The sequence below is a fragment of the Bufo gargarizans genome, unplaced genomic scaffold, assembly GCF_014858855.1.
Source record: "Bufo gargarizans isolate SCDJY-AF-19 unplaced genomic scaffold, ASM1485885v1 original_scaffold_1589_pilon, whole genome shotgun sequence".
Classification (NCBI taxonomy): domain Eukaryota; kingdom Metazoa; phylum Chordata; class Amphibia; order Anura; family Bufonidae; genus Bufo; species Bufo gargarizans.
In genome coordinates, this window is record NW_025334426.1 from 228,557 (window position 1) to 355,003 (window position 126,447).

The 126,447-nt window shown below is 49.3% G+C and overlaps 1 protein-coding gene across 1 annotated transcript; it reads left to right on the top strand.

The window, feature by feature from the left end:
- Positions 1 to 23,827: 23,827 nt before the first annotated feature.
- Positions 23,828 to 121,683, top strand: LOC122923424 (acid-sensing ion channel 1C-like; the record flags this gene model as incomplete). Its single annotated transcript, XM_044274235.1, has 7 exons — positions 23,828 to 24,349; positions 87,562 to 87,712; positions 91,812 to 91,939; positions 97,164 to 97,325; positions 111,735 to 111,755; positions 118,946 to 119,124; positions 121,544 to 121,683. Coding segments are annotated over exons 1-7 (1,303 nt in total), but the record flags the coding sequence as incomplete, so codon positions are not given.
- Positions 121,684 to 126,447: the final 4,764 nt, after the last annotated feature.

The following is a 126,447-nucleotide window of genomic DNA, read 5'->3' on the forward strand; positions in this document are numbered from 1 at the left end:
TCTACACCGCTATACAGGCACAGTGCTCTACACCGCTATACAGGCACAGTGCTCTACACCGCTATACAGGCACAGTGCTCTACACCGCTATACAGGCACAGTGCTCTACACCGCTATACAGGCACAGTGCTCTACACCGCTATACAGGCACAGTGCTCTACACCGCTATACAGGCACAGTGTTCTACACCGCTATACAGGCACAGTGTTCTACACCGCTATACAGGCACAGTGTTCTACACCGCTATACAGGCACAGTGTTCTACACCGCTATACAGGCACAGTGTTCTACACCGCTATACAGGCACAGTGTTCTACACCGCTATACAGGCACAGTGTTCTACACCGCTATACAGGCACAGTGTTCTACACCGCTATACAGGCACAGTGTTCTACACCGCTATACAGGCACAGTGTTCTACACCGCTATACAGGCACAGTGTTCTACACCGCTATACAGGCACAGTGTTCTACACCGCTATACAGGCACAGTGTTCTACACCGCTATACAGGCACAGTGTTCTACACCGCTATACAGGCACAGTGTTCTACACCGCTATACAGGCACAGTGTTCTACACCACTATACAGGCAGAGTGTTCTACACCACTATACAGGCAGAGTGTTCTTACCGCTATACAGGCAGAGTGTTCTTACCGCTATACAGGCACAGTGTTCTTACCGCTATACAGGCACAGTGTTCTTACCGCTATACAGGCACAGTGTTCTTACCGCTATACAGGCACAGCACTCTACACCGCTATACAGGCACAGCGCTCTACACCGCTATACAGGCACAGCGCTCTACACCGCTATACAGGCACAGCGCTCTACACCGCTATACAGGCACAGCGCTCTACACCGCTATACAGGCACAGTGTTCTTACCGCTATACAGGCACAGCGCTCTACACCGCTATACAGGCACAGCGCTCTACACCGCTATACAGGCACAGCGCTCTACACCGCTATACAGGCACAGCGCTCTACACCGCTATACAGGCACAGCGCTCTACACCGCTATACAGGCACAGTGCTCTACACCGCTATACAGGCACAGTGTTCTACACCGCTATACAGGAACAGTGTTCTACACCTTTGTGGCGAAACCAACCTCGCTACGGTGTTTTGGAGGGGGCTGTTTGAAGGCCTCTTGCCTCAGGATTATGGCCCATGCTAACTTTTGAACCCCTGAACCTATTCCAGTGAATTTTGGATAGGTTTGTCCCCAAGTTATACTGTTTAAATTGATGTAAGTTATATGTATGGACAATGTAACCTCACAAAGTTGTAACAATTTATAATAAGTGTAACTTGTCAGCTTGGGAGGAATATGCTGGGTGTGGTTCTATTGTCCCATTGTCCCATTGTGTGTTTAAATGGTGATGTCTGTCCTGTTGTCTCCACATGACCTCCCTTTGTCCTGAGAGATAATTGGATTGCCCTCGGTTGTCTCCGGGACAGAGAGGAGGAAACCATGATGCATTGTGGGGACATGTTGTATCTGTACTGTGTCGCAGTCTTCCTTCTGGTCCTCTAGGGGGCAGGAACGATTGGTTGCTGTACTTGCATTGTGTGTGTTGTAAGGTATTGATTGGTTGGATTTCAAAACCCTGTGGGCAGTACTATGTATGTTTCTTATGAATAAAAGAGGCTGTACTTGAAGTACAGTCAGAGCACTGTTTGACCCTCAAGACGGAGCCTTGTCTCGTTATTGGGGGGATTACCTGTATGCTGTTAGAGACTGATTGCCAGGAGTGTAAGCTGATTGGATGCTTTTCCTGTTTGTCTGCTGGCAGCTATTTGTGAGGTTCCAGTTTGGAGTGCTATTTTGTATCCAGTTCGGGAGTTTGGTGTTGTGCAGTAGCTGTGCCTGTCTCTCAGAAAGGGGCATATCGCTTAAATGGATCTTAACCCCTTGTCTGCTGAAACGGTCCGTTACATTGGTGGCAAGCAGCGGGATCGTTCCTACAGCCAGAAGGACAGCTACAGGAGACACCATTTCTGTGGATTCTACAATTTAAGGGCAACGCATGTCTCAGTACAGCAACCCTAAAAGCACCAGGATGGATCCAGCAGTGGAGTACAGATACTCTGTGGAGGAATTTGACCGTATGATGTGGTTGCGGCTGAACTTCTTCGGACCCAATCCAGCTGAGAAATATGTGAAGTTCGTGAGGAGTCTAGTGTTCAAGACCCTACTATACCGGGCAGAAGGTGACGGTCAGCTGCCACGTTGGGTGGACCTCCATCGGAAGTTACAGTCGCGGGACAGAGGGAGCCCAGTCTCCATCCCCCAGCAGCAGAGTGATATGCCGGGAAGGCAGTGTGAAATGCAGGGAGAGGAGAGCAACGTCCTCCCTCCCCAGCGGCAGGCTGAGTTACAGGGGCAAGAGGTAGTTGTTCCTGCCCCCCAGCAGCAGCATGATTTTTGGGGAATTGGGAGCCCAGTCTCCATTCTCCAGCGGCAGGCGGAGTTACAGGGGGCAGAGACAGTCGGTCCTGTCCCCCAGCGGCAGAGTGTCCTACAGGGAATAGAGAGCCCAGTCTCCTTTCCCCAGCAGCAGGACACTGTATTGGGAGCGGAGGTGGTCGGTCGCCCTACCCAGCGGCTGGAAGTATGTATGGGAGAGGAGCTTGTTACCCCCTCTCTCCAGCAGCAGCTTAACGCACCAGGGGGAGACAGTAATCCCCACAACTCTGCAGATGAGACCGTGGTCTCTGCACTCACAGCACAGGGGGTAGGGACAGTTGGTCCTGTCCCCCAGCAACAGGGCTGTTTAGCCAAAGAGGAGACAGTCGGTCTCCCCCTCCAACAACCAGATCTCCAGCCATCTCCGCAGGGATACCAGGAGGAGGAGGTAAGCGAGCCCTCCCCTTCCCAGCTACTTACCAACAGAGTTCTGGGGGCAGGGGATGAGCCTGCAATACCCACTGATCCCTTCCCAGCGGAAGAGCTGGCATCAGGGCAGAGAGCCGCTAGCCTCTGCCCACCAAGTACCTACAGCTCCAAGCTGGAGAACCACAAAGCAAGGAGTAGCAGATGCCCACTCAACAGCTGGGGACATACAGAACAGAGCCAGGCCCTAAAATTCAACAGGTCCAGTATTTGGTTGTGGGTGGGCTGCCAGACTAACTCAGGTACTGACCGGCGTGAGGTCAGGTATCTGGTTAGTCTTCCCTGGGGGGGGGGAGATGTGTGGCAAAACCAAACTCGCTACGGTGTTTTGGAGGGGGCTGTTTGAAGGCCTCTTGCCTCAGGATTATGGCCCATGCTAACTTTTGAACCCCTGAACCTATTCAAGTGAATTTTGGATAGGTTTGTCCCCCAAGTTATACTGTTTAAATTGATGCAAGTTATATGTATGGACAATGTAACCTCACAAAGTTGTAACCATTTATAATAAGTGTAACTTGTCAGCTTGGGAGGAATATGCTGGGTGTGGTTCTATTGTCCCATTGTCCCATTGTGTGTTTAAATGGTGATGTCTGTCCTGTTGTCTCCACATGTGTATTGGTGACCTCCCTTTGTCCTGAGAGATAATTGGATTGCCCTCGGTTGTCTCCCAGGCAGAGAGGAGGAAACCATGATGCATTGTGGGGACATGTTGTATCTGTCCTGTGTCGCAGTCTCCCTTCTGGTCCTCTAGGGGCGGGAACGATTGGTTGCTGTACTTGCATTGTGTGTGTTGTAAGGTATTGATTGGTTGGATTTAAAAAAACCCTGTGGGCAGTACTATGTATGTTTCTTATGAATAAAAGAGGCTATACTTGAAGTACAGTCAGACCACTGCTTGACCCTCAAGACGGAGCCTTGTCTCGTTATTGGGGGGGATTCCCTGTATGCTGTTAGAGACTGATTGCCAGGAGTGTAAGCTGATTGGATGCTTTTCCTGTTCGTCTGCTGGCAGCTATTTGTGAGGTTCCAGTTTGGAGTGCTATTTGGTATCCAGTTCGGGAGTTTGGTGTTCTGCAGTAGCTGTGCCTGTCTCTCAGAAAGGGGCATATCGCCTAAACGGATCTTAACCCCTTGTCTGCTGAAACGGTCCGTTACAACCCCTGTACAGGCACAGTGCTCTACACCTCTATACAGGCACAGCGCTCTACACCGCTATACAGGCACAGCGCTCTACACCGCTATACAGGCACAGCGCTCTACACCGCTATACAGGCACAGCGCTCTACACCGCTATACAGGCACAGCGCTCTACACCGCTATACAGGCACAGCGCTCTACACCGCTATACAGGCACAGCGCTCTACACCGCTATACAGGCACAGCGCTCTACACCGCTATACAGGCACAGCGCTCTACACCGCTATACAGGCACAGCGCTATACAGGCACAGTGTTCTTGTCACGGACGGTGTACAGGAAACAAGACAAAGCAACATGCATATATGACTGAGTGGATCCAAAGCTAAGGAACCAAAAGGGAGACCCCTGCACAAGACCTGAGACTTTCCCTGCCTGCTCAGCCTATGCAAAGATCCGAAAGGTGGAAGGTTGCATATCCACATACCTCGACTATATAACCCCTGAACACCCTACAATAGTGAGGGGACACGACCACCGGCTCCCTACACCAGACACGGAGGGAGTCAGGGTCACCTGGGATCCAGCAAACAGAAAATAACAGATAAATGTTCAGCACTTAACTTTGTAGCAGACTGGAAAACAATATCAGCATGCACACACACTCCAGGAAGTAGTAATGCATTATGGGGCGGAATTTAAAGGGATGCAATCAGTCCAACTCCATGACAGCTGAGAGAGGCTAACGAGATGAGGAACTGAACAGCACAACAAAGAGAACTCAAGGAGGAGGTTCTGAAAGGCCTCTGTCAGAGCTTCTCAGCTGTCTGGTTGTGATAGTACCCCTCCCTCTACGAGTGGACTCCGGACACTCAGAGCCCACCTTCCCAGGATGGGACCTATGGAAAGCCCTGATGAGACGAGAGGCCTTAATGTCCGTCACTGCGACCCACATCCTCTCCTCAGGACCATAACCCTCCCATTGAACAAGGTACTGAAGAGAACCGTGGACAAGGCGAGAATCCACAATCCTAGAGACCTGAAATTCAAGATTCCCATTAACCATAATCGGAGGAGGAGGCAAAGGCGAGGGTACAATGGGTTGAACATAAGGTTTCAATAAGGACTTATGAAAAACATTATGGATCTTCCAAGTCTGAGGAAGATCAAGACGGTAGGCAACAGGATTGATGACAGACAGGATTTTGTAAGGCCCAATAAACCTAGGACCCAACTTCCAGGAGGGAACCTTCAATTTGATATTCTTGGTAGACAACCACACCAGATCACCAACATTCAGGTCCGGACCAAGCACACGTCTCTTATCTGCCACACGCTTATATCTCTCACTCATGCTCTTTAGATTATCCTGAATCTTTTGCCAAATAGATGACAAAGATGAGGAGAATCTGTCCTCATCAGGTAAAGCAGAAGACCCCTCTCCCGAAAAAGTCCCAAACTGCGGATGAAACCCATATGCACCAAAAAATGGTGACTTATCAGAGGACTCCTGACAACGGTTATTTAAAGCAAACTCAGCAAGGGACAAAAAAAGAACACCAATCCTCCTGATTCTCTGCCACAAAACAGCGCAGATATGTCTCCAGATTGTGATTGACGCGCTCTGTCTGGCCATTCGACTGCGGGTGGAAAGCAGAAGAGAATGACAACCGAACCCCCAAGCGAGAACAGAAAGCCTTCCAGAATCTGGAAACAAACTGTGTGCCCCTATCAGAGACTATGTCTGAAGGAATACCGTGCAATTTGACAATGTGATCAATAAATGCCTGCGCCAGCAAACCAGGAAAAGGGATGAAATGCACCATTATGCTAAAACGGTCCACCACCACCAGAATCACAGTCTTCCCCGAGGAACGACGCAGGTCCGTTATAAAGTCCATGGACAGATGTGTCCAAGGACGGGAAGGAATGGGTAAGGGAAGGAGAGGACCTGATGGCCGTGAATGAGGGACTTTGGCACGAGCGCAAGTCTCGCAGGCTGCCACAAAACCCTCAACCGACTTACGAAGCGCAGGCCACCAGAATCTCCGAGCGATGAGATCCAGTGTGGCTCTTGCCCCCGGGTGCCCAGCAAGGACCGTATCGTGGTGTTCCTTAAAAATCTTGTGTCTTAAAGCGAGAGACACAAACAACCTCCCAGGAGGACAAAGATCAGGAGCCTCTGACTGGGCTGCCTGCAATTCAGAAAAGAGAGCAGAGACCACCACACCTTAGCCAAAATGGGACCCGGGTCTTCAAAATTCCCGCCTCCCGGAAAACAACGTGACAGGGCATCTGCCTTCACATTCTTAACTCCAGGGCAGAACGTGACCACAAAATTAAACCTAGAAAAGAACAAAGACCATCTGGCCTGTCTCGGGTTCAGACGCTTGGCTGACTCCAAGTAGGCCAGATTTTTATGGTCAGTAAATACGGTAATAGGGTGTCTGGCTCCCTCTAGCCAATGGCGCCATTCCTCAAAAGCCAACTTGATGGCCAACAATTCCCTATCTCCCACATCGTAATTTCTCTCTGCGGAGGAGAGTTTTTTCGAGAAAAAGGCAGTCTGTTACGGATGGTAGTGTCAATCGAGGCTCACCTGAGTCAGAGGACACCCGAGCTGGAAGTATGGAGTCCAGTGGCAGAGGCCCACAGAGGCAGGAGGCAGGTAGCGTGGTCGATCAGTCCGGGTCGGCAGCAGAGATGGCAGCGAGGTAACAGCAGGAGTAGACGGAGGTGTGGTCGGTGGTAAGCAGTGAGTCAATGCAGGCGGCAAATCAGCAAGGTCAAAACGGTCCGGGTTGGCAACAATGGTAAATCAGCAATAGTGGTGGAGGAGCAGAGAGGAAGCTTGCTACAGGCTTGGAGGCACAATAACCAGCAAAGGGCTGGGTTCAAGGGCTGGGTTTTATAGGGAAGTAGCAGGTGCAAGAGATTGGAATAATCAGCAGGTCAAGGCAAGGACAAGAGAGGTAGTTAGAAGTTAGCAGTTAGAGAATAGTCCAAGGAGAGACGGTAGCCTAGTGGGTAAAGCTACTGCCTGGGACATGACTGGCCATGGGTTCGAGTCCTGACAGTACTCCCCCCCTTCCAAGGTGACCTCCGGGCACCACAGGGGAAGGCTTATCTGGGTGACTCAGATGGAACTCCCTGACAAGTCTGGGAGCATGAATGTTCTCCTCTGGTTCCCAGGAGTTGTCTTCTGGAGGATAGCCTTTCCAGGAAATCAAGTATTGGATTTTGCCCCGGTGGAGTCTGGAGTCAAGGATCTTTGAGACAATGTACTCCTCACCACCTTGTACCCTTACTGGTGGTGGTGGGGGAGGATGGCGGCCAGGGAATGTGTTCTCTACAAACGGTTTGAGAAGGGAGCAATGGAAGACTGGGTGCACCCTGATGGAATGTGGGAGGTCCAGCCAGAAGGTGACTTCATTAATCCGACCAGAGATCCGAAAAGGCCCCAAGTATTTTTGGCCCAATTTCTGAGCAGGTACCTTCAGTCTTAGGTTTCTTGTGGAGAGCCACACTTGATCTCCTATCTGAAAGTCCGGAGCGGGTCTACGACGTTTGTCTGTCGCCTGCTTAAAGCGTCTCTGAGCCTCAAGGAGATTATTGGAAATGTTCTCTTGTGCCTCTTGTAAATTTGCCAGGCGTTCGGCCACAGCTGGAAGCGTGGAGGTGATGGGCAGGCGTGGGATGAAAGCTGGATGCAGGCCAGTGTTGGCGTAGAAAGGACTGTAATGGGTGGAACTGTGTTCCGCATTATTGTAGGAAAACTCGGCCGTAGGAAGGTGGTCCAACCAGTCATCCTGCAAATGAGTGATGAAACAACGTAGGTACTGCTCGAGGGTCTGGTTCGTTCTCTCTGTCTGCCCATTAGACTGGGGATGGAAAGCGGAGGACAGGTTTACCGTGATCCCAAGGGCCAGGCAGAAGTCTTTCCAGAATTTAGAGGTGAATTGCACTCCTCGGTCAGAGACCACATCATCCGGAACCCCTGTGTAACCTAAAGATTTCACGGAATACCAGGTCAGCCGTCTGTTTGGCGGTGGGTAGGCCCTTGCAGGGGATGAAATGGGCCATCTTGGTAAGGCGGTCCACGACGACCAGGATTGTGTTCATCCCTTTTGAAGGGGGTAGGTCAACCACAAAGTCCATAGAAATTGAACCCCAAGGGCGGGAGGGGATGGGGAGTGGTCGCAGCAGCCCCACGGGTGAAGAGCGGGGAGTCTTGTTGCGGGCACAGACCGTGCATGAGGAGACAAACCTTTTAGTATATTCCTTATACGTCGGCCACCAGAAGGAGCGGGACAGGAGTTCCTGGGTCTTTCTTGTACCTGGATGGCCAGCCAACTTGGTATCGTGGTTATATTTTAGTACATCGAGCCGTGCCATTTCTGGTACGTACAGTTGTCGATCCAGGTATACCCAGAAGCCACCCTTGAGGGTGAGGTTGACGTCTTCTGCTGGGTGGGTGAGGAAGGGGTCCTTTTCATAAGCCTTCTTGATTGACCCCAGGAGTTCCTTTGGGTAGGTAGCTCCTAAGACCTTTTTCTCGGGTAGAATGCTGGCTTGGCCCTTGTTGTCCTGTGAAGGTTCAGAGAACATCCTGGAAAGAGGCATCTGCTTTGCCATTCTTCGACCCCGGGCGATATGTGATAATGAAATTGAATCGAGAAAAAAAAAGGCTCCATCTGGCTTGTCTGGCGGAAAGCCTCTTGGCAGAACGGATGAATTCGAGGTTTCGGTGGTCAGTAAACACAGTTATGGGATTGATGGCCCCCTCCAATAGATGTCTCCACTCCGAGAAGGCATCTTTGATTGCCAGCAATTCCTTATTCCCGATGTCATAGTTCCTCTCTGCGGGGGACATTTGGCGAGAGAAGAAGGCGCAAGGGTGTAAAAGCATCTTTTCTCCTGTACGTTGTGATAGGACAGCGCCTACTGCGGTGTCGGAAGCGTCCACTTCGACTGTGAATGGCAGTTCAGGGATTAGGATGGATCAGAATTGGAGCAGACGTGAAGAGGGATTTAAGCTTGGTGAAGGCTTCCTGTGCTTCGGGTGTCCAGGAAAAGGGCACAGTCTTTTTGGTTAACTGGGTAATTGGAGTAACGATTTTTGAGAAGTTCCGAATGAATTCTCGGTAAAAGTTGGCGAAGCCGACAAACCTCTGTATTTCCTTTTTGTTCTTAGGCGGAGGCCAATCTATTACAGCCTGAATTTTCCGAGGATCCATACTCAGCCCTTCTGGGGAGATGATGTAACCGAGAAACTGGGTGGTGGTCTGTTCGAACTCGCATTTCTCGAGCTTGATGTAAAGGGACTGCTCGCGGAGTCTTTGTAACACCCTGCGAACATGTTCGCGATGTTGTTCGAGATTTTCAGAGAAAATTAAAATATCGTCCAGGTATACCACTACGAACAGATCCAGCATGTCCCTAAGGACGTCATTAATGAAATGTTGGAAAGTGGCTGGGGCATTGCAAAGTCCGAAGGGCATAACTAAGTATTCAAAATGTCCGTATCGAGTGTGAAAGGCGGTCTTCTATTCATCCCCAGGGCGAATGCGAACCAGATTATAGGCCCCTCAAAGATCGAGCTTCGTAAAGACCTTCGCTGCCCGGAGTCTCTCGAGAAGTTCCGAAATCAGGGGGAGAGGGTAACGTTTTTTTACCGTAACATCATTCAGCTTGCGGTAGTCAATGCAAGGGCGTAGAGAGGAGTCTTTTTTCTCCACGAAGAAGAAGGGTGCTCCCGCGGGGGAGGTGGAGGGTCGAATGAAGCCCTTCTTTAGGTCCTCGTCCAAGTAGTCCTTCAGGGCCTTGAGTTCAGGCTCCGAGAGGGAGTAGATGCTGCCGAAGGGTATTTCAGCCCCAGGTAATAATTCAATTGGGCAGTCGTATGGTCGATGCGGGGGCAGCTTGTCTGCGTTTTTTTTGTCACAGACATCCTGAAACTCACTATATTGTGGAGGCAACAGCTCCTTGACAGTTGGTTCCGAGATGATAGATTCTTTGGTCGTTGGGGAAGCAGGTTCATGCAGACAGTTCGAAGAGCAGAACTCGGATGTGAACTGTAGACAGCGGGTTTCCCAGTCCACCGAAGGGTTGTGAGTGGCTAACCACGGGATGCCCAAGATCACCGGAAACTTGGGGGAGGCAATCAAAGAGAAGTGGATCGTCTCATGGTGGTCGGTTTTAATGTGGAGCTGTAAATATGCGGTCTGATGTGTAACTGGTCCCGAGGAGAGTGGGGACCCATCCACCTGTTTCCAGATCGATGGGGGCTGTCTTGGTTACAAGCGGAATGTTGTTCTCGTGAGCAAAAGTTAGATCCATAAAATTGTCGCCAGCTCCGGAGTCGAGCATTGCAGAACAGAGAAGTTGTCCATCCCCGATGGTAATGACAATTGGAATGGTGAAGTGGGACCCGGTGGCTGCTAACTCAGTTGTCTCTGCCGTCACCGGTGGGGTTGCGGCCTGCCGCTGCTCTCACAGTTTAGTGACGGCAATGGTTCTGCGGGATTTGTTGGGGCATTTGATGGCAATGTGCCCTGGCTCCCCACAGTAGAGGCAGAGGCATAGGCCAGTCGTCGTTCTTTTTCTGCTACGGACAGAGTCTTGCGCACTGCGTCAACCAGCATCGGCTCGATGGGAGGTTGGGCGACCTGCTGGGTAGTAGAGTAAGTGGGTCTGTCGCCTTGGAACCAGAGCCTTTCTTTCCTTCTCTCGGTGAGCCTCTGATCAATACGGACACACACCTGAATGAAGTCGTCCAAATCATCCGGGGCTTCAAGTCTGGCAAGTTCATCTTTGATCGCCTCCGATAGACCTCGCCGAAATTGGCTCCTTTGAGCAGCTGGGTTCCAGTTGGTGTCTGAGACCCAGCGGCGGAACTCGGCGGCGTACTCGGCGACAGAGCGTCTTCCTTGTCGAAGACTGTGTAGTCTTGCCTCAGCTGTCGCACAGCGATTGGGGTCATCAAAGACCTGGCTCATAGCTGTGATGAAATCATCCAGATCGTGCAGCAGACGGCTATCGATTTCCACGTATGGAGACGCCCATGCCAGGGCCTCGTCCGTCAGGAGGTTAACAATGAACAATACTTTCTTCTTGTCAGTGGAAAAGGGGGCCGGATTGCATCCGGAAGTAGATACGGCACTGATTGAGAAAGCCCCGGTACTGGCGACGATCTCCATTGACTTTCGAGGGTAGAGGCATGCGGGTGTCTGCAGCCGCGCCGCGTACGTCCAGGAGTTGCCGTTGGAGCTCAATAATCTCCCCCTGTTGACTCTGTACCAGGCCTTGGAGTTGCGAAAATTTCTCCTGGTAGGTGGTGCCGAAATCTTGCAGCTCAGACACCTGCTTGCGCAGGGTGGCCACTGCGGACTCCATTTTTTTTTTGGGCTGGTTATTCTGTTAAGGGATGGTAGTGTCAATCGAGGCTCACCTGAGTCAGAGGAACACCCGAGCTGGAAGTATGGAGTCCAGTGGCAGAGGCCCACAGAGGCAGGAGGCAGGTAGCGTGGTCGATCAGTCCAGGTCGGCAGCAGAGATGGCAGCGAGGTAACAGCAGGAGTAGACGGAGGCGTGGTCGGTGGTAAGCAGTGAGTCAATGCAGGCGGCAAATCAGCAAGGTCAAACGGTCCGGGTTGGCAACAATGGTAAATCAGCAATAGTGGTGGAGGAGCAGAGAGGAAGCTTGCTACAGGCTTGGAGGCACAATAACCAGCAAAGGGCTGGGTTCAAGGGCTGGGTTTTATAGGGAAGTAGCAGGTGCAAGAGATTGGAATAATCAGCAGGTCAAGGCAAGGACAAGAGAGGTAGTTAGAAGTTAGCTAGAGAATAGTCCAAGGAGAGACGGTAGCCTAGTGGGTAGAGCTACTGCCTGGGACATGACTGGCCACGGGTTCGAGTCCTGACAGTACTCCCCCCCCCCTTCCAAGGTGACCTCTGGGCACCGCAGGGGAAGGCTTATCTGGGTGACTCAGATGGAACTCCCTGACAAGTCTGGGAGCATGAATGTTCTCCTCTGGTTCCCAGGAGTTGTCTTCTGGAGGATAGCCTTTCCAGGAAATCAAGTATTGGATTTTGCCCCGGTGGAGTCTGGAGTCAAGGATCTTTGAGACAATGTACTCCTCTTCGCCTTGTACCCTTACTGGTGGTGGGGGGGGGAGGATGGCGGCCAGGGAAGGTGTTCTCTACAAACGGTTTGAGAAGGGAGCAATGGAAGACTGGGTGCACCCTGATGGAATGTGGGAGGTCCAGCCGGAAGGTGACTTCATTAATCCGGCCAGAGATCCGAAAAGGCCCCAAGTATTTTTGGCCCAATTTCTGAGCAGGTACCTTCAGTCTTAGGTTTCTTGTGGAGAGCCACACTTGATCTCCTATCTGAAAGTCCGGAGCGGGTCTACGACGTTTGTCTGTCGCCCGCTTAAAGCGTCTCTGAGCCTCAAGGAGATTATTGGAAATGTTCTCTTGTGCCTCTTGTAAATTTGCCAGGCGTTCGGCCACAGCTGGAAGCGTGGAGGTGATGGGCAGGCGTGGGATGAAAGCTGGATGCAGGCCAGTGTTGGCGTAGAAAGGACTGTAATGGGTGGAACTGTGTTCCGCATTATTGTAGGAAAACTCGGCCGTAGGAAGGTGGTCCAACCAGTCATCCTGCAAATGAGTGATGAAACAACGTAGGTACTGCTCGAGGGTCTGGTTCGTTCTCTCTGTCTGCCCATTAGACTGGGGATGGAAAGCGGAGGACAGGTTTACCGTGATCCCAAGGGCCAGGCAGAAGTCTTTCCAGAATTTAGAGGTGAATTGCACTCCTCGGTCAGAGACCACATCATCCGGAACCCTGTGTAACCTAAAGATTTCACGGAATACCAGGTCAGCCGTCTGTTTGGCGGTGGGTAGGCCCTTGCAGGGGATGAAATGGGCCATCTTGGTAAGGCGGTCCACGACGACCAGGATTGTGTTCATCCCTTTTGAAGGGGGTAGGTCAACCACAAAGTCCATAGAAATTGAACCCCAAGGGCGGGAGGGGATGGGGAGTGGTCGCAGCAGCCCCACGGGTGAAGAGCGGGGAGTCTTGTTGCGAGCACAGACCGTGCATGAGGAGACAAACCTTTTAGTATATTCCTTATACGTCGGCCACCAGAAGGAGCGGGACAGGAGTTCCTGGGTCTTTCTTGTACCTGGATGGCCAGCCAACTTGGTATCGTGGTTATATTTTAGTACATCGAGCCGTGCCATTTCTGGTACGTACAGTTGTCGATCCAGGTATACCCAGAAGCCACCCTTGAGGTTGAGGTTGACGTCTTCTGCTGGGTGGGTGAGGAAGGGGTCCTTTTCATAAGCCTTCTTGATTGACCCCAGGAGTTCCTTTGGGTAGGTAGCTCCTAAGACCTTTTTCTCGGGTAGAATGCTGGCTTGGCCCTTGTTGTCCTGTGAAGGTTCAGAGAACATCCTGGAAAGAGCATCTGCTTTGCCATTCTTCGACCCCGGGCGATATGTGATAATGAAATTGAATCGAGAAAAAAAAAGGCTCCATCTGGCTTGTCTGGCGGAAAGCCTCTTGGCAGAACGGATGAATTCGAGGTTTCGGTGGTCAGTAAACACAGTTATTGGATTGATGGCCCCCTCCAATAGATGTCTCAACTCCGAGAAGGCATCTTTGATTGCCAGCAATTCCTTATTCCCGATGTCATAGTTCCTCTCTGCGGGGGACATTTGGCGAGAGAAGAAGGCGCAAGGGTGTAAAAGCATCTTTTCTCCTGTACGTTGTGATAGGACAGCGCCTACTGCGGTGTTGGAAGCGTCCACTTCGACTGTGAATGGCAGTTCAGGATTAGGATGGATCAGAATTGGAGCAGACGTGAAGAGGGATTTAAGCTTGGTGAAGGCTTCCTGTGCTTCGGGTGTCCAGGAAAAGGGCACAGTCTTTTTGGTTAACTGGGTAATTGGAGTAACGATTTTTGAGAAGTTCCGAATGAATTCTCGGTAAAAGTTGGCGAAGCCGACAAACCTCTGTATTTCCTTTTTGTTCTTAGGCGGAGGCCAATCTATTACAGCCTGAATTTTCCGAGGATCCATACTCAGCCCTTCTGGGGAGATGATGTAACCGAGAAACTGGGTGGTGGTCTGTTCGAACTCGCATTTCTCGAGCTTGATGTAAAGGGACTGCTCGCGGAGTCTTTGTAACACCCTGCGAACATGTTCGCGATGTTGTTCGAGATTTTCAGAGAAAATTAAAATATCGTCCAGGTATACCACTACGAACAGATCCAGCATGTCCCTAAGGACGTCATTAATGAAATGTTGGAAAGTGGCTGGGGCATTGCAAAGTCCGAAGGGCATAGCTAAGTATTCAAAATGTCCGTATCGAGTGTGAAAGGCGGTCTTCCATTCATCCCCAGGGCGAATGCGAACCAGATTATAGGCCCCTCGAAGATCGAGCTTCGTAAAGACCTTCGCTGCCCGGAGTCTCTCGAGAAGTTCCGAAATCAGGGGGAGAGGGTAACGTTTTTTTACCGTAACATCATTCAGCTTGCGGTAGTCAATGCAAGGGCGTAGAGAGGAGTCTTTTTTCTCCACGAAGAAGAAGGGTGCTCCCGCGGGGGAGGTGGAGGGTCGAATGAAGCCCTTCTTTAGGTCCTCGTCCAAGTAGTCCTTCAGGGCCTTGAGTTCAGGCTCCGAGAGGGAGTAGATGCTGCCGAAGGGTATTTCAGCCCCAGGTAATAATTCAATTGGGCAGTCGTATGGTCGATGCGGGGGCAGCTTGTCTGCGTTTTTTTTGTCACAGACATCCTGAAACTCACTATATTGTGGAGGCAACAGCTCCTTGACAGTTGGTTCCGAGATGATAGATTCTTTGGGCGTTGGGGAAGCAGGTTCATGCAGACAGTTCGAAGAGCAAAACTCGGATGTGAACTGTAGACAGCGGGTTTCCCAGTCCACCGAAGGGTTGTGAGTGGCTAACCACGGGATGCCCAAGATCACCGGAAACTTGGGGGAGGCAATCAAAGAGAAGTGGATCGTCTCATGGTGGTCGGTTTTAATGTGGAGCTGTAAATATGCAGTCTGATGTGTAACTGGTCCCGAGGAGAGTGGGGACCCATCCACTGTTTCCAGATCGATGGGGGCTGTCTTGGTTACAAGCGGAATGTTGTTCTCGTGAGCAAAAGTTAGATCCATAAAATTGTCGCCAGCTCCGGAGTCGAGCATTGCAGAACAGAGAAGTTGTCCATCCCCGATGGTAATGACAATTGGAATGGTGAAGTGGGACCCGGTGGCTGCTAACTCAGTTGTCTCTGCCGTCACCGGTGGGGTTGCGGCCTGCCGCTGCTCTCACAGTTTAGTGACGGCAATGGTTCTGCGGGATTTGTTGGGGCATTTGATGGCAATGTGCCCTGGCTCCCCACAGTAGAGGCAGAGGCCTTCGGCCAGTCGTCGTTCCTTTTCTGCTACGGACAGAGTCTTGTGCACTGCGTCAACCAGCATCGGCTCGATGGGAGGTTGGGCGACCTGCTGGGTAGTAGAGTAAGTGGGTCTGTCGCCTTGGAACCAGAGCCTTTCTTTCCTTCTCTCGGTGAGCCTCTGATCAATACGGACACACACCTGAATGAAGTCGTCCAAATCATCCGGGGCTTCAAGTCTGGCAAGTTCATCTTTGATCGCCTCCGATAGACCTTGCTGAAATTGGCTCCTTTGAGCAGCTGGGTTCCAGTTGGTGTCTGAGACCCAGCGGCGGAACTCTGCGGTGTACTCGGCGACAGAGCGTCTTCCTTGTCGAAGACTGTGTAGTCTTGCCTCAGCTGTCGCACAGCGATTGGGGTCATCGAAGACCTGGCTCATAGCTGTGATGAAATCATCCAGATCGTGCAGCAGACGGCTATCGATTTCCACGTAGGGAGACGCCCATGCCAGGGCCTCGTCCGTCAGGAGGTTAACAATAAACAATACTTTCCTCTCGTCAGTGGAAAAGGGGGCCGGATGCATCCGGAAGTAGATACGGCACTGATTGAGAAAGCCCCGGTACTGGCGACGATCTCCATTGAATTTCGAGGGTAGTGGCATGCGGGTGTCTGCAGCCGTGCCGCGTACGTCCAGGAGTTGCCGTTGGAGCTCAATGATCTCCCCCTGTTGACTCTGTACCAGGCCTTGGAGTTGCGAAAATTTCTCCTGGTATGTGGTGCCGAAATCTTGCAGCTCAGACACCTGCTTGCGCAGGGTGGCCACTGCGGACTCCATTTTTTTTGGGCTGGTTATTCTGTTACGGATGGTAGTGTCAATCGAGGCTCACCTGAGTCAGAGGACACCCGAGCTGGAAGTATGGAGTCCAGTGGCAGAGGCCCACAGAGGCAGGAGGCAGGTAGCGTGGTCGATCAGTCCGGGTCGGCAGCAGAGATGGCAGTAAGGTAACAGCAGGAGTAGACGGAGGCGTGGTCGGTGGTAAGCAGTGAGTCAATGCAGGCGGCAAATCAGCAAGGTCAAAACGGTCCGGGTTGGCAACAATGGTAAATCAGCAATAGTGGTGGAGGAGCAGAGAGGAAGCTTGCTACAGGCTTGGAGGCACAATAACCAGCAAAGGGCTGGGTTCAAGGGCTGGGTTTTATAGAGAAGAAGCAGGTGCAAGAGATTGGAATAATCAGCAGGTCAAGGCAAGGACAAGAGAGGTAGTTAGAAGTTAGCAGTTAGCTAGAGAATAGTCCAAGGAGAGATGGTAGCCTAGTGGGTAGAGCTACTGCCTGGGACATGACTGGCCACGGGTTTGAGTCCTGACACACACGGTCGCCATTTGGCAGGAGAGGAACCCTGAGACAAGACTGCCCCCACACCCACCTCAGAAGCATCAACCTCAACTATGAAGGGTAAAGAAATATCAGGTTGCACCAAGATGGGAGCGGAAGCAAAACTCTCCTTGATATTAGAAAAAGCCTTACGCGCCTCTACCGACCAGGAGGAAAAATCTACCCCCTTTCTGGTCATGTCAGTGAGTGGTTTAACAATAGAGGAATAATTCAAAATAAACTTCCTGTAATAATTGGCAAAGCCCAAAAACCGCATCAGCGCCTTCTGATTCTCAGGAAGCTCCCACTCAAGCACAGCGCGGACCTTCTCGGGGTCCATGCGAAAACCAGAAGCGGAGAATTTCTGGAACTGCAAACACACATTTTTCCAGGAAACAAGACAAAGCAACATGCATATATGACTGAGTGGATCCAAAGCTAAGGAACCAAAAGGGAGACCCCTGCACAAGACCTGAGACTTTCCCTGGCTGCTCAGCCTATGCAAAGATCCGAAAGGTGGAAGGTTGCATATCCACGTACCTCGACTATATAACCCCTGAACACCCTACAATAGTGAGGGGACACGACCACCGGCTCCCTACACCAGACACGGAGGGAGTCAGGGTCACCTGGGATCCAGCAAACAGAAAATAACAGATAAATGTTCAGCACTTAACTTTGTAGCAGACTGGAAAACAAGATCAGCATGCACACACACTCCAGGAAGTAGTAATGCATTATGGGGCGGAATTTAAAGGGATGCAATCAGTCCAACTCCATGACAGCTGAGAGAGGCTAACGAGATGAGGAACTGAACAGCACAACAAAGAAAACTCAAGGAGGAGGTTCTGAAAGGCTTCTGTCAGAGCTTCTCAGCTGTCTGGTTGTGACAGTTCTACACCGCTATACAGGCACAGTGCTCTACACCGCTATACAGGCACAGTGTTCTACACCGCTATACAGGCACAGTGCTCTACACTGCTATACAGGCACAGTGTTCTACACTGCTATACAGGCACAGTGTTCTACACCACTATACAGGCACAGTGCTCTACACCGCTATACAGGCACAGTGCTCTACACCGCTATACAGGCACAGTGTTCTACACCGCTATACAGGCACAGTGCTCTACACCACTATACAGGCACTGTGTTCTACACCGCTATACAGGCACAGTGTTCTACACCGCTATACAGGCACAGTGCTCTACACCGCTATACAGGCACAGTGTTCTACACCGCTATACAGGCACAGTGTTCTACACCGCTATACAGGCACTGTGTTCTACACCGCTATACAGGCACAGTGTTCTACACCGCTATACAGGCACAGTGTTCTACACCGCTATACAGGCACAGTGTTCTACACCGCTATACAGGCACTGTGTTCTACACCGCTATACAGGCACTGTGTTCTACACCGCTATACAGGAACAGTGCTCTACACCGCTATACAGGCACAGTCCTCTACACCACTATACAGGCACTGTGTTCTACACCACTATACAGGCACAGTGTTCTACACCCCTATACAGGCACAGTGCTCTACACCGCTATACAGGCACTGTGTTCTACACCGCTATACAGGCACAGTGTTCTACACCGCTATACAGGCACAGTGTTCTACACCTCTATACAGGCACAGTGTTCTACACCGCTATACAGGCACAGTGTTCTACACCGCTATACAGGCACAGTGTTCTACACCGCTATACAGGAACAGTGTTCTACACCTCTATACAGGCACAGTGTTCTACACCGCTATACAGGCACAGTGTTCTACACCGCTATACAGGCACAGTGTTCTACACCGCTATACAGGCACAGTGTTCTACACCGCTATACAGGCACAGTGCTCTACACCGCTATACAGGCACAGTGCTCTACACCGCTATACAGGCACAGTGTTCTACACCGCTATACAGGCACAGTGTTCTACACCGCTATACAGGCACAGTGCTCTACACCGCTATACAGGCACAGTGCTCTACACCGCTATACAGGCACAGTGTTCTACACCGCTATACAGGCACAGTGTTCTACACCGCTATACAGGCACAGTGTTCTACACCGCTATACATCATCTCTAGTCCCCAGGATACACCCCTACGAGGCTTGTACATCACTGACTATGTCCCCCCAACTCTCTATTTACACATCGTCACAAGGCTGGAGAAAGGCCTCATTGTGTGGGGCTGAAACGCTGCCAGCTGGTGAATACGATTCTCCAGCATCTTTGTAACGCCCCACTAGGGGGCATTACAAACCTTTTTGCACCCCCACTATCCCTTATGGTTGGTCCTGTGTCATCATATGCATTTATTACCATGTCCTGCACCGTGTGTATCTATGCCAAGGTAATGTGTAATGTGCCCGCTTTACCAGCAGATGGCGGCACCTATGGCAGAGCTAGTCTACATAGAGTGGAACTTGTCTTTCCATTCTAGTGAAGGGCAGTGTAGAGGATCCCGTCCTTAGGGAAGGAGCAGGCCCTCGTCCCTGTTGGACAGGCCTTGCCAGAGAACCTCCAACTCTGCTGGGACAAGAGAGAAAAGAAGTAAAAGACCTTCAGAAGCCGTGAAGAAAGGATAAAGAGAGAAACAAAGATCCAGATCCAGAGGACAGAGCCAGACTACAATAAGTTACGTTGCAGCCTACAGCAGAAAGGAAAAAGTTCCTATCTAATCAGCCAGCATAGCAGAGCTAAAAGAGTACAGATGTAGCAGAGCCGAATGTGTTTGCCTGCAGAAACGAATGCCAAAAGCTGCTGATAACCGAGATAAAGATGGAAGATTGTTTCCTAATGAAAGTTTATGCCAAGTAAAGCTGTTTCAACATTGCTAAAAGTCTGGACTCCAATCCTTTCTACCAATCCCTCCACCGTTAACCCTTTTATCACTGCTTCGGCGACCACGCTTGAGGTTCCCGGATATCCAGGCAGGAGCACCGTGACAAGTGCACTATAGGCAACCGTGACACCACCCTGGCATTCCTACACCGGGGTCCCACCATCACCTTCTACATAGGAGGACCCCGTCCCTCGTTGCTGAAATACAACTGGCCTCACAACAAAAACTCTAAAAACTCTGAAAACGCCCGTGGAAGAGACTCCTAGCGCGGAGCGGCCCGCAGCATCTCCTCCACATGGCAGTCTGCCTCCTCCGAGTATATGGGCTCAACAACCTACAGCCGGGAGGGACTGCACCGACTGCCTGACACACTGAGAGATCCTGCAGATTATCACACCCCTCTGGAGATCTGCAGAACATCGCTCTGTCCTCTCTACCTCCTGACACACTGAGAGATCCTGCAGATTATTACACCTCTCTGGAGATATGCAGAACATCACTCTGTCCTCTCAACCTTCTGACACACTGAGAGATCCTGCAGATTATTACACCTCTCTGGAGATCTGCAGAACATCGCTCTGTCCTCTCTACCTCCTGACACACTGATAGATCCTGCAGATTATTACACCCCTCTGGAGATCTGCAGAACATCGCTCTGTCCTCTCTACCTCCTGACACACTGAGAGATCCTGCAGATTATTACACCTCTCTGGAGATCTGCAGAACATCGCTCTGTCCTCTCTACCTCCTGACACACTGATAGATCCTGCAGATTATTACACCCCTCTGGAGATCTGCAGAACATCGCTCTGTCCTCTCTACCTCCTGACACACTGAGAGATCCTGCAGATTATTACACCTCTCTGGAGATCTGCAGAACATCACTCTGTCCTCTCAACCTTCTGACACACTGAGAGATCCTGCAGATTATTACACCTCTCTGGAGATCTGCAGAACATCGCTCTGTCCTCTCTACCTCCTGACACACTGATAGATCCTGCAGATTATTACACCCCTCTGGAGATCTGCAGAACATCGCTCTGTCCTCTTTACCTCCTGACACACTGAGAGATCCTGCAGATTATCACACCCCTCTGGAGATATGCAGAACATCACTCTGTCCTCTCAACCTTCTGACACACTGAGAGATCCTGCAGATTATTACACCTCTCTGGAGATATGCAGAACATCACTCTGTCCTCTCAACCTTCTGACACACTGAGAGATCCTGCAGATTATTACACCTCTCTGGAGATCTGCAGAACATCGCTCTGTCCTCTACCTCCTGACACACTGATAGATCCTGCAGATTATTACACCTCTCTGGAGATATGCAGAACATCACTCTGTCCTCTCTACCTCCTGACAGATACATAGTGATATATCCTGCAGATTATTACACCTCTGACCTCTAGAGATCTGCAGATCATCGTCCTGTCCTCTCTACCTCCTGACACACTGAGAGATCCTGCAGATTATTACACCTCTCTGGAGATATGCAGAACATCACTCTGTCCTCTCTACCTCCTGACACACAGAGAGATCCTGCAGATTATCACACCCCTCTGGAGATCTGCAGAACATCGCTCTGTCCTCTCTACCTCCTGACACACTGAGAGATCCTGCAGATTATTACACCTCTCTGGAGATATGCAGAACATCACTCTGTCCTCTCAACCTTCTGACACACTGAGAGATCCTGCAGATTATTACACCTCTCTGGAGATCTGCAGAACATCGCTCTGTCCTCTCTACCTCCTGACAGATACATAGTGATATATCCTGCAGATTATTATACCTCTGACCTCTAGAGATCTGCAGATCATCGTCCTGTCCTCTCTTCCTCCTGACATATACATAGTGATTTATCCTGCAGATTATTACACCTCTGACCGCTAGAGATCTGCAGATCATCGCTCTGTCCTCTCTTCCTCCTGACATATACATAGTGATTTATCCTGCAGATTATTACACCTTTGACCTCTAGAGATCTGCAGAACATTGCTCTGTCCTCTCTACCTCCTGACAGATACAGTGATATGTCCTGCAGATTATTACACCCCTGACCTCTCTAGAGATCTGCAGATCATCGCTCTGTCCTCTCTACCTCCTGACAGATACACAGTGATATGTCCTGCAGATTATTACACCCCTGACCTCTCTAGAGATCTGCAGAACATCGCTCTGTGCTCTCTACCTCCTGACAGATACACAGTGATATATCCTGCAGATTATTACACCTCTCTAGAGATCTGCAGAACATTGCTCTGTCCTCACTACCTCCTGGCAGATACACAGTGATATATCCTGCAGATTATTACACCTCTGACCTCTGTAGAGATCTGCAGAACATCGCTCTGTCCTCTCTACCTCCTGACAGATACACAGTGATTTATCCTGCAGATTATTACACCACTGACCTCTCTAGAGATCTGCAGAACATCGCTCTGTCCTCTCTACCTCCTGACAGATACATAGTGATATATCCTGCAGATTATTACACCTCTCTAGAGATCTGCAGAACATCCCTCTGTCCTCACTACCTCCTGGCAGATACATAGTGATATATCCTGCAGATTATTACACCTCTGACCTCTGTAGAGATCTGCAGAACATCGCTCTGTCCTCTCTACCTTCTGACACATACATAGTAATATATCCTGCAGATTATTACACCTCTGACCTCTAGAGATCTGCAGAACATTGCTCTGTCCTCTCTACCTCCTGACAGATACACAGTGATTTATCCTGCAGATTATTACACCACTGACCTCTAGAGATTTGCAGAACATCGCTCTGTCCTCTTTTCCTCCTGACAGATACATAGTGATATATCCTGCAGATTATTACACCACTGACCTTTCTAGAGATCTGCAGAACATTGCTCTGTCCTCTCTACCTCCTGACAGATACACAGTGATTTATCCTGCAGATTATTACACCACTGACCTCTAGAGATTTGCAGAACATCGCTCTGTCCTCTTTTCCTCCTGACAGATACATAGTGATATATCCTGCAGATTATTACACCTCTGACCTCTAGAGATCTGCAGAACATCGTTCTGTCCTCTCTACCTCCTGAAGGATACACAGTGATTTATCCTGCAGATTATTACACCACTGACCTCTAGAGATTTGCAGAACATCGTTCTGTCCTCTTTTCCTCCTGACAGATACATAGTGATATATCCTGCAGATTATTACACCTCTGACCTCTAGAGATCTGCAGAACATCGCTCTGTCCTCTCTTTATCCTGACAGATGCATAGTGATATATCCTGCAGATTATTACACCCCTGGCCTCTCTGGAGATCTGCAGCACATCGCTCTGTCCTCTCTACCTCCTGACAGATACATAGTGATATATCCTGCAGATTATTACACCTCTGACCTCTCTGGAGATCTGCAGCACATCGCTCTGTCCTCTCTACCTTCTGACACATACATAGTGATATATCCTGCAGATTATTACACCCCTGACCTCTCTGGAGATCTGCAGCACATCGCTCTGTCCTCTCTTTATCCTGACAGATGCATAGTGATATATCCTGCAGATTATTACACCCCTGACCTCTCTGGAGATCTGCAGCACATCGCTCTGTCCTCTCTACCTCCTGATAGATACATAGTGATATATCCTGCAGATTATTACACCCCTGACCTCTCTGGAGATCTGCAGCACATCGCTCTGTCCTCTCTACCTCCTGATAGATACATAGTGATATATCCTGCAGATTATTACACCCCTGACCTCTCTGGAGATCTGCAGCACATCGCTCTGTCCTCTCTACCTCCTGACAGATACATAGTGATAGACCCTGCAGATTATTACACCCCTGACCTCTCTGGTCTCCATCATTCCATCGCCCGGTTTCTACAGTCCCTACTTTTATCCCATCTCGTGGTTTTCCTCTTTGGAGACGTCTCGTTGTCTCATGCTCTCTCTCGTTGGGTCTCGCCCCCTCCCTCAGGACTGATGGTATTCGGTTTCGATCCATTATTTTCTGTGGTCCTCTCTCTCTAATAGCTTCTCCCCTCCTCCTCAGAAAGCCACAGACTCTAAAGTTCCCGAGCATCCCGTCAGACACCTGGCCTCCGCCTCCCGACTCTACAACTGCCGGGCAGCTCCCAACTTCTCCACATCCTTCTAGCAGATCCTCTGTCATGGACATTCTGAAGCCTCCGGTAGATGAGGGAGAGGAGAACGAGAAGGCTTCGGATCTCACTGTCTTTGCCAGTAACTCTACCCTTCATGGGATCAGCCACGTCTTCCTACCAGGTGGAGTCACCCCGAGACGGGTGTTTTGGGCAGTCGCCTTTCTGTCATCTCTCAGCTGCTTCCTCTTTCAAGTGGCTGATCGGATCATCTATTACTCAGAGTACCACCACGTTACCACGCTAGATGAGATGGAGAGCAGCTTGATGACCTTCCCCGCCATCACCATCTGCAATTACAACAAGTTCCGCCTGTCGCAGCTGACGACCCAGGACCTGGAAAACATGGGGGACATGCTGGGTCTCCAGAATCACATAGATGAGCTGAAGGACATGATCCAGAATACAAGCGACCCCGAAATACCCTTCTCATTAAGTGAATTCTACGAGCGGACAGGTCACAGCATGGAGGACATGATCTTAGAGTGCCGCTATCGAAACCGAGAATGTGGAGCCAAGAACTTCTCAGTGGTAAGTGCGGCGGTCACTCAGGGTTGTGGTGTCCATCTCCTCCACCTCAGAACGCTCTGGGGTAATAGGATCAGATGTCTCTAGAAGTAGAATGAGATGATATTTCCTCCCATATTGTGTGGAACCTGATATTAGTCGGGGCTTCCTCATGACTCTAGAAGAGGTTGCTGAGGTCAGTGGTTCTGTAGAGCGCTCGAAGCCTGTTGTCCAGTGAAATCTGCACCTCAGCACTTGTATGATAGAAAGGCACTGAGTTGTCCGACCTGTAGTAATGGGCGTCCTCCAGGGTCCGGCCTCCTCCCTTATGGCAATTCTCCATCCTCTAGGTGACGGGAGGGATAGGATTCACCTAAGGATACACACAGTAGACCTGTCCCAGAGATTTCTGCAGAAAGTGAACGCACATTAAAGTCCACAGAGAGAGAGCAGATCTCAGCACAAGGACCCCCCTCCCCCATAACAGACCAGATCACACATCAGCCGCGGTTAAGCAGGCCACAGACTGAACGATTCCTGAGAGCTGGGCTCTAATGATTGTGACGCTCTCCTCGTTGGTGGTGGATGATACGACGGCGCCATACACGTGGCGTAAGGTAAAGATGTAACCTTCCCCTCATCCACCATCCTCTAAAGATCTGCTCACGTTTCACCCCTTTCCAATGAGCATTTAGATTAGGAGGAGAATCAATGGCCCTCGAGAGGACCTGGACATCATTGTAAACTGCCCGAAAATTTTGCTGCATATTTGGCTCTAATATTAGAGAAATCATCTTGCTGAGGGGGTGTGGCTTAACAGGAATGGGTTGTGTTTTAGCTGGAAAGGGGCGTGGTCTAAGATGTGCTTTCCCCCCAAAAAATTGTGCCACAGTTATGACGTGAAATTCTGATGAAAGCTGAGCAAACCAAGGGTGGTATAACGTCAGACAAGACATCTGCCCGTGTGATGAATGTGGTGTCTCGACAGGGGCATACATGAGTGTGGGGGCCCGGATGGGAGGAGTACTACTACTCATGGTTCTGACACTCCCTGAGCCGGCAAGCAGTGTTGGGAAGGGTGCACTTTTCTGTGCATCGGGGCATGCTCCGGGTCCGGGGTCCTCTGGTCTGGTGGTGGCTCAGGTGCCACCACCAGATAGATTTTAGGTGCAGGGTGCCAGGTTGTCGTGATGCCAGCTCTTTTCACTGTAGCAGTAGTGCAGGAAGCAAAGAGGAGGCAGTAGTGCAGCAATACAGTTCTCGACTGAAGAATTCAAAACAGATCAGGATGGTTCTTCTCATGCAACGGACGGGCAGATGTTCACAGATGTTAGTGGGTTCACGGCGGCACAGGTAGATAATTGGCCAAAGTGTCTCTTTAAGCGTGCATTCACACGACTGTCTGTTCTGCGGACCATAAACTGTGGATCTACTAAACACAGACACTGGCCGTGTGCGCCCTGCATCGCAGTGCCGATCCATTTCCTTCAATAGGCCCGTGATCCGCGTGTTGTGGCCAAGATGGGATGCTGATGTTCATGTTTTGTGTGTCCGTGGTAAAACATACCTGGTAGGGTACGCTGCTCTTCACTAGCTGACTTGTACACATAAGCATCTATTCACTTCTTGTAAAGCAATGCAATGCAACCACAGGGCGGTTTCCCCTAATGGCAGGCAAACTCTCTGCTCATATGTCCTTGGGATGTGGAGATTCTCAGAGTGGACCCAACCGTTATTCATCCTGAATACAGAGGCCGTGGAGTCAGTAAGTGCTTTTAGACAGGTTATCTCTACTGCGCTCTCTACACCTCTCTGTTACATCTGGCCTGCTCTTGTGATTGATCTTCTCTGGCCTTGTCCTGGTGGGTACCGGCTCCAGGACAGGCGGGTCTGTCAGCACTATATCTTTGCTTCCATTCTGTTTGCTAGTTACACTTAGACTCACTGGAATATGCTAAGTCCACCTCTGCATATAAAGAGGGTGACACCATCGCCATCTAGTGGTGGCTGTGGATATGGCCCATTAGTACACTATGCAAATACAAGCAATATACATATTAAAGCAAACACATTTCTAACCCTTTCCTTTGCACTTTGCCACTACTGCTACTACTACTACTACTACTATTACTACCACTAGTACTACTATTACTATCTCTACTACTTCAGCAACCATTACTATCAATACTACTACCCCTACTAATTCTATGACTACCGCTACTACTATAAACACCACAACTACAAATACCACTTCTATTGCTAACACTACTACTATTACTTCTACTACTATAATTAGTACTACCACTACTATTACTACTTCTACGACAACAACTACCACTACTATTACCACTACTACTACTACTACCACAACTATTTCTGCCACTACTACCTCTGCTATTACTACCACTACTATTTTTGCTACTACTACCACTACTGCTACTATAACAACTACCACTACTATTACTACAACTTCTATTACTACTACTACTGCTACCACTACTACCACCACTACTACTATTATGGCTACTACTACTCATAAACTTTTTTGATGCTATACTGTTTCTGCTGCCACTACTATTGTGGCCACTATATCCGTAGCTTTTCCACATTCACACTGCACTGCTGCTACTACTACCCCTAATTTTACCACTACTACTATAACTACCAATACTATTACTACCTCTACTACTACTACTTCAACTAACACTACTACCATTTCTATTATTACTATTACTACCACAACTACTATCACTACTATTACTACACAAACTACCACTAATACTATTACTACCGCAAATTCCACTATTACTACCACTACTACTATGACTATTATGACAACTATTATTACTACTACTACCACTAGTACTACTATTACTACCTCTACTACTACAACAACCACTATTAATACTACTACTACTGCTATGATTACTGCTGCCACTATTACTACCACAACTACTACTTCAACTACCACTACTATTGCTAAATCTACTACTATTAATACTACTACTACCACCACCACCACTATTACTACCTCTACTTCAACAACTACCACTACTATTACTACTGCTGCTACTACAACTACCACTACTACTTCTAGCACTACTACCTCTGCTATTACTACCACTTCTATTTTTCTACTACTACAACCACTACTACTACTCTAACTACTACTACTATTACTACTACTGCTATCACTTCTACCACCACTACTACTACTATTACTACCAGTACTACTGCTAGCACTACTACTACTAACACCATTCTTACTACCACTGCTATTATTAGTACCACTACTAATAATACCACTACAACTATTACTACCACTACGGCAACTACTATTACTACCATTACTACCATTACTACTATTATCACTACCTCTACTACTACTGCTACTACTACCACCACCACTACTACTATTGCTTGAAATTCCACTATTACTACCACTACTACTATGACAACTACTATTACTACTACTACCACTAGTACTACTATTACTACCTCTACTATTACAACAACCACTATTAATAATAATAATAATACTACCACTACTACTGCTATAGTCTACCGCTGCTGCTACTACTACAACTACCACTACTATTGCTTTGTCTACTACTATTAATACTACTACTACCACCACTATTACTATCTCTACTACAACAACTACCACTACTATTACTACTGCTGCTACTTCAACTACCACTACTATTACTACTACTACTCTTAATACCACTACTAACATTACTACCACTACGGCAACTACTATTACTGCCACAACTACTACTACCACTACTACTATTATCACTGCCTCTACTACTACCACTACCAGCCTACTACTACTACACCACCACTATTGCTAACTCTACTACTATTAATACTACTACTGCCACCACCACTATTACTACCGCTACTACAACTATCACTACTTGTGGCGAAACCAACCTCGCCACGGTGTTTTGGAGGGGGCTGTTTGCCAGCCTCCTGCCCTGGGATTATGGTCCCTTAAGTTATTGGGTCTTAAGGCACTTGGGACGGAGCCCTCTGTCCCTGGATTGCATCCTCTGCCTTACTTGCTTGGATGAAGCACATGGTGAGAACAATAGATAGCGGCCATTGTTACTCACAGACACTGTTCTGACTTTCCCACACGGGGCTATCCTGCCTGTATTTGGTGCACAGAGACATCATTCAGTAGTGTGAAACTACCAAACAGGGGACACATTTATTAGTGACTACTTTCGGTATAACTTGTATATTTTCAGTGTAACTGTATCTTCCAAACTACTGAACGGATGTGGGTGAATTTTGGATATGTGGTTCACCCAGATCCCCCGGTTCCGAGGATATATTGGTTATGGGGTTATTGCATGTTTTGGGGTTCCTGTGATATGTTTTATAAAACTGTATTTCTCTGCCTTTGATAATTATATTCGCCCTTGTGTTCAATAATCATCACCGGCAGAGGGGAATATTTTGTGTGGGTGTGTTTCTATTGTCCCATTGTGTGTTTAAATGGTGATGTCTGTCCTGTTGTCTCCACATGTGTATTGGTGATCTCCCTTTGTCCTGAGAGATAATTGGATTGCCCTCGGTTGTCTCCAGGACAGAGAGGAGGAAACCATGATGCATTGTGGGGATGTGTTGTATCTGTCCTGTATCTGCAACAAACTGTAATAAAAACCAGGCTGGGTATGCCAGCACATCAGATCACTGCTAGACCCTCAAGACGGAGCCTTGTCTCGTTATTGGGGGGATTCCCTGTATGCTGTTGGAGACTGATTGCCAGGAGTGTAAGCTGACTGTACGCTTTTCCTGTTCGTCTGCTGACAGCTATTTGCGAGGTTCCAGTTTGGAGTGCTATTTTGTATCCAGTTCGGGAGGTTGGTGTTCTGCAGTAGCTGTGCCTGTCTCTCAGAAAGGGGCATATCGCCTAAACGGATTTTAACCCCTTGTCTGCTGAAACGGTCCGTTACACTACTATTACTACTGCAGCTACTACACTACCACTACCAGCACTACTACTACTACTACTACCACCACTACTATTGCTAACTCTACTACTATTAATACTACTACTGCCACCACCACTATTACTACCGCTACTACAACTATCACTACTATTACTACTGCAGCTACTACAACTACCACTACTATTTCTACCACTACTACCTCTGCTATTACTAACACTATTATTTTTCTACTACTACTACCACCACCACTACTGCTAATCTAACTACCACTACTATTACTACCAATACCATTACTACTACTATCACCACGACTTCTATTACTACTGCTGCTACCACTTTTACCACCACCACCACTACTATTACTACCAATACTACTGCTAGCACTACTACTACTAACACCATTCCTACTACTACTACCATATTACTACTACCATTACTACTACTACCACTACTAATATTAGTACAACTACTACTACCATTAATACCACTACGGCAACTACAATTACTACCACTACTACTATTATCACTGCCTCTACTACTATTTCTACTACTACCACTACCAGCACTACTACTACTATTACTAATACTATTACAACAAACTACCACTCCTATTACTACTACCACTTCTACTGCTATGACTTCCGCTACTACAACTACCACTACTGCTATTGCTACCACTACTACTACTTTTACTACTACAACCACCACCACTATTACTACCCCTACTAAAACTATTACTACTACAGCTACCACTATTTCTAGTGCTACTATGATGTCTATTACTACTACTAATGTCATTACTATTAGTATCGCTACTTCTACTACTACTACTATTACTACTACTGCAACAACTACCACTACTGTTTCTACTATGAGCACTACTATTACTACTAACACTACTACTACTATAACTACCAATATAATTACCACTACTACTATAACTACTAGCACTATTACTACTACAACAATTAACACTAGTACTATTATTACTACTAATACTACAACTACTACTACTACAACTACCTCTTTGTTTACTACTACCACCACTATTTCTTCCACTACTACTACTTTTACTATTAATACTATTACCAGTACTGCTACTAGTACTACTACTGAATATACTACTACTTCCACCATTTCTACTATTACTACTACTACCAATACTACTATTCCCACAGCTACTACTACTGCCACCACTATGACTACTATTACTACCACTACTATTATTTCTTCTACCACTACTACTATTACTGCTACTACCACTACTGCTACCACTACTACTACCTCCACTACTACTACTATTACTACCACTACTACTGCTACCAGTACTATTACTAGTACAACTACTACAACTACCACTGTTACTACTACCACCACCACTATTACTACTACTACTACAAACACCAATATTACTATCACTACTACCACCACTACTACTACTTTAACTACTGATACTGCTACCACTATTACTACTTTTTCTACCACTGCTAGTAATAGTAATACCACTACTACTACTCCTATTACTACTACTACTACTACTACTACTACTAAGACAACTACTTCTCCTTCTACCATTACTTCCACTGCTACCGCCATTACTGCTATCACTACTTTTACTACTACTATAACCACCATATATATTTTTTTCACAGGTCGGTATTTTTATTTTTCAGATTTTTGTTCCTTTTTTCTGGATCTGTGTTTCCGCAAAAAACCTTCAGTTTTTACCAATTGTACATCTGCATCCAGTCTGTTTTTCCGCCAAAAAACAGAAGGAGGAATATATGTTGCTAGGGTACAAAAAAATGTTTTTTTTCTATTTCCTGGAACCGGATCCACAATTGCGGATGACATATTGATGCATTCCACATGTCATCCGCATTTTGCGGACCCATTGACTACAATGGGACCATGGGAAGCATTTTGCGGACATTAGTAGGACAAGCTCTTCTTTTTTTGCAGATCCGCATGACGGAACGGAACAACGGACGTGGACAGCACACTGAGTGCTGTCCGAATTTTTTGCGGGGCCATTGAAATGAATGGGTCCACATGGTGCCTGTATGTGAGGAGGGCTCTGAAGACAAGTGTGAAAGAGGCAATTGTGGGTGCGGATGGTGAGGATGTGGAAACCTTATGGGTAGGAGGTTCAAAGGGATAAAAACACTGAAAAAATTATACTTGGTGTAATCTATAGACCCCCTAACATCACAGAGGAGATGGAAGCTCAACTGTGATAACCAAATAGAGCGGCTGCACAGGCGGGTACAGTGGTCATAATGGGAGGTCTTACCTTCTCAGATATTGACCAGGGGTCATGGTTCTGCCTCAACCACAAAGCGGAGAAGATTCCTCAACCTGCTGCAGGACCACTTCATGGGCCAGTCTGCAGAAGCTCCCACTGGGGGCGATGCTCTGCTGGATCTGGTAATGTCTAATGATGCAGAGCTTGTTGGCAATGTTACTGTTCGAGAAACCCTAGGTAATAGTGACCACAATATAATTATATTCCCCCTAAACTATCAGAAGCAAACTCTGTCGGGCCGAGCAAAGACACCGAACTTCAAAAAGGCCAATTTCCCCGGGATGAGGGCAGCATTTCCGGGCATAGACCGGGAGCAGCTCCTGTCACATAATAATGGGAGAGCTTCACATCCACATTGAGGAATTGTAGTAAAAAATGTATTCCTTCAGGTAACAAGTATAAACGGCTAAAATTAAACCCCCCAAGGCTTACAGCTTCTGTAAAAAGGGCAATAAATGATAAAAAAGGGCATTTAAAAAATACAAATCTGAGGGGTCGGCTGTAGCCTTTGAAGATTACAAAGGGCCTAATAAAATCTGTAAAAAGGAGATAAAATTAGCAAAAATACAAAACAAACAGAAGGTGACAAAAGAAAGCAAAACATACCCCAAAAATTATTTAAATGTGTAAATGCTAAAAGACCAAGGTCTGAGCAGGTAGGTCCCCTAAATAATGGTAGAGCGGGGGGGGGGGTAGTCACTGAAGATAAGGAAAAGGCAGAGTTACTAAATAGGTTTTTTAGCTCTGTATATACAAAAGAAGAGAAAGGAGCCGATATCTGTGGTGCTGGGGCTGTTAGTACATCCAGTGATATACCTAACTGGCTAACTGTAGATATGGTCCAAGAGAAGTGAACAAGGCTCCGGGTCCAGATGGCGTACACCAAGAGTGCTTAGAGAGCGCAGTTCAGTCATAGGGACTGGTACAGAGCCAAGTGACTGCCGCAAGGCAAACGTGGTGCCCATATATAAAAAAGGAGTCAAGGTCCTCCGCAGGTCCCGGGTTATAAGTGGTGACCCCAAGGTTCAGGGCCGAGTCCTCTGTTATTTAATTTATTTATTAATGATATTGAGGAGGGGATTAATAGCACCATTTCTATTTCTGCAGATGACACTGAGCTGTGTAGTAATGTACGGTCTATGGAAGATGTCCATAAACTACAAGCTGACTGGGACACTGAGTGATTGGGCATCAACTTGGACAATGAGGTTCAATGTGGACAAATGTAAAGTTCTGCATCTTAGTAGTAATATTCTCTGTGCTTCATATGTCCTAGGAGGAGTAACACTGGGGAGTCACTTGTATAGAAGGATCGGGTACTAATAATCTACATACATCATATGTCCTAGGAGGAGTAACACTGGGGAGTCACTTGTATAGAAGGATCGGGTACTAATAATCTACATACATCATATGTCCTAGGAGGAGTAACACTGGAGAGTCACTTGTAGAGAAGTATCAGGTACTAATAATCTACATACATCATATGTCCTAGGAGGAGTAACACCGGAGAGTCACTTGTAGAGAAGTATCAGGTACTAATAATCTACATACATCATATGACCTAGGAGGAGTAACACTGGAGAGTCACTTGTAGAGAAGGATCAGGTACTAATAATCTACATACATCATATGTCCTAGGAGGAGTAACACTGGAGAGTCACTTGTAGAGAAGAATCAGGTACTAATAATCTACATACATCATATGTCCTAGGAGGAGTAACACTGGAGAGTCACTTGTAGAGAAGTATCAGGTACTAATAATCTACATACATCATATGTCCTAGGAGGAGTAACACCGGAGAGTCACTTGTAGAGAAGTATCAGGTACTAATAATCTACATACATCATATGTCCTAGGAGGAGTAACACTGGAGAGTCACTTGTAGAGAAGGATCAGGTACTAATAATCTACATACATCATATGTCCTAGGTGATGTAACACTGGAGAGTCACTCGTAGAGAAGGATCAGGTACTAATAATCTACATACATCATATGTCCTAGGAGGAGTAACACTGGAAAGTCACTTGTAGAGAAGGATCAGGTACTAATAATCTACATACATCATATGTCCTAGGAGGAGTAACACCGGAGAGTCACTTGTAGAGAAGTATCAGGTACTAATAATCTACATACATCATATGTCCTAGGTGATGTAACACTGGAGAGTCACTCGTAGAGAAGGATCAGGTACTAATAATCTACATACATCATATGTCCTAGGAGGAGTAACACTGGAGAGTCACTTGTAGAGAAGGATCAGGTACTAATAATCTACATACATCATATGTCCTAGGAGGAGTAACACCGGAGAGTCACTTGTAGAGAAGTATCAGGTACTAATAATCTACATACATCATATGTCCTAGGAGGAGTAACACTGGAGAGTCACTTGTAGAGAAGGATCAGGTACTAATAATCTACATACATCATATGTCCTAGGTGATGTAACACTGGAGAGTCACTCATAGAGAAGGATCAGGTACTAATAATCTACATACATCATATGTCCTAGGAGGAGTAACACTGGAAAGTCACTTGTAGAGAAGGATCAGGTACTAATAATCTACATACATCATATGTCCTAGGAGGAGTAACACTGGAGAGTCACTTCTAGAGAAGGATCAGGTACTAATAATCTACATACATCATATGTCCTAGGAGGAGTAACACCGGAGAGTCACTTGTAGAGAAGTATCAGGTACTAATAATCTACATACATCATATGTCCTAGGAGGAGTAACACTGGAGAGTCACTTGTAGAGAAGGATCGGGTACTAATAATCTACATACATCATATGTCCTAGGAGGAGTAACACCGGAGAGTCACTTGTAGAGAAGTATCAGGTACTAATAATCTACATACATCATATGTCCTAGGAGGAGTAACACTGGAGAGTCACTTGTAGAGAAGGATCAGGTACTAATAATCTACATCCATCATATGTCCTAGGAGGAGTAACACTGGAGAGTCACTTGTACAGAAGGATCAGGTACTAATAATCTACATACATCATATGTCCTAGGAGGAGTAACACTGGAGAGTCACTTGTAGAGAAGGATCGGGTACTAATAATCTACATCCATCATATGTCCTAGGAGGAGTAACACTGAAGAGTCACTTGTACAGAAGGATCAGGTACTAATAATCTACATACATCATATGTCCTAGGAGGAGTAACACTGGAGAGTCACTTGTAGGGAAGGATCGGGTACTAATAATCTACATACATTATATGTCCTAGAGGGAGTAACACTGGAGAGTCACTTGTAGAGAAGGATCAGGTACTAATAATCCCAATACATCATATGTCCTAGAGGGAGTAACACTGGAGAGTCACTTGTACAGAAGGATCAGGTACTAATAATCTACATACATCATATGTCCTAGGAGGAGTAACACTGGAGAGTCACTTGTAGAGAGGGATCAGGTACTAATAATCTAAAAGTCGAGGGGTGTGGAGACTCACCTCCTAATGCAATATGTAGGTGCTCTACGTCTGGACTGACTCACCCAGTTAGAGAATTGGAGAAGTGGAAACAGAAATGTAGACCGGCACTCTATATATGGAATTTGCAGATATTTATTTATAGATATAAAAGGGATTGTCACACCAATAAAATAGTACTGCACTCTAAAAATCATAAAATGTCACATAAATGGAATCATAATAAAAAATTGGAAAACATATGATACGGAGAATCGAACACTACAGCACTGTCCCAAAAAAGTACATGCCTCCAGTCATAAATAGTGCCCAAGTTCCTGATGGTACAGGCTAAAAACATAAATCCTGGTTGGTGTCAGGTAACTAGTATATGAGCTGGACACATGAGGGTAGATTCCAGCATCCAGATAATTGGGGACAGAGCTGTAGTGTCCGATTCTCCGTATCATATGTTTTCCAATTTTTTATTACGATTCAATTTATGTGACATTTTATGATTTTTAGAGTGTGGTACTATTTTATTGGTGTTACAATCCCTTTTATATCTATAAATAAATATCTGATATTTCCATATATAGAGTGCCGGTCTACATTTCTTTTTCCACTAATAATCTACATACATATGTCCTAGGAGGAGTAACACTGGAGAGTCACTTGTAGAGAAGGATCAGGTACTAATAATATACATACATCATATGTCCTAAGGGAAGTAACACTAGGGAGTCACTTGTAGAGAAGGATCAGGTACTAATAATTTACATTCATCATATGTCCTAGGAGGGGTAACACTGGAGAGTCACTTGTAGAGAAGGATTGGGTACTAATAATCTACATTCATCATATGTCCTAGGGGAAGTAACACTGGAGAGTCACTTGTAGAGAAGGATTGGGTACTAATAATCTACATTCATCATATGTCCTAGGGGAGTAACACTGGAGAGTCACTTGTAGAGAGGGATCAGGTACTAATAATCCCCATACATTTTATGTCCTAGGAGGAGTAACACTGGAGAGTCACTTTAGAGAAGGATTGAAGTACTAATAATCTACATATATCATATGTACTAGGTGATGTAGCACTGGGAGAGTCATTTGTAGAACAGAATCAGGTACAAATAATCTACATACTGTACATCATATGTCCTAGGAGGAGTAACACTGGAGAGTCACTTTAGAGAAGGATCGGAGTACTAATAATCTACATACATCATATGTCCTAGGAGGAGTAACACTGGAGAGTCACTTGTAGAGAAGGACCAGGTACTAATAATCACTGTGCTTCATATTGTCACGGAAGGTGAGGGAAGGAAAGCAAACCAAACACAACTAACAGGTAACAAAACACCAGGCTAGGCCCCACAGCTAAGGAACAGGGAATGGTCACCATCTGAGAAACCCTATGCATTTCCTTCACTGCTAATAACATGAACAAATCCCAATGGAAGAAGTGTTCATGCACTGGAACCTAATCCCTTCTGCAACTGAAACAGACCCTCAGCTAGGGAACAGGCGATAAGACAACTGATTCCTTGCAAGAGATGAAGGAACCAGTGTCTTCCTAAGGCCTAGCTAGGAAATACAACAAAAGGGAAGAAAAGAGGACTTATCTCAAGACAGACAAGCACCAGCAGAGAACTCCAGAAGAAACTATAAACCACAGACCTTCTCAGATCTCAGATCTGACAGACCTTCTCAGATCACTCACAGGACAGGGCATGACAGTACCCCCCCCCCCCCTCTACGGGTGACCTCCGGGCACCCAGGACCAACTTTATCCGGGTTTGCCCTGTGAAAGGCCATCACAAGGCGGCTAGCATTGACATTGGTAGTCGGAACCTACATTCTTTTCTCAGGACCATATCCCCTCCAATGCACAAGGTACTGAAGGGAGCCCCGAAGAACACGCGAGTTGAGTATTCTGGATATCTGAAACTCCAGATTACCATCTACCAAAACCGGAGGAGAAGGCAAAGGAGATGGTTCAACAGGTTCAACATACTTCTTCAACAAGGATCTGTGAAACACATTATGGATCTTCGAGACCTGTGAAAGTTCCAGACGAAATGCAACCGTATTAAAAATGGCCAAGATTTTGTAAGGACCAATAAATCTTGGGCCCAACTTCCAAGAGGGTACCTTCAACTTAATGTTCTTAGTGGACAACCACATCAAATCACCCACACACAGGTCCAGACCAGGCATACGTCTCTTGTCAGCCATACGTTTATATATTTCGCCCATTTTTCTCAAATTAATTTGAATCTTCCGCCAGATAGAAGACAAAGAAGAAAATAATCTCCCTTCTTCAGGTATACCAGAAGCTTCAGTCCCAGAAAAAGTACCAAACTGAGGGTGAAAACCATATGTGCCAAAAGATCAGTTATCAGTTATCAGTTGACTCCTGTCTACGGTTATTCAAGGCAAACTCAGCCAAGGACAAAAACGAGGACCATTCTTCCTGATTTTCAGCGACGAAACACCTTAAATAAGTCTCCAGGTTCTGGTTAGTGCGCTTAATTTGTCCACTCGACTGAGGATGGAAAGCCGAAGAGAAAGACAACTGAATACCCAGACGAGTACAAAACGCCTTCCAAACCTGGAAATAAATTGCGTCCCCCTATCAAATACCACATCAGTGGGAATGCTGTGTAATTTCACGATGTTATCAATAAACACCTGAGCAAGAGTTTTAGCATTGGGCAGACCCGACAATGGTACAAAGTGAGCAATCTTACTGAAGAGGTCCACCACCACCAAAATCACAGTCTTCCCAGAGGAACTTGGTAAATCAGTGATGAAGTCCATGGAACAAATGCGTCCAAGGACGAGATGGAATGGACAAAGGAAGAAGGGATCCTGATGGCCGAGTGTGAGCCACCTTAACGCGTGCACAGGTCTCACAAGCTGCTACATAACCCTCAACACATTTACGCAAACCGGGCCACCAGAATCTCTGGGAAATAAGATCCACAGTGGATCTACCCCCAGGGTGTCCAGCAAGGACAGTATCATGATGTTCTTGAACACCTTGTGTCGCAGTTCTGAAGGTAACAAACAAGTTCCCTGGAGGACAGGAATCAGGTGCCTCACCTTGAGCCCCCAAACACTCCGCCTCCAGCTCAGGATAAAGAGCTGGATACCACCACCCCATCAGCCAAATCAGAGCGGGATCCTCCGAATCTCCCCCCTAGGAAAGCTACTGTGACAAAGCATCTGTTTGACGTTTTTGATCCCAGGACGATAAGTGACCACAAAATTAAATCTGGTAAAAGACTATGACCACCTGGCCTGCCTAGGGTTCAGACGCTTTGCTGATTGCAGGTAAACCAGATTCTTATGGTCAGTAATTACCGTATACGATGAATCGCTCCTTCTAGCCAATGACGCCATTCCTCAAAGGCCAATTTGATGGCCAGCAACTCTATTCCCAACATCATAATTTCTTTTGGCAGCAGAGAGTTTCTTTGAGAAAAAAGTACACGGGCACCATTTGCTAGGAGATTGACCCTGAGACAAAACTGCTCCATCACCCACTTCTGATGCGTCAACCTCCACAATGAAGGGTTGAGACACATCGGGTTGCGTCAGAATGAGAGCGAAAGCAAGACATTTCTTTATGGCGGAAAAAGCCTGTAATGCCTCTTCCGACCAGACAGAGAAGTCAGCACCCTTCCTAGTCATATCAGTCAAAGGTTTGACAACCATGGTATAATTCAGGATGAACTTTCTGTAGTAATTAGTAAATCCCAAAAACCGCATCAGAGCTTTCTGATTCTCTGGCCGGTCCCACCGCACGGACCTTTTCGAGATCAATGCGAAAACCTGAGACAGAAAGTAAGTAACCGAGAAACTGCAGTTCCTAGAGAGCAAACACACATTTCTCCAACTTAGCATACAATTTATTCTCCCGAAGGATCGATAATACTTGTCTTAAATGATCCTGATGAGTCTCCTTATCGGGTGAGTAAATTAGTATGTCATCGAGGTAAATAACAACGAAACCTCCCCACCAAATGATGAAAAATGTCATTGATAAAGTGCTGGAAGACTGCCGGGGCATTAGTCAAACCAAAGGGCATAACCAGGTTTTCAAAGTGAACCCTCAGGGGTGTTGAAGGCCGTCTTCCATTCATCCCTTCCTTGATTCTGATCAGATTATAAGCCCCTCTTAAATCCAACTTAGAAAACACCTTGGCACCGACAATCTGATCAAATAGATCCGGAATCAAGGGAAGGGGATAAGGGTCACGGACAGTAATGAGATTCAGTTCCCGGAAATCTAAACACGGTCTAAGGGACCCGTCTTTTTTCTTTACAAAAAAGAAGCCTGCTGCCATAGGTGATTTAGATGGTCTAATATGACCTTTTGTCAAACTCTTGGCAATATACTCTCGCATAGCTACTCTTTCGGTTGGGAAAGATTATATAACCGAGATTTTGGCAATTTAGCTCCGGGAATAAGATTGATCGGACAATCATACTCTTGGTGGGGGAGGGGGCAACTCCTGATCCCCACCCTCCGAGAATAGGTCTGAAAAATCATGTAGAAACGGAGGTAACACCTTAGTGGATACCACGGAAATAGATGCGCCAAGACAGTTGTCCATACACAAATCACTACAATTACTGATTTGTCTAGTTTGCCAATCAATGGTAGGGCTTATGTTTGATCAACCATGGTAAACTCAGAACCAGAGGAGCAGGCAAACCCTTCAGAACAAAACAAGAAATGGATTCAACATGAGAATCACCCACCCTCAGACGAATATCCTGCACAATATGAGTTAGACATTTTTGTGAGAGAGGAGCGGAATCAATAGCCAACACTGATATCTATTTGTTTAATGTGCTAGTTCTAAAAACAATGAACAAATTGATAATCAATAAGATTAACCCCTGCGCCGCTGTCAACAAATACTTCTAACACAATATTTTCAGAGTCTAGCGCCACTATCGCAGGCATGAGAAAACGGGTACTGCAGGTAGAATACAAATATACCTGTTCTGACTCCCCATTCACACTACAAAGAGTAAGGGAACCACTCTTTGTTGGCTTAATAAAAGGACACACATTAAAGAAATGTTCTTCTTTACCACAGAAATAACACAGTCTTTTCTGCCCTCTAGAGTTCCTATAACCAGGGTAAGAAGAGAACTGACCTAGCTGCATAGGCTCATCTCCAGTCCCTGGTTCCAGTGTCACTGTACCCCGAGGGTCAGGAGGGACAGATTCCCCATACAACAGTGCCTCCTGTCTGAGGGGAACCTTAGTCCTCTCCCTCAGACGTCTATCAATCCTTACGGCTAGGGACATGGCCGTCTCCAATGAATTGGGGTTTTCATGAAATGCAAGGGCGTCTTTTAGTCTCTCAGACAGCCCCTGACAGAACTGAATACCGAGTGCAGGATCCTTTCACTCCGAGTCAGTCGCCCATCTTCTGAATTCAGCACAATATGACTCAGCAGAACGTTCTCCCTGACACAGCTACGCAGCTTAGATTCGGCCTAAGAGACCCGGTCTGGGTCAATCATAAATCAGCCCCAGGGCTCTGAAAAATTCATCCACCGATCGGCGGGACTGAGAACCGATCGGCAGAGAAATACCCCAAGACTGAGCATCACGTTTTAGCAGAGAAATGATAATCCCCACTCTTTGATTTTCAGCACAGATGAAATCGGACATAAACGAAAATATAATTTACAAGATTCCCTGAACAGGACAAAGTTATCACTTCCCCAGAAAAACCTATCTAGGAGAGCGACCTTAGGTTCAAGGCTGACCTGGTTCGCACCGGTGTTGTCAGATGCCACAGATCTCGACACAGTGAACCGAATTGCGGAGGTCGGCAAACCTCCAAAGACAATCCCTGCATGCAATCAACCAAAGCATCAACAGCATCATTTTGCACAGAGCAAGGAAAAAAATGATGGTATAGGCGGTTTATAATGTCACGGAAGGTGAGGGAAGGAAAGCAAACCAAACACAACTAACAGGTAACAAAACACCAGGCTAGGCCCCACAGCTAAGGAACAGGGAATCCTAAGCCTTTCCCTCACTGCTAACAACATGAACAAATCCCAATGAAAGAAGTGTTCATGCACTGGAACCTAACCCCTGCTGCAACTGAAACAGACCCTCAGCTAGGGAACAGGCGATAAGACAACCGGTTCCTTGCAAGAGATGAAGGAACCAGTGTCTTCCTAAGGACTAGCCAGGAAATACAACAAAAGGGAAGTGACTTATCTCAAGATGGACTGGGAGCAGGAGATCCACCAAGCACCAGCAGAGAACTCCAGAAGAAACTATAAACCACAAGGGCTATAGTGAGAGGCAGAGATAAATAGCATCACTAACTAACTAATGAGCAGAACCTGCGAGGAGGTGGGTCCTGCCCAACAACACAACAAAGCAATCTGTCAGATAGGCCGCAAGTCTGACAGACCTTCTCAGATCAGTAACAGGACAGGGCATGACACATATGTCCTAGAGGGAGTAACACTGGAGAGTCACTTGAAGAGAAGGATCGAAGTACTAATAATCTCTATACATCATATGTCCTAGGAGGAGTAACACTGGAGAGTCACTTGTAAAGAAGGATCAGGTACTAATAATCCCCATACATCATATGTCCTAGGAGGAGTAACACTGGAGAGTCATTTGAAGAGAAAGATCCAAGTACTAATAATCTAAATACATCATATGTCCTAGGAGGAGTAACACTGGAGAGTCACTTGTAGAGAAGGATCGGGTACTAATAATTTACATACATCATATGTCCTAGGAGGAGTAACACTGGAGAGTCACTTGTAGAGAAGGATCGGGTACTAATAATTTACATACATCATATGTCCTAGGAGGAGTAACACTGGAGAGTCACTTGTAGAGAAGGATCGGGTACTAATAATCTACATACATCATATGTCCTAGGAGGAGTAACACTGGAGAGTCACTTGTAGAGAAGGATCGGGTACTAATAATTTACATAGATCATATGTCCTAGAAGAAGTAACACTGGAGAGTCACTTGTAGAGAAGGATCGGGTACCAATAATCTACATACATCATATGTACTAGGAGTAGTAACACTGTAGAGTCACTTGTAGAGAAGGATCAGGTACTAATAATATACATACATCATATATCATATGTACTAGGAGTAGTAACACTGTAGAGTCACTTGAAGAGAAGGATCGAAGTACTAATAATCTACATACATCATATGTCCTAGGAGGAGTAACATTGGAGAGTCACTTGTACAGAAGGATCAGGTACTAATAATTTACATACATCATATGTCCTAGGAGGAGTAACACTGGAGAGTCACTTGTAGAGAAGGATTTGGGTGTCCTTGTAGATCATAGATAAAATAACAGCACAATGTCAATCAGCTGCTTCTAAGGTCACCAGGATACTGTCATGCATTTAACGAGGCATGGACTGGCGGGGCAGGGATGTAATATTACCACTTTACAAAGCGCTGGTGCAGATTCACCTGGAATATGCAGTTCAGTTCTGGGCACCAGTCCATAAAAAGGACGCCCTGGAGCTGGAGAGAGTGTACAGAGGAGAGCGACTAAACTGATGAGGGGTCTGGAGGGTCTGAGTTATGAAGAAAGATTAAAAGAATTACATTTATTTAGTCTTGAGAAGAGACGTCTAAGGGGGGGGATGACTAACCTCTACAAATATATAAATGGGCCGTACAAGAAATACAGTGAAAAACTGTTCCATGTAAAATGTCCTCAGAAGACAAGGGGGCGCTGCCTCCGACTGGGGAGGAAGAAGCTCAGTCTCCAGAAGCGTCAAAACGTCTTTACTGTAAGAGCTGTGAATCTGTGGAGCAGACCCCTCAGGACGTGGTCACAGCAGGAACAAGGGACGGGTTTATACAAGGCTTCTTTACTGTAAGAGCTGTGACTCTGTGGAATAGACACCTCAGGACGTGGTCATAGCTGGGACAGGGGACTGGTTTATACAATGCTTCTTTACTGTAAGAGCTGTGACTCTGTGGAGCAGACACCTCAGGACATGGTCACAGCAGGGACAGGGGACTGGTGTATACAAGACTTCTTTACTGTAAGAGCTGTGAATCTGTGGAATAGACACCTGCGGACGTGGTCACAGCTGGGACAGGGGACTGGTTTATACAAGGCTTCTTTACTGTAAGAGCTGTGAATCTGTGGAATAGACACCTCCGGACGTGGTCACAGCAGAGACAGGGGACTGGTTTATACAAGGCATCTTTACTGTAAGAGCTGTGAATCTGTGGAATAGACACCTCCGGATGTGGTCACAGCAAGGACAGGGGACGGGTTTATACAAGGCAGCTTTACTGTAAGAGCTGTGAATCTGTAGAACAGACACCTCAGGACGTGGTCACAGCAGGGACAGGGGACGGGTTTATACAAGGCTTCTTTACTGTAAGAGCTGTGAATCTGTGGAATAGACACCTCCGGACGTGGTCACAGCAGGGACAGGGGACGGGTTTATACAAGGCTTCTTTACTGTAAGAGCTATGAATCTGTGGAATAGTCACCTCCTGACGTGGTCACAGCTGGGACAGGGGACGAGTTTATACAAGGCTTCTTTACTGTAAGAGCTGTGAATCTGTAGAACAGACACCTCCGGACGTGGTCATAGCAGGGACAGGGGACTGGTTTATACAAGGCTTGTTTACTGTAAGAGCTGTGAATCTGTGGAATAGACACCTCAGGACGTGGTCACAGCAGGGACAGGGGATGGGTGTATACAAGACTTCTTTACTGTAAGAGCTGTGAATCTGTGGCATAGTCACCTCCGGATGTGGTCATAGCAGGAACAGGGGACTGGTTTATACAAGGCAGCTTTACTGTAAGAGCTGTGAATCTGTAGAACAGACACCTCAGGACGTGGTCACAGCAGGGACAGGGGACGGGTTTATACAAGGCTTCTTTACTGTAAGAGCTGTGAATCTGTGGAATAGACACCTCCGGACGTGGTCACAGCAGGGACAGGGGACGGGTTTATACAAGGCTTCTTTACTGTAAGAGCTATGAATCTGTGGAATAGTCACCTCCTGACGTGGTCACAGCTGGGACAGGGGACGAGTTTATACAAGGCTTCTTTACTGTAAGAGCTGTGAATCTGTGGAATAGACACCTCCGGACATGGTCATAGCAGGGACAGGGGACGGGTTTATACAAGGCATCTTTACTGTAAGAGCTGTGTATCTGTAGAACAGACACCTCCGGACGTGGTCACAGCAAGGACAGGGGACTGGTTTATACAAGGCTTGTTTACTGTAAGAGCTGTGAATCTGTGGAATAGACACCTCAGGACGTGGTCACAGCAAGGACAGGGGACTGGTGTATACAAGACTTCTTTACTGTAAGAGCTGTGAATCTGTGGAATAGTCACCTTCGGACGTGGTCACAGCAGGGACAGGGGATGGGTGTATACAAGACTTCTTTACTGTAAGAGCTGTGAATCTGTGGCATAGTCACCTCCGGATGTGGTCATAGCAGGAACAGGGGACTGGTTTATACAAGGCTTCTTTATTGTAAGAGCTGTGACTCTGTGGAATAGACACCTCAGGACGTGGTCACAGCAGGGACAGGGGACTGGTGTATACAAGACTTCTTTACTGTAAGAGCTGTGAATCTGTGGAATAGACACCTCAGGACGTGGTCACAGCAAGGACAGGGGACTGGTTTATACAAGACTTCTTTACTGTAAGAGCTGTGACTCTGTGGAGCAGACACCTCAGGACATGGTCACAGCAGGGACAGGGGACTGGTGTATACAAGGCTTCTTTACTGTAAGAGCTGTGAATCTGTGGAATAGACACCTCCGGACGTGGTCATAGCAGGGACAGGGGACGGGTTTATACAAGGCATCTTTACTGTAAGAGCTGTGAATCTGTAGAACAGACACCTCCGGACGTGGTCATAGCAGGGACAGGGGACTGGTTTATACAAGGCTTGTTTACTGTAAGAGCTGTGAATCTGTGGAATAGACACCTCAGGACGTGGTCACAGCAAGGACAGGGGACTGGTGTATACAAGACTTCTTTACTGTAAGAGCTGTGAATCTGTGGAATAGACACCTCAGGACGTGGTCACAGCAAGGACAGGGGACTGGTGTATACAAGACTTCTTTACTGTAAGAGCTGTGAATCTGTGGAATAGTCACCTTCGGACGTGGTCACAGCAGGGACAGGGGATGGGTGTATACAAGACTTCTTTACTGTAAGAGCTGTGAATCTGTGGAATAGTCACCTCCGGATGTGGTCATAGCAGGAACAGGGGACTGGTTTATACAAGGCTTCTTTATTGTAAGAGCTGTGACTCTGTGGAATAGACACCTCAGGACGTGGTCACAGCAAGGACAGGGGACTGGTTTATACAAGGCTTCTTTACTGTAAGAGCTGTGAATCTGTGGAATAGACACCTCAGGACGTGGTCACAGCAGGGACAGGGGACAAATGAATACAAGACTTCTTTAGTGTAAGAGCTGTGAATCTGTGGAATAGTCACCTTCGGACGTGGTCATAGCAGGGACAGGGGACTGGTTTATACAAGGCTTGTTTATTGTAAGAGCTGTGAATCTGTGGAATAGACATCTCAGGACATGGTCACAGCTGGGACAGGGGACTGGTGTATACAAGACTTCTTTACTGTAAGAGCTGTGAATCTGTGGAATAGACACCTCAGGACGTGGTCACAGCAAGGACAGGGGACTGGTTTATACAAGGCTTCTTTACTGTAAGAGCTGTGACTCTGTGGAATAGACACCTCAGGACATGGTCACAGCAGGGACAGGGGACGGTTTATACAAGGATTCTTTACTGTAAGAGCTGTGACTCTGTGGAGCAGACACCTCAGGACGTGGTCACAGCAGGGACAGGGGACAAATGAATACAAGACTTCTTTAGTGTAAGAGCTGTGAATCTGTGGAATAGTCACCTTCGGACGTGGTCACAGCAGGGACAGGGGACTGGTTTATACAAGGCTTGTTTATTGTAAGAGCTGTGAATCTGTAGAATAGACACCTCAGGACGTGGTCACAGCAAGGGCAGGGGACTAATGTATACAAGACTTCTTTACTGTCAGAGCTGTGAATCTGTGGAATAGACACCTCAGGACGTGGTCACAGCTGGGACAGGGAACTGGTGTATACAAGGCTTCTTTACTGTCAGAGCTGTGAATCTGTGGAATAGACACCTCTGGACGTGGTCATAGCAGGGACAGGGGACTGGTTTATACAAGACTTATTTACTGTAAGAGCTGTGACTCTGTGAAATAGACATTTCAGGACGTGGTCACAGCAGAGACTGGTTTATACAAGGCTTCTCTACTGTAAGAGCTGTGAATCTGTGGAATAGACTCCTCAGGACGTGGTCACAGCAGGGACAGGGGACTGGTTTATACAAGGCTTCTTTATTGTAAGAGCTGTGACTCTGTGGAATAGACACCTCAGGACATGGTCACAGCAGGGACAGGGGACTGGTGTATACAAGGCTTCTTTACTGTACGAGCTGTGAATCTGTGGAATAGACACCTCAGGACGTGGTCACAGCTGGGACAGGGGACTGGTTTATACAAGGCTTCTTTACTGTAAGAGCTGTGAATCTGTGGAGTAGAGACCTCAGGACGTGGTCACAGCAGGGACAGGGGACTGGTTTATACAAGGCTTATTTACTGTAAGAGCTGTGAATCTGTGGAATAGACACCTCAGGACGTGGTCACAGCAGGGACAGGGGACTGGTTTATACAAGGCTTGTTTACTGTAAGAGCTGTGAATCTGTGGAATAGACACCTCAGGACGTGGTCACAGCAGGGACAGGGGACTGGTTTATACAAGGCTTATTTACTGTAAGAGCTGTGAATCTGTGGAATAGACACCTCAGGACGTGGTCACAGCTGGGACAGGGGACTAGTTTTTATAAGGATTCTTTACTGTAAGAGCTGTGAATCTGTGGAATAGTCACCTTCGGACGTGGTCACAGCAGGGACAGGGGACTGGTTTATACAAGGCTTCTTTACTGTAAGAGCTGTGAATCTGTGGAATAGACACCTCCGGACGTGGTCATAGCAGGGACAGGGGACTGGTTTATACAAGGCTTGTTTACTGTAAGAGCTGTGAATCTGTGGAATAGACACCTCAGGACGTGGTCACAGCAGGGACAGGGGACTGGTTTATACAAGGCTTATTTACTGTAAGAGCTGTGAATCTGTGGAATAGACACCTCCGGACGTGGTCATAGCAGGGACAGGGGACTGGTTTATACAAGGCTTGTTTACTGTAAGAGCTGTGAATCTGTGGAGTAGAGACCTCAGGACGTGGTCACAGCAGGGACAGGGGACTGGTTTATACAAGGCTTATTTACTGTAAGAGCTGTGAATCTGTGGAATAGACACCTCAGGACGTGGTCATAGCAGGGACAGGGGACTAGTTTATACAAGACTTCTTTACTGTAAGAGCTGTGACTCTGTGGAATAGACACCTCCGGACGTGGTCACAGCAGGGACAGGGGACTGGTTTATACAAGACTTCTTTACTGTAAGAGCTGTGAATCTGTGGAATAGTCACCTTCGGACGTGGTCACAGCAGGGACAGGGGACTGGTTTATACAAGGCTTCTTTACTGTACGAGCTGTGAATCTGTGGAATAGACACCTCAGGACGTGGTCACAGCAGAGACAGGGGACTGGTTTATACAAGACTTCTTTACTGTAAGAGCTGTGAATCTGTGGAATAGACACCTGCGGACGTGGTCACAGCAGGGACAGGGGACTGGTTTATACAAGGCTTATTTACTGTAAAAGCTGTGAATCTGTGGAATAGATACCTCAGGACGTGGTCACAGCTGGGACAGGGGACTGGTGTATACAAGGATTCTTTACTGTAAGAGCTGTGAATCTGTGGAATAGACACCTCCGGACGTGGTCACAGCTGGGACAGGGGACGGGTTTATACAAGACTTCTTTACTGTCAGAGCTGTGAATCTGTGGAATAGACACCTCCGGACGTGGTCGCAGCTGGGACAGGGGACTGGTTTATACAAGACTTCTTTACTGTAAGAGCTGTGACTCTGTGGAATAGACACCTCAGGACGTGGTCACAGCAAGGACAGGGGACTGGTTTATACAAGGATTCTTTACTGTAAGAGCTGTGAATCTGTGGAATAGACACCTCAGGACGTGGTCACAGCAGGGACAGGGGACTGGTTTATACAAGGCTTATTTACTGTAAAAGCTGTGAATCTGTGGAATAGACACCTCAGGACGTGGTCACAGCTGGGACAGGGGACTGGTGTATACAAGGATTCTTTACTGTAAGAGCTGTGAATCTGTGGAATAGACACCTCCGGACGTGGTCACAGCTGGGACAGGGGACGGGTTTATACAAGACTTCTTTACTGTCAGAGCTGTGAATCTGTGGAATAGACACCTCCGGACGTGGTCGCAGCTGGGACAGGGGACTGGTTTATACAAGGCTTCTTTACTGTAAGAGCTGTGACTCTGTGGAATAGACACCTCAGGACGTGGTCACAGCAGGGACAGGGGACTGGTGTATACAAGACTTCTTTACTGTAAGAGCTGTGACTCTGTGGAATAGACACCTCAGGACGTGGTCACAGCCGGAACAGTGGATGGTTTATACAAGGATTCTTTACTGTAAGAGCTCTGAATCTGTGGAATAGACACCTCAGGACGTGGTCACAGCAGGGACAGGGGACTGGTTTATACAAGGCTTATTTACTGTAAGAGCTGTAAATCTGTGGAATAGACATTTCAGGACGTGGTCACAGCAGAGACAGGGGACTAATGTATACAAGACTTCTTTACTGTAAGAGCTGTGAATCTGTGGAATAGTCACCTTCGGACGTGGTCACAGCAGGGACAGGGGACGGGTGTATACAAGACTTCTTTACTGTAAGAGCTGTGAATCTGTGGAATAGTCACCTCCGGACGTGGTCACAGCAGGAACAGGGGACTGGTTTATACAAGGCTTCTTTACTGTAAGAGCTGTGACTCTGTGGAATAGACACCTCAGGACGTGGTCATAGCAGGAACAGGGGACGGGTTTATACAAGACTTCTTTACTGTAAGAGCTGTGACTCTGTGGAATAGACACCTCCGGACGTGGTCACAGCAGGGACAGGGGACTGGTTTATACAAGACTTCTTTACTGTAAGAGCTGTGAATCTGTGGAATAGTCACCTTCGGACGTGGTCACAGCAGGGACAGGGGACTGGTTTATACAAGGCTTCTTTACTGTACGAGCTGTGAATCTGTGGAATAGACACCTCAGGACGTGGTCACAGCAGAGACAGGGGACTGGTTTATACAAGACTTCTTTACTGTAAGAGCTGTGAATCTGTGGAATAGACACCTGCGGACGTGGTCACAGCAGGGACAGGGGACTGGTTTATACAAGGCTTATTTACTGTAAAAGCTGTGAATCTGTGGAATAGATACCTCAGGACGTGGTCACAGCTGGGACAGGGGACTGGTGTATACAAGGATTCTTTACTGTAAGAGCTGTGAATCTGTGGAATAGACACCTCCGGACGTGGTCACAGCTGGGACAGGGGACGGGTTTATACAAGACTTCTTTACTGTCAGAGCTGTGAATCTGTGGAATAGACACCTCCGGACGTGGTCGCAGCTGGGACAGGGGACTGGTTTATACAAGACTTCTTTACTGTAAGAGCTGTGACTCTGTGGAATAGACACCTCAGGACGTGGTCACAGCAAGGACAGGGGACTGGTTTATACAAGGATTCTTTACTGTAAGAGCTGTGAATCTGTGGAATAGACACCTCAGGACGTGGTCACAGCAGGGACAGGGGACTGGTTTATACAAGGCTTATTTACTGTAAAAGCTGTGAATCTGTGGAATAGACACCTCAGGACGTGGTCACAGCTGGGACAGGGGACTGGTGTATACAAGGATTCTTTACTGTAAGAGCTGTGAATCTGTGGAATAGACACCTCCGGACGTGGTCACAGCTGGGACAGGGGACGGGTTTATACAAGACTTCTTTACTGTCAGAGCTGTGAATCTGTGGAATAGACACCTCCGGACGTGGTCGCAGCTGGGACAGGGGACTGGTTTATACAAGGCTTCTTTACTGTAAGAGCTGTGACTCTGTGGAATAGACACCTCAGGACGTGGTCACAGCAGGGACAGGGGACTGGTGTATACAAGACTTCTTTACTGTAAGAGCTGTGACTCTGTGGAATAGACACCTCAGGACGTGGTCACAGCCGGAACAGTGGATGGTTTATACAAGGATTCTTTACTGTAAGAGCTCTGAATCTGTGGAATAGACACCTCAGGACGTGGTCACAGCAGGGACAGGGGACTGGTTTATACAAGGCTTATTTACTGTAAGAGCTGTAAATCTGTGGAATAGACATTTCAGGACGTGGTCACAGCAGAGACAGGGGACTAATGTATACAAGACTTCTTTACTGTAAGAGCTGTGAATCTGTGGAATAGTCACCTTCGGACGTGGTCACAGCAGGGACAGGGGACGGGTGTATACAAGACTTCTTTACTGTAAGAGCTGTGAATCTGTGGAATAGTCACCTCCGGACGTGGTCACAGCAGGAACAGGGGACTGGTTTAAACAAGGCTTCTTTATTGTAAGAGCTGTGACTCTGTGGAATAGACACCTCAGGACATGGTCACAGCAGGGACAGGGGACTGGTTTATACAAGGCTTCTTTACTGTAAGAGCTGCGAATCTGTGGAATAGACACCTCAGGACGTGGTCACAGCTGGGACAGGGGACTGGTGTATACAAGACTTCTTTATTGTAAGAGCTGTGAATCTGTGGAATAGACACCTCAGGACGTGGTCACTGCAAGGACAGGGGACTGGTTTATACAAGACTTCTTTACTGTAAGAGCTGTGACTCTGTGGAGCAGACACCTCAGGACGTGGTCACAGCAGGGACAGGGGACTGGTTTATACAAGGCTTATTTACTGTAAGAGCTGTGACTCTGTGGAATAGACACCTCAGGACGTGGTCACAGCAAGGACAGGGGACTGGTGTATACAAGACTTCTTTACTGTAAGAGCTGTGAATCTGTGAAATAGACACATCCGGACGTGGTCAAAGCAGGGACAGGGGACTGGTGTATACAAGGCTTCTTTACTGTAAGAGCTGTGAATCTGTGGAATAGTCACCTCCGGACGTGGTCACAGCAGGGACAGGGGACTGGTTTATACAAGGATTCTTTACTGTAAGAGCTGTGACTCTGTGGAATAGACACCTCAGGACGTGGTCACAGCAGGAACAGGGGACGGGTTTATACAAGGCTTCTTTACTGTAAGAGCTGTGACTCTGTGGAATAGACACCTCAGGACGTGGTCACAGCAGGGACAGGGGACTGGTGAATACAAGACTTCTTTACTGTAAGAGCTGTGAATCTGTGGAATAGACACCTCAGGACGTGGTCACAGCAAGGACAGGGGACTGGTTTATACAAGACTTCTTTACTGTAAGAGCTGTGACTCTGTGGAATAGACACCTCAGGACGTGGTCAAAGCAGGGACAGGGGACTGGTGTATACAAGGCTTCTTTACTGTAAGAGCTGTGAATCTGTGGAATAGTCACCTCCGGACGTGGTCACAGCAGGGACAGGGGACTGGTTTATACAAGGATTCTTTACTGTAAGAGCTGTGACTCTGTGGAATAGACACCTCAGGACGTGGTCATAGCAGGGACAGGGGACTGGTTTATACAAGGCTTCTTTACTGTAAGAGCTGTGACTCTGTGGAATAGACACCTCAGGACGTGGTCACAGCAGGGACAGGGGACTGGTGAATACAAGACTTCTTTACTGTAAGAGCTGTGAATCTGTGGAATAGACACCTCAGGACGTGGTCACAGCAAGGACAGGGGACTGGTTTATACAAGACTTCTTTACTGTAAGAGCTGTGAATCTGTGGAATAGACACCTCAGGACGTGGTCACAGCAGGGACAGGGGACGGGTTTATACAAGACTTCTTTACTGTAAGAGCTGTGACTCTGTGGAGCAGACACCTCAGGACGTGGTCACAGCAGGGACAGGGGACTGGTTTATACAAGGCTTATTTACTGTAAGAGCTGTGAATCTGTGGAATAGACACCTCAGGACGTGGTCACAGCAGGGACAGGGGACTGGTTTATACAAGGCTTATTTACTGTAAGAGCTGTGAATCTGTGGAATAGACACCTCAGGACGTGGTCACAGCAGGGACAGGGGACTGGTTTATACAAGGCTTCTTTACTGTAACAGCTGTGAATATGTGGAATAGTCACCTCCAGATGTGATCACAGCAGGAACAGGGGACGGGTTAATTAAAGGCATTCATAGGGTGAGAATGTCAAATAAACAGTGTCCTCCAAACACAGGGGGGTTAATTATGCTCACCTGTTCAGGTTGTACCAATCTTGGGCGCACCCACAATGAAGGCCCACTGGAGAAGTTATGCGTGACTGGTTGGTGCTGCCGGTTCTGTCCGAAATCTCTTTAGGCTGTGGCCAGACCGCCAACCGGGTGAACAATTGTACTGGAGCTCCACTGGACCATAAGAGTCAAGTGAGCGTGTGGACAAAGGGCGCAAGATCACAACCGCGTTTCGGGTTCTTCGGACCCCTTTATCAAATAAAAAAAGTATAAAATTAAGTAGTGTGCAAATATAAAATGGTGATAAAACCAAACTAAAAGTTGCAATAATCTAATCATTAGAAAAGGTACTAACATACGTGATGCATAATAAATATGAGGAAAGTTAGAGAGTAAAAAATGCAATCTATGTATATATAGGAAGTAAAGTTACTTGCGGTCCGAATATAGGTAAACAGTACACGAAGAAATGAATGAATTGATGCCTAATTAAAAAACTAAAAGATCAGAATATAAATAAATAATGAAATAAATGAATTGATGCTTAATTCAAAAAAGCTTGAGGATGAAATTATAAATAATTAGTTACAAGCAATGGATGTGCACTTCATGCTTAATATTTTTATTTATTTTATAATTCATATAATGTAGTATTTGCATTATATCTCATCTCCATCGATGGTTATTTTAGTTTTGTTTTCTTCCCTCCACCTAAAAGATTTCAGTTTGTTTTTCCATTGAGTTGTACAGTTTATAGGTCACATAAAAGGTGGAGAAAGTTCTGAAATGATTTATCTTTGTCTCATTCAGAAACCTGACATTTATACAGGGGCGTGTAGACTTTTTATATCCACTGTACCTGCCCCCTCACAGTAGTTATGGCCAGATATGTGCCCCTCACAGTAGTTATGGCCAGATATGTGCCCCCTCACAGAAGCGATGCCCAGATATGGCCTCCTGTCAGTAGTTATGGCCAGATATGTGCCCCCTCACAGTAGTTATGGCCAGATATGTGCCCCTCACAGTAGTTATACCAGATATGTGCCCCTCACAGTAGTTATACCAGATATGTGCCCCTCACAGTAGTTATACCAGATATGTGCCCCTCACAGTAGTTATGGCCAGATATGTGCCCCTTACAGTAGTTATACCAGATATGTGCCCCTCACAGTAGTTATGCCAGATATGTTCCCCCTCACAGTAGTTATACCAGATATGTGCCCCTCACAGTAGTTATACCAGATATGTGCCCCTCACAGTAGTTATGCCAGATATGTGCCCCCCTCACAGTAGTTATACCAGATATGTGCCCCTCACAGTAATTATACCAGATATGTGCCCCCCTCACAGTAATTATACCAGATATGTGCCCCCTCACAGTAGTTATACCAGATATGTGCCCCTCACAGTAATTATACCAGATATGTGCCCCCCTCACAGTAATTATACCAGATATGTGCCCTCTCACAGTAGTTATACCAGATATGTGCCCCTCACAGTAGTTATACCCAGATATGTGCCCCCTCACAGTAATTATACCAGATATGTGCCCCCTCACAGTAATTATACCAGATATGTGCCCCCTCACAGTAGTTATACCAGATATGTGCCCCTCACAGTAATTATACCAGATATGTGCCCCCCTCACAGTAATTATACCAGATATGTGCCCTCTCACAGTAGTTATACCAGATATGTGCCCCTCACAGTAGTTATACCCAGATATGTGCCCCCTCACAGTAGTTATACCAGATATGTGCCTCTCACAGTAGTTATGCCCAGATATGTGCCCCTCACAGTAGTTATACCAGATATGTGCCCCTCACAGTAGTTATGGGCAGATATGTGCCCCCTCACAGTAGTTATACCAGATATGTGCCCCCTCACAGTAGTTATACCAGATATGTGCCCCTCACAGTAGTTATGGCCCGATATGTGCCCCTCACAGTAGTTATGCCAGATATGTGCCCCTCACAGTAGTTATGGCCAGAAATGTGCCCCTCACAGTAGTTATGCCAGATATGTGCCCCTCACAGTAGTTATACCAGATATGTGCCCCTCACAGTAGTTATGCCAGATATGTGCCCCTCACAGTAGTTATACCAGATATGTGCCCCCTCACAGTAGTTATACCAGATATGTGCCCCCTAACAGTAGTTATACCAGATCAGTGCCCCCTAACAGTAGTTATGCCCAGATATGTGCCCCCTAACAGTAGTTATACCAGATATGTGCCCCCTCACAGTAGTTATACCAGATATGTGCCCCCTCACAGTAGTTATACCAGATATGTGCCCCTCACAGTAATTATACCAGATATGTGCCCCTCACAGTAGTTATACCAGATATGTGCCCCTCACAGTAGTTTTGTCAGATATGTGCCCCCTAACAGTAGTTATACCAGATATGTGCCCCCTAACAGTAGTTATACCAGATATGTGCCCCCTCACAGTAGTTATACCAGATCTGTGCCCCCCTGACAGTAGTTATACCAGATATGTGCCCTTCACAGTAGTTATACCAGATATGTGCCCCCCTGACAGTAATTACACCAGATATGTGCCCTTCACAGTAGTTATACCCAGATATGTGCCCCCTAACAGTAGTTATTCCAGATATGTGCCCCCTAACAGTAGTTATACCAGATATGTGCCCCCTAACAGTAGTTATACCAAATATGTGCCCTTCACAATAGTTATGCTCAAATATGTTCCCTTCACAGTAGCTATACCAGATATGTGCCCCTCACAGTAGTTATACCCAGATATGTGCCCCCTAACAGTAGTTATACCAGATATGTGCCCTTCACAGTAGTTATACCAGATATGTGCCCTTCACAATAGTTATGCTCAAATATGTTCCCTTCACAGTAGCTATGCCCAGATATGTGACCCTCTCACAGTAGCGATGCCCAGGTATATGCCCCCTCACAGTAGTTATGCCCAGATATGTGCCCCCTCTCAGTAGTTATGCCAAGATACTGTATGTGCCTAGGGTTGCCACCTTTCCCAACCAAAAATACCGGGCAAGTTAAACCACACCCCAAAGGGGGTGTGGTTGTGGGGGGTTTAACACAGGGTGTGAAGTCGCTGTCATACTGTGGCTCCCCAGGAATATTATAGCCCCCATTAGTGCCCCCAGTAATAGTAATGCACCCAGTAATAGTAATGCCCCCTCAGTAATAGTAATGCCCCCATTAGTCTGCCCCAGTAAGAATAATGGCCCTATTAGTGCCCCCCAGTAAGAATAATCCCCCTATTAGTGCCCCCCAGTAAGAATAATCCCCCTAGTAAGAGTAATGCCCCCATTAGTGCCACCCATTAAGAATAATGCCCCCATTAGTAACCCCCAGTTATATAACCCCAAGAGTAATGTGGCCCTCATCCCCTGGGAACCATCACTCGGGACTGGCACACTGACTGTAGAGCATTGTGTGAGAGTCCGGCAGCTTTCCTGGGCCGGTAACGGAGACCGGGGGAGAGGGGAGATGATAGGAAAGTAGTGCAGCAGAAGAGTCGGGGACAGGAGGATTGCAGACAGGGGGGAGGAATGATGGATGGAGCAGAGAGAGGATGGACGGCTCTTGCTTCATCATTACAGGCATTTGTCTCTGCTTCCTATGGAAGTCAGCTGCCAGAGGACAGGACATACCTCCCCCGTATCGGGGACCATGGGACAGCCACTGAAATCTGGGACCATCCGGGATGGTTGGGAGATATGACTACTACTATTGCTAATACTACTGCTATTTCTACCACTACTACTACTACCACTACTATTACGACTGCTACTACTACTACTGCTACCAATAAAAGTACTAATATTACTTCTACTGTTACTTCTATTGCTACTACCACTACTAGTATTACTACTACTATAGCTGCTAGTACAACAACAACTACCAGTACTGTCACTACTACCACCACCACTACTAGTATCACTACTATTACTACCACTACAATTACTACAACTACTACTATTACTACTACCACTATTACTATCAGCTCCTCGTCTCTCCTCTGCCCCCTCGGATCCTCGTCTCTCCTCTGCCCACTCCGCTCCTCATCTCTTCTCTGCCCTCTCTGCTCCTCGCCTCTCCTCTGCCCTCTCCGCTCCTCGTCTCTCCTCTGCCCTCTCCTCTCCTCGTCTCTCCTCTGCCCTCTTTGCTCCTCGTATGTCCTCTGCCCTCTCCGCTCCTCGTCTCTCCTCTGCCCTCTCCGCTCCTCATCTCTCCTCTGCCCTCTCCGCTCCTCGTCTCTCCTCTGCCCTCTCCGCTCCTCATCTCTTCTCTGCCCTCTCTGCTCCTCGCCTCTCCTCTGCCCTCTCCGCTCCTCGTCTCTCCTCTGCCCTCTCCTCGTCTCTCCTCTGCCCTCTCCGCTCCTCGTATGTCCTCTGCCCTCTCCGCTCCTCGTCTCTCCTCTGCCCTCTCCGCTCCTCGTCTCTTCTCTGCCCTCTCTGCTCCTCGTCTCTCCTCTACCCTCTCCGCTCCTCGTCTCTCCTCTGCCCCCTCGGATCCTCGACTCTTCTCTGCCCTCTCTGCTCCTTGTCTCTCCTCTGCCCTCTCAGATCCTCGTCTCTCCTCTACCCTCTCCGCTCCTTGTCTCTCCTCTGCCCTCTCCGCTCCTCGTATGTCCTCTGCCCTCTCCGCTCCTCGTCCCTCCTCTGCCCTCTCCACTCCTCGTCTCTCCTCTGCCCTCTCCGCTCCTCGTCTCTCCTCTGCCCTCTCCTCTCCTCGTCTCTCCTCTGCCCTCTCCGCTCCTAGTATGTCCCCTGCCCTCTCCGCTCCTTGTCTCTCCTCTGCCCTCTCCGCTCCTCGTCTCTCCTCTGCCCTCTCCTCTCCTCGTCTCTCCTCTGCCCTCTCCGCTCCTAGTATGTCCTCTGCCCTCTCCGCTCCTCGTCTCTTCTCTGCCCTCTCCACTCCTCATCTCTTCTCTGCCCTCTCTGCTCCTCGTCTCTCCTCTGCCCTCTCCACTCCTCATCTCTTCTCTGCCCTCTCTGCTCCTCGTCTCTCCTCTGCCCTCTCGGATCCTCATCTCTTCTCTGCCCTCTCTGCTCCTCGTCTCTCCTCTGCCCTCTCCGCTCCTCGTCTCTCCTCTGCCCTCTCCGCTTCTTGTCTCTCCTCTGCCCTCTCCGCTCCTTGTCTCTCCTCTGCCCCCTCTGATCCTCGTCTCTTCTCTGCCCCCTCTGCTCCTCGTCTCTCCTCTGCCCTCTCCGCTTCTTGTCTCTCCTCTGCCCTCTCCGCTCCTTGTCTCTCCTCTGCCTCCTCAGATCCTCGTCTCTTCTCTGCCCTCTCTGCTCCTCGTCTCTCCTCTACCCTCTCCGCTCCTCGTCTCTCCTCTGCCCTCTCTGCTCCTCGTCTCTCCTCTACCCTCTCCGCTCCTTGTCTCTCCTCTGCCCCCTCAGATCCTCGTCTCTTCTCTGCCCTCTCTGCTCCTCGTCTCTCCTCTGCCCTCTCCGCTCCTTGTCTCTCCTCTGCCTCCTCAGATCCTCGTCTCTTCTCTGCCCTCTCTGCTCCTCATCTCTCCTCTACCCTCTCCGCTCCTCGTCTCTTCTCCAGTTATCCCTTCCTTCCAGCTTCTATGCACAAAGAATGAATCTTTTCTCCCTTGTAAGTTATCAACCCACATCCTTGTCAACGCCTTATAGTTATCCAAGAGTCTGTGGGCCTGCTATTACTACTTCCACTACTACTATAACTACCCCTACTACTATTACTACTACAGCTATTACTACGACCACTACTACTAGTTCTAAAACCACTACTACTATTACTACTACTACCACCACTACTACTATTTCTACCACTACTACTACTGTTTCTACTACTACAAGTACACCTACTACTATTGCTACTACAACTACCACTACTTCTGTTACCACCACTGTTACTATTACTGCTGCTACTGCTACTAATACCAATACTAATATTACTGCTACTACTGCTGCTACTACCACTACTAAAACTACCAGTACTATCACTACTACTACCACCACTGCTACTATTATTACTATTACTACTACCACTACTACAACTATTACTAACACTAATACTACTATTATTACTATTACTACTACCACTATTACTAACACTAATACTACTATTATTATTACTATTACTACTACCACCACTAACACTACTACTACTACTATCACTACTATTACTACTACTACTACTACTGTAGCTACTACTCACCACAGTAATTTTTTTTTAATACTAAGCCACACCTCCCAATGCATAACTATTCACACCCAATCCCTTAGGCCTTAGAATTCCTTGCGGGTGCAATACGTGAGGTGAACGCATCGCACCGATTCCGGACCCATTCACTTCTATGGGGCTGTTCAGATGAGCGGTGATTTTCATGCATCACTTGTGCGTTGCGTGAAAATCACAGCATGTTCTATATTCTGTGTTTTCACGCAACGCAGGCCCCATAGAAATGAATGGGGCTGCATGAAAATCACAAGCAAGTGCGGATGCGGTGCGATTTTCACGCTTGGTTGCTAGGAGACGATGTTAGTAAATTGATAAAAGTCAATTCACTGTATTATTTCCCCTTCTAACATGGTTACACTATCTTCATTCAGCAGGACCTGCGCTGACGTCACCGCGCTCACCACGTGGTCCTTCTATACCTGACCTCACGCCGGTCGGTACCTGAGTTAGTCTGGCAGGCCACCCACAACCAAATACTGGACCTGTTGAATTTAGTAGCCTGTCTCTGTCCAGTGAATCCACCAAGGTTATATTGGGGCTTACTGTCTCCCCCTGGTGCGTAAAGCTGCCGCTGGGGAGAGGGGGTAACAAGCTCCTCTCCCATACATACTTCCAGCCGCTGGGGAGGGCAACCAACCGCCTCCGCTCCCAATACAGTGTCCTGCTGCTGGGGAAAGGAGACTGGTCTCTCTATTCCCTGTAGGACACTCTGCCGCTGGGGGACAGGACCGACTGTCTCTGCCCCCTGTAACTCTGCCTGCTGCTGGGGAATGGAGACTGGGCTCCCGATTCCCTGTACATCACACTGCCGCTGGGGAATGGAGACTGTGCTCCCTCTGTCCTGCAACTGTAACTTCTGATGGAGGTCCACCCAACGTGGCAGCTGACCGTCACCTTCTGCCCGATATAGTAGGGTCTTGAACACTAGACTCCTCACAAACTTCACGTATTTCTCAGCTGGATTGGGTCTGAAGAAGTTCAGCCGCAACCACATCATACGGTCAAATTCCTCCACAGAGTATCTGTACTCCACTGCTGGTTCCATCCTGGTGCTTTTAGGGTTGCTGTACTGAGACATGCGTTGCCCTTAAATTGTAGAATCCACAGAAATGGTGTCTCCTGTTCGGGATTCGAACCTGTGACCAGCCACATCCCAGGCAGTAGCCCTGCTTACTAGGCTACCATCCTCTCTGGACATTCCTCCCTGAAACCTATTAGTTAACCTCAGTCTTGCCAAGCCTTGCTCATCACCCTTGATTGCCCACACCTGGTACTTCCCTATATAAGTCCAGCCCCTTGCACTCTAGCTTGCTGATTATTGAGCTCCTGAGCCTTGATCAAGCTTCTCCTCATCTGTTGCTCTTGCTACTGCTGGAAGTCCACTGCTGACCAGGAATTGCCTACCGACTACTCTTCTGCCTTATCCCTACCTACTGAACTGCTACCACCGTTGCCATCCGGATTGTCTGACCACGCTTACTGCCGCCTGCCCTGACCCACCGCCTGCCTACCGACTACTCTTCTGCCTTATCCCTACCTACTGAACTGCTACCACCGTTGCCATCCGGATTGTCTGACCACGCTTACTACCTGCCTGCGGTCCTTGCCACTGGGCTCCACTCCTACCTCCAGCCAGCGGTCCTCTGACACAGGTGAGCCTGTAGGACTGTTACAGAATAATCAGCCGCACTATGGAGTCCGCAATGGCCACTCTGCGTAAGCAGGTCTCTGAACTTCAAGAATTTGGTACTACATATCAGGAGAAATTTGCCCAGCTCCAAGTCGTAGTCCAAAGCCAACAGAGCGAGATTATTGAACTACAGAGGCAACTCCTGGACGTCCGCGGCACGGCTGCAGACGCCCGCATGCCACTCCCACCAAGATTTGGCGGTGATAGACGTCAGTATCGGGGGTTTCTAAACCAATGCCGCATCTATTTTCAGATGTACCCGGCCCCCTTCACCACTGTGGCGAAACCAACCTCGCCACTGGGTTTTGGAGAGGGCTGTTTAAAAGCCTCTTGCCTCAGGATTATGGCCCATAGTAACTTTAAAGGAGAAGACAGACCGGCCGCACAGCTTAAATCTGTCTGTAGAATTGTATTTTATGTTATTATGCGTTCGGTTAGATTGTATGTTATGTGAGGGCACCCAGATAGCTAATATTATTGTATTCGTGTATTCTGAGTGCCATTCACCTAATGATATGCACTCAGACTTGAGCTATCTGGGGATATGTTAAATGTCTGTGTTTGCTGTGGGGGTGTGCCATTGTGTGTTTGGGTGGTGATTCCTGTCCTGTTGTCTCCACATGTGTATTGGTGATCTCCCCTTTGTCCTGAGAGATAATTGGATTGTCTTCGGTCGTCTCCCAGGCAGAGAGGAGGAAACCATGATGCATTGTGGGGATATGTTGTATCTGTTCTGTATTTGAAAAACTGTAATAAAAACCAGGCTGGGTGTGCCAGCACTTCAGACCACTGCTTGACCCTGATCACGGAGCCTTGTCTCGTCATTGGGGGGATTCCCTGTATGCTGTTGGAGACCGATTGCCAGGAGTGTAAGCCGACTGAATGCTTTTCCTGTTCGCCTGCTGACAGCTATTTGGGAGGTTCCAGTTTGGAGTGCTATTTTGTATCCAGTTCGGGAGGTTGGTGTTCTGCAGTAGCTGTGCCTGTCTCTCGGAAAGGGGCATATCGCCTAAACGGATCTTAACCCCTTGTCTGCTGAAACGGGTCCGTTACATTGGTGGCAAGCAGCGGGATCGTTCCTACAGCCAGAAGGACAGCTACAGGAGACACCATTTCTGTGGATTCTACAATTTAAGGGCAACGCATGTCTCAGTACAGTGACCCTAAAAGCACCAGGATGGAACCAGCAGTGGAGTACAGATACTCTGTTGAGGAATTTGACCGTATGATGTGGTTGCGTCTGAACTTCTTCGGACCCAATCCAGCTGAGAAATACGTGAAGTTCATGAGGAATCTAGTGTCTAAGACCCTACTATACCGGGCAGAAGGTGACGGTCAGCTGCCACGTTGGGTGGACCTCCATCGGAGGTTACGGTTGCGGGACAGTGGGAGCCTAGTCTCCATTCCCCAGCGACAGTGTAAAGTGCAGGGAGAGGAGAGCAGCGGCCTCCCTCCCCAGCGGCAGGCTGAGTTACAGGGGGCAGAGGTAGTTGTTCCTGCCCCCCAGCAGCAGCATGATTTTTTGGAAATTGGGAGCCGAGTCTCCATTCCCCAGCGGCAGATGGAGTTACAGGGGGCAGAGACAGTCGGTCCTGTCCCCCAGCGGCAGAGTGTCCTACAGGGAATAGAGAGCCCAGTCTCCTTTCCCCAGCAGCAGGACACTGTATTGGGAGCGGAGGTGGTCGGTCGCCCTCCCCAGCGGCTGGAAGTATGTATGGGAGAGGAGCTCGTTACCCCCTCTCCCCAGCGGCAGATTAACGCACCAGGGGAAGACAGTAAGCCCCACAACTGTGCAGATGGGACCGTGGTCTCTGCACTTACAGCACAGGGGGTAGGGACAGTCGGTCCTGTCCCCCAGCAACAGGGCAGTTTAGCCAAAGGGGAGACAGTCGGTTTCCCCCTCCAACAACCAGACTCCAACCAGGCTTCTTCCGTGGTAACGCTGGCACCAGGGCAGAGTACCGCTGATCCCTGCCCACAAAGCAACCTCCACTCCAAGCCAGGGAGCAACTCAGAGACCGGGAGTACCAGCTACAAATATAACCTTGGTAGATTCACTGGACAGAGACAGCCTACTAAATTCTACAGGTCCAGTATTGGGTTGTGGGTGGGCTGCCAGACTAACTCAGGTACCGACCGGCGTGAGGTCAGGTATCTGGTTAGTCTTCCCTGGGGGGGGGGGAGATGTGTGGCGAAACCAACCTCGCCACTGGGTTTTGGAGAGGGCTGTTTAAAAGCCTCTTGCCTCAGGATTATGGCCCATAGTAACTTTAAAGGAGAAAACAGACCGGCCGCACAGCTTAAATCTGTCTGTAGAATTGTATTTTATGTTATTATGCGTTCGGTTAGATTGTATGTTATGTGAGGGCACCCAGATAGCTAATATTATTGTATTCGTGTATTCTGAGTGCCATTCACCTAATGATATGCACTCAGACTTGAGCTATCTGGGGATATGTTAAATGTCTGTGTTTGCTGTGGGGGTGTGCCATTGTGTGTTTGGGTGGTGATTCCTGTCCTGTTGTCTCCACATGTGTATTGGCGATCTCCCCTTTGTCCTGAGAGATAATTGGATTGTCTTCGGTCGTCTCCCAGGCAGAGAGGAGGAAACCATGATGCATTGTGGGGATATGTTGTATCTGTTCTGTATTTGAAAAACTGTAATAAAAACCAGGCTGGGTGTGCCAGCACTTCAGACCACTGCTTGACCCTGATCACGGAGCCTTGTCTCGTCATTGGGGGGATTCCCTGTATGCTGTTGGAGACTGATTGCCAGGAGTGTAAGCTGACTGGACGCTTTTCCTGTTCGTCTGCCGGCAGCTACTTGCGAGGTTCCAGTTTGGAGTGCTATTTTGTATCCAGTTCGGGAGGTTGGTGTTCTGCAGTAGCTGTGCCTGTCTCTCGGAAAGGGGCATATCGCCTAAACAGATTTTAACCCCTTGTCTGCGGAAACGGTGCCGTTACAACCACCGAGAAGAAGAAGGTGCTATTCATGGTCAATCTCCTGACGGATGAAGCATTAGCATGGGCATCACCATACGTGGAGACTAACAGTCAGCTCCTGAACAACCTAAACAACTTAATCACCGCAATGAGCCAAGTCTTCGACGACCCCAACCGCTGTGCGACAGCCGAGGCGCGACTACATAGTCTGCGGCAAGGGAGACGCTCCGTCGCCGAATACACCGCTGAGTTTCGCCGTTGGGTCACGGACACCACCTGGAACCCAGCGGCACAGAGGAGCCAATTCCGGCGAGGCCTGTCCGAATTAATAAAGGACGAACTCGCCAGAGTTGAGGCCCCGGACGATCTGGATGACTTCATTCAGTTATGCATCCGGATAGATCAAAGACTCTCCGAGAGGAAGAAAGAAAGACTCTGGTCCTTGGACCACAGACCCACTTATTCCTTCTCTTCCACCGCCCAGCGTGACCCCCGGTCAGCAACTGAACCTATGCAGGTCGACGCTCTACGTAGGTCTCTATCCACAGCTGAGAAGGAGAGACGGCTGGCCGAAAACCTCTGCCTCTACTGTGGGGAGCCGGGTCATTTTGCCATCAAATGTCCTCATAAGATCCGAAAGACTATTGCCGTCACGGAACTAAAGGAGCAACCACAGACTCCAACCCCACCAGCAGCCCCTGAAAATAACAACACGGCGGCTCATGGATCCCACTTCATCGTCCCCATCCTCATCGAGATTGAGGGGCGACAACTCCCCTGTTCAGCGATGTTAGACTCCGGGGCGGGAGGCAACTTCATGGACCTAACCTTCGCCCGCGAAAAGAATATTCCACTGACAATCAAGGCAGCCCCCATTGACCTGGAAACCGTCGACGGATCCCCACTCTCCTCAGGGCCGGCCACTCACGAGACCACCGAACTACAACTCCTCATAGAACCAGATCACCGTGAAAAGATCCACTTCTCTCTGATCGCCTCCCCGAAGTTCCCAGTGATCTTGGGCATCCCATGGTTGGCCACCCACAACCCCTCGGTGGACTGGGAAACCCGCTGCATACGATTCCCGTCCGAGTTCTGCACGCTAAATTGCTCCCACAAACCCGTCCTTCCACCCGAAGACACCACCATCTCAAAACTATCTGTCAAGGATCTGCTACCCCCTCAATACAGCGAGTTCCAGGATGTCTGCGACAAGAAAAACGCAGACAAGCTGCCACCACACCGACCCTAAGACTGCCCTATAGAACTGTTGCCCGGGGCCGAAATACCCTTTGGCAGTATCTACTCCCTCTCAGAGCCTGAACTCAAGGCTCTGAAAGAGTACCTGAACGAGGACCTGAGGAAGGGGTTCATCCGGCCCTCCACCTCTCCCGCGGGAGCCCCCTTTTTCTTCGTAGAGAAAAAAGACTCCTCCCTGCGTCCCTGCATAGACTACAGAAAGCTTAATGACATAACCGTAAAAAACCGGTACCCGCTCCCACTGATTTCCGAACTCCTTGAGAGACTCCGGGAAGCGAAGATCTTCACCAAACTCGACCTTCGAGGGGCCTACAACCTCGTCCGAATCCGCCCTGGGGACGAATGGAAGACCGCCTTCCGGACACGTTATGGTCATTTCGAGTACCTGGTCATGCCTTTCGGACTCTGCAATGCTCCCGCCACCTTCCAGCACTTCATTAACGACGTCCTCAGGGACATGCTGGATCTGTTTGTAGTCGTTTACCTGGACGACATCTTGATCTTCTCTGAAGACCTCGAGCAGCACCGCGAACACGTCCGCAGGGTACTGCAGAGGCTCAGACAGAACTCTCTCTATATCAAGCTAGAGAAATACGAGTTTGAGCGAACCACCACTCAGTTCCTCGGATACATCATCTCCCCAGAGGGCCTGTATGGACCCGGGGAAGGTCCAAGCTGTGATGAACTGGCCCGTTCCGAAAAACGAGAAGGAGATACAAAGATTCATTGGCTTCGCCAACTTCTATCGGAAGTTTATCCGGAACTTCTCCAAGGTCATAGCACCAATCACCCAACTCACCAAGAAGGCAGTCCCCTTCTCCTGGACACCCGAGGCCCAGGAGGCCTTCACCAAGTTGAAACTCCTCTTCACTTCTGCCCCAATCCTAATCCACCCGAACCCTGAGCTCCCATTTACAGTCGAAGTGGATGCATCAGACTCTGCGGTGGGGGCAGTTTTGTCACAACGGACAGGGGAGAGGATGCTATTACACCCGTGCGCATATTTCTCCCGCCAGATGTCCCCCTCTGAGAAGAACTATGACATCGGGAACAAAGAACTACTGGCAATCAAGGATGCCTTCTCCGAGTGGAGACACCTGCTGGAGGGAGCCACCAACCCCATAATCGTACTAACTGACCACAAGAACCTCGAGTTCATCCGCAGCGCTAAGAGACTCTCAGCCAGACAGGCCAGATGGAGCCTATTCTTTTCCCGCTTCAACTATCTCATCACCTATCGCCCTGGATCAAAAAACGGCAAGGCTGATGCCCTCTCCAGAATGTTTTCCGAGCCCTCGCAGAGTAACAAGGGCCAAAATAACATCTTGCCCGAGAAAAGGGTCGTAGGGGCCACCTACTCTAAAGAACTCCTGGGCACAATCAAAGAAGGATATGAAAATGACCCCTTCCTCTCCCACCCCACAGGCAATGTCAGCCTTACGTTTAAGAACGGTCATTGGTTTCATCAGGACCTACAACTATATGTACCAGAAATTGCACGGCTCAAAGTGCTCAAACTCAACCATGACTCCAAGGTGGCCGGCCATTTTGGCACAAGAAAGACCCAGGAGCTTCTCTCCCGCTCCTTCTGGTGGCCAACATACAGGGAGGACATCAAGAGGTACATCTCCTCGTGCACGGTCTGTGCCCGCAATAAGACTCCTCGTTCCTCTCCCGTGGGTCTGTTACAACCTCTCCCGATTCCCTCCCACCCCTGGGGCTCGATCTCCATGGACTTTGTGGTAGACCTTCCTCCTTCAAAAGGGATGAACACCATCCTGGTCGTGGTCGACCGTCTCACCAAGATGGCCCATTTCATCCCCTACAAAGGCCTACCCACAGCCAAACAGACGGCCAATCTTATTCTCAGAGAGGTCTTCAGGCTGCATGGGATCCCGGACAACGTGGTCTCCGACCGAGGTGTACAATTTGCCTCAAAGTTCTGGAAGAACTTCTGCCTGGCGCTCGGGGTTAAAGTGAACCTGTCCTCTGCTTTCCACCCTCAGTCAAACGGGCAGACGGAGAGAACTAATCAGACCCTAGAGCAATACCTACGCTGTTTCAGCTCCCACCTGCAGGATGACTGGCTTGATCATCTCCCCACGGCCGAGTTCGCCTACAACAATGCTGAGCACAGCTCAACCAAGCACAGCCCCTTCTTTGCTAACACAGGCTCACACCCGGTGTTCATTCCCCACCTACCCGTTGCCTCCACCCTCCCAGCAGTGGCCGAACGCCTAACAACCCTACAGGAGGCACAAGAGAACATTATAGACAGCCTCCAGCTTGCCCAGAGGCGCTTTAAACAGGGAGCAGACAGACGTCGCAAACCCACCCCAGGCTTCCATGTGGGAGACAAGGTATGGCTGTCCACCAGGAACCTCAGATTGAAGGTCCCCTCCAAAAAATTTGCCCAAAGATACATGGGTCCGTTCCGGATCACCGCACAAATCAACGAGGTCACGTTCCGGCTCGACCTTCCGGACTCCATTAGGGTGCACCCTGTCTTCCATTGCTCTCTCCTCAAGCCATACGTGGAGAACACCTTCACAGGCCGCCACTCGCCCCCACCACCACCCGTGAGGGTACAGGGTGAAGAAGAATACGTTGTCGCAAAGATCCTCGACTCCAGGATCCACCGGGGAAGACTACAATACCTAATTGGGTGGGAGGGTTACCCTCCCGAGGATAACTCCTGGGAGCCAGAAGAGAATGTCCACGCCCCCAGACTGGTAAAAGAGTTCCACCAACGGCACCCCGGTAAGCCTGCCCCTGCGGTGCCCGGAGGTCACCTTGGAAGGGGGGGAATACTGTCGGGATTCGAACCCGTGACCAGCCACATCCCAGGCAGTAGCCCTGCTTACTAGGCTACCATCCTCTCTGGACATTCCTCCCTGAAACCTATTAGTTAACCTCAGTCTTGCCAAGCCTTGCTCATCACCCTTGATTGCCCACACCTGGTACTTCCCTATATAAGTCCAGCCCCTTGCACTCTAGCTTGCTGATTATTGAGCTCCTGAGCCTTGATCAAGCTTCTCCTCATCTGTTGCTCTTGCTACTGCTGGAAGTCCACTGCTGACCAGGAATTGCCTACCGACTACTCTTCTGCCTTATCCCTACCTACTGAACTGCTACCACCGTTGCCATCCGGATTGTCTGACCACGCTTACTGCCGCCTGCCCTGACCCACCGCCTGCCTACCGACTACTCTTCTGCCTTATCCCTACCTACTGAACTGCTACCACCGTTGCCATCCGGATTGTCTGACCACGCTTACTACCTGCCTGCGGTCCTTGCCACTGGGCTCCACTCCTACCTCCAGCCAGCGGTCCTCTGACACAGGTGAGCCTGTAGGACTGTTACATGTAGCTGTCCTTCTGGCTGTAGGAACGATCCCGCTGCTTGCCACCAATTGTAACGGACCGTTTCAGCAGACAAGGGGTTAAAATCCGTTTAGGCGATATGCCCCTTTCTGAGAGACAGGCACAGCTACTGCAGAACACCAACCTCCCGAACTGGATACAAAATAGCACTCCAAACTGGAACCTCGCAAATAGCTGTCAGCAGACGAACAGGAAAAGCATACAATCGGCTTACACTCCTGGCAATCAGTCTCCAACAGCATACAGGGAATCCCCCCAATAACGAGACAAGGCTCCGTGTTGAGGGTCAGCAGTGGTCTGACTGTACTTCAGATACAGCCTCTTTTATTCATAAAAAACAAACATAGTACTGCCCACAGGGTTTTGAAATCCAACCAATCAGTATCTTACAACACACACAATGCAAGTACAGCAACCAATCTTCCCGCCCCCTAGAGGACCAGAAGGGAGACTGCGACACAGAACAGATACAACACATCCCTACAATGCATCATGGTTTCCTCCTCTCTGTCCCAGAGACAACCGAGGGCAATCCAATTATCTCTCAGGACAAAGGGAGATCGCCAATACACATGTGGAGACAACAGGACAGACATCACCATTTAAACACACAATGGGACAATGGGACAATAGAACCACACCCAGCATATTCCTCCCAAGCTGACAAGTTACACTTATTATAAATTGTTACAACTTTGTGAGGTTACATTGTCCATACATATAACTTACATCAATTTAAACAGTATAACTTGGGGGACAAACCTATCCAAAATTCCCTGGAATAGGTTCAGGGGTTTAAAAGTTAGTATGGGCCATAATCCTGAGGCAAGAGGCGTTTAAACAGCCCCCTCCAAAACCCAGTGGCGAGGTTGGTTTCGCCACAAGCAGGACCTGCGCTGACGTCACCACGCTCACCACGTGGTCCTTCTATCTTCATTCAGTAGTATCTGCGCTGACGTCACCGCGCTCACCACATGGTCCTTCTATCTTCATTCAGCAGTATCTGCACTGACGTCACTGCGCTCACCACGTGGTCCTTCTATCTTCATTCAGCAGTATCTGCACTGACGTCACCGCGCTCACCACGTGGTCCTTCAATCTTCATTCAGCAGGACCTGCGCTGACTTCACCACGCTCACTATGTGATCCTTCTATCTTCATTCAGCAGTATCTGCGCTGACGTCACCGCACTCACCACGTGGTCCCAGGACCTGCGCTGACGTCACCGCGCTCACCATGTGATCCATCTATCTTCATTCAGCAGTATCTGCACTGACGTCACCGCGCTCACCGCGTGGTCCTTCTATCTTCATTCAGCAGTATCTGCGCTGACGTCACCGCGCTCACCACATGGTCCTTCTATCTTCATTCAGCAGGACCTGCGCTGACGTCACCGCGCTCACCACGTGGTCCTTCTATCTTCATTCAGCAGTATCTGCACTGACGTCACCGCGCTCACCACGTGGTCCTTCTATCTTCATTCAGCAGTATCTGCGCTGACGTCACCGCGCTCACCACATGGTCCTTCTATCTTCATTCAGCAGGACCTGCGCTGACGTCACCACGTGGTCCTTCTATCTTCATTCAGCAGGACCTGCGCTGACGTCACCGCGCTCACCACGTGGTCCTTCTATCTTCATTCAGCTGTATCTGCTCTGACGTCACCATGCTCACCACGTGGTCCTTCTATCTTCATTCAGCAGGACCTGCGCTGATGTCACCACGCTCACCACGTGGTCCTTCTATCTTCATTCAGCAGGACCTGCGCTGACATCACCGCGCTCACTACGTGGTCCTTCTATCTTCATTCAGCAGGACCTGCGCTGACATCACTGTGCTCACCGCGTGGTCCTACTATCTTCATTCAGCAGTATCTGCACTGACGTCACCGCGCTCACCACATGGTCCTTCTATCTTCATTCAGCAAGACCTGCGCTGACGTCACCGCGCTCACCACGTGGTCCTTCTATCTTCATTCAGCAGTATCTGCACTGACGTCACCGCGCTCACCACGTGGTCCTTCTATCTTCATTCAGCAGGACCTGCGCTGACGTCACTGTGCTCACCGCGTGGTCCTACTATCTTCATTCAGCAGTATCTGCACTGACGTCACCGCGCTCACCACGTGGTCCTTCTATCTTCATTCAGCAGGACCTGCGCTGACGTCACTGTGCTCACCGCGTGGTCCTACTATCTTCATTCAGCAGTGTCTGCACTGACGTCACTGTGCTCACCGCGTGGTCCTACTATCTTCATTCAGCAGGACCTGCGCTGACGTCACTGTGCTCACCGCGTGGTCCTTCTATCTTCATTCAGCAGTACCTGCACTGACGTCACCGCGCTCACCACGTGGTCCTTCTATCTTCATTCAGCAGGACCTGCGCTGACGTCACCGCGCTCACCACGTGGTCCTTCTATCTTCATTCAGCAGGACCTGCGCTGACGTCACCACGCTCACCACGTGGTCCTTCTATCTTCATTCAGCAGTATCTGCGCTGACGTCACCGCGCTCACCGCGTGGTCCTTCTATCTTCATTCAGCAGTATCTGCACTGACGTCACCGCGCTCACCACGTGGTCCTTCTATCTTCATTCAGCAGGACCTGCGCTGACGTCACCACGCTCACCAAGTGGTCCTTCTATCTTCATTCAGCAGTATCTGCGCTGACGTCACCGCACTCACCACATGGTCCTTCTATCTTCATTCAGCAGTATCTGCGCTGACGTCACCGCGCTCACCGCGTGGTCCTTCTATCTTCATTCAGTAGGACCTGCGCTGACGTCACCACGCTCACCACGCGATTATTTTTTAACCCCTCACAGGCAGATTTTAGTAAGTATTCTGTAGTAAGAACGCTATTATTTTCCCGTGTAACCATGTTAGAAGGGGAAATAATACAGTCTACACCGATCCCAAACCTGATCTTCAGTGAAGAAGTCCGGGTTCAGGTCTGGGTACCACAGTCAGTTTTTTCTCAAAACGCATTGCACCCGCGGAGAAAAAACTTAGCATCGGAACGCAATCGCAGTCAAAACTGAATGAAATTGCGTACCTACTCGCGCGGTTTTCCTGTAACGCACACGTGACACATCCGGAGAAAATCCGGGACGCCCGTGTGAAGAGGCCTCAGGCCTCATTAAACCGGGACTTTTAACAATATCCTTACTGAGATTGTGATGCTCGTTTCCGCCTTAGGAGTGGTGAGCGTGTGACGGGGGCAGGGCCCGAAAACTTCCCCAGTCAGGGGCCCTACTCTAAGGGCCCAAACAGTTTGACTCCAGGGGCACGGACTGCCGGAGGCGCACCCAATGTGTAAATGAATCCTCTGCGGAAGGGAACACAGATTGGCGCAAAAAGCCTGTAAATGACCCCCAGTAAGTACGGCTGATACAACGTGTCACAGGGCTGCACCAGTATACCAGCCATAAAGACCCAACTGGTGTCACTGGTGTCGGCGTCATGTCCTCTGGTTCTATCCTGCAGATTATTACACCTCTGACCTCTCTGGAGATCTGCAGAACATCGCTCTGTCCTCTCTACCTCCTGGCAAATACACAGTGATTTGTCCTGCAGATTATTACACCTCTGACCTCTCTGGAGATCTGCAGAACATCGCTCTGTCCTCTCTACCTCCTGGCAGATACACAGTGATATGTCCTGCAGATTATTACACCCCAGACCTCTCTAGAGATCTGCAGAACATCGCTCTGTCCTCTCTACCTCCTGACAGATACACAGTAATATATCCTGCAGATTATTACACCTCTGATCTCTCTAGAGATCTGCAGAACATCGCTCTGTCCTCTCTACCTCCTGACAGATACACAGTGATTTGTCCTGCAGATTATTACACCTCTCTAGAGATCTGCAGATCATCGCTCTGTCCTCTCTACCTCCTGACAGATACACAGTGATATGTCCTGCAGATTATTACACCCCTGACCTCTCTAGAGATCTGCAGATCATCGCTTTGTCCTCTCTACCTCCTGAGAGATACACAGTGATATATCCTGCAGATTATTACACCTCTCTAGAGATCTGCAGATCATCGCTCTGTCCTCTCTACCTCCTGACAGATACACAGAGATATATCCTGCAGATTATTACACCTCTCTTCTCCCTCTCAGTTCGGTCGTATCCTCACAGTTTGGGACATATGGAAATCGTCAGCCAAATAGTCTGACAAATATGCAAACTTTCCCCTGAAGTGTAAAGCATTGATGTCGTGTTGGGTGGCGATGGCGCGGTGCCAGCTGTACGGGCGCACCGGGGTCACCAACACTGTGTAGATGCCAAGAGGTCGTCCACAAGATGGAAACCTGCACCATTCATCTCCATGGGGCCCGAGCAGAGCTCCAGTCTGGGCGGCATTGATGGGAAGCTGTCCTCCTTCCTGAGAGGACTCAGCGACTTACAGTGACACGCAGGCCACGTCCCAGCAATCTGCATCTGTCTGGACTCCGTGCAGTAACTTACAGTGACACGCAGGCCACGTCCCAGCAATCGGCATCTGTCTGGACTCCGTGCAGTAACTTACAGTGACACGCAGGCCACGTCCCAGCAATCGGCATCTGTCTGGACTCCGTGCAGTAACTTACAGTGACACGCAGGCCACGTCCCAGCAATCTGCATCTGTCCGGACTCAGTAACTTACAGTGACACGCAGGCCACGTCCCAGCAATCTGCATCTGTCCGAACTCAGTGACTTACAGTGACACGCAGGCCACGTCCCAGCAATCGGCATCTGTCTGGACTCCGTGCAGTAACTTACAGTGACACGCAGGCCACGTCCCAGCAATCGGCATCTGTCTGGACTCCGTGCAGTAACTTACAGTGACACGCAGGCCACGTCCCAGCAATCTGCATCTGTCCGGACTCAGTGACTTACAGTGACACGCAGGCCACGTCCCAGCAATCTGCATCTGTCCGGACTCAGTGACTTACAGTGACACGCAGGCCACGTCCCAGCAATCTGCATCTGTCCGGACTCAGTGACTTACAGTGACACGCTGGCCACGTCCCAACAATCTGCATCTGTCCGGACTCAGTGACTTACAGTGACACGCAGGCCACGTCCCAGCAATCTGCATCTGTCCGGACTCAGTGACTTACAGTGACACGCAGGCCACGTCCCAGCAATCTGCATCTGTCCGGACTCAGTGACTTACAGTGACACGCAGGCCACGTCCCAGCAATCTGCATCTGTCCGGACTCAGTGACTTACAGTGACACGCAGGCCACGTCCCAGCAATCTGCATCTGTCCGGACTCAGTGACTTACAGTGACACGCAGGCCACGTCCCAGCAATCTGCATCTGTCCGGACTCAGTGACTTACAGTGACACGCTGGCCACGTCCCAACAATCTGCATCTGTCCGGACTCAGTGACTTACAGTGACACGCAGGCCACGTCCCAGCAATCTGCATCTGTCCGGACTCAGTGACTTACAGTGACACGCAGGCCACGTCCCAGCAATCTGCATCTGTCCGGACTCAGTGACTTACAGTGACACGCAGGCCACGTCCCAGCAATCTGCATCTGTCCGGACTCAGTGACTTACAGTGACACGCAGGCCACGTCCCAGCAATCTGCATCTGTCCGGACTCAGTGACTTACAGTGACACGCAGGCCACGTCCCAGCAATCTGCATCTGTCCGGACTCAGTGACTTACAGTGACACGCTGGCCACGTCCCAACAATCTGCATCTGTCCGGACTCAGTGACTTACAGTGACACGCAGGCCACGTCCCAGCAATCTGCATCTGTCCGGACTCAGTGACTTACAGTGACACGCAGGCCACGTCCCAGCAATCGGCATCTGTCTGGACTCCGTGCAGTAACTTACAGTGACACGCAGGCCACGTCCCAGCAATCGGCATCTGTCTGGACTCCGTGCAGTAACTTACAGTGACACGCAGGCCACGTCCCAGCAATCGGCATCTGTCTGGACTCCGTGCAGTAACTTACAGTGACACGCAGGCCACGTCCCAGCAATCTGCATCTGTCCGGACTCAGTGACTTACAGTGACACGCAGGCCACGTCCCAGCAATCTGCATCTGTCCGGACTCAGTGACTTACAGTGACACGCAGGCCACGTCCCAGCAATCTGCATCTGTCCGGACTCAGTGACTTACAGTGACACGCTGGCCACGTCCCAGCAATCTGCATCTGTCCGGACTCAGTGACTTACAGTGACACGCAGGCCACGTCCCAGCAATCTGCATCTGTCCGGACTCAGTGACTTACAGTGACACGCAGGCCACGTCCCAGCAATCTGCATCTGTCCGGACTCAGTGACTTACAGTGACACGCAGGCCACGTCCCAGCAATCTGCATCTGTCCGGACTCAGTGACTTACAGTGACACGCAGGCCACGTCCCAGCAATCTGCATCTGTCCGGACTCAGTGACTTACAGTGACACGCAGGCCACGTCCCAGCAATCTGCATCTGTCCGGACTCAGTGACTTACAGTGACACGCTGGCCACGTCCCAACAATCTGCATCTGTCCGGACTCAGTGACTTACAGTGACACGCAGGCCACGTCCCAGCAATCTGCATCTGTCCGGACTCAGTGACTTACAGTGACACGCAGGCCACGTCCCAGCAATCTGCATCTGTCCGGACTCAGTGACTTACAGTGACACGCAGGCCACGTCCCAGCAATCTGCATCTGTCCGGACTCAGTGACTTACAGTGACACGCAGGCCATGTCCCAGCAATCTGCATCTGTCCGGACTCAGTGACTTACAGTGACACGCAGGCCACGTCCCAGCAATCGGCATCTGTCTGGACTCCGTGCAGTAACTTACAGTGACACGCAGGCCACGTCCCAGCAATCTGCATCTGTCCGGACTCAGTGACTTACAGTGACACGCAGGCCACGTCCCAGCAATCTGCATCTGTCCGGACTCAGTGACTCACAGTGACACGCAGGCCACGTCCCAGCAATCTGCATCTGTCCGGACTCAGTGACTTACAGTGACACGCAGGCCACGTCCCAGCAATCTGCATCTGTCCGGACTCAGTGACTTACAGTGACACGCAGGCCACGTCCCAGCAATCTGCATCTGTCCGGACTCAGTGACTTACAGTGACACGCAGGCCACGTCTCAGCAATCTGCATCTGTCCGAACTCAGTGACTTACAGTGACACGCAGGCCACGCCCCAGCAATCTGCATCTGTCCGGACTCAGTGACTTACAGTGACACGCAGGCCACGTCCCAGCAATCGGCATCTGTCCGGACTCAGTGACTTACAGTGACACGCAGGCCACGTCCCAGCAATCAGCATCTGTCCGCGGCAGGCCCCATTCACTTTAATGGCAGGCAAACCTGAAAACCTTCAGGTCATATTTGCAGCCACCAAATACTTACTAGAAGTGCACAAATCGTCCCACAACGTGGACACTGACTGTACCAGAGCGGAATCAATGGCAAAAATTCCCACAAAAAATATGTACTTTAATCATGGGCCATTTTTATGCATCTTAAAGGGAAACTCAAAAATGTGCCGTGCTGGAGCCTCAGGCCAGGGGAGTACAAGCCCCAAACATGAGGCCTTCACCTGACAGAAAAGAACTTGTGATGATGTGGCTGGAGGTACAGGAGGCGGTCACTGGATACTGTCGGCCAGGACAGGCCCCAAGAATTAGGCATTCACCTGACAGAAAAGGCCTTTTATGCCGCGGTATATACATAAGACATGGACCATTCTTTGTTCTGGGTGGTGGCGGATATGTGTGGGCTGGCATGAGGAAATTCAATTACACGTGGTCGTCACAGGTGTTGAATTCCTCTGAGATCCATGCCTCATTGATTTTTAGTTGTGAGCTAGGCGATTGCGCTTATCGGTCACGATTCCCCCTGCTGCGCTGAATGTCCTTTCGGACAGGACACTCAACGAGGGGCAAGCCAAGAGCTCCATGGCAAATTGTTCCACTTCTGGCCACAGGTCAAGCCTTCACACCCAGTAGTCCAGGGGTTATTCGATTCTCAGAGCGTCCACATCAGCCGTTAACCCGATGTAGTCTGACACCTGACGGTCTAGGCGTTTCCTGAGGCTGGATTCAGAGGGCGGCAGCTGTCGATGGGTCGGCTGCAAGAATGATCTCATATTCAAAGTGACCAACACCTCTTCAAACCGCCCTCTTCTTGCAGGCGCGGTAGGATTGGTACCCGCACCTGTTTCTCTGTGGGTGGAAATTCCTCTGCCAGCCCCCGCTACAGCAGAATGCAGCATCTCTCGCAGCAAGGCCTGGAAATGCTGCATTCTGACAGCCGTCTGTGATGCTGGTAACATGTCCGCCATTTTGTGTTTGTACCGAGGGGCTAAATACAGGGAGTGCAGAATTATTAGGCAAGTTGTATTTTTGAGGATTAATTTTATTACTGAACAACAACCATGTTCTCAATGAACCCAAAAAACTCATTAATATCAAAGCTGAATATTTTTGGAAGTAGTTTTTAGTTTGTTTTTAGTTTTAGCTATTTTAGGGGGATATCTGTGTGTGCAGGTGACTATTACTGTGCATAATTATTAGGCAACTTAGCAAAAAACAAATATCTACCCATTTCAATTATTTATTTTTACCAGTGAAACCAATATAACATCTCAACATTCACAAATATACATTTCTGACATTCAAAAACAAAACAAAAACAAATCAGTGACAATATAGCCACCTTTCTTTGCAAGGACACTCAGAAGCCGCCATCCATGGATTCTGTCAGTGTTTTGATCTGTTCACCACCAACATTGCGTGCAGCAGCAACCACAGCCTCCCAGACACTGTTCAGAGAGGTGGACTGTTTTCCCTCCTTGTAAATCTCACATTTGATGATGGACCACAGGTTCTCAATGGGGTTCAGATCAGGTGAACAAGGAGGCCATGTCATTAGATTTTCTTCTTTTATACCCTTTCTTGCCAGCCACGCTGTGGAGTACTTGGACGCGTGTGATGGAGCATTGTCCTGCATGAAAATCATGTTTTTCTTGAAGGATGCAGACTTCTTCCTGTACCACTGCTTGAAGAAGGTGTCTTCCAGAGACTGGCAGTAGGACTGGGAGTTGAGCTTGACTCCATCCTCAACCCGAAAAGGCCCCACAAGCTCATCTTTGATGATACCAGCCCAAACCAGTACTCCACCTCCACCTTGCTGGCGTCTGAGTCGGACTGGAGCTCTCTGCCCTTTACCAATCCAGCCACGGGCCCATCCATCTGGCCCATCAAGACTCACTCTCATTTCATCAGTCCATAAAACCTTAGAAAAATCAGTCTTGAGATATTTCTTGGCCCAGTCTTGACGTTTCAGCTTGTGTGTCTTGTTCAGTGGTGGTCGTCTTTCAGCCTTTCTTACCTTGGCCATGTCTCTGAGTATTGCACACCTTGTGCTTTTGGGCACTCCAGTGATGTTGCAGCTCTGAAATATGGCCAAACTGGTGGCAAGTGGCATCTTGGCAGCTGCACGCTTGACTTTTCTCAGTTCATGGGCAGTTATTTTGCGCCTTGGTTTTTCCACACGCTTCTTGCGACCCTGTTGACTATTTTGAATGAAACGCTTGATTGTTCGATGATCGCGCTTCAGAAGCTTTGCAATTTTAAGAGTGCTGCCTCCCTCTGCAAGATATCTCACTATTTGTGACTTTTCTGAGCCTGTCAAGTCCTTCTTTTGACCCATTTTGCCAAAGGAAAGGAAGTTGCCTAATAATTATGCACACCTGATATAGGGTGTTGATGTCATTAGACCACACCCCTTCTCATTACAGAGATGCACATCACCTAATATGCTTAATTGGTAGTAGGCTTTCGAGCCTATACAGCTTGGAGTAAGACAACATGCATAACGAGGATGATGTGGTCAAAATACTCATTTGCCTAATAATTCTGCACGTAGTGTATGTTGCCACCCAGTACTGTTCCTTGTCCTTTATGCTTTTTATATGGGGGTCCCTCTTCTAACACTGGAGCGCAAAGGCCCCCATTTGCACTAAACTGGAAGCAGTGGAGCGGCCTGGCAACTGCTCATTGCCCAGGATAGTGTCGTCCTCGTTCTCCTCCCCTCATCCACGGACAACACCAGGTAACCCAGAAAAGTTTAAAGCCTGCTCTTCTTGCTCCTCCTCCCCGCCACCATCCTCCTCTGACTCCTCTTCAGACTCCTGCTGACTTGTCTCAGATGGATTAGCCCCCCCTGGGAATTCATCCAGCATTGCGACTTCCTCATCTTCCTGCAACTTGACGGCTTGATCAATGACACCATGCAATGCAAGCTCCAGAAAGAAGGTGTAAGGTACGATGTCACTGATGGCGCCCTGGCTGCAATTGACCAGTTTGGTGATCTCATCAAATGGCTGCAGAAGTCTGCATGCGTCGCGCATGAGCAGTGTGGCGAAACCAACCTCGCCACGGTGTTTTGGAGGGGGCTGTTTGAAGGCCTCTTGCCTCAGGATTATGGCCCATAGTAACTGTAAAGGAGAAGACAGACCACCGGCCGCACAGCTTAAATCTGTCTGTAGAATTGTATTTTATGTTATTATGCGTTCGGTTAAATTGTATGTTATGTGAGGGCACCCAGATAGCTAATAGTATTGTATTCGTGTATTCTGAGTGCCATTCACCTAATGATATGCACTCAGACTTGAGCTATCTGGGGATATGTTAAATGTCTGTGTTTGCTGTGGGGGTGTGCCATTGTGTGTTTGGGTGGTGATTCCTGTCCTGTTGTCTCCACGTGTGTATTGGCGATCTCCCTTTGTCCTGAGAGATAATTGGATTGCCTTCGGTTGTCTCCGGGACAGAGAGGAGAAAACCATGATGCATTGTGGGGATGTGTTGTATCTGTTCTGTATTTGCAAAACTGTAATAAAAACCAGGCTGGGTGTGCCAGCACATCAGAACACTGCTGACCCTCAAGACGGAGCCTTGTCTCGTTATTGGGGGGATTCCCTGTATGCTGTTAGAGACTGATTGCCAGGAGTGTAAGCTGATTGTATGCTTTTCCTGTTCGTCTGCCGGCAGCTATTTGCGAGGTTCCAGTTTGGAGTGATATTTTGTATCCAGTTCGGGAGGTTGGTGTTCTGCAGTAGCTGTGCCTGTCTCTCAGAAAGGGGCATATCGCCTAAACTGATTTTAACCCCTTGTCTGCTGAAACGGTCCGTTACATTGGTGGCAGCGGTGGGATCGTTCCTACAGCCAGAAGGACAGCTACAGGAGACACCATTTCTTTGGATTTTACAACTTAAGGGCAACGCATGTCTCAGTACAGCGACCCTAAAAGCACCAGGATGGAACCAGCAGTGGAGTACAGATACTCTGTGGAGGAATTTGACCGTATGATGTGGTTGCGGCTGAACTTCTTCGGACCCAATCCAGCTGAGAAATACGTGAAGTTCGTGAGGAGTCTAGTGTTCAAGACCCTACTATACCGGGCAGAAGGTGACGGTCAGCTGCCACGTTAGGTGGACCTCCATCGGAAGTTACAGTTGCGGGACAGTGGGAGCCCAGTCTCCATTCCCCAGCGGCAGTGTGAAGTGCAGGGAGAGGAGAGCAGCGGCCTCCCTCCCCAGCGGCAGGCTGAGTTACAGGGGGCAGAGGTAGTTGTTCCTGCCCCCCAGCAGCAGCATGATTTTTTTAAAATTGGGAGCCTAGTCTCCATTCCCCAGCGGCAGTGTGAAGTGCAGGGAGGGGAGAGCAGCGGCCTCCCTCCCCAGCGGCAGGCTGAGTTACAGGGGGCAGAGGTAGTTGTTCCTGCCCCCCAGCAGCAGCATGATTTTTTGGGAATTGGGAGCCTAGTCTCCATTCCCCAGCGGCAGTGTGAAGTGCAGGGAGGGGAGAGCAGCGGCCTCCCTCCCCAGCGGCAGGCTGAGTTACAGGGGGCAGAGGTAGTTGTTCCTGCCCCCCAGCAGCAGCATGATTTTTTGGGAATTGGGAGCCTAGTCTCCATTCCCCAGCGGCAGTGTGAAGTGCAGGGAGGGGAGAGCAGCGGCCTCCCTCCCCAGCGGCAGGCTGAGTTACAGGGGGCAGAGGTAGTTGTTCCTGCCCCCCCAGCAGCAGCATGATTTTTTGGGAATTGGGAGCCTAGTCTCCATTCCCCAGCGGCCGTGTGATGTACAGGGAATTGGAAGCCGAGTCTCCATTCCCCAGCAGCAGGCAGAGTTACAGGGGGCAGAGATAGTCGGTCCTGTCCCCCAGCAGCAGCAGGATTTGATGGGAACTGGGAGCCTAGTCTCCATTCCCCAGCGGCAGCTTAACACACCAAAGGGAGACAGTAAGCCCCACAACTGAGCAGATGGGACCGTGGTCTCTGCACTCACAGCACAGGGGGTAGGGACAGTCGGTCCTGTCCCCCAGCAACAGGGCTGTTTAGCCAAAGAGGAGACAGTCGGTCTCCCCCTCAAACAACCAGATCCCCAGCCATCTCCGCAGGGATACCAGGAGGAGGAGGTAAGCGAGCCCTCCCCTTCCCAGCTACTTCCCAACCGAGTTCTGGGGGCAGGGGATGAGCCTGCAATACCCACTGATCCCTTCCCAGCGGAAGAGCTGGCATCAGGGCAGAGAGCCGCTAGCCTCTGCTCCACCGACCCCCTTGTTACAGGACTGGCTTGTACCCCCCTCACCCCAGCGGAAGAGCTGGCATCTGGGCAGAGCACAGTCGGCCTCTGCCCACCAAGTACCTACAGCTCCAAGCTGGAGAACCACAAAGCAAGGAGTAGCAGATGCCCACTCAACAGCTGGGGACCTACAGAACAGAGCCAGGCCCTAAGATTCAACAGGTCCAATATTTGGTTGTGGGTGGGCTGCCGACCGGCGTGAGGTCAGGTATCTGGTTAGTCTTCCCTGGGGGGGGGGGGAGATGTGTGGCGAAACCAACCTCGCCACGGTGTTTTGGAGGGGGCTGTTTAAAAGCCTCTTGCCTCAGGATTATGGCCCATAGTAACTTTAAAGGAGAAGACAGACCGGCTGCACAGCTTAAATCTGTCTGTAGAATTGTATTTTATGTTATTATGCGTTCGGTTACATTGTATGTTATGTGAGGGCACCCAGATGGCTAGTTTAATTGTATTCGTGTGGTCTGAGTGCCATTCACCTAATGATATGCACTCAGACTTGAGCTATCTGGGGATATGTTAAATGTCTGTGTTTGCTGTGGGGGTGTGCCATTGTGTGTTTAAATGGTGATGTCCGTCCTGTTGTCTCCACATGTGTATTGGCGATCTCCCTTTGTCCTGAGAGATAATTGGATTGCCCTCGGTTGTCTCTGGGACAGAGAGGAGGAAACCCTGATGCATTGTGGGGATGTGTTGTATCTGTTCTGTATTTGCAAAACTGTAATAAAAACCAGGCTGGGTGTGCCAGCACATCAGACCACTGCTGACCCTCAAGACGGAGCCTTGTCTCGTTATTGGGGGGATTCCCTGTATGCTGTTAGAGACTGATTGCCAGGAGTGTAAGCCGATTGTATGCTTTTCCTGTTCGACTGCTAGCAGCTATTTGCGAGGTTCCAGTTTGGAGTGCTATTTTGTATCCAGTTCGGGAGGTTGGTGTTCTGCAGTAGCTGTGCCTGTCTCTCAGAAAGGGGCATATCGCCTAAACGGATTTTAACCCCTTGTCTGCTGAAGCGGTCCGTTACACTGTGTATCTAATCCTATCCTGTGTGATACTGTCTGCTGAGCCGTGTATCTAATCCTATCCTGTGTGATACTGTCTGCTGAGCTGTGTATCTAATCCTCTCCTGTGTGATACTGTCTGCTGAGCTGTGTATCTAATCCTATCCTGTGTGATACTGTCTGCTGAGCTGTGTATCTAATCCTCTCCTGTGTGAAACCGCCTGCTGAGCTGTGTATCTAATCCTATCCTGTGCGATACTGTCCGCTGAGCCATGTATCTAATCCTCTCCTGTGTGATACTGCCTGCTGAGCGGTGAATCTAATCCTATCCTGTGTGATACTGCCTGCTGAGCTGTGTATCTAATCCTATCCTGTGTGATACTGTCTGCTGAGCTGTGTATCTAATCCTGTCCTGTGTGATACTGTCTGCTGAGCTGTGTATCTAATCCTGTCCTGTGTGATACTGTCTGCTGAGCTGTGTATCTAATCCTATCCTGTGTGATACTGTCTGCTGAGCTGTGTATCTAATCCTATCCTGTGTGATACTGCTTGCTGAGCTGTGTATCTAATCCTATCCTGTGTGATACTGTCTGCTGAGCTGTGTATATAATCCTCCCCTGTGTGATACAGTCTGCTGAGCTGTGTATCTAATCCTATCCTGTGTGATACTGTCTGCTGAGCTGTGTATCTAATTCTATCCTGTGTGATACTGTCTGCTGAGCTGTGTATCTAATCCTATCCTGTGTGATACTGTCTGCTGAGCTGTGTATCTAATCCTCTCCTGTGTGATACTGTCTGCTGAGCTGTGTATCTAATCCTATCCTGTGTGATACTGTCTGCTGAGCTGTGTATCTAATCCTATCCTGTGTGATACTGCCTGCTGAGCTGTGTATCTAATCCTATCCTGTGTGATACTGTCTGCTGAGCTGTGTATCTAATCCTATCCTGTGTGATACTGTCTGCTGAGCTGTGTATCTAATCCTATCCTGTGTGATACTGCCTGCTGAGCTGTGTATCTAATCCTCTCCTGTGTGATACTGTCTGCTGTGCTGTGTATCTAATCCTGTCCTGTGTGATACTGTCTGCTGAGCTGTGTATCTAATCCTATCCTGTGTGATACTGCCTGCTGAGCTGTGTATCTAATCCTATCCTGTGTGATACAGTCTGCTGACCTGTGTATCTAATCCTATCCTGTGTGATACTGTCTGCTGAGCTGTGTATCTAATCCTGTCCTGTGTGATACTGTCTGCTGAGCTGTGTATCTAATCCTGTCCTGTGTGATACTGTCTGCTGAGCTGTGTATCTAATCCTATCCTGTGTGATACTGCTTGCTGAGCTGTGTATCTAATCCTATCCTGTGTGATACTGCTTGCTGAGCTGTGTATCTAATCCTATCCTGTGTGATACTGTCTGCTGAGCTGTGTATATAATCCTCTCCTGTGTGATACAGTCTGCTGAGCTGTGTATCTAATCCTATCCTGTGTGATACTGTCTGCTGAGCTGTGTATCTAATTCTATCCTGTGTGATACTGTCTGCTGAGCTGTGTATCTAATCCTATCCTGTGTGATACTGTCTGCTGAGCTGTGTATCTAATCCTCTCCTGTGTGATACTGTCTGCTGAGCTGTGTATCTAATCCTATCCTGTGTGATACTGTCTGCTGAGCTGTGTATCTAATCCTATCCTGTGTGATACTGCCTGCTGAGCTGTGTATCTAATCCTATCCTGTGTGATACTGTCTGCTGAGCTGTGTATCTAATCCTATCCTGTGTGATACTGTCTGCTGAGCTGTGTATCTAATCCTATCCTGTGTGATACTGCCTGCTGAGCTGTGTATCTAATCCTCTCCTGTGTGATACTGTCTGCTGTGCTGTGTATCTAATCCTGTCCTGTGTGATACTGTCTGCTGAGCTGTGTATCTAATCCTATCCTGTGTGATACTGCCTGCTGAGCTGTGTATCTAATCCTATCCTGTGTGATACAGTCTGCTGACCTGTGTATCTAATCCTATCCTGTGTGATACTGTCTGCTGAGCTGTGTATCTAATCCTGTCCTGTGTGATACTGTCTGCTGAGCTGTGTATCTAATCCTGTCCTGTGTGATACTGTCTGCTGAGCTGTGTATCTAATCCTATCCTGTGTGATGCTGAGCTGTGTATCTAATCCTCCCCTGTGTTTTACAGCCTGCTGAGCTGTGTATCTAATCCTCTCCTGTGTGATACTGCCTGCTGAGCTGTGTATCTAATCCTCCCCTGTGTGATACTGTCTGCTGAGCTGTGTATCTAATCTTTCCATGTGTGATACTGTCTGCTGAGCTGTGTATCTAATCCTATCCTGTGTGATACTGTCTGCTGAGCTGTGTATCTAATCCTATCCTGTGTGATACCGTCTGCTGAGCCATGTATCTAATCCTCCCCTGTGTGATACAGCCTGCTGAGCTGTGTATCTAATCCTCCCCTGTGTGATACAGCCTGCTGAGCTGTGTATCTAATCCTCCCCTGTGTGATACTGCCTGCTGAGCTGTGTATCTAATCCTCCCCTGTGTGATACAGCCTGCTGAGCTGTGTATCTAATCCTCTCCTGTGTGATACTGTCTGCTGAGCTGTGTATCTAATCCTCTCCTGTGTGATACTGTCTGCTGAGCTGTGTATCTAATCCTCTCCTGTGTGATACAGCCTTGGTGCAGACATGTCCTGTACATTGCGCCGCACTCTCCTTCCACTCATTTCCTGCGGTGAATGTGACACCTCCGGGCCCCTTCATCCGATCCCCCCAGGGGCCGCTCAGTCTCTGCCGTTTCTTTCCTCGGATCAATAACGTTGTGGTTACAGGAAGAGAAATTATCATTATAGGAATTAACCCTTGCCACCCCAGAGCCAGACATGGTGTGAGTGTTAGCTCCTGGGGCAGGCTGCTCACTGTTCACACTGGGTGTCAGGGATTTCTGGGGCTCCTGCTAATTACTGGCAGCAAGATCATTAATGGCAGCTAGAGAGGGGTAATGATGGGGGTGAGGGCATGGTTGATGACAAGGAGATAGCGGGTGAGATGATGAGAGACAAGGAGATAGCGGGTGAGATGATGAGAGTAATGATAGGTAAGATAAGGAGGCATGTTGACAGGGAGTTACCTGGGGAGGAGTAATAATGAGGGTGGTGGCCGAACCAATGGATAGGTTCATATCAAAGGCGATGGAGGGGGTGATGGTAACAGGGAGATGAATGGGTTAATGATGGGAGCACTGCTCAGGGAGATGACTGGGGTGATGATGGGAGCACTGCTCAGGGAGATGACTGGGGTGATGATGGGAGCACTGCCCGGGGAGATGACTGGGGTGATGATGGGAGCACTTCCCAGGGAGCTGACTGGGGTGATGATGGGAGCACTGCTCAGGGAGATGACTAGGCTGATGATAGGAGCCCTGAGCGGGAGCTGACTAGGCTGATGATGGGAGCCCTGAGCGGGAGCTGACTGAGGTGATGATGGGAGCACTGCCCGGAGAGATGACTGAGGTGATGATGGGAGCACTGCTCAGGGTGATGACTGGGGTGATGATGGGAACACTGCTCAGGGAGATGACTGGGGTGATGATGGGAGCACTGCTCAGGGAGATGACTAGGCTGATGATGGGAGCCCTGAGCGGGAGATAACTGAGGTGATGATGGGAGCACTGCTCAGGGAGATGACTGGGGTGATGATGTGAGCACTTCTCAGGAAGATGACTGGGTTAATGATGGGAGCACTTTTTAGGGAAATGACTGGGTTAATGATAGGAGCACTGCCCAGGGAGATGACTGGGGTGATGATGGGAGCACTGCTCAGGGTGATGACTGGGGTGATGATGGGAGCACTGCTCAGGGTGATGACTGGGGTGATGATGGGAGCACTTCTCAGGAAGATGACTGGGTTAATGATAGGAGCACTGCCCAGGGAGATGACTGGGGTGATGATGGGAGCACTGCTCAGGGAGATGACTGGGGTGATGATGTGAGCACTTCTCAGGAAGATGACTGGGTTAATGATGGGAGCACTTTTTAGGGAAATGACTGGGTTAATGATAGGAGCACTGCCCAGGGAGATGACTGGGGTGATGATGGGAGCACTGCTCAGGGTGATGACTGGGGTGATGATGGGAGCACTGCTCAGGGTGATGACTGGGGTGATGATGGGAGCACTGCTCAGGGAGATGACTGGGGTGATGATGTGAGCACTTCTCAGGAAGATGACTGGGTTAATGATGGGAGCACTTTTTAGGGAAATGACTGGGTTAATGATAGGAGCACTGCCCAGGGAGATGACTGGGGTGATGATGGGAGCACTGCTCAGGGTGATGACTGGGGTGATGATGGGAGCACTGCCCAGGGAGATGACTGGGGTGATGATGGGAGCACTGCCCAGGGAGATGACTGGGGTGATGATGGGAACACTGCTCAGGGAGATGACTGGGGTAATGATGGGAGCACTGCCCAGGGAGATGACTGGGGTGATGATGGGAGCACTGCTCAGGGTGATGACTGGGGTGATGATGGGAACACTGCTCAGGGAGATGACTGGGGTGATGATGGGAGCACTGCCCAGGGAGATGACTGGGGTGATGATGGGAGCACTGCCCAGGGAGATGACTGGGGTGATGATCGGAGCACTGCTCAGGGTGATGACTGGGGTGATGATGGGAACACTGCTCAGGGAGATGACTGGGGTAATGATGGGAGCACTGCCCAGGGAGATGACTGGGGTGATGATGGGAGCACTTTTCATGGAGATGACTGGGTTAATGATGGAAGCACTGCTCAGGGAGATGACTGGGGTGATGATGGGAGCACTGCTCAGGGAGATGACTGGGGTGATGATGGGAGCACTGCTAAGGGAGATGACTGGGGTGATGATGGGAGCACTGCTCAGGGAGATGACTAGGCTGATGATGGGAGCACTGCCCATGGACATGACTGGGGTGATGATGGGAGCACTTCTCAGGGAGATGACTGGGTTAATGATGGGAGCACTGCCCAAGGAGATGACTGGGGTGATGATGGGAGCACTTCTCAGGGAGATGACTGGGTTATTGATGGGAGCACTTCTCAGGGAGATGACTGGGATGATGACGGGAGCACTTTTCAGGGAGATGACTGGGGTGATGATGGGAGCACTGCTAAGGGAGATGACTGGGGTGATGATGGGAGCACTGCTCAGGGAGATGACTAGGCTGATGATGGGAGCCCTGACAAGGAGATGACTGGGGTGATGATGGGAGCACTGCTCAGGGAGATGACTGGGGTGATGATGGGAGCACTGCTCAGGGAGATGACTGGGTTAATGATGGGAGCACTGCCCAAGGAGATGACTGGGGTGATAATGGGAGCACTTCTCAGGGATATGACTGGGTTAATGATGGGAGCACTTCTCAGGAAGATGACTGGGATGATGACGGGAGCACTTTTCAGGGAGATGACTGGAGTTATGATGGGAGCACTGCTCAGGGAGATGACTGGGGTGATGATGGGAGCACTGCTCAGGGAGATGACTAGGCTGATGATGGGAGCCCTGACAAGGAGATGACTGGGGTGATCAATAGGGAGATGACAGTACTGATGACCGGAAGATTACAGTGGTGATGATCCTGTGATGACAGAGGTAATGACTGGGTGATGACAACAGTAATGACAGGGAGATGACAGTGTTGATGTCTGGGTAATGACAACAGTAATGACAGGGAGATGACAGCAGTGATAACATCATTCTCATACATAGAAGGGGTCACAAGTTGGGGACTCACCCTCTGTGGTATCCATGTGTTGTAATAAATTCTCCTGACCCAGATACTCATAAGACTAGATATCAGTCAGTAGGACAAATAATAGGGCACACCTGGAAGGGAGCAAATATTTTTCTTTAGTATTTCCCCCACCAGTCCTGAGATTTCTATACTTGTACCTATGAGTATGAGAGATCTGCCCAACCAGTCCTCATCCTGAGGTTTTTAACCTCTTCAGACATTGTCAGGTCATCATGTTGCCTCTTGTGTTTCAGGAGTACACAAGTAATGGAAAGTGCTACACCTTTAATTCCGGGAAGAAAGGACACGAGCTGCTCCACACACTGAAGGGAGGAACCGGGAATGGCCTGGAGCTGATGCTGGACATACAGCAGGATGAGTACCTACCTGTGTTTGAGAATACTGGTAAGTGGCTTCCTGCGTAGGTGACAAAATGAGACTAGTAACATCCGAGGAGACTTCATTAATGATCATCTGTTGACGACCATTATGTGTGGTACATGGTGAAGATATGACATTTGGCAATGACCTTTTATGTATTGGAGACACCAGTGGAGGACACATTGCAATGACCTTCTTTATATTGGAGACCAGTATGTGTGGTGAAGAAGACATGACAATGACTTTCTTTCCATGGGTTACCAGTATGTGTGGTGGAGAAGACAGGAAAACTACTGTACCTTATGTCTGTTATAGACCAGTGTGTGTGGTGGAGAAGACATGAAAATGACCTTCTTTCCATGGGTGACCAGTATGTGTGGTGGAGAAGACAGGAAAACTACTGTACCTTATGTCTGTTATAGACCAGTGTGTGTGGTGGAGAAGACATGACAGTGATCATCTTTCTATGGGTGACCAGTATGTGTGGTGGAGAAGACAGGAAAACTACTGTACCTTATGTCTGTTATAGACCAGTATGTGTGGTGGAGAAGACATGACAATGACTTTCTTTCCATGGGTGACCAGTATGTGTGGTGGAGAAGACAGGAAAACTACTGTACCTTATGTCTGTTATAGACCAGTGTGTGTGGTGGAGAAGACATGACAGTGATCATCTTTCTATGGGTGACCAGTATGTGTGGTGGAGAAGACAGGAAAACTACTGTACCTTATGTCTGTTATAGACCAGTGTGTGTGGTGGAGAAGACATGACAATGACTTTCTTTCCATGGGTGACCAGTATGTGTGGTGGAGAAGACAGGAAAACTACTGTACCTTATGTCTGTTATAGACCAGTGTGTGTGGTGGAGAAGACATGACAGTGATCATCTTTCCATGGGTGACCAGTATGTGTGGTGAAGACTTGACAATGAACTTAGGTGAATGTTTTTCTGTATGAACTGTTTTGGGTATGAACTAACAGCAATACAAACGTGCCTCTATACTGCAGACACTTGTCCTGTCTACCAGAGCGAATCCCCACAATTGGTGGAGGATGCGGGCAAGAGCAGTGAGGCTGGCGTGAACATCGATATTTTTGGTTTCTGCATTTTTTTCATGCACGGTTGTATGTCATACATTAAGCCAGCGGTATTACAACCAGCGCTCCATGACAACATGGAGGCTGTTGTAAAAGGCCCTCATGGAGGCTAATCTGCAGCAGCGGGAGACAAACCTGCAGCAACGCGAGGCTAATAAGCAGCAGCAGGAGACTAACCAGTTGCTGCTACAACATGTGATGGCTTTGCAGACAGCAGGAGCAAACGAGCGTCCACGATGCCTGGAAGGCAGTACGTGCAGCAATTCATAAGATGACACCCGCAGACGACATCAAAACCTACCTGGCGATGTACGAGAAAGTGGTCACAAGGGAGAATCTACTCCAAGACTAGTGGGCTGAGTTTATCACTTTGTTCCTGGCCTCCGATTCCCAGCGAGTGTATTTCAACTTGCCGGACGATCAAGCGGCCGACTACCAAAAAGTAAAGGGTGAGATTTTGGCCAGACTGGGGGTGAATGTGCTGGGCCGGGCCCAGCGGGTGCATCAGTGGGGGTTTAAGCTGGCTGAGCCAGCGAGACCCCAGTATTATGACTTACTCCACCTTTTGCAAAAGTGTCTACAGCCTGATGTGCTGAGTCCCACGGCTATGCTTTATAGACTATTGGCTGACATATTCTGGAGGGCGCTCCCACCTCCTCTCCAACACTGGATCGGCTAGGTGTCTCCTGGCAATGTCCTGGAGATAGTGGACCTGGTGGAGCGCTACGAGGCTAATAAGAATCTTAAGGGGGGGTTCTTTCGGGAGGGGGGCAGTCAAACCTCATAAATCTCCACCCCAGACCCAGGGACTTGTGCCAACCAAACCCGCCCAGGATGTACCCCCTGTGGAGCTGGCTCCGATAGTCTGCTGGCGGTGTTGAGAGCTTGGCCATGTACGAGCTGGCTGTCCACATAAGGTGGAACCCATGGACATGAACTTTCGTCAGTCGTTAAATGCCCGGAAGCTGTGTGCAGTGGGTACCCCAGAAACTCTACACCACTTGTGCCAGGTGAAAGTGGGAAATACTGCAGCTGAGGCTCTGCTGGACTCAGGGAGTTTGGTGTCCCTAGTAAGGGGTTTGCTGGTACAGTACGCTGAGTATACTGGCCGGAAAGTCAGGGTCATGTGCATTCATGGGGACTTAAAAGACTATCCCACTGCCCTGGTGTCTCTAACCACGGGGGCCGGCAGGTGGAGTCATGAAGTGGCAGTTGCCACAAACTTACACTATGAACTTATAATAGGGAGAGACTTCCTGGCACTGTGGCCTGCCTCGAGAGTGACTGATACCCTGGAGACAGAGCTAACCCCAGCAGAGTGGCCTTGCTCTGGGGAAAAGCTAGAAACCTGGGAACCCGAGGCCAAAGGGCCAGCAGTAGGGGTGACCGCCACTTCGGTGGAAGAGGGGGAGACAATTCCACTGAGTGTAATGGTGGGAGACGTGGAGGACTTGCCACTGGGGCCTGAGCTGGCAGACCTCAATGTCTCAAAGGCTAATGGATATTGTACTTCGGCCACATCGTCGATCCGCTTGTGCGTACCTGGACTATATCGTCATCCACAGTACCGACAGGGAAAGTCACCTGCCGAAGTAGGCCTCAGTGCTGTACTGTCTCAGGAAGTTAACGGGGAGGAGCATCCTGTTGTCTTCCTAAGCTGCAAGCTTACCCCAGCCAAAACCAGGTACAGTATGGTGGAGAGAGAGTGCCTGGCTATCAAGTGGGCACTCCAGTCTCTCTGCTACTATTTGTTGGGGAGGACGGTCCGCCTGGTGGCCGAACACTCCCCTCTCAAGTGGATGAGTCAGGCCAAAGAGAGAAATGCCCGAGTCACCAGGTGGTCCCTCTCCTTACAGAACTTTAAGTTCTCCGTAGAACACAGGGCAGGCCACTTGCAGGTTAATGTGGATGCCATGTCCAGAGTGCACTGTCTGACGTGTTGGGTGGGTGACTACTCCCCACGGTCCAGGCCAGGTTTTTACAGGCCTATAAAAAACTGCCAGCAGTGTCATGTGGGTGGATGACTCCTCTCTGACACTGGAGCTGTGTGAAACTGTGCTGAAATCTGAGGCATGCGTGTGGGCTGAAAGCTGAAGACAGTGTGTCGGGCGAGCAGGCCGTCTAAAGCCTGCAGGTGGACTTTCTGAGGCTGAGCATTTAGCCGGGCGTGGATTAAACACCCAAGATCAAAGGTGAATGTTTTTCTGTATGAACTGTTTTGGGTGTGAACTAACACCAATACTTAAAATGGACTGTCATACTGTGAACCTGCAACTAGTGCGAATAAACACTGCAGTTTTTGAGTTACAAACGTGTCTTTGCCTCTATACTGCACCCGCTTGTCCTGTCTACCAGAGCGAATCCCCAATATATATATATAGCAGACCAGTATGTGTAGTAGTGAAGACGTAACATTCTATCTATATGAGACCAGTTTGTGTGGTGGAAAAGACAGGACAATGACCTTCTTTCTATAGGAGAACAGCCAGTATGTGGGGTGGAGAAGACCGGACAATGACCTTGTATCTGTAGGAGACCAGTATATGTGATGGAGGACTTGATTTTGACCTTGTATCTGTAGCAGAACAGTGGAGAAGACATGTTGATGGCCCCGTATCTTCGGACCATCGGAAGATATGACAATAACCTTCTATCTATGTGTGATGGAAGAAGGTAGAAAATACATGGCAATAAGTTTATATCTGTAGGAGAACATTATGTGTGCTGGAGGAGGGTAGAGAAGACATGACAATGATACTGTATCTATACAAGACCATTAGAAGACATGACAATGGCTATTGGAGACCATTATGTGTGGTGGAGAATGCAAAACGATGAACATATATCTATAGGACATCATTATGTGTTGTGGATGGAGGAGTGAACATGGCAATGACTTAATCTGAAGAAGACATTAGAAGTCATCTCAATTACCTTATATCTATAGAAGATCATTAGAAGTCATGATGTTGGCCTCATATCTGTTGGACACCATAAACTATCTCCTTCATAAACCCCTGGCAGATGATTCTCTGCTGGAAGCCGGAGTGAAGGTTCAGATTCACAGTCAAGATGAGCCACCCTACATAGGACAGCTGGGATTTGGTGTGGCCCCGGGGTTCCAGACATTTGTGTCCTGTCAGCAGCAGCAGGTATCCTTTCCGGTCCATGTAAAGAACATTTATTCCGTCATTCTAGAGAACATGTAAATCGTCCATCTTCTCCTGGACGGTGATTGATGTTATAAAAGTTTTATGAATGCTGAAGAGGGCACATAGAGTTGTGTTCTCTCTGTGGAGGAACGCATCCTGGTGACGTGTCCTCTTTGAATTTTTGTAGGGTACCATAATCTATCATGTACATCTTCTGTGGAATAAATCACTGTCTACATCAATGTCCACATATATAAACACATAACTAGAACTATTCAACCCAATTAAGACGTGGATGGTGATGTAAGATAACAGATATGTAGATGCTAATATAAGATGATAGTGGTGAAAGATGATGATGATGTCAATGGTGATGTGAATGATGGTGATGTAAAATGATAGTGATGGGAAATTAAGGAGATGTGGGTGGATATGTGGATGGTGATGTGAAATGATGGAGGTGTGAATGGAGATGTCAAATTATGGAGCTGTTGATGGCGATGTGAAATAATGGAGATGTGAAATGATGGAACTGGGGATGAAGATGTGAAATGATTGAGATATGGATGGAGATATGAAATGATGGAAATGTGGATGGAGATGTGACATGATGGTGATGTGAAATGATGGAGATGTGAAATGATGGAGATGTGAAATGATGGAGATGTGGATGTAAAATGATGGAAATGTGGATGGATGGAGATGTGAAATGATGGAGATGTGGATGGGGATGTAAAATGATGGAAATGTGGATGGATGGAGATGTGAAATGATGGAGATCTGGATGGTGATTCAAAATTATGGAGAGGTGGATGGTGATGTGAAGTGAAGGAGATGTCAAATGATCGAGATGTGAAATGATGGAGATGTGAATGGTGATTCAAAATTATAGAGATGTGAATGGTGATGTAAAAAGATGGAGATGTGAAATGATGGAGATGTGGATGGGGATGTAAAATGATGGAAATGTGGATGGATGGAGATGTGAAATGATGAAGATCTGGATGGTGATTCAAAATGATGGAGATGTGGATGGTGATGTGAAATGATCGAGATCTGAATGGTGATTCAAAATGATAGAGATGTGGATGGTGATGCAAAAAGATGGAGATGTGAAATGATGGAGATGTGGATGGTGATGCAAAGTGATGGAGATGTGAAATTATGGAGATGTGGATGAATATGTGAAAATATGGGAATGTGGATGGACATGTGAAATGATGACGATGTGGATGGTGATGTAAAATGATGGTGTCATGGACGTACCGAGACATAAAGACGTCCCGGCGACAGTGAGTGGCAGGAGATCTGTTGCAACACGTGGTTTGATCTGACATGTTTTCCTTGTGGATCAATAGGTGTATGTGTTGTTTCTGGTAATCGCCACACCCCTTGCCTCGAGGTGTTGCTTATGTGGTCATTTAACCTTCCTTATTTATAGTTGCTTCTCCCACTATGCTGTGTGGTTTATAACTTCAGTGCCTGGGGATTGTTTGTGGTTGGATCTCAGCTGAGTTCCTGGTTCTTCCATAGCCTATTTGAAGTTAAGTCTTTCCTTTCCCTTTTGTATTTTGTCTGGGTTCTGTGTGTTGCATTCCCCTATCGTTTGTATTAGGCCTGAAGTAGACTCCTGTTTGTCCTTCCTTTTCCTGCGTATGAACTTACCTACCTTTGGGGTCTGTTCATACTGGTTGTCAGTCAGGATTTTGGTTAGGGTTTTCACTAGGAGGTGTCCTTCCTCCTTCCCTTGTTCTCAGGCCTGATTCCTTGTTCCCCCCCTTCCCTCCTATACGCAGTGTGGTGTTTCCCTCCCACACCGAAGCGTGACAGATGGAGATGTGAAATGATGGAGATGTGGATGGTGATGTGAAATGATGGAGATGTGGATGGATATGTGAAATGATGGTGATGTGGATGGTGATGTGAAATGATGGTGATGTGGATGGTGATGTGAAATGATGGTGATGTGGATGGTGATGTGAAATGATGGTGATGTGGATGGTGATGTGAAATGATGGAGATGTGGATGGTGATGTGAAATGATGGAGATGTGGATGGTGATGTGAAATGATGGAGATGTGGATGGTGATGTGAAATGATGGAGATGTGGATGGTGATGTGAAATGATGGAGATGTGGATGGTGATGTGAAATGATGGAGATGTGGATGGTGATGTGAAATGATGGAGATGTGGATGGTGATGTGAAATGATGGAGATGTGGATGGTGATGTGAAATGATGGAGTTGTGGATGGTGATGTGAATGATGGAGATGTGGATGGTGATGTGAAATGATGGAGATGTGGATGGTGATGTGAAATGATGTGAGATGGGTGGATGTGAAATGATGTGATGGTGATGTGAATGGAGATTGTGATGTGAAATGATGGAGATGGGGATGGTGATGTGAAATGATGGGGATGGTGATGTGACAGTGGATAGTAATGTGGATGATGATGAAAGATGATGTAAAATGATGGAGGTGTGGATGGTGATGTTAGATCATGGTGGTGTGAATGATGATTATAAGTTGATGTGGATGGGATGTAAGATGATGGTGATGTGGTACATTCTCCTGTACAAGAAACTGTCCGCTACACCATGTAAAGTAACAACTAGCATAAAAAACATTAAAAAGTGCCATAATCCATACCCCCCAAGATACAGATATATCTGCTCAAATAATATACCCCAAAAATGCATAAAGTGGTCCATCTACATAAGAGAGGGGGTGACTGAGGGAGGGTACCCCCTATTAAATACAGGAAAACACAAAACGGTAATAAAGCCCTGCCAAAATAACCAACCAAGGAAGGGGAGTTTAACCTCAGTGTATGTCATCATCATCATCATCATCATCATCGATGAGAAGAATGTCCTAATGTGGAACGCAGTATATACAGTTGCAAGAAAAAGTATGTGACCCCTTTGGAATGAGATGGATTTCTGCACAAATTGGTCATAAAATGTGATCTGATCTTCATCTAAGTCACAACAATAGACAATCACAGTCGGCTTAACCTAATAGCACACAAAGAGTTACATGTTACCATGTTTTTATTGAACACACCATGTAAACATTCACAGTGCAGGTGGAAAAAGTATGTGAACCCCTAGACTAATGACATCTCCAAGAGCTGATTGGAGTGAGGTGTCGGCCAACTGGAGTCCAATCAATGAGATGAGATTGGAGGTGTTGGTTACAGCTGCCCTATAGAACACACACCAGTTCTGGGTTTGCTTTTCACAAGAAGCATTGCCTGATGTGAATGATGCCTCGCACAAAAGAGCTCTCAGAAGACCTACGATTAAGAATTGTTGACTTGCATAAAGCTGGAAAGGGATATAAAAGTATCTCCAAAAGCCTTGCTGTTCCTCAGTCCACGGTAAGACAAATTGTCTATAAATGGAGACAGTTCAGCACTGCTGCTACTCTCCCTAGGAGCGGCCGTCCTGTAAAGATGACTGCAAGAGCACAGCGCAGACTGCTCAATGAGGGGAAGAAGAATCCTAGAGTGTCAGCTAAAGACTTACAGAAGTCTCTGGCATATGCTAACATCCCTGTTAGCGAATCTACTATATGTAAAACACTAAACAAGAATGGATTTCATGGGAGGAGACCACAGAGGAGACCACTGCTGTCCACAAAACCATTGCTGCCCGTTTACAGTTTGCACCAGAGCACCTGGATGTTCCACAGCAGTACTGGTAAAATATTCTGTGGACAGATGAAACCAAAGTGGAGCTGTTTGGAAGAAACACACAACACTATGTGTGGAGAGAAAGAGGCACAGCACACCAACCTCAAAACCTCATCCCAACTGTGAGGTATGGTGGTGGGGGCATCATGGTTTGGGGCTGCTTTGCTGCGTCAGGGCCTGGACGGATTTCTATCATCGAAGGAAAAATGAATTCCCAAGTTTATCAAGACATTTTGCAGGAGAACTTAAGGCCATCTGTCCACCAGCTGAAGCTCAACAGAAGATGGTGCTGCAACAGGACAACGACCCAAAGCATAGAAGTAACTCAACAACAGAATGGCTTAAACAGAAGAAAATCCGCCTTCTGGAGCGGCCCAGTCAGAGTCCTGACCTCAACCCGATGGAGATGCTGTGGCAGGACCTCAAGAAAGCGATTCACACCAGACATCCCAAGAATATTGCTGAACTGAGACCGTTCTGTAAAGAGGAATGGTCAAGAATTACTCCTGACCGTTGTGCGCGTCTGATCTGCAACTACAGGGAACGTTTGGTGGAAGTTATTGCTGCCAAAGGAGGTTCAACCAGTTATTAAATCCAAGGGGTCACATACTTTCTCCACCTGCACTGTGAATGTTTACATGGTGTGTGCAATAAAAACATGGTAACATTTAACTCTTTGTGTGTTATTAGGTTAAGCAGACGGTGATTGTCTATTGTTGTGACTGAGATGAAGATCAGATCACATTTTATGACCAATTTGTGCAGAAATCCATATCACTCCAAAGGGTTCACATACTTTTTCTTGTAACCGTATATGGCGGTGTGCTCCACTCCACTGAACACCTTTTGGCGCCGTTTTCCGTATATTCTGCTATGTCCATGTGTTTTTTCTTTATCTTCATTATCTAGAGGCACTTTAGTGAACGTGTTTCCTGCCAGGGAGGTATCAGGTTCATGTATCTGGATACATATATACTCTTCCATCCAGAAGGAGCTAAGGCGAAACATAGGTCAGGACTCCCCCTTCGTGGTCGGTTATTTTGGCAGGGCTTTACTATCGTATTCATGTATTTAATATGGGGAACCCTCCCCCTCGGAGATTTCCTGCCAACCATCTGACCAGACAGAGTTGTATATCGGGGGTTGTCCTTTTCATTGTGTGGATTATGACACTTGGTTTTCGGAAGGCGCACTCGTTTTGGTGTAGTGCACAGCTTTTCGGATAGGAGTTTATCTACACATTGCTGTAGTATTAGGCCTGGTGAGAGGCTGCTGCGTCACCTCTTTGCTTCCATCTTTCTTGGCCATTATAAGGCCTCATTCCCACCACCCAGTCACATGCCCACAGTTCAGGGGTTCAGTATTGGTCCTGAAGGGTCCCACTTTCCCGGACCCCACACTCATCTAGCAGACCAGAAGCTGGCCCACAGTGACCATCCAAAGCCAGCACTGCTTGATGAAGGCCTGATGTCTCAGCCTAATAAATATTACTGTGAATATTCCCCCTTAACGCTGTGACCTTAGCTGAAGTACCTGCCCCCGCCGTGGGGTGACTGTAAGGACACACTCTTCACGTCTCCTTACTTCAAGAACTACAGCATCTCCGCCTGCCGCATAGACTGTGAGACGCGCCTCATCCTGAAAGACTGCAACTGCCGCTTGGTCTACATGCCAGGTAATGTCCATGTATTGACCTCTCCTTCCAGGTAAGATGCGCTCAGCGTGATCGAGCGCGTTCTCATAGATACATGTGAAGAGATCCGGCTGACCATCCTTAGGATCTTTATAGAGCTACCTGCACACGACCGCCGGCTGATGCGCATGCGCACTTCGCTCAACAAAGCCGCTGCCAGGAGTCTGCGGCGCATCAGGCTGAGCCTACTGCGCAGGCGCGGGATCTGGCAGAGGGACGGGTAGGATTGCGGAGGCGGCACTGAGCTAGGGAAGGCGGCGCTGGGCACGGACGGCGAGGGGTGCGGCCGGGCACCCTGTATTAACGGACCTCCCCTTGGGCACCTTAAGTGAGTGATTGACAGGTTATAGAGCCACATTGAATCCCTTCAAGGGTGCACCAGACACAACACTATATGCACAAGGGATATAAATGGTCAGAGAGGCCGGTGATGGTGCAGAGAGAAGTCACTTACAGGACATATGTATAGTCCTCGATGCTGTAGTTACATGGGAGGCAGTGAGGTCTCTCCAAACAGGATACAAGACATGACCTCCCTTCAGAGTAAGGCAATGGCGGCTGCCTCGCAGGGGCATTAACCCTGGTTGGCCAAGCCCTTCCCTCCCCCTGGGTTATGGCAGGTAAAAATCCACAAACCCAATATGGATCATAGCTCCTCATCAGAAGGCCATAGGGACTTGGTTCTGGTGCCAATGGATGTGGACAGGTCCCTGGTGCATGTGGAGACCAAACATGGCGTAGCTACCTGGCTCCTACTGTGAGGTCTCCATATCTCCCCTTCCCTAAATCCTATAAGTGAGCGAAGTCCAGGGGAACGTCCGACTCGGTTCCAGGGTCTCAAAGATGTAACCGGTGTATGGCTAAGATGTGCAGTAATTTCATAACTCCTTATGAACTGCTGCAGAGCATCTCTTTATTACTGGGGCTGCTGCAGAGCATCTCTTTATTACTGGGCTGCTGCGGGGCATCTCTTTATTACTGGGGGTGCTGCAGGGCATCTCTTTATTACTGGGGCTGCTGCGGGGCATCTCTTTATTACTGGGGCTGCTGCTGGGCATCTCTTTATTACTGGGGCTGCTGCGGGGCATCTCTTTATTACTGGGGCTGCTGCGGGGCATTTCTTTATTACTGGGGCTGCTGCGGGGCATCTCTATTACTGGGGCTGCTGCGAGGCATCTCTTTATTACTGGGGCTGCTGCGGGGCATCTCTTTATTACTAGGGCTGTTTGCTGGGCATCTCTTTATTACTGTGGCTGCTGCGGGGCATCTCTTTATTACTGGGGCTGCTGCGGGGCATCTCTTTATTACTGGGGCTGCTGCGGGGCATCTCTTTATTACTAGGGCTGTTGCTGGGCATCTCTTTATTACTGGGGGCTGTTGCTGGGCATCTCTTTATTACTGTGGCTGCTGCTGGGCATCTCTTTATTACTGGGGCTGCTGCTGGGCATCTCTTTATTACTGGGGCTGCTGCGGGGTATCTCTTATTACTGGGGCTGCTGCGAGGCATCTCTTTATTACTGGGGCTGCTGCTGGGCATCTCTTTATTACTGGGGCTGCTGCGGGGCATCTCTTTATTACTGGGGCTGCTGGGCATCTCTTTATTACTGGGGCTGCTGCGGGGCATATCTTTATTACTGGGGCTGCTGCAGGGCATCTCTTTATTACTGGGGCTGCTGCGGGGCATCTCTTTATTACTGGGGCTGCTGCGGGGCATCTCTTTATTACTGGGGCTGCTGCGGGGCATCTCTTTATTACTGGGGCTGCTGCGGGGTATCTCTTTATTACTGGGGCTGCTGCGGGGTATCTCTTTATTACTGGGGCTGCTGCGAGGCATCTCTTTATTACTGGGACTGCTGCGGGGTATCTCTTTATTACTGGGGCTGCTGCGGGGCATGTCTTTATTACTGGGGCTGCTGAGGTGCATCTCTTTATTACTGGGGCTGCTGAGGTGCATCTCTTTATTACTGGGGCTGCTGCTGGGCATCTCTTTATTACTGGGGCTGCTGCGAGGCATCTCTTTATTACTGGGGCTGCTGCGGGGCATCTCTTTATTACTGGGGCTGCTGCTGGGCATCTCTTTATTACTGGGGCTGCTGCGGGGCATCTCTTTATTACTGGGGCTGCTGCGGGGCATCTCTTTATTACTGGGGCTGCTGCGGGGCATCTCTTTATTACTGGGCTGCTGCGGGGCATCTCTTTATTACTGGGGCTGCTGCGGGGCATCTCTTTATTACTGGGGCTGCTGCTGGGCATCTCTTTATTACTGGGGCTGCTGCGGGGCATCTCTTTATTACTGGGGCTGCTGCGGGGCATCTCTTTATTACTGGGGCTGCTGCGGGACATCTCTATTACTGGGGCTGCTGCGAGGCATCTCTTTATTACTGGGGCTGCTGCGGGGCATCTCTTTATTACTAGGGCTGTTGCTGGGCATCTCTTTATTACTGTGGCTGCTGCGGGGCATCTCTTTATTACTGGGGCTGCTGCGGGGCATCTCTTTATTACTGGGGCTGCTGCGGGGCATCTCTTTATTACTGGGGCTGCTGCTGGGCATCTCTTTATTACTGGGGCTGTTGCTGGGCATCTCTTTATTACTGTGGCTGCTGCTGGGCATCTCTTTATTACTGGGGCTGCTGCTGGGCATCTCTTTATTACTGGGGCTGCTGCGGGGTATCTCTTTATTACTGGGGCTGCTGCTGGGCATCTCTTTATTACTGGGGCTGCTGCTGGGCATCTCTTTATTACTGTGGCTGCTGCTGGGCATCTCTTTATTACTGGGGCTGCTGCTGGGCATCTCTTTATTACTGGGGCTGCTGCTGGGCATCTCTTTATTACTGGGGCTGCTGCGGGGTATCTCTTTATTACTGGGGCTGCTGCTGGGCATCTCTTTATTACTGGGGCTGCTGCTGGGCATCTCTTTATTACTGGGGCTGCTGCTGGGCATCTCTTTATTACTGGGGCTGCTGCGGGGTATCTCTTTATTACTGGGGCTGCTGCTGGGCATCTCTTTATTACTGGGGCTGCTGCTGGGCATCTCTTTATTACTGTGGCTGCTGCTGGGCATCTCTTTATTACTGGGGCTGCTGCTGGGCATCTCTTTATTACTGGGGCTGCTGCTGGGCATCTATTTATTACTGGGGCTGCTGCGGGGTATCTCTTTATTACTGGGGCTGCTGCGGGGTATCTCTTTATTACTGGGGCTGCTGCGAGGCATCTCTTTATTACTGGGACTGCTGCGGGGTATCTCTTTATTACTGGGGCTGCTGCGGGTCATGTCTTTATTACTGGGGCTGCTGAGGTGCATCTCTTTATTACTGGGGCTGCTGAGGTGCATCTCTTTATTACTGGGGCTGCTGCGGGGCATCTCTTTATTACTGGGGCTGCTGCTGGGCATCTCTTTATTACTGGGGCTGCTGCGGGGCATCTCTTTATTACTGGGGCTGCTGCGGGGCATCTCTTTATTACTGGGGCTGCTGCTGGGCATCTCTATTACTGGGGCTGCTGCGGGGCATCTCTTTATTACTGGGGCTGCTGCGGGGCATCTCTTTATTACTGGGGCTGCTGCGGGGCATCTCTTTATTACTGGGGCTGCTGCTGGGCATCTCTATTACTAGGGCTGCTGCTGGGCATCTCTTTATTACTGGGGCTGCTGCGGGGCATCTCTTTATTACTGGGCTGCTGCGGGGCATCTCTTTATTACTGGGGCTGCTGCGGGGCATCTCTTTATTACTGGGGCTGCTGCGGGGCATCTCTTTATTACTGGGGCTGCTGCGGGGCATCTCTTTATTACTGGGGCTGCTGCGGGGCATCTCTTTATTACTGGGGCTGCTGCGGGGCATGTCTTATTACTAGGGCTGCTGCTGGGCATCTCTTTATTACTGGGGCTGCTGCTGGGCATCTCTTTATTACTGGGGCTGCTGTGGGGCATGTCTTTATTACTGGGGCTGCTGCGGGGCATCTCTTTATTACTGGGCTGCTGCGGGGCATCTCTTTATTACTGGGGCTGCTGCTGGGCATCTCTTTATTACTGGGGCTGCTGCGGGGCATCTCTTTATTACTGGGGCTGCTGCGGGGCATCTCTTTATTACTGGGGCTGCTGCGGGGCATCTCTTTATTACTGGGGCTGCTGCGGGGTATCTCTTTATTACTGGGGCTGCTGCTGGGCATCTCTTTATTACTGGGGCTGCTGCGAGGCATCTCTTTATTACTGGGGCTGCTGCGGGGCATCTCTTTATTACTGGGGCTGCTGCTGGGCATCTCTTTATTACTGGGGCTGCTGCGGGGCATCTCTTTATTACTGGGGCTGCTGCGGGGCATCTCTTTATTACTGGGGCTGCTGCGGGGCATCTCTTTATTACTGGGGCTGCTGCGGGGCATCTCTTTATTACTGGCTGCTGCGGGGCATCTCTTTATTACTGGGGCTGCTGCGGGCATCTCTTTATTACTGGGGCTGCTGCTGGGCATCTCTTTATTACTGGGGCTGCTGCGGGGCATCTCTTTATTACTGGGGCTGCTGCGGGGCATCTCTTTATTACTGGGGCTGCTGCCGGGCATCTCTTTATTACTGGGGCTGCTGCCGGGCATCTCTTTATTACTGGGGCTGCTGCGGGGTATCTCTTTATTACTGGGGCTGCTGCGGGGTATCTCTTATTACTGGGGCTGCTGCGAGGCATCTCTTTATTACTGGGACTGCTGCGGGGTATCTCTTTATTACTGGGGCTGCTGCGGGCATGTCTTTATTACTGGGGCTGCTGAGGTGCATCTCTTTATTACTGGGGCTGCTGAGGTGCATCTCTTTATTACTGGGGCTGCTGAGGTGCATCTCTTTATTACTGGGACTGCTGCGGGGCATCTCTTTATTACTGGGGCTGCTGCGGGGCATCTCTTTATTACTGGGGCTGCTGCTGGGCATCTCTTTATTACTGGGGCTGCTGCGGGGCATCTCTTTATTACTGGGGCTGCTGCGGGGCATCTCTTTATTACTGGGGCTGCTGCGGGGCATCTCTTTATTACTGGGGCTGCTGCTGGGCATCTCTATTACTGGGGCTGCTGCGGGGCATCTCTTTATTACTGGGGCTGCTGCGGGCCATCTCTTTATTACTGGGGCTGCTGCGGGGCATCTCTTTATTACTGGGGCTGCTGCTGGGCATCTCTATTACTAGGGCTGCTGCTGGGCATCTCTTTATTACTGGGGCTGCTGCGGGGCATCTCTTTATTACTGGGGCTGCTGCGGGGCATCTCTTTATTACTGGGGCTGCTGCTGGGCATCTCTTTATTACTGGGGCTGCTGCGAGGCATCTCTTTATTACTGGGACTGCTGCGGGGCATCTCTTTATTACTGGGGCTGCTGCGGGGCATCTCTTTATTACTGGGGCTGCTGCTGGGCATCTCTTTATTACTGGGGCTGCTGCGGGGCATCTCTTTATTACTGGGGCTGCTGCGGGGCATCTCTTTATTACTGGGGCTGCTGCTGGGCATCTCTATTACTGGGGCTGCTGCGGGGCATCTCTTTATTACTGGGGCTGCTGCGGGGCATCTCTTTATTACTGGGGCTGCTGCGGGGCATCTCTTTATTACTGGGGCTGCTGCTGGGCATCTCTATTACTAGGGCTGCTGCTGGGCATCTCTTTATTACTGGGGCTGCTGCGGGGCATCTCTTTATTACTGGGCTGCTGCGGGGCATCTCTTTATTACTGGGGCTGCTGCGGGGCATCTCTTTATTACTGGGGCTGCTGCGGGGCATCTCTTTATTACTGGGGCTGCTGCGGGGCATCTCTTTATTACTGGGGCTGCTGCGGGGCATCTCTTTATACTGGGGCTGCTGCGGGGCATCTCTTTATTACTCGGGCTGCTGCTGGGCATCTCTTTATTACTGGGGCTGCTGCTGGGCATCTCTTTATTACTGGGGCTGCTGTGGGGCATGTCTTTATTACTGGGGCTGCTGCGGGGCATCTCTTTATTACTGGGCTGCTGCGGGGCATCTCTTTATTACTGGGGCTGCTGCTGGCATCTCTTTATTACTGGGGCTGCTGCGGGGCATCTCTTATTACTGGGCTGCTGCGGGACATCTCTATTACTGGGGCTGCTGCGAGGCATCTCTTTATTACTGGGGCTGCTGCGGGGCATCTCTTTATTACTAGGGCTGTTGCTGGGCATCTCTTTATTACTGTGGCTGCTGCTGGGCATCTCTTTATTACTGGGGCTGTTGCTGGGCATCTCTTTATTACTGTGGCTGCTGCTGGGCATCTCTTTATTACTGGGGCTGCTGCTGGGCATCTCTTTATTACTGGGGCTGCTGCGGGGTATCTCTTTATTACTGGGGCTGCTGCGAGGCATCTCTTTATTACTGGGGCTGCTGCGGGGCATCTCTTTATTACTGGGACTGCAGCGGGGAATCTCTTTATTACTGGGGCTGCTGCGGGGTATCTCTTTATTACTGGGACTGCAGCGGGGAATCTCTTTATTACTGGGGCTGCTGCGGGGCATCTCTTTATTACTGGGACTGCAGCGGGGAATCTCTTTATTACTGGGGCTGCTGCGGGGTATCTCTTTATTACTGGGGCTGCTGCGGGGCATGTCTTTATTACTGGGGCTGCTGCTGGGCATCTCTTTATTACTGGGGCTGCTGTGGGGCATCTCTTTATTACTGGGGCTGCTGCGAGGCATCTCTTTATTACTGTGGCTGCTGCGGGGCATCTCTTTATTACTGGGGCTGCTGCGGGGCATCTCTTTATTATTGGGGCTGCTGCGGGGCATCTCTTTATTACTAGGGCTGTTGCTGGGCATCTCTTTATTACTGTGGCTGCTGCTGGGCATCTCTTTATTACTGGGGCTGTTGCTGGGCATCTCTTTATTACTGTGGCTGCTGCTGGGCATCTCTTTATTACTGGGGCTGCTGCTGGGCATCTCTTTATTACTGGGGCTGCTGCGGGGTATCTCTTTATTACTGGGGCTGCTGCGAGGCATCTCTTTATTACTGGGGCTGCTGCTGGGCATCTCTTTATTACTGGGGCTGCTGCGGGGCATCTCTTTATTACTGGGGCTGCTGGGCATCTCTTTATTACTGGGGCTGCTGCGGGGCATATCTTTATTACTGGGGCTGCTGCCGGGCATCTCTTTATTACTGGGGCTGCTGCGGGGCATCTCTTTATTACTGGGGCTGCTGCGGGGCATCTCTTTATTACTGGGGCTGCTGCGGGGCATCTCTTTATTACTGGGGCTGCTGCGGGGTATCTCTTTATTACTGGGGCTGCTGCGGGGTATCTCTTTATTACTGGGGCTGCTGCGAGGCATCTCTTTATTACTGGGACTGCTGCGGGGTATCTCTTTATTACTGGGGCTGCTGCGGGGCATGTCTTTATTACTGGGGCTGCTGAGGTGCATCTCTTTATTACTGGGGCTGCTGCGGGGCATCTCTTTATTACTGGGGCTGCTGCGGGGCATCTCTTTATTACTGGGGCTGCTGCGGGGCATCTCTTTATTACTGGGGCTGCTGCGAGGCATCTCTTTATTACTGGGGCTGCTGGGCATCTCTTTATTACTGGGACTGCTGCGGGGTATCTCTTTATTACTGGGGCTGCTGCGGGGTATCTCTTTATTACTGGGGCTGCTGCGAGGCATCTCTTTATTACTGGGACTGCTGCGGGGTATCTCTTTATTACTGGGGCTGCTGCGGGGCATCTCTTTATTACTGGGCTGCTGCGGGGCATCTCTTTATTACTGGGGCTGCTGCGGGGCATCTCTTTATTACTGGGCTGCTGCGGGGCATCTCTTTATTACTGGGGCTGCTGCGGGCATCTCTTTATTACTGGGGCTGCTGCGGGGCATGTCTTATTACTGGGGCTGCTGAGGTGCATCTCTTTATTACTGGGGCTGCTTGAGGTGCATCTCTTTATTACTGGGGCTGCTGCGAGGCATCTCTTTATTACTGGGGCTGCTGCGGGGCATCTCTTTATTACTGGGGCTGCTGCTGGGCATCTCTTTATTACTGGGGCTGCTGCGAGGCATCTCTTTATTACTGGGGCTGCTGCGGGGCATCTCTTTATTACTGGGGCTGCTGCTGGGCATCTCTTTATTACTGGGGCTGCTGCGGGGCATCTCTTTATTACTGGGGCTGCTGCGAGGCATCTCTTTATTACTTGGGCTGCTGCGGGGCATCTCTTTATTACTGGGGCTGCTGCTGGGCATCTCTTTATTACTGGGGCTGCTGCGGGGCATCTCTTTATTACTGGGGCTGCTGCGGGGCATCTCTTTATTACTGGGGCTGCTGCGGGGCATCTCTTTATTACTGGGGCTGCTGCGGGGCATCTCTTTATTACTGGGCTGCTGCGGGGCATCTCTTTATTACTGGGGCTGCTGCGGGCATCTCTTTATTACTGGGCTGCTGCTGGGCATCTCTTTATTACTGGGGCTGCTGCGGGGCATCTCTTTATTACTGGGGCTGCTGCGGGGCATCTCTTTATTACTGGGGCTGCTGCGGGACATCTCTATTACTGGGGCTGCTGCGAGGCATCTCTTTATTACTGGGGCTGCTGCGGGGCATCTCTTTATTACTAGGGCTGTTTGCTGGGCATCTCTTTATTACTGTGGCTGCTGCGGGGCATCTCTTATTACTGGGGCTGCTGCGGGGCATCTCTTTATTACTGGGGCTGCTGCGGGGCATCTCTTTATTACTAGGGCTGTTGCTAGGCATCTCTTTATTACTGTGGCTGCTGCTGGGCATCTCTTTATTACTGGGGCTGCTGCTGGGCATCTATTTATTACTGGGGCTGCTGCAGGACATCTCTTTATTACTGGGGCTGCTGCGGGGCATCTCTTTATTACTGGGGCTGCTGCTGGGCATCTCTTCATTACTGGGCTGCTGCGGGGCATCTCTTTATTACTGGGGCTGCTGCGGGGTATCTCTTTATTACTGTGGCTGCTGCTGGGCATCTCTTTATTACTGGGGCTGCTGCGGGGTATCTCTTTATTACTGGGGCTGCTGCTGGGCATCTCTTTATTACTGGGGCTGCTGCTGGGCATCTCTTTATTACTGTGGCTGCTGCTGGGCATCTCTTTATTACTGGGCTGCTGCTGGGCATCTCTTTATTACTGGGGCTGCTGCGGGGTATCTCTTTATTACTGGGGCTGCTGCGGGGCATCTCTTTATTACTGGGGCTGCTGCGAGGCATCTCTTTATTACTGGGGCTGCTGGGCATCTCTTTATTACTGGGGCTGCTGCGGGGCATATCTTTATTACTGGGGCTGCTGCCGGGCATCTCTTTATTACTGGGGCTGCTGCTGGGCATCTCTTTATTACTGGGGCTGCTGCGGGGTATCTCTTTATTACTGGGGCTGCTGCGGGGTATCTCTTTATTACTGGGGCTGCTGCGAGGCATCTCTTTATTACTGGGACTGCTGCGGGGTATCTCTTTATTACTGGGGCTGCTGCGGGGCATGTCTTTATTACTGGGGCTGCTGAGGTGCATCTCTTTATTACTGGGGCTGCTGAGGTGCATCTCTTTATTACTGGGGCTGCTGCGGGGCATCTCTTTATTACTGGGGCTGCTGCTGGGCATCTCTTTATTACTGGGGCTGCTGCGGGGCATCTCTTTATTACTGGGGCTGCTGCGGGGCATCTCTTTATTACTGGGGCTGCTGCTGGGCATCTCTATTACTGGGGCTGCTGCGGGGCATCTCTTTATTACTGGGGCTGCTGCGGGGCATCTCTTTATTACTGGGGCTGCTGCGGGGCATCTCTTTATTACTGGGGCTGCTGCTGGGCATCTCTATTACTAGGGCTGCTGCTGGGCATCTCTTTATTACTGGGGCTGCTGCGGGGCATCTCTTTATTACTGGGGCTGCTGCGGGGCATCTCTTTATTACTGGGGCTGCTGCGGGGCATCTCTTTATTACTGGGGCTGCTGCGGGGCATCTCTTTATTACTGGGGCTGCTGCGGGGCATCTCTTTATTACTGGGGCTGCTGGGTAGGGATGAGCGAACTCGAACTGTATAGTTCGGGTTCGTACCGAATTTTGGGGTGTCCGTGACACGGACCCGAACCCGGACATTTTCGTAAAAGTTCGGGTTCGGTGTTCGTCGCTTTCTTGGCGCTTTTTGAAAGGCAGCAAAGCAGCCAATCAACAAGCGTCATACTACTTGCCCCAAGAGGCCATCACAGCCATGCCTACTATTGGCATGGCTGTGATTGGCCAGAGCACCATGTGACCCAGCCTCTATTTAAGCTGGAGTCACATAGCGCCGCCCGTCACTCTGCTCTGATCAGTGTAGGGAGAGGTTGCGGATGCGACAGTAGGGCGAGATTAGGCAGATTAACTCCTCCAAAAGACTTGATTATTGATCGATCTGCAGCTGTGGGTCATTGAGCTGCTGATACTCAATTGCTCACTGTTTTTAGGCTGCCCAGACCGTTTGTCAGTTACTTTTTTCTGGGGTGATCGGCGGCCATTTTGTGTCTTGTGGTGCGCCAGCACAAGCTGCGACCAAGTGCATTTAACCCTCAATGGTGTGGTTGTTTTTTGGCTAAAGCCTACATCAGGGTGAAGCTGTCACACCAAGTGCATTTAACCAGCAATAGTCTGTTCATTTTTTGGCCATATACTACATCAGGGGCAAGCTGCGCCCGTCACCAAGTGCATTTAACCAGCAATAGTGTGGTTGTTTTTTGGCCATATCCCAGTCTAATTCTGTCACTAAACCCATACCTGTCACCCAGCGCCTAAATACTAGGCCTTAAATTTATATCCCGCTAAATCTGTCGTTACCGCTGTCCTGTTGTGGCTGGGAAAGTTATTTAGTGCCCGTCAAAGCCCATTTTTTGTTCTGGGTTGAAATACAATTCCCAATTTAGCAACTTCATAATTTAGTGGTTTCTGCTATATCAGAGCTATTTGAAATCTATCCCTAAAAGGGTATATAATATTCAAGGTGCACATTGGGTCATTCAGAATAACTTCACACACACGCTTCTGTGCATTTCCAAGTCTAATTCTGTCAGAAAACCTATACCTGTCACCCAGCGCCTAAATACTAGGCCTCACATTTATATCCCGCTGAATTTGAATACAATACATTGGGCCAAATAATATTTTTGTTGTTGTGGTGAACGATAACAATGAGGAAAACATCTAGTAAGGGACGCGGACGTGGACATGGTCGTGGTGGTGTTAGTGGACCCTCTGGTGCTGGGAGAGGACGTGGCCGTTCTGCCACATCCACACGTCCTAGTGTACCAACTACCTCAGGTCCCAGTAGCCGCCAGAATTTACAGCGATATATGGTGGGGCCCAATGCCGTTCTAAGGATGGTAAGGCCTGAGCAGGTACAGGCATTAGTCAATTGGGTGGCCGACAGTGGATCCAGCACGTTCACATTATCTCCCACCCAGTCTTCTGCAGAAAGCGCACAGATGGCGCCTGAAAACCAAGCCCATCAGTCTGTCACATCACCCCCATGCATAACAGGGAAACTGTCTGAGCCTCAAGTTATGCAGCAGTCTCTTATGCTGTTTGAAGACTCCGCTGGCAGGGTTTCCCAAGGGCATCCACCTAGCCCTTCCCCAGCGGTGAAAGACATAGAATGCACTGACGCACAACCACTTATGTTTCCTGATGATGAGGACATGGGAATACCACCTCAGCACGTCTCTGATGATGACGAAACACAGGTGCCAACTGCTGCGTCTTTCTGCAGTGTGCAGACTGAACAGGAGGTCAGGGAGGAAGACTGGGTGGAAGACGATGCAGGGGACGATGAGGTCCTAGACCCCACATGGGATGAAGGTCGTGCCACTGACTTTCACAGTTCAGAGGAAGAGGCAGTGGTGAGACCGAGCCAACAGCGTAGCAAAAGAGGGAGCAGTGGGCAAAAGCAGAACACCCGCCGCCAAGAGACTCCGCCTGCTACTGACCACCGCCATCTGGGACCGAGCACCCCAAAGACAGCTTCAAGGAGTTCCCTGGCATGGCACTTCTTCAAACAATGTGCTGACGACAAGACCCGAGTGGTTTGCACGCTGTGCCATCAGAGCCTGAAGCGAGGCATTAACGTTCTGAACCTGAGCACAACCTGCATGACCAGGCACCTGCATGCAAAGCATGAACTGCAGTGGAGTAAACACCTTAAAAACAAGGAAGTCACTCAGGCTCCCCCTGCTACCTCTTCTGCTGCTGCCGCCTCGGCCTATTCTGCTGCTGCCGCCTCGGCCTCTTCTGCTGCTGCCGCCTCGGCCTCTACTGCTGCTGCCGCCTCGGCCTCTTCTGCTGCTGCCGCCTCGGCCTCTTCTGCTGCTGCCGCCTCGGCCTCTTCTGCTGCTGCCGCCTCGGCCTCTTCTGCTGCTGCCGCCTCGGCCTCTTCTGCTGCTGCCGCCTCGGCCTCTTCCTCCGCCTCTGGAGGAACGTTGGCACCTGCCGCCCAGCAAACAGGGGACGTACCACCACCACCTCCGTCACCAAGCGTCTCCACCACGTCACACGGCAGCGTTCAGCTCTCCATCTCACAAACATTTGATAGAAAGCGTAAATTCCCACCTAGCCACCCTCGATCCCTGGCCCTGAATGCCAGCATTTCTAAACTACTGGCCTATGAAATGCTGTCATTCAGGCTGGTGGACACAGACAGCTTCAAACAGCTCATGTCGCTTGCTGTCCCACAGTATGTTGTTCCCAGCCGCCACTACTTCTCCAAGAGAGCCGTGCCTTCCCTGCACAACCAAGTATCCGATAAAATCAAGTGTGCACTGCGCAACGCCATCTGTGGCAAGGTCCACCTAACCACAGATACGTGGACCAGTAAGCACGGCCAGGGACGCTATATCTCCCTAACTGCACACTGGGTAAATGTAGTGGCAGCTGGGCCCCAGGCGGAGAGCTGTTTAGCGCACGTCCTTCCGCCGCCAAGGATCGCAGGGCAACATTCTTTGCCTCCTGTTGCCACCTCCTCCTTCTCGGCTTCCTCCTCCTCTTCTTCCACCTGCTCATCCAGTCAGCCACACACCTTCACCACCAACTTCAGCACAGCCCGGGGTAAACGTCAGCAGGCCATTCTGAAACTCATATGTTTGGGGGACAGGCCCCACACCGCACAGGAGTTGTGGCGGGGTATAGAACAACAGACCGACGAGTGGTTGCTGCCGGTGAGCCTCAAGCCCGGCCTAGTGGTGTGCGATAATGGGCGAAATCTCGTTGCAGCTCTGGGACTAGCCGGTTTGACGCACATCCCTTGCTTGGCGCATGTGCTGAATTTGGTGGTGCAGAAGTTCTTACTCAACTACCCCGACATGTCAGAGCTGCTCCATAAAGTGCGGGCCGTCTGTTCGCGCTTCCGGCGTTCACATCCTGCTGCTGCTCGCCTGTCTGCGCTACAGCGTAACTTCGGCCTTCCCACTCACCGTCTCATATGCGACGTGCCCACCAGGTGGAACTCCACCTTGCACATGCTGGACAGACTGTGCGAGCAGCAGCAGGCCATAGTGGAGTTTCAGCTGCAGCACGCACGGGTCAGTCGCACTGCGGAACAGCACCACTTCACCACCAATGACTGGGCCTCCATGCGAGACCTGTGTGCCCTGTTGCGCTGTTTCGAGTACTCCACCAACATGGCCAGTGGCGATGACGCCGTTATCAGCGTTACAATACCACTTCTATGTCTCCTTGAGAAAACACTTAGGGCGATGATGGAAGAGGAGGTGGCCCAGGAGGAGGAAGAGGGGTCATTTTTAGCACTTTCAGGCCAGTCTCTTCGAAGTGACTCAGAGGGAGGTTTTTGGCAACAGCAGAGGCCAGGTACAAATGTGGCCAGACAGGGCCCACTACTGGAGGACGAGGATGAGGAGGAGGTGGAGGAGGATGAGGATGAAGCATGGTCACAGCGGGGTGGCACCCAACGCAGCTCGGGTCCATCACTGGTGCGTGGCTGGGGGGAAAGGCAGGACAATGACGATACGCCTCCCACAGAGGACAGCTTGTCCTTATCCCTGGGCAGCCTGGCACACATGAGCGACTACATGCTGCAGTGCCTGCGCAACGACAGCAGAGTTGCCCACATTTTAACGTGTGCGGACTACTGGGTTGCCACCCTGCTGGATCCACGCTACAAAGACAATGTGCCCACCTTACTTCCTGCACTGGAGCGTGATAGGAAGATGCGCAAGTACAAGCGCACGTTGGTAGACGCGCTACTGAGAGCATTCCCAAATGTCACAGGGGAACAAGTGGAAGCCCAAGGCCAAGGCAGAGGAGGAGCTAGAGGTCGGCAACGCAGCTGTGTCACGGCCAGCTCCTCTGAGGGCAGGGTTAGCATGGCAGAGATGTGGAAAACTTTTGTCAACACGCCACAGCTAACTGCACCACCACCTGATACGCAACGTGTTAGCAGGAGGCAACATTTCACTAACATGGTGGAACAGTACGTGTGCACACCCCTCCACGTACTGACTGATGGTTCGGCCCCATTCAACTTCTGGGTCTCTAAATTGTCCACGTGGCCAGAGCTAGCCTTTTATGCCTTGGAGGTGCTGGCCTGCCCGGCGGCCAGCGTTTTGTCTGAACGAGTATTCAGCACGGCAGGGGGCGTAATTACAGACAAACGCAGCCGCCTGTCTACAGCCAATGTGGACAAGCTGACGTTCATAAAAATGAACCAGGCATGGATCCCACAGGACCTGTCCGTCCCTTGTGCAGATTAGACATTAACTACCTCCCCATAACCATATATTATTGGACTCCAGGGCACTTCCTCATTCAATCCTATTTTTATTTTGATTTTACCATTATATTGCGAGGCTACCCAAAGTTGAATGAACCTGTCCTCTGTCTGGGTGCCGGGGCCTAAATATATGACAATGGACTGTTCCAATGTTGGGTGACGTGAAGCCTGATTCTCTGCTATGACATGCAGACTAATTCTCTGCTGACATGAAGACAGATTCTCTGTTACGGGACCTCTCTCCTCTGCCTGGGTGCTGGGCCTAAATTTATGAAAATGGACTGTTGCAGTGGTGGCTGACGTGAAGCCTGATTCTCTGCTATGGGACCTCTCTCCTCTGCCTGTGTGTGTGCTGGGCCTAAATATCTGACAATGGACTGTTGCAGTGGTGGCTGACGTGAAGCCTCATTCTCTGCTATGACATGCAGACTGATTCTCTGCTGACATGAAGCCAGATTGTCTGTTACGGGACCTCTCTCCTCTGCCTGGGTGCTGGGCCTAAATTTATGAAAATGGCCTGTTCCAGTGGTGGGTGACGTGAAGCCTGATTCTCTGCTATGACATGCAGACTGATTCTCTGCTGACATGAAGCCAGATCCTCTGTTACGGGACCTCTCTCCTCTGCCTGGGTGCCGGGACCTAAATATCTGAGAATGGACTGTTCCAGTGGTGGGTGACGTGAAGCCTGATTCTCTGCTATGACATGCAGACTGATTCTCTGCTGACATGAAGCCAGATCCTCTGTTACGGGACCTCTCTCCTCTGCCTGGGTGCCGGGACCTAAATATCTGAGAATGGACTGTTCCAGTGGTGGGTGACGTGAAGCCTGATTCTCTGCTATGGGACCTCTCTCCAATTGATTTTGGTTAATTTTTATTTATTTAATTTTTATTTTTATTCATTTCCCTATCCACATTTGTTTGCAGGGGATTTACCTACATGTTGCTGCAGCCCCAGTAATTGCTGCAGCCCTCTAGCCCTTTCCTGGGCTGTTTTACAGCCGTTTTAGTGCCGAAAAGTTCGGGTCCCCATTGACTTCAATGGGGTTCGGGTTCGGGACGAAGTTCGGATCGGGTTCGGATCCCGAACCCGAACATTTTCGGGAAGTTCGGCCGAACTTCTCGAACCCGAACATCCAGGTGTTCGCTCAACTCTACTGCTGGGCATCTCTTTATTACTGGGGCTGCTGCTGGGCATCTCTTTATTACTGGGGCTGCTGCTGGGCATCTCTTTATTACTGGGGCTGCTGCTGGGCATCTCTTTATTACTGGGGCTGCTGCGGGGCATCTCTTTATTACTGTGGCTGCTGCAGAGCATCTCTTTATTACTGGGGCTGCTGCGGGGCATCTCTTTATTACTGGGGCTGCTGCTGGGCATCTCTTTATTACTGGGGCTGCTGCTGGGCATCTCTTTATTACTGGGGCTGCTGCGGGGCATCTCTTTATTACTGTGGCTGCTGCGGGGCATCTCTTATTACTGGGGCTGCTGCGGAGCATCTCTTTATTACTGGGGCTGCTGCGGGGCATCTCTTTATTACTGGGGCTGCTGCGGGGCATCTCTTTATTACTGGGGCTGCTGCGGGGCATGTCTTTATTACTGGGGCTGCTGCGGGGCATCTCTTTATTACTGGGGCTGCTGCGGGGCATCTCTTTATTACTGGGGCTGCTGCGGGGCATCTCTTTATTACTGGGGCTGCTGCGGGGCATCTCTTTATTACTGGGACTGCTGCTGGGCATCTCTTTATTACTGGGGCTGCTGTGGAGCATCTCTATTACTGGGGCTGCTGTGGGGCATGTCTTTATTACTGGGGCTGCTGCGGGGCATCTCTTTATTACTGGGGCTGCTGCGGGGCATCTCTTTATTACTGGGGCTGCTGCGGGGCATCTCTTTATTACTGGGGCTGCTGCTGGGCATCTCTTTATTACTGGGCTGCTGCGGGGCATCTCTTTATTACTGGGGCTGCTGCGGGGCATCTCTTTATTACTGGGGCTGCTGCGGGGCATCTCTTTATTACTGGGGCTGCTGCTGGGCATCTCTTTATTACTGGGGCTGCTGCTGCTGGGCATCTCTTTATTACTGGGACTGCAGCGGGGCATCTCTTTATTACTGGGGCTGCTGCGGGGCATCTCTTTATTACTGGGACTGCAGCGGGGAATCTCTTTATTACTGGGGCTGCTGTGGGGCATGTCTTTATTACTGGGGCTGCTGCGGGGCATCTCTTTATTACTGGGGCTGCTGCAGGGCATCTCTTTATTACTGGGGCTGCTGCGGGGCATCTCTTTATTACTGTGGCTGCTGCGGGGCATCTCTTTATTACTGGGACTGCAGCGGGGAATCTCTTTATTACTGGGACTGCTGCTGGGCATCTCTTTATTACTGGGACTGCAGCGGGGAATCTCTTTATTACTGGGGCTGCTGCGGGGCATCTCTTTATTACTGTGGCTGCTGCGGGGCATCTCTTTATTACTGGGACTGCAGCGGGGAATCTCTTTATTACTGGGACTGCTGCTGGGCATCTCTTTATTACTGGGACTGCAGCGGGGAATCTCTTTATTACTGGGGCTGCTGCGGGGCATCTCTTTATTACTGGGGCTGCTGCAGGGCATCTCTTTATTACTGGGGCTGCTGCGGGGCATCTCTTTATTACTGTGGCTGCTGCGGGGCATCTCTTTATTACTGGGGCTGCTGTGGAGCATCTCTATTACTGGGGCTGCTGTGGGGCATGTCTTTATACTGGGGCTGCTGCGGGGCATGTCTTTATTACTGGGGCTGCTGCGGGGCATCTCTTTATTACTGGGGCTGCTGCGGGGCATCTCTTTATTACTGGGGCTGCTGCGGGGCATCTCTTTATTACTGGGGCTGCTGCTGGGCATCTCTATTACTGGGGCTGCTGCTGGGCATCTCTTTATTACTGGGACTGCAGCGGGGAATCTCTTTATTACTGGGACTGCTGCTGGGCATCTCTTTATTACTGGGGCTGCTGCTGGGCATCTCTTTATTACTGGGACTGCAGCGGGGAATCTCTTTATTACTGGGACTGCTGCTGGGCATCTCTTTATTACTGGGACTGCAGCGGGGAATCTCTTTATTACTGGGACTGCAGGTAATAGTCGGAACCAAAGTCGAGTTCGGTTTCAAGTTTAAAGTGGTTTTCCACTCGCTCACTTTGCTCAACACTAGTTATAACTAAGGACAGGAATTTGGGGACATATTTATAATAAAGCAATAGTTAAAGGGGTTCTCCGTATTTTTTATATTGATGACCTATTCTCAGGATAGGTGATTAATATCAGATCGGCAGGGGTCCGACACCGCACACATCTCCCAACTCCCCACCTGCCCTCTGCTGCTATGTCTATGGCGCCTTCCCTTCATACAGCTAATGGCTGCAGTTGTAGGGTGTCGGACCCCCACCTATCCTGAGGTGCCTCTCAGCAACCCCAGTAATACAGAGATTCCCATCAGCAGCCCCAGTGTCACAAACCAGCGGGTGTGAACCCACTGTGCCACGTGTCCTACCTCCTCTAAGGGCGTTGTCTAAGTGAACCCCTCGATCTTCACAGTACCCCTGATGGTGGGGATAGACTTTTCCGAGGGGAACACCAGGTCGCTACCTCTTGAGGAGGATTGGTACACGAGACAGCTGGTCCAGGCAGACCAGGAGGTACCTGAGAGACAGGCATGGTCAGCAGGCTGAGTCGTAACCAGGACCGAAGGAGAAGGCAAAGGTGAAGTCAAACAGGCAACAGGTCAGTGCAGGTGGGACAGGTACAGGTCAGGCAATCCAGGTCGGCAATAGGAGAGTCAATGCAAGCAGGCAGAGATCAAACAGGTAGCAGAGTCCAGGAACACAAGTACGAGTCAGGAACCTTAGCAGTACACAAGGACCTTGACACTGAGGCATCTGGGAAGGGGCTGAGTCACTTATATATATGCAGGAGGGCTACGATTGGTCAGAGAGATCACATGATCCAGCCGATAAAGCACAGAAAGTGACGAGCGCCAGCCCTTAAGAAAATGCTGCAGGAAACAAGCAGCAAGGAAACACCGGCAGCAGATCACAGCTGAACACAGCGCCCGGGACCACGGCAGTAAGCAGGGCTACAGCGGCGCACAGCAGCCACTGTTACACCCAGTAATAAAGAGATGCCCCGCAGCAGCCCCAGTAATAAAGAGATGCCCCGCAGCAGCCCCAGTAATAAAGAGATGCCTCGCAGCAGCCCCAGTAATAAAGAGATGCCCCGCAGCAGCCCCAGTAATAAAGAGATGCCCCGCAGCAGCCCCAGTAATAAGAGATGCCCCGCAGCAGCCCCAGTAATAAAGAGATGCCCCGCAGCAGCCCCAGTAATAAAGAGATGCCCCGCAGCAGCCCCAGTAATAAAGAGATGCCCCGCAGCAGCCCCAGTAATAAAGAGATGCCCCGCAGCAGCCCCAGTAATAAAGAGATGCTCCGCAGCAGCCCCAGTAATAAAGAGATGCCCGCAGCAGCCCCAGAATAAGAGACCCGCAGCCCCAGTAATAAAGAGATGCCCAGCAGCAGCCCCAGTAATAAAGAGATGCCCCGCAGCAGCCCCAGTAATAAAGAGATGCCCCGCAGCAGCCCCAGTAATAAAGAGATGCCCCGCAGCAGCCCCAGTAATAAAGAGATGCTCCGCAGCAGCCCCAGTAATAAAGAGATGCCCCGCAGCAGCCCCAGTAATAAAGAGATGCCCAGCAGCAGCCCCAGTAATAAAGAGATGCCCCGCAGCAGCCCCAGTAATAAAGAGATGCCCCGCAGCAGCCCCAGTAATAAAGAGATGCCCCGCAGCAGCCCCAGTAATAAAGACATGCCCCGCAGCAGCCCCAGTAATAAAGAGATGCCTCGCAGCAGCCCCAGTAATAAAGAGATGCCCCGCAGCAGCCCCAGTAATAAAGAGATGCCCCGCAGCAGCCCCAGTAATAAAGACATGCCCCGCAGCAGCCCCAGTTATAAAGTATCCAGCCTGAGACGTTATTACCCAGCGAACCCCAACAACAACAACCACAGCTCAGGTGGGTCAGTATGGGGGGGGGGGGGGGGCAGGCACGCCATCAGATCAACCATCCAGCCCTTCTCTCTACAGGTAACGAGACCATCTGTGAGCAGGAGAATGATATCAGCTGTGCCGAGCGGCATCTGAAGAAGATAGGTCAGTACTGGGGGTTGAGTCAGTGATACAGGGGGCGGAGTCAGTGATACAGGGGGCGGGGTCAGTACTGGGGGTTGAGTCAGTGATACAGGGGGCGGGGTCAGTACTGGGGGTTGAGTCAGTGATACAGGGGGCGGGGTCAGTGATACAGGGAGTGGGGCGTCAGTGATACAGGGGTTGGGGGGTCAGTGATACAGGGGGTCAGTGATACAGGGGGCGGGGTCAGTGATACAGGGGGCGGGGTCAGTGATACAGGGGGTGGGGGGGTCAGTGATACAGGGGTGGGGGGGATCAGTGATACAGGGGGTGGGGGGTCAGTGATACAGGGGGCGGGGTCAGTGATACAGGTGCAGGGGGGTCAGTGATACAAGGGCAGAGGGGTCAGTGATACACGGGCAGGGGGTCAGTGATACAGGGGCAGAGGGGTCAGTGATACAGGGGGTGGGGGGATCAGTGATACAGAGGGTGGGGGGAGTCAGTGATACAGGGGACGAGGTCAGTGATACAGGGGGCGGGGTCAGTGATACAGGGGGTGGGGGGAGTCAGTGATACAGGGGGTGGGGGGAGTCAGTGATACAGGGGGTGGGGTCAGTGATACAGGGGGCGAGGTCAGTGATACAGGGGGTGGGGGGGATCAGTGATACAGGGGGTGGGGGGGATCAGTGATATAGGGGGTGAGGTCAGTGATACAGGGGTTGGGGGGGGGTCAGTGATACAGGGGGTGGGGGGATCAGTGATATAGGGGGTGAGGTCAGTGATACAGGGGCAGAGGGGTCAGTGATACAGGGGGTGGGGGGATCAGTGATACAGAGGGTGGGGGGAGTCAGTGATACAGGGGACGAGGTCAGTGATACAGGGGGCGGGGTCAGTGATACAGGGGGTGGGGGGGGTCAGTGATACAGGGGGTGGGGTCAGTGATACAGGGGGCGAGGTCAGTGATACAGGGGGTGGGGGGGATCAGTGATACAGGGGGTGGGGGGGATCAGTGATATAGGGGGTGAGGTCAGTGATACAGGGGTTGGGGGGGGGTCAGTGATACAGGTGCAGGGGGGTCAGTGATACAAGGGCAGAGGGGTCAGTGATACACGGGCAGGGGGTCAGTGATACAGGGGCAGAGGGGTCAGTGATACAGGGGGTGGGGGGATCAGTGATACAGAGGGTGGGGGGAGTCAGTGATACAGGGGACGAGGTCAGTGATACAGGGGGCGGGGTCAGTGATACAGGGGGTGGGGGGAGTCAGTGATACAGGGGGTGGGGTCAGTGATACAGGGGGCGAGGTCAGTGATACAGGGGGTGGGGGGGATCAGTGATACAGGGGGTGGGGGGGATCAGTGATATAGGGGGTGAGGTCAGTGATACAGGGGTTGGGGGGGGGTCAGTGATACAGGGGGCAGGGTCAGTGATTCAGGGGGCGAGGTCAGTGATACAGGGGGTGGGGGGATCAGTGATACAGGGGGCGAGGTCAGTGATACAGGGGGCGGGGTCAGTGATACAGGGGGCGAGGTCAGTGATTCAGGGGGCGAGGTCAGTGATACAGGGGGCAGGGTCAGTGATTCAGGGGGCGAGGTCAGTGATACAGGGGCGGGGTCAGTGATACAGGGGTGGGGTCAGTGATGCAGGGCAGTGAAGTCAATGATGCAGGGTGGTGAGGAGCAGTGCTGAGGGGCTCGGAGATAAATGATGTGGGCCAATGTGATGCAGCTTTGCAGCAGTCGTGGAGATCATGGACAATCATTTCATAAAGGCGTTCTGTTCTCTGTTGTGTGTAGAGACCTCGTCAAATGAAGATGAACCATTGTGTGAATGCCAGACACCTTGCCAGATGGTTCGATACGGGAAAGAGCTGTCCATGGTGAAGATCCCGAGCAAGTCCGCTTCTAAATACATGGCCAAAAAATACAACCGGACCGAAGAATACATCAAGTGAGAAGTGGTGAAGCTGACCAGAGAAAACAAACCTAAGCTGCTCATCAGGCTTCCATTCCTCTTATCATGGATGGAGTTTTCAGTCTGATTTCTTGTCGTTGGTGCCTGGTATCAAACAGTTTAGATAAATTTGTCGCATCTTTAGAGGAGAAACTTTTGTATAGAGATGTTGCTTCAGTTTTTATGATCCCCCCAAAAAAAATTTCCATTCACTTTTCAAAAGTGGGGAAAGTGCCATAAAATCACAATATATATATATTTTGTCTGGTACATTTTGCAACTTCTGTCCTTCAGAATTCCAATGCAAATTAAATGATAAATTCCCCTTTGTTTTACTTTCTGTTATTCTTCTTTCTCCTTCCTCTTCTCCGCCAACTACTTCTTTTCCCCTTCCTTTTCTCCCCTTTCTCTTTTCTTTCATCTTTATTCTCTACATTCTTCTTTTTCTTCAACTTTTTTCCTCCTTTATTTTCTCCTTTGTTCTTTTTTCTACTTGTCCTTCTACTTTTCTTCTTCTTGGCCTACTTGGTCTTCTGCTATCTCTGCTTCTTTTTTTTTTCCTCTGTCTTTCTCCTTCTACTACTCCAACTACTTCTCCTTATTCCTTCTTTCTCTTCTTCTACCTGGGTTTATTTTGTCTCTTCTCGAGTAATAATGAGTGTAAACCTTATGGTTCTGGCTAGAATGGGGTCTTAGGGATAGATTTTCACTGAAGCAAGGATGACTGAACTGGAAAAAGACCAGATATACAACGTGGAATAGGAACCTAAACACCAGGAACAATTAAAGAGTATAGTCACCAGGAATGGACCAGGACCACAGACACCAGGATAAAAACTAGGAGCTAGAACCAGGAGCACATATACTAGGAAATGATCAGAGGTTGGAACCAAGAACATGGAGATCAGAAACAGATGAGGAGATGGAACCAGGATCACGGGCACCACGGGAAGTGGCCTTAGATGGAAACAGGAGATACTTGGAATAGGGACCAAGAAGAGACTAGACTCAGAACCAGAAGAGGACAAGAACAGCATTTAGTAGAGGTCAGGGTCAGAACTTGGAAATACCAGCAGCAGCCAGCAGGAATAGGAATGTGGTCACAGGAGGAAGACTAGTACACAAACCAAACATTATAACCAAGGATCATGGCAGGAGTGTGGTCAGAAATAAACCGTAACCAGGTAATGCTGCAGTTACCAGGAACAACTTGGAATAGACTTCGAACAAGATGACTTAAGGCAGAGTCCACAGAAACAAAGGTCCAGACAGGCCCTTTAAGGAACACTCTGATCTGTATGCTGACATGTGAGACAGCTGAGGGTGAGTTCACACGTTCAATCATTTGGTCAGCTATTTCCATCGGTTATTGTCAGCCAAAACCTGATCTCTGTGGAGGCGTCACTCCTGTTTTTTGCTCACAATACCTGATAGAAATAACTGACCAAATAACTGAAGTGTGAACTCGGCCTTCTAGTTGCAGAGCTCAGAACCAGGAGCAGTTAACCACTGTTTTTCTGGTGCAGCCGAGCAGTAGAGACAGAGGTACAGACAGAAACTTTCTCCTCCTCGGTCTCCTCTTTTTATTTATCATCCTCCTTCTCTTCACCTTTCTTCTCTTTTTCTTCCTCCTCCTCTTCTTCCTCCTGTTACTCCTTTCTCTTATTCCCTGTCTTCCTTCTTTTTCTTCCGCCTAAAGTTCCTCCTCCCCTTTTTCTCCTCTTTTCTTCTTCCCCGTCTCATCTCCTGTTTCTCCTCTTCTTCTTCCTACTCTTCCTCTCTCCACCTCCTCTTCTTTCGCCTCCTTTTTTTCTTCTTTCTTTCTTCTTCCTCCTTTTATTCCTTCTTTTCCCATTTGTTTTATCTTCTTGATATTGAGGGGTTGGAGGCACCACTGGTCCTCAAATGACATAGAAACCTGTTTCAGCATGGCTGTCATGACTCCAGTAGAAATGGAAGCCATTACACAAGTGTGAACAGAGCCTAAGGGCTCTTTCACATGAGCGGATCCTGTGTGTGGAATCCACTGCGTGAAAGAGTGCCAAGCCCCGTTCCAGACAGCAGAGACACGGAGCATTACCATGATTGATAATGCTCCGTGCCTCTCTGTGATCTTTTTACTACAAAATCACTGTGACTTTATCTCACTCTGGTTTTGTAATAAAAAGGTCACAGAGAGGCAAAGAGCGTCCGGTCTTGGCTCTCTTTCACGCAGCAGATTACCCGCACGGCATCCGCTTGTGTGAAAGAGCCCCAAGTCTTACATCCAATGGAACTATGAAAGATCTACCAGTTTCCAGCTCTTCCATAATTCGTTCTCTGTAGTGAGTGTCTCTGTCTCTAATATGACTGTCTACAAGAGATGACTGACAAGTTCCCATACAACACTATAACTCCAGTGTCTCTTTTTCTTCAGGGACAACATTCTGATTTTGGACATCTTTTTTGAAGCACTAAACTATGAGACAATTGAGCAGAAGAAGGCTTATGAAGTGGCTGGTTTGCTGGGTGAGACTCAAAACGATAGCGGTAAAATGAGGCACCACCTGAAGGAAGGTGTGGACCAACCACGGACCTGCTGTGGACCAACCTTGTACTTGTTGTAGACTGAGCTAACATGCTATTGCTCTGCTCAGTGCCACATACAGCATATAAAATGTAATGGACAAAAAATATCATGAATAAATACAGTTCATAAACACAATACAAAGAGAGGTCTCATGTGCGTCTCTGTTAAAACTGCGGGGCCCTTGCAATGCTTTAAGCTGTTGTTCACACTGCTATGGAATAAAGCCATGGAATGATGGTCTCTATACTTGTAACCACAGGGTAACAGTCAGTAGATATTGTATACCAGAGCCCTCGCGCCTCACACCACTCCGTCTGTCACTTCCAGCAGTTCCCGTTTAGCTTGTGGCGTTGTACAGCGTAATCCGTCTTCTCTGCGTTCCGTGGTGGTTACTGATGGTAATCTGTCTTCTCTGCGTTCCGTGGTGGTTACTGATGGTAATCCGTCTTCTCTGCATTCCGTGGTGGTTACTGATGGTAATCCGTCTTCTCTGCGTTCCGTGGTGGTTACTGATGGTAATCTGTCTTCTCTGTGTTCCGTGGTGGTTACTGATGGTAATCCATCTTCTCTGCGTTCTGTGGTGGTTACTGATGGTAATCCGTCTTCTCTGCATTCCGTAGTGGTTACTGATGGTAATCAATCTTCTCTGCGTTCCGTGGTGGTTACTGATGGTAATCCGTCTCCTCTGCATTCCGTGGTGGTTACTGATGGTAATCCGTCTTCTCTGCGTTCCGTGGTAGTTACTGATGGTAATCCGTCTTCTCTGCGTTCCGTGGTGGTTACTGATGGTAATCCGTCTTCTCTGCGTTCCGTGGTGGTTACTAATGGTAATCTGTCTTCTCTGCGTTGCGTGGTAGTTACTGATGGTAATACGTCTTCTCTGCGTTCCGTGGTGGTTACTGATGGTAATCCGTCTTCTCTGCGTTCCGTGGTGGTTACTGATGGTAATCCGTCTTCTCTGCGTTTCGTGGTGGTTACTAATGGTAATCTGTCTTCTCTGCGTTCCGTGGTGGTTACTGATGGTAATCCGTCTTCTCTGTGTTCCGTGGTGGTTACTGATGGTAATCCATCTTCTCTGCGTTCTGTGGTGGTTACTGATGGTAATCTATCTTCTCTGCGTTCTGTGGTGGTTACTGATGGTAATCCGTCTTGTCTGCGTTCTGTGGTGGTTACTGATGGTAATCCGTCTTCTCTGCATTCCGTAGTGGTTACTGATGGTAATCAATCTTCTCTGCGTTCCGTGGTAGTTACTGATGGTAATCCGTCTTCTCTGCGTTCCGTGGTGGTTACTCATGGTAATCCGTCTTCTCTGCGTTCCGTGGTAGTTACTGATGGTAATACGTCTTCTCTGCGTTCCGTGGTGGTTACTGATGGTAATCCGTCTTCTCTGCGTTCCGTGGTGGTTACTGATGGTAATCCGTCTTCTCTGCGTTCTGTGGTGGTTACTGATGGTAATCCATCTTCTCTGCGTTCCGTGGTGGTTACTAATGGTAATCCGTCTTCTCTGCGTTCCGTAGTGGTTACTGATGGTAATCCGTCTTCTCTGCGTTCCGTGGTGGTGTCACGGAAGGTGTGCAGGAAACTAGAAAACACAAAATGCAAATACGACTGACTGGACACCTGAGTCAGGGTCACCTGGGATCCAGCAAACAGAAAAACACAAATAAATGAACAAAACTTATCTTGTAGAAGACTCAGAAGTAGGAACACCATGCACACACTCCAGGAAGTTGTATAAACCGCAAAGTGATGCAGTATGGGAAAAGGATTTAAAGGGATGCAATCAGTGCAACTACATGACAGCTGAGAGAGGCTAACGAGATGAGAAAATGAAAGCAAAACAAAGGAACCTCAAGGAGGAGGTTCTAGACGTCTGTCAGAGCTTCTCAGATGTCTGGTCGTGACAGTACCCCTCCTTCTACGAGTGGACTCCAGACACTCAGAGCCCACCTTCTCAGGATGGGACCTATGGAAAGCCCTGATGAGACGAGTGGCCTTAATGTCCGTCACTGGGACCCACATCCTCTCCTCAGGACCATAACCCTCCCAATGAACGAGGTACTGGAGAGAACCGCGGACAACACGAGAATCCACAATCCTAGAGACCTGAAATTCAAGATTACCATCAACCACAATTGGAGGAGGAGGCAAAGGCGAGGGTACAATGGGTTGAACATAAGGTTTCAATAAGGACTTATGAAAAACATTATGGATCTTCCAAGTCTGAGGAAGATCAAGACGGTAGGCAACAGGATTGATGACGGACAAGATTTTGTAAGGCCCAATAAACCTCGGACCCAACTTCCAGGAGGGAACCTTCAATTTGATATTCTTAGTAGACAACCACACCAGATCACCAACATTCAGGTCCGGACCAGGCACACGTCTCTCATCCGCCACACGCTTATATCTCTCACTCATGCTCTTTAGATTATCCTGAATCTTTTGCCAAATAGTTGACAAAGACGAGGAGAATCTGTCCTCATCAGGTAAACCAGAAGCCCCCTCTCCAGAGAATGTCCCAAACTGCGGATGAAACCCATATGCACCAAAAAATGGTGACTTATCAGAGGACTCCTGACGACGGTTATTTAAAGCAAACTCAGCAAGGGACAGAAACGAACACCAATCCTCCTGATTCTCCGCCACAAAACAGCGCAGATATGTCTCCAGATTCTGATTGACGCGCTCTGTCTGGCCATTCGACTGCGGATGGAAAGCAGAAGAGAATGACAACCGAACCCCCAAGCAAGAACAGAAAGCCTTCCAGAATCTGGAAACAAACTGCGTGCCCCTATCAGAGACTATGTCTGAAGGAATACCATGCAATTTGACAAGGTAATCAATAAATGCCTGCGCCAGCGTCTTAGCATTGGGCAAGCCAGGAAAAGGGATGAAATACACCATTTTGCTAAAACGGTCCACCACCACCAGAATCACAGTCTTCCCCAAGGAACGAGGCAGGTCCGTAATGAAGTCCATGGACAGATGTGTCCAAGGACGGGAAGGAATGGGTAAGGGAAGGAGAGGACCTGATGGCCGTGAATGAGGGACTTTGGTACGAGTGCAGGTCTCGCAGGCTGTCACAAAACCCTCAACCGACTTACGAAGCGCCGGCCACCAGAATCTCCGAGCGATGAGATCCACTGTGGCTCTTGCCCCCGGGTGCCCAGCAAGGACACTATCGTGGTGTTCCTTAAAAATCTTGTGTCTTAAAGCGAGAGGCACAAACAACCTCCCAGGAGGACAAAGATCAGGAGCTTCTGACTGGGCTACCTGAACCTCTGCCTCCAATTCAGGATAAAGAGCAGAGACCACCACACCTTCAGCCAAAATGGGACCCGGGTCTTCAAAATTCCCACCTCCCGGAAAACAACGTGACAGGGCATCCGCCTTTACATTCTTAACCCCAGGGCGGAACGTGACAACAAAATTAAACCTGGAAAAGAACAAAGACCATCTGGCCTGTCTCGGGTTCAGACGCTTGGTGGACTCTAAGTAGGCCAGATTCTTATGGTCAGTAAACACGGTAATAGGGTGTCTGGCTCCCTCTAGCCAATGGCGCCATTCCTCAAAAGCCAATTTGATGGCCAACAACTCCCTATCTCCCACATCATAATTTCTCTCTGCGGAGGAGAGTTTCTTCGAGAAAAAGGCACACGGTCGCCATTTGGCAGGAGAGGGACCCTGAGACAAGACCGCCCCCACACCCACCTCAGAAGCATCAACTTCAACTATGAAGGGTAGAGAAATATCAGGTTGTACCAAGATGGGAGCGGAAGCAAAACTCTCCTTGATATTAGAAAAGGCCTTACGCGCCTCTACCGACCAGGAGGAAAAATCTACCCCCTTTCTAGTCATATCAGTGAGAGGTTTAACAACAGAGGAATAATTCTAAATAAACTTCCTGTAATAATTGGCAAAGCCCAAAAAACGCATCAGCGCCTTCTGATTCTCAGGAAGCTCCCACTCAAGCACAGCGCGGACCTTCTCGGGGTCCATGCGAAAACCAGAAGCGGAGAGAAGAATCCCAGAAATGGAATCTCTGGAACCGCAAACACACATTTCTCCAGTTTAGTGTACAATTTATTCTCCCGCAGGATGAGCAAGACCTGACGTAAATGTTCCCTATGAGTTTTGAAATCAGGAGAAAAAAATCAAAATGTCATCCAAATACACTAATACAAATTTTCCCATTAAATGATAAAAAATGCTGTTCACGAAATGCTGAAAAACGGCTCGGGCATTCATCAAACCAAAAGGCATAACCAAATTCTCAAAATGGCCCTCAGGGGTATTGAAGGCAGTCTTCCATTCGTCTCCTTCTCTGACCCTGACCAGGTTGTATGCCCCTCTTAGATCCAACTTGGAAAAAACTTTAGCCCCAACAATCTGGTTAAACAGGTCCGGGATCAAAGGAAGCGGATAAGGGTCACGAATAGTGATACTGTTCAGCTCCCTGAAATCCAGACATGGTCTTAAAGAACCATCTTTTTTCTTAACAAAGAAAAAACCAGCGGCAACAGGTGACTTCGAGGGTCGTATGTGTCCCTTTCTCAGGCTCTCAGAGATATAAGTATGCATAGCGACCCTTTCAGGTTGGGAGAGATTGTATAAACGAGATTTAGGCAGCTTGGCGCCTGGGATGAGATTAATAGGGCAATCGTACTCCCTGTGCGGGGGCAAATCCTGAACTCCACTCTCAGAGAACACATCCGAAAATTCAGAGAGAAAAGATGGTACAGTCTTAG